The sequence below is a fragment of the Sander lucioperca genome, chromosome 1 (assembly GCF_008315115.2).
Source record: "Sander lucioperca isolate FBNREF2018 chromosome 1, SLUC_FBN_1.2, whole genome shotgun sequence".
NCBI lineage: Eukaryota > Metazoa > Chordata > Actinopteri > Perciformes > Percidae > Sander > Sander lucioperca.
In genome coordinates, this window is record NC_050173.1 from 32,987,243 (window position 1) to 33,124,651 (window position 137,409).

The following is a 137,409-nucleotide window of genomic DNA, read 5'->3' on the forward strand; positions in this document are numbered from 1 at the left end:
ACTTGATTTGATCTGTGTCAGGGCACCAATGCAGAGTCTCAAATGAGGTAACCAATATGAATAAAATAATATAAAAGTATTTTATAATTTGGTTCATAGTTGCAGCTATGGGATGAAAATAATTTGCTCACAATGTCAAAATGATAAAATCTTTGAACAAATCTCCTACTGAGAACACATGCATTACTTAAGAGAAACCACTGTGTGAGAATTGATATTAATGCTTTAAAAATAAAGCAGTTGGTTGGCTAAATCAGGAGTTAAGAGGAATAAAAAGGAAGGCTCAGGGGAGCTTAAATGTCGGGATCAGCAGGGGACTTCCTCAGAGACTCCAGTCTCTTGCCAGAGGTGAAGTTGTGTGAAAAGTCCTGCTGAGCGGAGGTGGTAATATCAGAGCGGAGGGCTGTTTTTACACTAATGCAAGGGAGAGGAATCTGATAACAAAGTTAACCCGTTCCATTTTAGCCTCCAACCATGCTTTTGCAGTAATAAAAACAATCACACAGCCACTTTAGCATGGCCGTAATTATTTTGTTGTGTGTAGTATGACACAGGGCTGAACAATTATTTGAAATCGCGATATGGACTGTTGCAATATCCAAATTGCAGGAGGCACAATATATGTTAATGAAAATGAGAATAATAATGTGAACATGATCATTCCCTCCAGAATCATATCACAATTGCAATATCGGTTAAAACAATCAATTAGATATTTTTTTCCAAATCGTTCAGCCCCAGTATGACAGCCACAACTGGGAAAAGAATTGCTTACAACTTGTCAAAATATGAAAATCGTTGTAGATTGACGGCATCAGGACAGCAGCACCAGAATATCATCAGAAAAGCACAGGTGTAATTATTAACCTTAATGACCTTAACTCTCATTAATATAATTTGTTACACCTGTAACTTTCTTGCTATGATGATAAGTCAACATGTCTGCTGTGAAAAAGGGCTGACACATAAAGCTGCGCAAATAATGTTCTTCACTGACCACTGGAGATGGGACGGGGATAAAGAAAAGTCTAGAGCATTTGTAAAAGTAAGTCATCAATTTTAAAATGCGGGAAGAAACTGAAAGGGTGAGGGAGAGAGAAGACAGAAATGTGTGTCTCTGTGCCTGAGAATGAGGCGGTGGGTAGAGGTGATAAAAGGATGACATTGAGGTGAAAAATAAAATGAAAAAGGTAGATGACAGAGAGAAACTGTGAACAAAATACAGAAGGTTTTTGAGAGAAAATGTTGAGTCACAATGAACCAGGCGGGGAGAGAGAGATAATGATTGTGTGTGGTAAGAAGGAGAGTAAAAGTGAAGCAAGAGAATGGCCTCTTTGAAAGCAATTATCCTTGGAGCAGGTGTCGTCAGATTTGCTGGCCCTTACCAGCACATTTCAGGAACAGGGGATCAAATCTGTGATCTGGCAATGTACTTCAATTTCAGGCCCCAATAAATAAAATAATACCACTACCACAAAATATGAATAAGGCTAGGATCAGGAGTAATGAGAGCAGGTGGTGGAGTGCCCTCTGGTCATCCGAAAGGAGAGCAGAAAGCTTTTTAGCCAGCAGTCAAGATCTAGTGAGGAAAGAACCCACAGAGAATGAACACTTAAGTCATATGAGAATTTTAAAAATATCCACGTTTTAAAAAGAGACAAAGCCATATGCTGCAAAGACATGCATTATTTAATTTCTAGATTTGTTTTTAAAAGTTTGGTTGTTTGATATTTCACTAGACTGTTACATATTCAACAGTAGCCTAAATGTTTCCTTTGAAAAGAGAAAGTCATTAATTTAACTTAAAATTATCCAAGCGTCTTTGACGTTGTGTGACATACCACTGCAGACATACATTCCTCTCACAGGTGAGCTGGTGAGCTAACACATTAGCAAGCCAGGAACATGCTATCGCTAGCTACTTACTCCATCTTGCATTTTGTTCTCAGGAGAGCTATTCGCTAACATTAGCTCTCACCCTCACTGGTGCAACACATGGATGGAATATGGGTGCAACAAAGCTAACAGGTGAGTGAGTGAGCTGTCAATTAAGCACAGTCTGTAGACTCCCACAGTCCTGAAAAGAGGTCTAACTTTAATCTGCCGAAATAATTGAAATGACCTGTGCAGGTGTTCCTTAAGTGTACAGGGTCTTTAAGACTGTTGCTTGAAGAGATTTTTTAGTATTTTGGGTTGTTAGCCTTCAGGCTAGTAGGTTTCCTGCTGTACATGTGCAGAATGTCTGCTAGAGCTAGGGCCAGAAGTGTTTAGCTAGCCCAGTTTATCTTTCATGTTACTTGTTTTGCTAGCAGCAAATCTTCACTGTAGCACAGTGAAGATGAATTGATGACGTGTGAAATGGACGTGACAGAATCTTCAAGAAACTTCACAGACTGTCAGATGATGGTAAGTCCAAAAAACACAGTCTTGCTAACATTAGGTATAGAAAATAATGTAACAGGAATGTAGGAGTTACATGAATGAAAAACAGAAAGAAGGTGTTATTTAGCTTACTGTAACTTCACAGCTGAAATCACTGGTTAATGGTGATTGTCTTTGAGACTTAAAATAAAAATTAAAAAAAGGCATGTAGGCTATTAGCCGGTCAATTTAACTGTATCTTATCTATTAGTAATTAACTACCAGTAAATAAAAAAAATGGCATTATGGTGGTGCAGTGATTGGTCGATATGCTTGGTAATTTAGTTTTAATAACTATGTATGTACAGTGGTGTTGCTCATAGCCTAACAAATCTATAGTGTTTAAAAAGTCTTTATCCAAAAATACAGGTTGCAAAAGTTTTTTGAAGTAATGAGGGAAAATTTAATAATATCTTTTTTTTTTTCCTCTCTTTGTAAAATTATTTTCTGACGACAAACATGCGCCATGCTAGTGGCTGTCATGTGTCTGGATATGACAACTAGATTTCAGTTTTTGAATTGAAATGTGACAAATGTTGCTAATAGTGTTCAAATCTTTTGAATAATTCACCTGTGGTTCAGGTATTGTAATGACAGAATGAAGCAGATTCAGATCAAGCATATGTCTTAGTTTTGTATGAAAGTAATGATGATTATATGATGATATATGATTTTATTGAAGAATTTTCTTTTGTGTGTTTGTCACGCAAAATGCATAATTTAAGCTGTTTCACAGAAAACATTGGGCTTCTTTTGAGATAGACAGGATCAATGGTTGAAAAGCATATCAGCATAATAAGATCAATAACTAATCAGGTCTGGAACAGCACATCCCTGCCTTTGGATGAGAACAGTTTGTCTTGGTGTCTTGAAAATGCCTACAGAAATCCGTGAAGGGAACACCATTAAGTGTATTTTGCTTAGGTTTCATGCACCCTAGGATACACAATTAGCTCAAATTGATCAATGTATATCTTTAATTTAAGTTAAAAGATTAACCAAAACCTGAACCATTTAACCTGTTAAATTCTTAAACGCTTGAAAGAATTTCATTGACCACCATTATTAGACAGATAGATAGATAGATAGATAGATACTATATCATCCCTAGGGAAATTTTAGGCATCCAGTAGCTTAGACAACCATAACACATATAGCTCACATACATAAAAATCAATCACAGAAATTTAAAGAGTTAACAATTTGTGAAGTGATTACAAAGGTCTGGTATGGACTGACCATGTGATGCAATGACCATCCTCACTGAATCTTTCATTATTAGAAATACTCAGGATAAGCGAGGGAATATTATCAGCATCTGTAGATGAGACACTGCATCCTCTGTAGATCGCAGATACCAGCCATGCTGTACTGCACATCAATGGCGCTGATGTTCATAACCTCTAGTAGATCAGGACTGCTGCGATAGTGGGAGGAGATGGAGACAGATTGCATCGGTCCCTCTCCCAGCTCCTATCTCCTTATCACAACAGCCACACTTATCTACTCCCAGTGGAATGATGTCATTAGAAGCCTAAGTGAGCAGCAGGAAGAGAAACAAATGACTGGAAATGCAAAAAAAGACAAAACTGGAGCTGGATAAATACAGTGTGTTCCAAATTATTGTGCAAATGATATTTTACACTGATTTTCCTAAATAGTCGATGGAAATGACAGTCAGTATAATTTTCAAGTCACCAACCTTTAGGGTATAAGTCGAATTTCATTGAACAAACCACCCAATTGAAAAAAAAACTCAAAATGCATAACATTTTATAGGTTGTAAAGAACTGAAAATGGTCATTTGCTGAATTTGCAGCATTAGGAGGTCATATTTACTGAAATCAAAAGCTGTTTCAATCAAACACATCTTAACAGGGCAAGTTACATGTTAACATAGGACCCCTTCTTTGATATCACCTACACAATTCTTGCATCCATTGAACGTGTGAGTTTATGGAGAGTTTCTGCTTGAATTTCTTTGCAGGATGTCAGAATAGCCTCCCAGAGCTGCTGTTTTGATGCGAACTGCCTCCGACCCTCATAGATCTTTTGCTTGAGGATGCTCCAAAGGTTCTCAATAGGGTTGAGGTCAGGGGAGGATGGGGGCCACACCATGAGTTTCTCTCCTTTTATGCCCATAGCGGCCCAAAACATGACTCCGCCTCCTCCTTGCTGATGTTGCAGCCTTATTGGGACATGGCGGCCATCCACTACTCCATCCATCTGGACCATCCAGGGTTGCACAGCACTCATCAGTAAACAAGACTGTTTGAAAATTAGTCATCATGTATTTCTGGGCCCACTGCAACCGTTTCTGCTTGTGAGCAATGGTTAGGGGTGGCCGAATAGTAGGTTTATGCACAACTGCAAGCCTCTGGAGGATCCTACACCTTGAGGTTCTCGGGACTCCAGAGGCACCAGCAGCTTCAAATACCTGTTTACTGCTTTGTAATCGCAAGGATCCTGGAGGGAGCCTGGGAGTATGCCCAACCGGTCTACATGTGCTTTGTGGATCTGGAGAAGGCCTATGACCGGGTCCCCCGGGAGATACTGTGGGAGGTGCTGCGGGAGTATGGGGTGAGGGGGTCCCTTCTCAGGGCCATCCAATCTCTGTACAACCAAAGCGAGAGCTGTGTCCGGGTTCTCGGCAGTAAGTCGGACTCGTTTCAGGTGAGAGTTGGCCTCTGCCAGGGCTGCGCTTTGTCACCAATCCTGTTTGTAGTATTTTGGACAGGATATCGAAGCGTAGTCGGGGTGGAGAGGGGTTGCAGTTCGGTGGGCTGGGGATCTCATCGCTGCTTTTTGCAGATGATGTGGTCCTGATGGCATCATCGGCCTGTGACCTTCAGCACTCACTGGATCGGTTCGCAGCCGAGTGTGAAGCGGCTGGGATGAGGATCAGCACCTCTAAATCGGAGGCCATGGTTCTCAGCAGGAAACCGATGGAGTGCCTTCTCCAGGTAGGGAATGAGTCCTTACCCCAAGTGAAGGAGTTCAAGTACCTTGGAGTCTTGTTCGCGAGTGAGGGAACAATGGAGCGGGAGATTGGTCGGAGAATCGGCGCAGCGGGTGCGGTATTATATTCAATTTATCGCACCGTTGTGACGAAAAGAGAGCTGAGCCAGAAGGCAAAGCTCTCGATCTGCCGGTCAGTTTTCGTTCTTACCCTCACCTATGGTCATGAAGGTTGGGTCATGACCGAAAGAACGAGATCCAGGGTACAAGCGGCCGAAATGGGTTTCCTCAGGAGGGTGGCTGGTGTCTCCCTTAGAGATAGGGTGAGAAGCTCAGTCATCCGTGAGGAGCTCGGAGTAGAGCCGCTGCTCCTTCGCGTCGAAAGGAGCCAGTTGAGGTGGTTCGGGTATCTGGTAAGGATGCCCCCTGGGCGCCTCCCTAGGGAGGTGTTCCAGGCACGTCCAGCTGGGAGGAGGCCTCGGGGAAGACCCAGGACTAGGTGGAGGGATTATATCTCCAACCTGGCCTGGGAACGCCTCGGGATCCCCCAGTCGGAACTGGTTAATGTGGCTCGGGAAAGGGAAGTTTGGGGTCCCCTGCTGGAGCTGCTACCCCCGCGACCCGACACCGGATAAGCGGACGAAGATGGATGGATGGATGGATGCTTTGTAATGGCATTTTAGCAGCTGCTCTCTTAATCCGATGAATTTGTTTGTCAGAAACCTTCCTCATTATGCCTTTATCTGCACAAACCTGTGTATGCTCTGAATCAGCCACAAATCTCTTCATGTAACTTGCCCTGTTAAGACGTGTTTGATTGAAATAGCTTTTGATTTCAGTAAATATGACCTCCTAATGCTGCAAATTCAGCAAATGACCATTTTCAGTTCTTTACAACCTATAAAATGTTTTGAAACTCTGTTATGCATAATAATGTGGAACAGTGCATTTTGAGTTTTTTATTTTTGAAAAAAATACTGTTTTCATTGGGTGGTTTGTTCATTGAAATTCGACTTATACCCTAATGGTTAGTGACTTGAAAATCATACTGACTGTCATTTGCATTGACTATTTAGGAAAACCAGTGTAAAATATAATTTGCATAATAATTTGGAACACAGTGTACAAGTTTAGAGCCAAAGTGATGACTCAGGGATTAAGTGCTGTTAGTGGGGGAGAATACAGTAAACTGTAGACTGTCAGTTTGTCAGTGCCATCAATCGCAGATTTGTCAAATAAATCAATCGTGGAGACCAAAGGGAGACATAAATCCTATCAGCATTCCTACTGTAAAAGTACCAACCGTACTGTAGGGGGGGAAAACATGTCTCCCCTAACAAAGGAGAGGCCTACCTGTCAGAGACACAGCCTGGACAAAGGAAACTCCAGACTTTTGCAGGTCTCACCTTCTCACCTACTTTTAGGTTTGAGTGCAGATCCTGTCTTCCCATTGGACGAGACTCACGGGCCGACGCAGGTTACCCCACCTTTGTCTTTCCATTGAGGCTGCAGAATCTGCTTCAGAAGACGGACACCAGTCAAACTTTTGGACATTTAGCCTAGGTTAACAGTTCTTCACCTTGCTGGACGAGTAGCAGACTGTCTTTGTGGTTATTGCAACACGTTTTTCGGTCCTGAGAAATCGTGCAGTGAGCCATTTCACCTAACCTGCAGAAGGGAGAGATTCAGCTGTTTCCTTTGCTGCCGCTCAAAGGACGAGGTTGCTGTTAAACTCTGACAGACTAAACACACCTAAATGGCTACGGGAAATCAATCTTGAGTAAGGTTCTGGTAAGCTCTGTTACTGTGTAAGCCCTACTGTATCAATGTGAAAATCAGGCCGCTGCGTCCTTGTTTATTGCTGTGTTAAAGTGCCTTAATCACAGTGTTTGCTGCTTGTTTATCAATGCCTAATACGCTGCATTAATCGTGTTGTCCCATGCTGCCTGGACCTCTTTGTCTGTCTGTTACTGTGCGTGCCATAGTGAATAATTTAATAAGCTCTCCTTTTGTCGTTTAAACGACCAGAGCTTTAGCGACACACACCAGAGTCCTTTGTTAATGAAAGAATTGCTTATTGTCTTGCCGCAGGCAGTTATAATTTAATCTCTTTTGCTTTGTGTGGTTCCCTCTCGCCCTTTTACTAAACAAACACACACACACACACACACAAACACACACATACATATCTACCAACCCAGTCTCACGGCAGTTCGTGAAATGGTCACGTTATTTAATCTATTGATTTGTGTTCACAGGGACGTTTTTCTCGTTTTTTTCGTGGTGGCCAGCACAAAAATGTAAAGTAATGTATTTCAATGGGAAGCATATTTTGTGATCACAGCACGAATATGGTAGGGAGTAGTATGAAAAGCCGAAAATCCGCATAGGGAGGTTGGTCGGGGTGGTGGATGGGTCAAACAATACAGGACTTTCACCCGGGAGACCGGGGATCGCGTCCCGCATGTGGCGATTTGTTTCCCCGTTGTCTTCCTAATCACAACCGTCCCGTTATTGTCACGCGTCCCCAGCGGCCGCCTCCCAGCGTGTGAGGCGTCCTTTCCCCATTGTTTTTTTCCTAAACCCAACCTCCGCCATCCTGTTATTGTCGCGTGTCCCCCGCGTCCATCTCCCTGCATGTGAGGCATCCTTTCCCCATTGTTTTTGTCCTAAACCCAACCTCTGAATAGATGGTTCCCATGTTGTGCTGGCCACCACAAAAAAAAACGAGATAAACGTGTTGTTGTACACGAATCAATAGATTAAAAATTACGTGACAATTGCACAAACTGCTGTGAGACCGTGTTGTATCTACATGCCCTTACCAGTATTTACACACACTTTTAAATGCACAGATAGCGTATTAGCGTTACTTACTTTAGCTCCACGCCATCTTGCACTATGTCCGCCATTTTGTTCTTCATATCTGCGACCTATGCTTAGTTCCCTCAAAAATTCTCAACTCTCGCGGTCTTGCCCGCCATCGTGAACTCTAGTGTGATGCAGCCGCATACATGGTCACGCCGCCTTCGTGCTCAATCTCTCTATTACCTCCACCACACACACACACACACACACACACACAGCAGGTAGCAGGTACTGTGCTCCTATTTAGAAACATAATACAGTCATTACCATGCATTATAGAAAAGTTACACAGTATGCACACACACACACACACACACACACACACACACACACACACACACACACACAGTGCTACACGCTTGCCTTGCTTGTTTGCCTGTATGCTTGTAGTTGGAGATAATGGATGTTTGTTGATAGAAGTATTATTGAATATTAATCGTGTATAGGCAGTAAATATCTGAATTTTTAGGTGAACGCCCCCTGTTGAGACTGTATCCACAGTTCAGTTATTGGTCCCTGAGTCCAGGGTGGTACCTTGTTTATTATTTATTCATATTAATAATTGTATCAATATCCATAGCTTTATTAATCTTGATAAAATATCTTCGATAATTGCTAGAAACTGAACATGTTTCTCCCAAATTCCATCATTCATAATCACATACAGATATGTTTTTTCACCTAAATGCATATTCTGTGTAAAAACTGCTTTCTCTGCTCAAAATTAGCTTGCATGTTTCTGCTTGGATTTAAAAGTTTTGTTCAGCCAAATTCTCTCATCTTACCCTTACCGTGATGTAATAGACAAGACTCTGACTCTATCCTACAGTTGTTGGTCCCTCACTTTTATGTTGCATTATTTAAATATACTGGAGGGAGAGTTATAGTAGAATTTCAGGGTGTAGTTTACCTTTTAAACAAATGGAATACCATAGCATCAAATTGGTTTGAAAGCTGCAGTGAAAGTTGCAGCACTGTATCATTTTGCTCTTGAATTTTAGTCCAGGAGAGGATTATTCTGTCATCTGACAAATAAACAAAACATTCCATAATTAAAATGTATCTGAAGCAGTGCACATGTAACTTCTGTATTTCAAATTTTTCTCTGGTACTAAAAAAGTTTGTATGTGAAATGGTGTGTATGTGAGAATGTGAAGAGATGGACACAACATCCCAGTTGTTGATGCAAATTAAATGAATCAGAAGTGAAGAAATAATAAACTAAAACAGTGGAACTGCACAGAAGCTGCCAAGTCAAATTTGAAAGTGTGTATGTGTGCAGCTAGGCCCTGTGTGTGTTTCCCTGAATTACTTTATTTTTGCTGATGCCGAAGGCATGAGTCGAAGTACACAACAGAGTAGTGCGTTCATGTTTCTTGCTGTCAGGTTGTTAAAAGAGTGGGAGGGTTGTGACAATGGAGGTCTCATCAATCTAACAAAAACAACACCCCCTCTACAGTATCTCATTTATCCCCACAAAGGCACGCAAAGGACACAATTCAGTGTCCTAAGGGGGTGTTTGTGTTTCTATCCCTGTGAAGGTCGGGAAGATGAAGAAACTCCCTGAGAAGTGAGGACATGTTGCTGGTGTTCAGATTAGAATGAGTTGTAGGACCAAAGAACAAGAACGTTGAAATAATATATGTACAGCTACACACATGCTTCCTCTGTTAAGTCATTAATGTTGTTGAGCATCATGACCATAGGGGTGGTTTCCAATTGATGCTTTGATTAGGGCTGCATGGGTTTGGGACCTCAATCCTTTTTAATACCAACCGAGATGCTTCTGTAGCACTTTTAAGTGCGAAATTTGGCTTTGAATGTCCGATCAGATTCATAATTTTGTCTACTTATTCTTTGATCAAATAACTCATAACTGGGATAACAATTAACATATTGTTTGTTTAATTAGTATGGAATAAGATTTGATTAAAAAACTCATAACTCGGATAACAATTAGCACATTGTTATTTGTTTGATTAATTAGTATGGAAGAGGATTAGGGCCACATGTGAACAATTTATTAGAGTTCTGAGTTTAAAGTCAGAATTCTGTCTTTAATCACATTTTCAGAACTCATAATTCTGAGAATGAAAACGACTAACGATAATGACTGACAAAATGACGATGGTTAGTTGCAGGAGAGCAGGCAGAAGGAGCTCGGGAGACGTTCTCCAGAGCGGCGGGGAATGAGGAGGAGGGACAGTTAGACCCAGCGGCAGCAGGTCAGCAGAGCTTAAGAACCAGCCCGCTGTTCGGCGTGTCCGTAAATCAGTACACAAACCAAAATGTTAAAAGAGTTGTGGTTTTGCCCGGTTGCTGGTCACCAGGAAACAGTTCAGCATGTTAACTCCCTATAAAATTAGAATTTATCGTAATTACATTTTGGTTTTTGTACAGATTAAACAAATAAGAATACATGTTAATGGATGAGCTTTAGAAGTGCTTTTAAGAAGAGTTCTTTTTAGGAGATTTTCTTTGCACAGCGCTAGGCTTCCAGTGTTTTTGCTAAGCTTCAGAAACCCTGTTTACACTTGGTTTTAAAATGCATCTGGGGCAATGGGATCACAAGTGGGCAGCGCTAAAGACAAGTCTAAACGACCACTAACAACCATTGTGGTCCAATCACTTAAACACATTTGACCACTTTTGTATTGCTAATGTGTCCGGATGCATCCCCCATCATTTAACCCTATGAAAGGAGATGGGTTGGATTCTGCTGACAGCGCTCTCCAGCTGTACCGACACAACCGCTAACGTGACTAGTGGGAGTGTGGACATAATAATTGAAAAAATAAGGTCTGTCTAGTATTAATTGCTCTCGGCCTTGAAGTCACTATCCAGGAGATCATGTTAATGCACAGAATGATTTGCCTCATAAATCTTTAGTGTATTTGTACAGTACACTGTACTATTTAATAACAACCTGACACTAATACACTGTAGTACCTTTTATGTTTGTTTTATTAAGCTGATATTGGTATGAGTGAGGAAGAGAGAGAGAGAGTGTGTGTGTGTGTGTGTGTGTGTGTGTGTGTGTGTGTATATGTATGTGTGTTACCTGACAGTGATAATAGCTGTCATAACTTACCATTAGGTCTTCATAGGATCAGATAGCTGTTTATTTTCATCCCCAGGGGGTTTATGAGCACTTGCAAATTTGTGTGTGTGTGTGTGTGTGTGTGTGTGTGTGTGCATACTGTGTAACTTTTCTATAATGCATGGTAATGACTGTATTATGTTTCTAAATAGGAGCACAGTACCTGCTAACCTTTTACTGTAAATCCTGTGGCTTGTGTAATGTCTCAATTTCTTAATGTCCTTTTTAATTAGTTCCTTTCATTTGGCTGTTTTCCCTCCATTTTCCTGCAAGTGAATGATGAGGTTATCAAACCAATCTCGCTCTCTCTCTGTTACACAGGCAGGCTGTTTTGATGTTACTTATTCATGACTAGCCATCTGGAGCATGTAAGTCTACTATAAACACATCAGTGTGCCAGAAGGATTTAGTATTGGATATTAGATATTGTGTAATCAATGTCCCTTCTCTACATCCAAGTACTGGAATCTAGTTCACTGTGCACATCATACCACTGGTCTCTTCCTGTTTGTATATGCATACATGTATATGGTATCAATGTATGTATACAGTATAATACCTTGCCCATAGTTACTATATGCATAAAGGGTTCATGTGCTCCTCTTAGAAAAACATATTTATATTATCTTGGTACTGTATATGAATCCCTTCCTTCTTGCACTTTCTCAGCTGTTCATGATTTGCCTGTTTATCCCTTTGTTTTCGCCCCCCATAAATGCAAACACGTTGGAAACAGCACAATATAATGTGGCAATCAAGACAACCCACTGTTATGCACAAGCTCCAAAGTACTCCAGTGACACATTGCCAGCAACTGCCAACACACCTGTGGGAAATATAAATACAGAGAGAGAACAAAAGTGAGATTCAAAAGGGATGTTTGGGGACGAAAGCTAAACCACAATGAAGAAAGTAAAAGCAAGAGACATAGTTACAGAAGCATACAGTATTATTATTTATTCTCTATGCATGAGTTTACATTTCTGATTTTTGCATATATTTACAATGTGCACGCTGTGAGTCAAAATGAGACAGGCTTTATGTGTCTGCAGTAAACTAATGAGCAGTCAGCCTAGCAGCAGCTATTGCACCCTAACCAGAGCTGAGCTGGCATTTTGTTTGTGTCACATAATCAGTTGATAGCTTACCAATACTTTGCTTTCATATTTCTTTCTCAGGGAAAATAAGTCATTATGGTAGCTTACTCTGGGGAAGTACAGCTTGTAGTTCATGATAAACACTGCTTTGTTGTGCAAAGCAGTTGCATCAGTATCCACGCTGTAAATTATGAAATATTTAGTTATATACACATATGGACATAGGAGTGTGCAGGTGAATATGCACAACGTGATACTAACATGCAAAGACACTGACACATGCAAATGCATGCATACAATTGTCTGTATAAAGATTAATTATTTTACATTTATATATCATTTTTAGAGTGAGCACTTTCAAATATACAAAAATAATCCAACTCATTAAACATAAAGTGTGTGCCTGTACACACACACATTCACACAGGCAACACATTCATCTTCATTAGAAGCTGTGTTTAAGAAGAGACCTGGGTCTGTTATTGGTAATGCTTCCCTTTGATGTATTTCACTCTGTGTCAATTCAAATCAGAAGATATATCACTTTCATCTTTTCTGCTAAACTATATCTGTTCCTTGTGTCTCATGTCTAAGTTATACTAAAATCACATTAAACCCAGCTGCCATAGACTAGACAGACCAAAGCTCTGAGTTCACTGTGAGAAATATGTGAGGCTTATTCATCTTAGGAAAACATAGTGTTTTAATGTGTAGCAGATGGCTAAAGATGAACTCTGAATGTGTCTGTACGTTGTCACCATTACAGCAGCAAATGTTACCAGCGGGGTTGTAATCAGGTGGATTATGACCACCAGTACCATTTTGGGCTGATTACTGTGGACAAAATACAGCCTTTCTGCAGCTTGAGCAGATAGAGCCGGATGCTCACAGGTTCTCCCTCAAATATGCATACTAAATAAATACTCACACTCATATTTTTAAAATTTTGTATAGGTTTATTTGCTTTATTGCCGAGAGTTGTATGAGATCAATACCACACTTGTGTATATATATATATGCTAAATATGTAGCCAGGAGCCAGTTAGCTTAGCTTGGAAAGGGGGCAAAACAGCTATCCCTGCTCTGTCCAAACGTAAAATAAATCTGCCAACCAGCACACAAATTAACACGTTGCCATTTGTTGAATTTGTGCAAAACACGTGCAAAAAACCAATTCATGGTTATATACTGGACTATTTCTTGGCCGAGTGCTGTGACTTCCTGGAGTTATAACTTGAAGATATAACATGGTAATGTCTGCACTTTATGAGATATGAGAGTGTCAAGTTATTTCCCAATATGTGGACTGTTCCTGTTCGCCAGTAGGGGGTGAATTAGTGGCGGACACCAGATATCTGACTTCTGATAATTTCTTAGTTGGTGTGGTTCTACTGTGACTCCTTTTGGATGTGGAAGGAAATGTTTTGTCTTTGTATTTCTTTAAATGAGTAAGGGTTGGAAAAAAAAAGTGTTTGTGAGTGTAGATTTAACCATGGTTTGGTTATCCTGGAGGCAGGGTGTCTTCAATGAAATATGTGCTAGGCTCACAGGGTAGCTATGGAGATTTGGGCAACATATTTTATTTAATGCAGAAGTGTTTTAATGGTCTGGCAAGCACACTTATCTGTTTCAAATGAAGGTGAATTCCACACAGATAGAAACACATGCATGCATGAATACAGAAACGGACAGTAACTATGGCCACCAGTTTTACTGCACATGATGATTCTTCCCCTTGTTAATCCCTCTCTCTTTCTCTCCCTCATCAGGCTGCCATCTATAAACACTGCTGCTTTGTTGGTACAACCCTTCCCAATTTCCCATTCATATTTGATCACTCTTCATGCTTAAATGATAAAGGTAATTGTGGCTGCCAGCTGTCTTTGGCTTCGGTTCAGCAGCACAACTGGAGCTGCCTGCAGCAAACACTCTTCTACTAATCAGAAATGGGATATAGCATGTTCTACCCATTGGAGCTGTAGCAGTTTTGCTGTGTTTGCTTTTGGGGTTTGCTTCAGCGTATTATCTTTGTTGTAAATGACATGCTCAGGGTTCAAGTTCAACTGATGTCAAGGTCTGTTCAGGGGTCTAGTTTAGTACTGTACTGTACTATGTCCCTGTATACTGCTCACCGATTATAAAAAAGCAGCATGCAGATAACTAAAATTGTTTGTTGACATCCATGAACCAATATGGTAAATATGTATGTGGATTAGAGAGGACAGAGCAATTCAATAATTGATGCACTGATACATCCTACCAAAATCTGCACACATTAGTCTATTCCTGCATTCAATCATGCATCATTTTTTTAAATGTTATATTGTACGTTGATGTATGCGTAATAAGAGTGATGATTTAGGCTAATGTTTGATTTGAAAATATCATCTTTTTAAATATAAGCCTACACTGAAATAAAGCAGAAATAGAATATATTCAATTTACTTTATAGAGATTATACAATGTCATGCTCTTGCAAGTATAATTAAGCTTAATCAGACAGTGTCAGCTAAGATATTAAGATATAAGAATAAATAATGATACACGCTTTCTTAATACCGTTTGTCTTTGCTGGACTAATTGGTAAAAAAGAATGATAGGGAGATGAAGCAAAATCCCTACACAGGGATTTCCTTTGAATTGTGTCTTTATGAAACTCAAACAAATAATCAGTCAGTTCTCAAATGTATGTATGACCTAAGTCTTACTCCAATAGCCTCAGTGCTTTTTCAATATCCATATGTGCCTTGAGCTCCCTGGTCGGATCAGATACTTCCTGATGCATGCTTACCTGTGTGCTCGTCCTCTACAGGTATTAACATTGAGATGATGTGTTGTTGCTTTTCCTTCTGTGGTATCTGACTATTTACCATTGTGATCTAAGTTTTTGGTATAAGGAGGATGTATGAACCTTACTCTACATGTACTGAGAACATCTGGAAACTGTTAACATGAGTAGAGGTCCCCCAAGACAGAAGAGACCTTTTTTGGAATTGTGCCAGATAACAGGCACTGATTGGCTAATTCTGTGTCGAACTATGCACTCTCACATTACGCCCTATGCATGGAATATATACCCTGTGTTAACAAAGGAAAGTGAGAGCGACAGAATTTGAAGATTGGGCTGGTCGTCTCTCCAGATATCCATGGGTCTGTTAAATTGATGCTGAATCTTTGCTTGTAATAAACCTTTTTATAATCAAGATCAGTGTCTACGAAGTTCCTTCTCCATACAACAACAACACAGTGCTGCAACTGAAATACACCACAAATTCTTGGCGTCACGAACTTTGGCCTTGACGGCCCCAGGCGCATCGCTTGCGGGGCTTCGGTGTGCGACTTCTGCTTCAAAGGCCGGCTGACTAGGGTGAGTGTTCCTCACATTTTTTGGGGTGGCAGTCGTTCATGGGAGCCGCGTGTGTGTGTGTGTGTGATGGGCCGCATTGTAATGTTTGAAATCTGTGTGTGCAGCTGCTGTGCTGTGTGTGTTGTTGTGTGGGCTGGAACTTTGTTGTAAATTTTTTGCGTTGGGGTATATTAAAAAAAAAAAAAAAAAAAAGGGGGGAGTGAGATAAGCCTTAGTGTGGGCGTAATGAGGGAAGACAGAGAAATAAAAGGAATAAGAGGAGAAAATTAAGCAAAGGCTTAAGGGAGTTAAAGACATAGAGAAAAGAAAAAAGTAAGGAATTAAGGAATATTCACATAGATAATGTGAAAAGATTTTAAGGAATAGGCGAATTGGATTAAAGAAAAAAAAAAAACAGTTGATAACCCTGGCCAGGGCAATTTGGCTTAAACAACGTAAAGAAAGAAAAAGGAAACAAGAGAAAATAAAAACAAGAAGTAATAAGGGGAAGATAAAAGGCAATAAGAGAAAATAAAAGAATACAGAAAAGAACAGTAACAATAAAGAGAAACCAACAAAAACAAAGAATAAAGGATAACGCCGTTAATCTGACATAAAAAGCCCTTTGAAAAAAGGCGATCACAGGATGGGCCGTAGACTTAAACTTTTATTAGATGAAAAGTTTGAGCCAGTTCGGAGAACTGAGGTGTAGACTAACAGTTCAATGGTAGATTTGCCAATCGGTTCATTGTTGACGAATAATGTTCGAGGTAGGCTTGCTATTGGACGTCTATGCCTAAGGTAGCATAATAACAAACAAAAAAAAAAGACAAAAAAAAAAAACAAAACGGCGGAAAGCAAGCTCTTTTTAGGAATTACATGCATGAATGATGTCGACTTTTGTGTGTATGAGAGAGGGTGTGTGTGAACAGCGGTGTGTGTGTGTGTGTGAACAGTGGTGTTTCTGCTGTATGTGATAGGCTGTGTATGCGTGATAAGGATATCCTATATTAGATATATATGTTTAGTTTAATAAGGAAAGATATTCTGTTCATTATGACTAAAATATGAGTCTCTTTTTCAAGAGAACGTTTTCAAAAGTGTTAAAATGTATGAGCCTTTTTTGGGTGGACTTTGTTAAATAGGTAAAAGACATAAATTGATATGAGCCCCTATAGGAGGACTTTTGTGTAAACGATCTAGCCTATGAGTCTTCTTCGAAGGAGAACGTTTTCAAAAATTGCTAAAAACTTATGAGCCCCCTTCGAAGGACGTGAAAATAGACTAGACTATAGTAAAACTAGGAAGCTTCATAAGTAGGATCTGTGTTCTATGTGTTGTGTTGGTTTGTTCATTTTGTCCCGGGATGTTGTTATTTTATAAATGTGGTCTGGTGAAAGAAAAACGGAGAGACAGCTGGTCTGTTTGCTGAGAGCGTTAAGTTTTCTTTGACTTTTTGTGATTGTTTAACTTGTTTTATGGTAGTGTATTGTTGTTTGCAATATCTGCCGTTTAGAAACGGGTAAGATTATGGGATTCTATGTCGAAGTGGACTTGAATTAGTCTTTAGTTATTCTCCTTGGTCAAGTTGTGTGCTTCAATGCTGTGGAGCTTTGCTCCCGACAGAATCACACTGGTGTATGAACTGCGCATGTCTAGGAATTTTAGGAATTCAAGTCTTCACAGAAAGTTTAGGCCACTCCTTGCCTGCACTTGAGTACAGAGATGGAGTGGCGAAAGGAGAAAGGGGGGTTGAATGCAGCCTAGTAAAATTAAAGTGGCAATTGCTTAATTATGAAATTATCTGATTGAGATCTATTAAATTTATAGATAAGAGTTATGCTGATCGATAAAAAAAAGGGAAATATTATTGCAATGATTAAAACGGTTTTTGAGTTAAGTAGATTGATTATTCATAAATCTGTTAATTATTCTTTACCATCTTATTAACTGGTGCTGTATTAACGCATCCTTCACGAGTGATGTAGCTTATTTCATTTTTACTCTTATTTTTATTACTGTTATGCACCTTTGAGTGGTGCTAGGAGATGGTTAGGTCTGTGTTGCTTAGCTGTGTTTTGATGTTTGCATGGTTTCATATACTAAATGTGGATGCTATTTGGTGTGTAGCTATGCTAATGTTTTACTGTTTCCTGTAATTTTACATGGCTAACGGGGAAAGAGTTTGTGTTGTAATGATCTGCATGGTGTCTTGCTGATTTCTAACTGCATAGTCTAACCTGTGTTAATGTTTTGCAATCTTTTGCTGTTTTGGTTTAAAAATCTGGAAAAAGGACTATAGTTGAAAGTAGCTGGTTAACACTGATATATTTACAGAAATGTAGAATAATGTGTATTGTCCTTTATAAATAGGAATATGAATGAGACTAATTATGATTTTTAATCTAGAGTCTTTAAATTAGTATTTCATAACAATTGTGATTACTTAAATAAATTAACACTTACATTTTATGGTGAATGATCTGGTGAGATAAAAAGATTAAGAATTGTTGTTTGTTTCTTTCCTTTTTCCTCCTGTGGGGTGAGAAACGAGAAGAAGGGGAGAGAGACAGAGAGGAGGTGCTGGCCGGTGCGTCACGCGACAACGTGGGCAGTCCTGGATCTGATTTGATCAAAGGCCAGTAACTGTTTTATCCACAAACTCTTAACAAATACCTGCATCCTGATATATATGTGTATGCTCATTTACAGTTATCATTGCTGATGCATATTTGGGTTGCTTTTTCTTATGGGATATTGTAGCTACATTACTCTACAGAAGATATTTCATCTGTCTGTATAGGTTTATGCATAAGATATTCCATATTGTGACCATTTGACAAGAGACTTGGCAACAGACTGATCACTTAATGCATTTGAGAATTATACATGGGAATTTTCCATGTGTATGGGTTGCTTTGTTTGGAGCTACGTTGGACATTCAGTGTTGAGATTATTTGGTAAATTAAGGCCATTGAGGGTTTATTGGGTTATTGATTTACTACATAGTAGTGTGGGATCTTTTTAGTTACATAGGATTGAACTTTCTCTTCTTTATCGGACATCTGTTCTTCTTTTTGATTACCTGAGTAATTGAATACTATTGTGTTGGTGCTGTAGTATTGCTGAGTAATAAGTGTTTTTTGGATTGCTTTAAAGTTGGCTGGTTCCTTTACCTTTCTATATTGGATGTGGGACACCCGCCGTTTATCAAGATAAATAGACAAGTAAAAATCAAAATAAAATAAAAATAAATAAAAGGAAGGAGGGTAAAGATAAGCTCTGTAGTCTAAAGTATTCTTAGTTTAACAATTGGTAGTTTTTATATACAACTAATAATTTACAATAAAGGAATACAGAAGAGTTGCTACGATGTGGAAAAAAGACAGGAAAAAGGGCATTAACAATCAGAAAATAATCACTCCGGTTGATGTAGTACAAAAGAACAATCCTTTAGTTAATGATATCGCTAAGTTGTCAGGAAAATGGCACAAACGCTGGCCGGATATTGAACAGCCATGGCCAGTAGAGGGGACTCTTAACCCGGATGTTATTAAAATAATCCAAGTGCTTGTGTCTACGTACAAGGCAGATCAAAAGAAGGGGAAAAAAGGCGAAAAACGTAGAATAAGGAGACAAAAAGAGTTGGGTACGCTTAAGTTGTTTGAGAATGAGGGACAGAAACTGATGAAGGCTACAAAAGATAAAAGAGACCAAAGTGTAGAGGAAATGGCAAAAAAGGAGAAAATAACAGAAAAATTAATGGCAGAAGTTAATACACCTTTCTCGCATACGGAATCAGTGAAAAGACCTCCACCTTATGAGGAGGAAGCGGAGTTTAAGGACATCTATCCCCAGCTTCCAGTGATCAGTCAGAAGGGTGACTACTGCATCAGAGATGAAGAGGACCTAATAATAGAGATAGGACAAGCAGAAACGACTATAAAAATGACTCCAAACTCCAAAAGTAAGAAGAAATTGAAACATCTGGAAACCAAGGGCAGAGTGAGGTTTAGCCAGACAAAGGATGATGACGATGGTGATCAGAGTGAAGAAGAGGAGATCATGGGAGGATATGCCCCTGCAATCAGAAGGGTGCTGGCTAGAGCGGAAAGGAGAGGAGAAGAAAAATGGAAGAAACAACAAGCTATAAGAGATCAGACCTCTGACAAAAGTGAAAATGGAGATGAGAGTGATGGAGAAGAGGAGATCAGAGGAGCTACGGGATCATGTTCTACTACAGCTGAGTTAGAAGAAGTTGAAAGAGATATGGATCGATGTGAGCTATACTTGGAGAGATCTACTAAACTAGAAGACATAAAAGAACTGGAAAAGCAATTTGAGAAGCTGAAGACAAGGAGGGAAGAATTGCTGAAGAAAGGATCCCGAAAAGTGGAGAAGAAATATATATTGCGCTCAAGAAAGGGAAAGGTAAGCGGGAAGATGCTGCCGGTGTTCATTCGAGGACAGAATTTGGAGTACAAGCCCTTGCAGAACACTGATATGTCAGACATTCTTGATAAGTTGCCTACTCTTCAAGAGGGAGCACATCCTTGGATTGCAAAGTTGGAAGAAATGTCGACAGGAACACAGTTTGCCATAGGAGATATCAAGAGACTTTTGGCTAATCTTGTTGGGATTCCAGCTATGGGAGAAATCTTCCGGAGAGCAGGACTCAATCGATATGTGGGGACTTTGTTTGCCGCAAGTAGAGGTCGTCTGTGGAGAGCGCTGAGAGATGAGTATCCAACAAATGTGAATCCAGACAATATCTTGATTGAGCCATTGGGACAAGAAGAAAATCCAAGAGCGTATGTCTCAAGAGCCCACCAAGTGTGGAGAAATATTACAGGAAATGATCCAGAGGTGAGTCAACTGGAAAAGTCAGTTTTGCGAACCAAAATACAGAAGGGATTGCCTGTTCCGGTAAGAAGCAAATTGGCGGAAGTAGTGGGACTTGGAAGTATGACAACAAGTGTGTATACAGATCAAATAGCCCATCAGGTGGAGTTATATAGGAAAAAGGAACATGAGCAGAAAGAACAGGACCGAGAGACTCTTAGAAAACTCAATCAAATACAACTGGTGGACAATAAGAGGAAGGAGAAGAAGCAGGCCGTGGTTTTGCAAAACCAGTGCCCACACAATCAACAATCACCGCCACAACTTCAGTCAAGCCAATTCCAACCCCAGATGCCTCAACCACCATTCGTGGTTCCAGTGGTTTCATATGCACAGCCAGTTTCTGGACAGACACAGAACTGGAGAGGAAGAGGAAGAGCAAGAGGACGAGGGGGTGTAGGAAGAGGAAGAGGAGGAAGATATAACCCATACTCTCAACAATCCTCAGAAGTGTGTTACAGTTGTGGACAGAATGGACACTTTGCCCGTGATTGTAATAAATCAAGAGGAAATTTCAGAGGAGATTACAGGGGCCAGACGAGGCCATATGGAGGACCGGTTAACCCTTACAGGGGTCCGGAACCAGGATTCTAGAGGTGCCCAGAAGATCCGAAAGGGGGGTGTCAGCTGGTAGCATTAGGGCCGGAAAGAGATCCAACAATTAAGGTGAAAGTAAATAACCGTCCTTTGGAAGTGATGGTGGATAGTGGAGCTGCGTTCACCTGTATTCGGCCTGAAGATGCTATACATCTCCCCATGTCCAATCAACTGATTCGGACAATCGGGTTTGAGGGAGTGAAACAGCTGATTCCTCTAACGGAACCAATTGAGCTCTGCTATAAAAATCAGAAAACTACAATACCCATATTGGTATCAGAACATACACCAATTGCATTGTTGGGAAGAGATGCTTTGTGTAGATTGAACTGCACAATAAAATGCACACCAGACGGCTGTTTGGTGGAAGTACCTAAAGAAATTGTTCACCAATTATTGATGACAATGGAGACCGAAGCTTCTTCAGTCTTCTGGATTGGAAATCTCAGTGCAGATTTTTTGGAACCAGCTAAATTGTGGGAAAAATTTATTGTTGCAAACATGCCAGATGCGAGGCTTCCGGAATATCCATTTCATTGTACGCTCAAGTATTTCAAGAATGCTGCCCAATCAAATTCAGAGGAATGGTTGAATCATCAACCAAAGAAAGTCCAACTTAGTTCAAGTTGCATAATTTTAGGACCACAAGGAGCAGCTATGAAGATAAACACAGATGATTATCTGGATAAAGAATTTGAGATTGAGAAGAGTGTGCCACATGTCACCTTGTTGATTTCTGAAGAATATGAGCAGAAGCATATAGGAGAAATGATGACAGAAGCAGAGAAAGCTGTTTTTATACCTACAGGAGAGAATCTGGCAATTTGGAGGAGTGAAGATCAGCAATTTCTCAAAATCATGATTTCAGCTCAAGGACAAGGACAGCCACAAGCTGTACGGATGACACATGAATCTATCTGCAGTGCCAAGAAGGATTCAGACACCCTGAAAGAGGAGATGATGCAACAGGTGCCAGAGTGTCTGTGGTCTCAACATAGTACTGATATTGGACGTGTAAAGTCAGCCCAACCAGTTAAGGTTGAACTTCGACCAGGAGCTAGACCTCCGTGGAAAAGTCAGTATCCGTTGAAAGATGAAGCTATCCAAGGGATTGAACCACAAATTGAAGGACTATTAAAAGCAGGTGTTTTGAAGATAACACAAAATCCTCAGAGTAATACGCCTTTGTTGCCAGTAAAGAAGCCAGATGAGACTTATCGTATGGTGCATGATTTGAGAGCAGTAAATGAAGTAGTAACTGACTTCCCAGCAGAAGTGCCAGATCCGCATACTTTGCTAGCTCAGATTCCTTCTGATGCGACACACTTTACGGTGATAGATTTGTGCGGTGCATTTTTTAGTGTTCCACTTAGTGTAGAAAGTCAAGGTTTATTTGGATTCACTTATAAAGGACAGTTTTATGAGTACAGGCGATTGCCACAAGGGTTTAAACATAGTCCTCATATTTTCAATAAAGTATTGAAGGATGATTTGACAGGGCTAGATCAAATATTGCAAAGTACCGTAATACAATATGTCGATGACATTATTGTCTGTGCACCAAATGAGGATGTATGCCATCAAGATTCGATCAAATTGCTACAGATATTGGCAGAAAATGGCCATAAGATTTCACAGAAAAAGTTGCAATATTGCCAAGAAAAGGTGGTTTATTTGGGTCAGAACATAATGCATGGACATAGAAGCATCGCTGATAGTCAATTGGAGGCAATTCGCAAAGCTCCAAAGCCTAGGACTGTCAGAGAGATGTTGACATTTCTTGGTATTGCTGGTTACTCTTCGGCTTGGGTTGAGAATTATGCTAGCTTGACGGGACCCTTGAGGGCTATGGTTAAGGATATTGGAAGTAACCAACTTCATGGTAACCTTGCATGGACACAGGAAGGCCTTTTGGCATTTGAAACAATCAAACAAAGGTTACAAGAGGCACCAGCACTTACACTTCCAGACTATTCTAAAAATTTCTTGCTGTATGTGTCTACTTCTATGGGAGGTAAATATGCATGTGCAGTTCTTTGTCAGCCGACAGGTACCGGGATGAACCCTCAACCTATTTCTTACTATTCTACTGCTTATTCAGATGTAGAATTAGGGTTACCACCGTGTTATAGAGCAATGGTAGGAGTCTCTTTAATGTATGATAAAGCATCATCAGTCACGATGGGTTATCCAATAACAATTCTTACCCATCATAGCCTCAGAAATCTTCTGAACTATGGAAAATATACATTGACTATGCCTAGGCTTAGAGACTATCATAGGCTTTTAGAGCAGGAAGATGTCACCCTGGCAAGGTGTGCCACGGTGAAAGCCAGCTGAGAATTTGCCAACCCCAGAGGATGGTGAACAACATGATTGTGTCCAGGAAGCAGAGAAATATTCGAGGCTTAGATCAGATTTACAAGCCCTTCCATTACGTGAGGCAGACCTGGAGTATTGGACTGATGGGTCATGTTATCGTGTGGGAGATAAATTGAGTGCTGGCTATGCAGTAGTAAAAGCACAAGGATCTGGATTTGTTGTTGAAAAGGCTGAAGTAATACCACAGCCTGCGTCGGCGCAACTTGCAGAACTTGTAGGGTTAACAGAAGCGTGTTTGTTAGCAGAAGGAAAGCGAGTGACGATATACACTGATTCTGCATATGCCCATAACGTATGTCATTTGTTTGGATCAGTGTGGAAAGGACGAGGATTTAAGAAAACGGATGGTTCTCCGATACAACATCATACGCAAATAATGAAACTGTTGCATGCCATGATGAAACCTAAAGAAATAGCAATAGCTAAGTGTGCAGCTCATAAAACAGATGTGTCAAAAGTTACAAAAGGGAATAAAGCTGCTGATGAAGCTGCAAAAGCAATTACAGGAGCTGACAAATTGGGTAAGGTTTTTCTGGTCACTCATGGAGTAGACCTAGAAGACAACATTACGCTTAAAGATGTGATTTTGATGCAGGAAGCTGCACCAACAATTGATAAACAGTTATGGCTAGACCGAGGTGCAGTCAAAGATTCTACTGGTCTTTGGAGAAATCATGAAGGGTTGATAGTAGCACCGCTAGACCTGCTGGGTCTGATGATCCAGGAGGCACATGGTTTAGCGCATGTTGCAAGGGGGGAAGTTAGGAGAAAGATCACAAAGGAATATGGTTTTTGGGCACCATATTTGCTAGAACAGATTGATCACATCATAGGCAGATGTACAATTTGTTTGAAAAATAATGTTCGCCGAGGTGTGACTGTTCTTCCAGGTTACATTCCAACCCCAAGAGGTCCTATGCGTGAGCTGGTTATTGACTATGTCGATATGATCAAACCAGTTGAAGGTAAAAGATACATGCTAGTTGTTGTGGATAGATTTTCACGATGGCCGGAGGCCTGCCCAACCAAGCGGAAAGATGCTCAGTCAGTTGCCAAGTTTTTGTGTAGAGAGGTGATAAGCAGGTGGGGACTTCCTGATCGAATATCCTCAGACAATGGGAAAGAGTTCGTGGATAAGACAGTGAAATTGATTTTTCAAAAATTGGGAATTAAACAACGTCTTGGAGCAGTTTATCATCCACAAAGCCAAGGGATTTGCGAAAAAATGAATGGTGTTTTGAAAAATCGTATTGTCAAGATTTGCCAACATACAGGGCTGAACTGGATAGCCGCATTACCTTTAGCCTTGATGGTGTGTCGCTCAAGTGAGTTGCGTGATTTACGTATGACACCCCATGAATTGGTCACAGGAAGACGGATGCCTACGCCTTGTTTGCGAACAAGCGGAAAAGGTCCAAGTTTGGCTTTTTTGGAAGATGAAATGAGAGCATATGTTACATATATGGCTAATTTCCATAAAAGAATATCCACATATGTTTCTGACAGGCAAAGAAAAGAAGAGGTGCAGGAGAAGCTCGATGAGCAAAAAAGGAGTACAGTGCAACCTGGGGACAAGGTGTTCGTGAAGGTATTTAGAAGGAAATGGTATAACGAACGCCGTGAAGGACCATTTGAGGTTGTTCGCAGTACGGGAACAGCCGTTCAGGTTAAAGGGTCTCCAACATGGTATCATTTATCGAATTGTGTTAAAGCTCCCAGGGAAGAAACACCACGGCTAGGGAATCAAGATGTTGAGGGCTCAAAAGAGCCAGAAGAAAGTAGGGAAGAACAGCCAGCAGAAAGAGAGATTGTCCATAATGTGGACAATGCTGATGATCATGTGTATACTTTTGAGGATGCCAGACATGACACAGCAATTGATGGACAGGAAAGGAGATTTGGGGATATTGAGTTTCAATATATCCCAGAAACAGCAGGGACTATCCCAGTGGAAGGTGAAACCACAGAGGTTGCCGAGGGCTGTAACTCAGTTACAGGAGAAGCCGGTGATTCAGTTAGACGAAATAGCCCAAGACCAGTCAGGAAAAAAGTCAAACCAAGACGCTACGAAGATTAGAGTCGAAGTATCTCTAGGAAAGCCAGCTCAGCTTCCATGCCAGTGTATGAGAGGGAATAGCGGTGAAGGAGAATTTAGAGTTCGGTGGGAAAACAGTCATGGTGGAGTTTTAGACCTGTTAGGAACAATGACATCAAGAAAGTATGCGTTATTAAATGATAAGAGAAGATTGAAAATTGAAGGGGATTGTAGTCTTTATGTGTATAATTCCCAACGGGAGGATCAAGGTGATTATAAGTGTATTTTTTATGATCCACAGTTTGAAAGCGATGGAATAGAGTCGGGACTCAGAGTTAATGTGGTGACGCTGGTAGTAAAAGATGGGAACAAAAGCATGGGGGTCCAAGTTGTTGAAGAAACAAAAGAATCAACAACACTGATATCAACACTTCAGCCTAATATTAGAACAATGAGTGGTAATTCAACTCTTTTAGCATTGGTAGTTGCTAAAGGTATAAATGAATCAAAGTTGACTACAGTGGCGCCTCGGATGACTTCGCAAATGCCAACTGTATTGAAGATTGTGATGAAAGTCAAGTTGGGAACAACAACTGTTCTTCCTTGTAAATGTGGGAGATGGAACAATGGTGGTAATAATCTTCCCGAGTGGAGAAATAATCGTGGTGAGGTTGTATTATTACGAGGACCAGAAATGGAATGTGATGTGATTCATATTATACTACTTTTGATATATTATACTACTTTTGATATATTACATTGCTTTTGATATTTGGATTCATATTATTTTTGATATTATTAATTACTTATTCTTTTTATTTTTTATTTTGATGTTTTATTTCTATGCGTTGTTTTGCAAAAAGATACTGGTTGGTGTTTTCCTTTCTTCCAGAGAATATGGGAGAATGTGCAGAGGGGATACAGATACAAACATGGACAATATGAAGGAACTAGGAGAACTCTGAACCAGGACGGTGTGGATCTGTTCAGATTTCACCATACCAACACTGCATTGATATTCAACATTGAAGCTGCAATGTAGTGGACTACATTCCTGTGTTTGTCTGATATATACATGTTTGCATAAGTAAAGCATATTTTGTATCATATTTTTGTATTAATTGCTTGAATAATGAAGTTTTTGTCATGAAGTGAATATATGGAGACCTCAGATGTTTTTTCTTTTTTTCCTTTGACGCTTAGGGAAATGGGGTCCAGGCAGGGAAAGGTCCTTTTTTCAGATCCGAAGGGTCGACCTGCCTGAATTTGGACATTGTTTTGGTTTTATTTCATTTTCTGAGGTTTTCACATGTATTTGCTTAAACCACAATTCTACATAAATTGATAAAGATTTATTTTCTAATTGATCTGGAGTACTAAGGTGGTCGCCTAGGCAGAGGGACCGTGAGAGAGTTTTCCTATCTAGATTGATTGATGGTTATTTGAAAGATAGCTGCCAGATGGGTTTTTCGCTCTCACACTCCAACAATTTCATTTTGTTACACTCTATAAGTTTGATTACACCCCAAAGGGTATATTATAAGGAACCTGATATAATGAGAAGTGTTATTCTGTTGTAATCCTATTCTTCTTTATTTTCCGAGACTTTATTAAGTCTCGTAGGGGGGAAATCTGTGGTATCTGACTATTTACCATTGTGATCTAAGTTTTTGGTATAAGGAGGATGTATGAACCTTACTCTACATGTACTGAGAACATCTGGAAACTGTTAACATGAGTAGAGGTCCCCCAAGACAGAAGAGACCTTTTTTGGAATTGTGCCAGATAACAGGCACTGATTGGCTAATTCTGTGTCGAACTATGCACTCTCACATTACGCCCTATGCATGGAATATATACCCTGTGTTAACAAAGGAAAGTGAGAGCGACAGAATTTGAAGATTGGGCTGGTCGTCTCTCCAGATATCCATGGGTCTGTTAAATTGATGCTGAATCTTTGCTTGTAATAAACCTTTTTATAATCAAGATCAGTGTCTACGAAGTTCCTTCTCCATACAACAACAACACAGTGCTGCAACTGAAATATACCACACTTCCAAACTTGTTCCCTGAAATTAGCTGATGGATTTAATCTACTGAATGCAGATAAACCAAGCTCCATTCAGCCATTTACCTAAAAATCCATTTTATTTCTGAGGAGAAATGTATATAGAAATGGAGGTGCAGAATTGTTATGTAAAAGTTTTGTGAGTTGAAATACAGGTGGAGGTTTTTTCACCAGGGACAATGTACTGGCAATTCTGTTAGGGACCTCTCCCCAATAGTGTGTTTTTCCCCAAAAACAAAGGCAGCAAAAAAGTGGCACACCAAAGGAAAATAATTGCCTCATGTGTTCTGTCTCTTGGCTAAAAAGAGCAACAGATAAGGCACTTTTCATCCCTTTGTTTTTTAGGGGCGCAGAGTATTTGCCAATAAATACGCAGTTTGTTGCAGCAGGGGACCAAGAGTGGCACTGAAATTCCAAAAGTGTCAGAAATAGAAACATGGGATAGTTTTTAATGAGAAGGTGCAAAGGTTGTCTGTTATTGCACTTACAGTATAGAGTGCCATTTATCTCCGTGAAAAGCTGTGATTGGGTTCTTGGATTCGTCGCTTTTCATATGTTTCCTGTCTCACTTGTTTAGATGGTTTCCCAACTACTTCCACTCAAAGTGATGGTTCTATATATAGTATACACTGCAGCCACTTGTATCTTGTCCATTCTCACCTAATGTGCTCTTGTGTGCGAAAACGAACTATAAACTGACACGTCTCTACTTATTTAAATTTGTCTGGAGCTTGAAAGAGGAGAGACAGTGTGTGTGTGTGTGTGTGTGTGTGTGTGTGATGAGTGAATTTGAGTGGAAAAGCGGGAAGGACAGGGTGTGAGTGTCTGCGAATCATAAGTCTGTGATGAGTGCTAATGAAAAATAATTAAGATTGGACAGGAGACCAGACACTGCATGCGCCTGTCTTATCCTCTCCCTCCTTTGTCATTGCTCCCTCGTTCTCCTCTCACTTCCTTCCTCCCATTATCATGAAGTCCTTCCATTTCTGTATTCCTCTCTCTCTGTCTGAAGGCCAGAACCAGATAAAGGGGGAAGTAGAGGCAAGCAAGAAATTACGCTTTCCTCATACCACTGAATTTGCTATTATATTTATCAGGCCTGGAAACCAAGCTTGACAAATGTAATTAGCTGTGAGGAAAACCATTTTAATTACTCAGTACAGTATAACTACCTTAAACATGTTTCTCTGTTTGCAAAGAAGAGCACCTGTCCACTTCCTCCTTTTAAAGTAGTTTAAAATCTTCTCTGCGTTCAAAAAAGAAGTGCTAATGACTCATTGTGAATGGAGGGGTGGGGTAGTAAGACTGAATAAGTGACTGTGCTATCTCCACATATTAGCACTACAATGCCATAAACAAGTATTAAGCATACACTTTATATGTTTTTGGCAGTGCTTGAATATAATTCTCTAAATAGTCTTACATAAGACTGACAGCTTTCATATTTGTCATTTTGGTTTCAGCTTTTACTCTCATTTCCCTACTTCCTACCATGACTAAACTCAAATGGTAGCAAGAAGGATCAGACTTATGATCTACCAGAGTGTGTGTGTGTGTGTGTGTGTGTGTGTGTGTGTGTGTGTGTGTGTGTGTGTGTGTGTGTGTGTGTGTGTGTGGGGGGGGGGGGATTTCTTAAAACAGTAATCAATGCATCTTGTAGGATTACAGAACTAATGTTGCAATACCAAAGTCGTCATGTAATGTATGTCCCAACAGACTGGATCTTTTTGAAAACAGCAAAGGAAGAGACGAAATGGCCACAGGGATGCATCTGGATATTTGGTGAATGTCGACATCACATGCCTACATGATGGAGCGGTGAGTGATTAATGGCCTGTCTAAACGATTTTAGTAGCTTGACAAAACTTATGGTTTTTTTAAACATGTCTCATAGTCTTTATCAGCAGATGGAGTTTGCTCAGTTTGGAACTTCTGTCATGTTGTGGTCATATATACCTGTTATCATATGCAGATGAAGGGGAAGGCTAGGGAGCGGTAGTTTTTTGTCAAATTAATTTTTCCCCATGTCAACGGTGAAAGTTTAAACTCAACACATTTGTTTTTAGCTTCTTACAGTAACACGTATTTTTTTCAAAGGGAGCATGTTTGTCTTTTTTTAAATTATACAGAATCCTGAGAAAACCTTATGCTGGCTATTGTAGTGTAAGTGCAGTAACACATAATGTACTCGTAACAACAATAGTGTAAATCAGCCCACTGAGGAAACACTTTTAAAGGCTACAATCCCTGCACAAAGATAGATGACACATGTTAATGTCCTCCTGCTGTATTTACAGGATAAGCTAAGTCAGGTCGGGTAGTTCCCAGTGTTCAAGCAAATAGACATAAGAGACAATTCATTATCTTTTATGTACTCTGTGATTCTGGATCACCTGGTGCACTCGTTTACATCCTGGATCCAATTCAAGACAGATCCAATGAGTGAAGTGTAATTTTCACACATGCTTCTTGTCACCTTGGTTTGAGAGATCATAAAGATAAAGAGCATCTGTTGATCCTCCTGCAAGATTTAGTGCTGCATGTATGTCCCAGGGCATTTTTATGTAACTCTAAACTATGGGGAGTTAATTTCTGTGTTGTTCAGAGTGAGAAACAAGATGCAGAGAATTAGCTATTGTATTGACTCTCTGTCTCGGCCCATTGTTGGATAAGGCTGTAACACTGAGCAATATAATGTGTGAACTTGACTAAGACAAGACAAAAGAGGAAGTGGTAAAATAGTTTAATTTCCAGCTCGGCAGGGGCAGCCCAAGTTAATTAAACTTTGTGACTTGTTTAACACAGTTTAAATAATGTATTAAGGCTATGAGAGAGAGAGAGAGAGAGAGAGAGAAGGGGTGGAGGAAACAACTCCTTTCATTTAATTATCCTGGGAGTCATTTGTTTTCTTTTTAATTGCCTACAATCAATGGCAAAGCCTGTAACTGTAACAAGGAACAAGTGAGTGATCCTCTGAACTCACAGACAAATGTAATGTCTCTTTAGGGGGGTGTATGATCGATTTTTGTTCTTTGGAGGTTAACAGATATTGGGGAACCTGCTCATTTAGTTTGATGCTTTGTACAGTAATTGATATGCAAACATACCTTTGCCCTCAAAAGGAGCTGTTGCATTCTGACATGATACCAGTGCTTCAATATGTAAATTAAATTATCTATGGGTGCATAATTGAATGCAATAACGTATTGGCTTTATAAACGTGACCTCAAATTGTTCAAAATGTCCTTTTTAATAACCGAGTATATCTTTTACAAAGAAAGACATCTTTGACATATTGATTAGTAGGTTTTACAGTAGGCCTATGTATATATAATTTGCATTTGTATGTAATGTTTTTGGAGACTAGGAACAGTCTTTCCTCGATGCATGCTGCAGTGCAGTACAGAGGATTAAAGAATCTCTATTGCCTGAATGTGTGTGTTTTTGGTTACACTCTGTTTATCTGAGAACAAAGCTTTTCTTTCCTAAAATGTCAAAAGTTTGACGTCTGACAGCGCCAACCTCTTAAAGCATTATTACTTGGCTACTGCCTTCTCTGTCCATCAATACAACCTTTTGGAAATAATCACATTGTGTGTGTGTGTGTGTGTGTGTGTGTGTGTGTGTGTGTGTGTGTGTGTGTGTGTGTGTGTGTGTGTGTGTGTGTGTGTGTGTGCGTGTCTATGTGTGTGTAGTGTATTGATATAGTTGTATATTTTATAACCCACAGCCATGTAGCTCTCCTTTGACCTGCTGTCACCCTCTGCCAGTGTTGCTTGTGCTGTCTGATGAAGAAAGGTGAAAAATGTCATTTGAAGGTCAGTTTGAGGTCAAAATGTGACATTTGTCTCGAGAGGAATTATGTAATGTATTTATGTCAGCTCGTAGAATGGGGTTTTGTTTTGGTGCAATTCCTTTTACTTGTGTATGAGTAAGTGATTGCAAGCTTGATGTTAGCCCTCCCAGTGGCGTTACTAATGTTTAGATGCTGTGTTGTTTAGTGTGCATGTGTAGGCCTGCATGATAGCTCCAGGTTGAATGGCAGCCATGTTTCCTGAAAATGTACTGACTCCCTGGTGATGTTGAGTAACACGGAGAAAGTAATTAGTTTTAGCCACACCAACCAACCTCTCAGACAAATTTTCAGCTATACACACCAAATACACCCACCCACTTTCCTTCCTTCCTTCCTTCCATCCTTCCTTCCTTCCTTCCTTCCTTCCTTCCTCAGTTTAATTTGCAAATGATGTCACTGAAAGATAAGCAACAGTAGGATGCATAAAGTAGAAGACGGACAGAGAGACACTGTGAGACATACAAGTGAAGGCTCTGTGCCATGATAGATAAGCCCGGCAATTCTCTGGCAGCTCCTCATATCTCCTGTTACGCTTGATTGTGGGGACAGTATAACCTTTCAGGAAGCCCCTTCCCATCCCCCCTCCTTCTCCATCATTATTTTCAGCTTCTAATTTAAACTTCAATGGTGAATCTTTCAACATGCTGGAGAGGTATCTGGATTTTAATCCTCAAACCTCAGTCCTGCTTTCTGATAATATTCCCACTCAGCTCTTCTTCTTGTAGTGGGTCACTAACAATGTGTGATGTGTGATGTCATTGTCAGGAAATTTGGGGATATGTGATTGTGCCAGCGAGGGGGTGGAGGTGGTGGCAGAGAGAGAGAGAGAGAGAGAGAGGGAGAGAGAGAGAGAGAGAGAGAATAAATGAGGAGGTGAGTTTTTGTGATTCATTACAGAAGCATTTTCTACCATGAGTAAGTTGGCGCAGTTTGCTCCTCCCCTGTTGCTATAGAGGAAAATAAGATTGAGTGGAGGGAAGATGAACTGAGAAAAGTAAATTGGACGTGATTTCATTTGGGAAAACCCCTCCCTCCTTCCATTACCTTTGAGTAAAATGTTTAGTTACTATGTTTAAAGAGATTAACGGTTATCAATGTAATCAATATGTTTTTCGTTCTTATACCCTTGTGTTTTCAAAAGGGGAGTTTTACAGCTTAGTTTTGCACTACCTGTTTGTGCACCTTTACATTATTTTCCTCATTTATGTTTTCCTTTACTTTCCGTATCCCTGCTTTCACCGACCGACTCTCAGCCAAAAGACTCCTGTAGATCACAGTATGTCTGCTGCAAGACGCAAGTCTCACATTCTTAGGTTATTTTCTCCCTCTTTCTTTTCCTTCCTCTCCCCACAGCTGTCTTTTTCACCCTCCAAACTCTCTTCTTTCTGTCTTTGGGCACATTGAGGAGAATGAGGAAGATGATGAGAAAAGACCTTGTATATGCCTTGTAAATGTAATAGACAGAGGACAGTTAGGGGAAAGCACAATGTAAGCTGGAGAAGGTGGTAAAGTGATTGAGAAAAGGAGCAGAGGCAGAAGAGTTGAAAGGCATGGAAGCTAAATGCAAAGTGTGTGTGTGTGTGTGTGTGTGTGTGTGTGTGTGTGTGTGTGTGTGTGTGTGTGTGTGTGTGTGTGTGTGTATTTATCTTTACTTTGTGTGTACATGTGAGTGGAAAGAAAAGTCCTGCCCAGTCTATGGATTAACACCTGAGACCATGCACATGCTGTCATGTCGTGTTTGCCTTTCTTTCTTACTCTCTGAAAGTCTAAAGAGTAGCTGAGAATAACCATAATCTTTTCACTCTTTTCAGCATTGTGTCACAAAAACCCCACATGTATCTTCATGTTCACCACTCTTTTTTCTGAACTGACATGTTTCTCTCCTGATACCTGGCACTAAAATGTCTTTATGTAATGTGTATCAGTCTATACCTGACCCGCTCAATAAGGTCGGTATCTGCAAGTCACATGCTCCTTTACTGGTTGAGAAAAGTCTTGTAATCCCAAAACCAGGGTTTTCATCTGACAGCGGCAATTTGTTAGTTGGTGTCAGCTTTTGTCTTTTGCTCCATTGGTACACCTACAGTACAGAAACACACACACGCACACACACACACGCACACACACACACACACACACACAGAAAAACACTTTGTCCTGTTTAATGAGCAGGAAGTTGACAGGATAAACGATGCTCGCCATTTTTGTGGGAGATGTTTACTTCGGTATAACACATTGCACACAGTGTGCCCATACTGTGCTCTCCCTCCCTCAGACAGAGGAGTCTTCATCATTAAATCTCACACTGGGAGACACATTGTGTCTCATAAAATAAGACGTGTGCACAGTACAAGCTGGAGTACACCTCTTCAGGTATAGACTGAATTCCTCCCGTTTCTCCTCGTCTTCTCCTGTTACTCACATAGTAGATGGCATTCAAATCCATTGCAGTAGTTCATCCTAGCCACCTTCAGCCATAAAACCTAAACTGTATCTTGACTTTTTGTACTTTACATACTTACTTTTTTACATCTGGCTGCTATTACTAAATCCTTCTATCCAGAATGTTTCAACAGCTGCCTGCTGTGTAAAAACGCCTAACTGTGCACAGTATTTATTTGTTTAAGGTAGCTACTTGATATACATGATAAGAAACATAAAAAGTCTCAAAGTTGTCAAAATAATAATAATAAGGGATAATGTTGCTGTTAAGTGAAACTCCTACATCTCCAAATTGATTTGGTACTGTCCTTTGTGTATATATATGGAGCATTGCATTAAGGCAGCAATGAAGTTCTGCTTGCCTCAGCTGATTGTCATCAGCTGCCTAATTCATGCTTCGCCATCAGTGACTCATACATACATCAGCATTTATTCAGACTTCTTGAGAGCTCCCTCAAAGAGCAGCAGCCTTTTCTGCCAAATCTAACTGTATAAAAAAATATTTAAGGCATACTTTTATATTTTTTTACGTATTACTTTAAATCTTATGTTAACTTGTAGGCTACTTGTATTTTGTATTAGTTGTTTCTTTTGTTCGGTGTGGTTTAGGTGTGTACTGCTTATCTGTCTGTCTGTCTGTCTGTCTGTCTGTCTATCTATGTGTCTGTCTGTCTGTATAATATCCATCCATCCATCAAATAGTCGTTTCCAAAAACATAAATGTCTCTGACTGAGCTACAGTAAATTGCTAAAGATTTCAGTAAAATCATACATTTCTAGCATCAAACAATAATTGGACATACAGTTATATTTGTACACATGTACAGATGTTTAGTTATATTAGGCAGAAAAGTCAAAAATCTAAGAAGCATACCAAAGGATACTGCTGGGAGCATTAAATCCCCCATTGTATTCACCTAGTAAACGTATAAATCTATTAAATGCAGGATTCAGATAACTTTATGACATCATAGCGTAAGCCAGACAAGTGCAGAAATGTTTGAACAAAATACCAGGAGAAGAGTTGGATGATTGAGGGAGCTGAAGCTATCACACTGCTGTTTGCAGAAAGATTAGAGGAGTTAAGCTGCAGCTGTGAATAACATTTGAGGTCAGCTTCTGTACATACTGTAGGTTTGAATGCTATTGGTTTTTCCTTGTCAGTTTATAGCAGATGCTGATGTGGCACAGAATCTACTGATGGCAGTAAGCTGAAGAAGCATGAATGCTGCTACCAGCCAATGAATATCAGCATTGTGTTGGTTCTATTGTAAGCGGTGTTAGGGGTGATAAGTGCTCAGGTGGCAGTTGTGGGGGAGGTGGATGAGTTCCCTTTTTCTTCCCAGATTCCCCTGCAGTGTGAGGATTCACAATGGTTGATCTGTTCGTTCATGATATGTCCTGTTTAAGAGTTGATTCTTGATCATGTCAGCAAGGCATGGAAAGTTAAAGCTAGACATGGTGCACACAGAAACGTGTTTGTAATACAGTACAATATGCCCCATGGTCTCAGTGTTTGCATGTATCAGTTCATTATCAAGCATAGCCCTTCACTCTCTTTCATTTAAATGCCTCAGGCTACATGGCATGATCATTAGCTGACAATGACAGACAGTAGTTCATCTCATTTAAGTGCCTGAGTAAAACTAGACATCTCATTTGAATTTCAGCAGTCACTGCCAGTTAATTCAATTCAATTCAATTCAATTTTATTTATAGTATCAAATCATAACAAGAGATATCTCGAGACACTTTACAGATAGAGTAGGTCTAGACCAAACTCTGTACTTTACGAAGCCCCAACTATTACAGTGGTTGCCTCAAGAGCAAGCATTAGCAGTAGCTATTGCGACAGTGGCAAGGAAAAACTCCCTTTTTTTGTTAGGAAGAAACCTCGGACAGACCCAGACTCTTGGTAGGCGGTGTCTGACGGCACCAGTTGGGGGAGTGGTGAATGGTGGCAATAATAGTCATAATAAAGATAGTGAAGCAGTGATCACAATGGTAGTCATAGTAGTTCATGTCATAGTAGGGCACAGCAGGGCGTTACGGGGTGTAGTGTGGCACAGCAGCCTGGGTGGACGCGGTTGGACGCGGCAGGACGCAGTCGGACACTGCGGGGAAACGCAGAGCGTAGCAGGGTGTAGTAAGTCCATAGCGTCAGCTGCACCCAGGACCCCGGTGTAGGTGCCACCCAATTCCAAGGCGATGTTCTGGGTGAAGAAGAAACAAAGGGACTCCGGGGAGAAAACTCCCCAGAGCTAGGTTAGTAACAGGCATTTCTGGGACTAAGATGCACACAAAAGGAGACAAGTGAAAAGAGAGAAGAGGGAGCGGCTCATTGTGTCCTTGGAAGGAGCTTCCCACAGCAGTCTAGAGTTATAATAGTATAACTAAGAGAGGCAGGCTAAAGAGAGGGGCCCTGGACCGGGCTCGTACTCTCCCCTGCCGGAACGGGCTTGTACTTCCTGCCTCCCTCTACTCTACTCTACTATGCTGCAACTCCTCACTCCCTAACTATAAGCTTTATCAAAGATGATGGTTTTCAGTTTATTCTTAAATGTGGCGACGGTGTCAGCCCCCCGAACCCAAGTTGGGAGCTGGTTCCACAGGAGAGGGGCCTGGTAGCTGAAGGCTCTGGCTCCGATTCTACTTTTAGAGACTCTAGGAACCACAAGTAGCTCTGAGTTCTGGGAGCGCAGTGCTCTAGTGGGACAATAAGGTACTAAAAGCTCTTCTATGTATGATGGTGCTTGACCATTTAGTGCTTTGTAGGTCAGGAGAAGGATTTTAAATTCAATCCTGGATTTTACAGGAAGCCAATGCAGAGAAGCTAATACAGGAGAAATGTGATCTCTTTTGTTAGTTCTTGTCAGAACACGTGCTGCAGCATTCTGGATCAGCTGGAGGGTCTTGAGGGACTTATTTGAGCAGCCTGATAGTAAAGAATTACAGTAGTCCAGCCGGGAAGTTACGAATGCATGGACTAGTTTTTCAGCATCGTTTTGAGACAGGATGTTCCTGATTTTGGCAATGTTACGAAGATGGAAAAAGGCTGTTCTTGAGGTTTGTTTTAAGTGGGCGTTAAAGGATAGATCCTGGTCAAAAATGACTCCTAGATTTCTGACAGTAGTGCTGGAGGCCAGGGCAATACCATCTAGGGTAGCTATATATTTAGATAATGAAGTTCGGTGGTGCTTGGGTCCCAGCACAATAACTTCCGTTTTGTTTGAGTTCAACATCAGAAAATTGTGGGTCATCCAGGATTTTATATCTTTAATGCACGCTTGAAGTTTAGCTAACTGACCGCTTTCGTCTGGCTTGATTGACAGATATAATTGGGTGTCGTCTGCGTAACAGTGAAAGTTAATTGAGTGTTTCCTAATAATATTGCCTAGAGGAAGCATATATAAAGAGAATAGAATTGGTCCAAGCACTGAGCCTTGAGGAACGCCATGGCTAACTTTAGCGTATTTGGATGGTTTATCGTTAATATTAACAAATTGGGATCGCTCAGAAAAATAGGACTTAAACCAGCTTAGTGCGATTCCTTTAATGCCAACTAAATGTTCCAGTCTCTGTAAGAGGATGGTATGGTCAATAGTGTCGAATGCAGCACTAAGATCTAATAAGACAAGTATGGAGACAAGTCCTTTGTCAGCAGCAGTTAGAAGGTCGTTAGTGATTTTCACCAGTGCCGTCTCTGTGCTATGATGCATTCTAAATCCTGACTGAAAGTCTTCAAATAGACTATTTCTATGCAGAAAGTCACACAATTGATTAGCGACTACCTTCTCAAGGATTTTGGAGAGAAACGGGAGGTTAGATATAGGTCTATAGTTGGCTAAGACCTCAGGGTCGAGGGTGGGGTTTTTTCAGAATAGGTTTTATCACAGCTACTTTAAAAGACTGCGGTACGTGACCCGTTAATAAGGACATATTGATCGTATCTAGTAATGTGGTGTTGACCACGGGTAGTGCTTCTTTAAGTAGCTTCGTTGGAATGGGGTCTAAGAGACAGGTAGTTGGCTTAGCTGAAGAGACCCTTAACATTAATTGTTGGAGGTCTAAAGGATAAAAGCCGTCTAAATAAGTATCAGGTCTTATCGTTCTCTCTAGCCCTCCTGCGCCCAATGGTGAGTCGTTGGAAGCTGTGGGCAGAAGGTGATGAATTTTTTCTCTAATTGTTATAATTTTATCATTAAAAAAGGTCATGAAGTCATCACTGCTCAGAGCTATAGGAATAGATGGCTCAATAGAGCTGTGACTATCTGTCAGCCTGGCTACAGTGCTGAAAAGAAACCTTGGGTTGTTCTTATTTTCTTCTATTAGTGTTGAGTAATAGTCTGATCTGGCATTTCTGAGGGCCCTCCTATAATTTTTTAGACTATCTTGCCAATCCACACGAGATTCTTCCAGTTTGGTGGAACGCCATTTACTTTCAAGTTTTCGTGAGATTTGTTTTAATTTGCGAGTTTGGGAGTTATACCAAGGTGCTAGTTTCCTTTCCTTCATCATCTTCTTTTTGAGAGGAGCAGCCGAGTCTAAAGTAGTCCGTAGGCAGGCCGTAGCAGCGTCTACAAAGTTATCAAGTTGGGAGGGACTAGAGTTAACATAACAGTCCTCTGTTATATTAAGGCATGACATTGAGTTAAGTGCTGTTGGAATAGCTTCCTTAAATTTAGCTATAGCACTGTCAGATAAGCATCTAGTGTAGAAACTTTTATTTAATTTCGTATAGTCTGGTAGTAGGAATTCGAAAGTTATTAAAAAATGGTCTGATAATAAAGGATTCTGCGGAAATACTATTAAATCGTCAATTTTGATGCCATATTCTAGCACAAGGTCGAGGGTGTGGTTAAAACAGTGCGTGGCCTTATGCACCCTCTGACTGAAACCAATAGAATCTAGCAGTGAATTGAAAGCAGTACTAAGGCTATTGCTCTCAATGTCCACATGGATATTAAAATCACCTACAATAAGTACTTTGTCTGATTGAAGGACTACGCATGATAAAAACTCTGAGAATTCAGATAAAAACTCAGAATATGGACCTGGTGCTCGGTAAACAACAACGAATATAATTGGCTGTACTGTTTTCCATGTTGGGTGTTGAAGATTAAGAACAAGGCTTTCAAACGAGTTATAATTTAGTTTAGGTTTAGGATTAATTAACAGGCTCGAGTCAAATATGGCTGCAACTCCCCCTCCTCGGCCTGAGCCTCGTGGAATTTGGGTATTATTATGACTGGGAGGAGTGGCTTCGTTTAAACTAACATATTCGTCATGGCCCAGCCAGGTTTCGGTGAGGCAGAATAAGTCAATGTGGTTATCTGATATCAAATCGTTTACCAATAATGCTTTCGATGACAGAGATCTAATATTTAATAGTCCACATTTGATTTTCCTATTCTGTTCTATCGTTGCAGTGGTTGTTTTAATTCCAATTAGGTTGTTTAGTCTAGCACCTCTTTTGTTAGCGTTTGGTTTAAACGGTCTCAGTCGGGGGACAGACACGGTGGTTATGGGATTATGAATGGGTGATTGCTCTGAAGGGAGCACAGAGGGGCGTGTAGCGCTGTATCTCTGATTATTGACTTTGGGAGAGTGTGTCTGGTCAGTGTGCTTGTGGGAGTGTTTACGGGATGTAAACAGTCAATCAGAGGTCTGGGTATGCAGGGCGTGGTGCAAATTTCCACGTAGCATCTGGCTTCCGCGTGTATTGGGATGAATCCCATCCCTGCTGAACAGGGAGCCACGTTCCCAAAACAGATTGAAGTTGTCAATAAAACCTATCCTGTGAATACTGCATGTGAGCTGGAGCCAGGTGTTAAGGGAGAGTAGTCTGCTAAAGAGGCCTGATCCGCGACCTAGAGATGGAAGTGGGCCCGAAATAAAAACCGACTTCCCAGTGCTTTTTAAAGCCTCAATGAGAGTGGTAAAGTCTCGCCTTGTGCGCTCACACTCCTGAATCCGAGTGGACATGTCGTTATGTCCACAATGGACCACGATGCGTTTGATAGAGGTCGGAAATGAGGGTATCAGGTCCGTAACTTTAGCCAGGATGTCTGCAACTTTGGCTCCGGGAAAACAGTGTGTGACAGCATTATGAAACCGTAGGTCTCTAGTGATGGAGTCCCCAATAATTACTGTGGTTAGGGGGAAGAGCGGACGAGGAGTGGGGGGGTGTGGGTAGCCGGTGACGGGAGCAAAACAGTCAGTGTCGGTTTCAGATGGGCAGGGAAAAGAAGAGGAAGAATGCTTACCGTTCGGTTGTGGAGATTGTTTTTGAGGAACGTTGTCATTTGGCCGATCCAGGCAGTGTAGGCCACCGGACCGTCTGACTACCGCATCCCTCAGAAGCTTTCGCCGCGCGGTAGCAATCGTCTTCCGTGACGACGGCTGGTCAGTCTGCTTTGAAGCGGGGCGAGCCCGGTGAGCCGCACTGGCCACCACCGGCTCCGACTCCGACAAAGCATTGAAGCGGTTGGAGAGGCTGAGGGCAGGAGGCGATGGAGCCCTACCCGAGGCTCTCTTTCGGCCGCAAACCACCTCAGTCCAGGGTGGCTTGATAACCGGTGTCGAGCAGGACGATGGGCGTGGGCAGGCAGCTGGGTCCCATGGCGCGGTATCCTGGAAGGCCGCCGAGAGAGATGAGATCCGGAGCGACTGATTATGAGCCACGTCCAAGCAGGCGGTTAACAAAGCATCTTTGGTTTTTAAGTCCTCGGAAAGCCGACGAACATCTTCCCTGAGGTCAGCAATTTCTTTGTTTGTATTATTGAACAACGAGGAAATCCTGAGGGGGAGTGGGGACTCGCCAGGTGTAGAGGTTGCCATGAAGCTAGCGTTAGTTTAGCCGGTAGGCCTAGTCTTGATAAATTAGCGTGAGGCTAATACTTACTTACACGTAAAAATGTATCTTTGGTTTTAAAAACACTTTATTAGTATAATAAAAACTAGGCGATAGAGCCGACTGTTAGGTAGGAGGTTGAAGGCAGCTGCTAAAATGCATTTTAACGCTGTAAATTGAAAAAAAGAGAGTTTCAGGCATTCCCATTTGCTGGAGGAACTAACCTGCACACGCATTACATATGGATCTGAAAGTTATCATCCCTTAAACCAGATATTTAAGTCTGTAAACTGTGTGAAAGGTGTAAACTGCAGGCTAGTAAATACTCTGTTTTTGGTCCACTTCCTGTGTTTGTGTCAGATCGTGTTCTCACCTAGTCTGGCTATCACCAGACCAAGCTCAATCTTTTAAGATTGAACAGGGTGAAATCAAATCCCCGGCAGAGCAGGCTGGGTTTACCCAGTCTAGTTCTCACCTGAAGTGAACCAAACTCTAGTTCACTTGGAAGAGAACCGAGACCCCCGTTATCAAGTGGACCAGAGTTCAGATGAGCTTTCACACCGCCCCAAACCAACCGGACTATCGGTTGGTTAGATTTCTTTGCCGTTCTGTTGCGTGTCAGCTGCGTGGATTTTTCTGTCTTTGCACACCAGAAACGTGTCTGACGCGGCGCTGCTGCTGCTGCTAGCCCTCTTTAGCCCTTAGTTTCTCACTACCACTAGGCATCTGTATGTGGAACCGTTATCGAAGCTCATGCCATTAATAATGCGGTCTTCTCCTGAGAATATTGGCCCGGCAGACTCTTGTCACAGTCTTGATGTGTTTACATTTGTTTGGCTGTATGCAGTAATTGCTTAAAATGTGGTGGAATTTGAATCTATATGCATTTTAGTTGTAAACCTCCTTGTGTTGACTTCGGGTCACATTGACCCGTTTTAAATTTTTGTTTTATATCAGAAAATATGGGACGTAGAAATAAGCGCTGAAAATGTGTGGAAGAAAAATTTAAAAATTTAAAACATTAAAACGAAAAAGCAAAAACAAACTATGAAAAAAATCATCAAAAATGTAGAGAAAAAAAAGTCTTTTTTTCAAGGTTGAAGGGAAGACAACACAAGGGTTAATTTGATTGTGTATCCGTGTATGACTTTTCAGTGGATGCCTTGAGCAAATTATTGACATGCATGACTGAGAATTATGGTGATACGTTGGACTTGCTTTAATTAAGGAGCTTTAAATTCAAAGTCAGCACAGATAAAGCATACTAAGGTAAATGCTAAAGTTTTACATATAGGAAACAGTACAGCATTGTGGATGGAAAAAAAGCTTGTTGCAAAAAAAGGCACAAAGTTGTGGCAGAAAATTTTTTTCTACTGACTAATGAAATCAAGAGACATAAGATCGACCTTTTTCATTAACTTATCTAATTTTGTTGAATGATAGCTTTTCAGTAGATCCAATCTTGCTGAAGATATTATTCCACTCAAAGCGAGGGAGCTGGAAACTATTACAAGTGACGCTCTGTGCAGTTTCCTGACAATATGTGCAGTCTGCTGAAGCCCAGAATAAGTAAGTAAATGTCAACAAGCACAGGGCAGTTAGAGACTGGAGATTGATTGTTTCCTCTTGTTTTTGTGACGCACACGAAATGTATGGTCACATTTTATGTAATTTTGTCTGTGTTATTGTGGGATATTATTTATATGAGAGAAACACGTTTGATAGGAGTCATAATGGTTAATCAATTGTTTCTGGTAAGAGTACAAGCAAAGAATTTCTAATATGGGAAGAAGTTCCACTCTCTCGTTACTTCCGGCTTCTGAACTGGTTGCAGTTCCACCAGAGTTCCATATAGGGGGCGCTCACAGGCCAGTGCAGAATGAATGGGACTCTATGGAGCTATACCCCTCAAAATCCACTTTTCTCAGGATATAATTTTTTGTCTAGTAATTTGAATGTTGCATTTGAAAGGGGAGGCTAAGAAAATACACACTGCTGGGTGTTAGATTTTTTAAAGTGGCTTTTTTGTTCTAAAAAGCCTTTTAAAATGTCAATGACGTCATACACATATACGGCCAGAGATTCTGCTTTACGGCAAGCTCTGAGTCGCTTCCTTTTTTCTCTCGAGGCATCGACAACACAGCTGACAGATTAGACTCTCCCTGTCAATACACGTGCTAGAAAGAGGTTTGCTAATGTTTTAAAGACCACACCGAAATATTCACTCTGACATTCTGGTTCTGCTTCGGATGCCGTCAAGCGGGATCTCCGATCGTAATCAGTCCTTCACTGACCAATCAGCATTCATTAGCAGAATGCTAGCGTGTTATGGGCAACAACGACTCAACCTGTAACAAATCGAAAGGGCATAAGTACTCGTTCATTCAACTTTTGACCTATAATCCATGTTGAACTTGCAAAAACTACAATCAAATCTGAGATTTCTCAACGACAATCAGGCAAAAGAGACAAATTTAGCCGTCTAGCTCCATAGAGTCCCATTCATTTTGCACTGGACCGTGATCACCCCCAGTGGAACTCTGGTGGAACTGCAACCAAAGTAGGTACAATGGGGCTTAATAGGGAGTGGAACGGCTTTCCGTAGACGGGCTTTGGTACAAGGCTCTTTCTAATACAGCATTACGGTGCTTCCAGCAGGGGGCAGTGTGGCGCTGTGCTTCGCTCTCACGGACACTCTTGGTGAGCGGACTCTCGTTGCTTCGTCATTCTGCTGAGCGAAGCTGCAGTGAACGCAAGCACTCGTCTCCTGTCTGATATTTTGTCCTGTTTTACAGGTTTGTGACGCTTTAAACTTGTATACTTATACATATCTTGTTAAACAGTTACATTTGTAATGTTAGATCGGTTTGGTGGAGGGAAGATAGCACATTTATATGTTTTGTGTACAAGTAGAGAAAAAGTATTGTTGTTGCGGCTGTCTCAAGATGGCGCCGGCAGTGAACTTTCCGTAGATCCAAAGAGTGAAGTAAGATTTAAATATTTCTGAGTTCTTGGCTCCAGCGCATTTTAGGTTTGGTTTTAAATGAATATTGGTGACGATATTGCAGCTCGTTTTAAATTAATATGTTGTTGTAATTTGATGTATATTGTTGATAAGCTAAAACGTTACCAGTCTTCAGCTCAAGCAATTGTACAGTACTGACAGCCGTTAGTGGCCATGTAAAAGGTGTGTTTTCTTTATTTTACATCTTAAGAAAATAAGTTTTGTGTTTATTGAATGGTACCTTCTTTTAAGGGGTTGTTAACTAACTGAAATGCTGGCTCAGTTATAGTACTGAATGAGGATAAATGTAGTAACACATATTGAAATGGTAAATTGAATCGGTGTTTCAATTGAAGGCTAAGGAGAAGGCTAACTAGCTATGGTATTTTGCTTTGTTTGTTTTGGATTTTGTGTTGATGCTAAATGTATAGAAGCAAAACAGAGAAACAAAAAGAGAGATATTATTGCATATTGGCAAATAAAGATTCTGCTGAGCGAAGCTGCAGTGAACGCAAGCACTCGTCTCCTGTCTGATATTTTGTCTTGTTTTACAGGAATTCTTACTGCATCTGTTTACGGGGTTCTCAATCTGAGACCTGTAACAGTTCATGGGGGCTCGTCCGGGATCTGCAAGACCCATGGTTGGAGAACGTTGTGGATCCAGTGATATCTGAACCTGTGGACCAGTGTGTGGCACGTCATCAGAGCGAGGGGCTGCTAGAATCCAGGACGTCTGACTTCGGCCAGAGCAAGGGACTTCAAGGGCCGAGGGCATCTGATGAGTGTACACAATGGCAGACGAAAAGAAGAAGCTGGTTTGGACGGTAAAGAAGGGACTGTTCCACCTTTCTGCCGAGGAGTTGTTCCAGATTACAACAGCTATCCCACAGACACCGGACCAAGACCCAGCTAAGTTAAACAAATATGACGAAGAAGCCTGTATGGATTACGTTTGTTCATACATGGAAAGTACAGTTTTGCTGGAGTTAGAGGATGAGGGCATGTCGCAGATACTTTTCCTAAAATATATGATTGGTGAAATTATTAGCAACCGTAAGCAGGGTGAATCTTCTACAGAGGGTGGGGGAGATTTTACTGTCTGAAGCTGATGTTTCGCAATCTTTACCATCTGATGTTGGTCATATTAACACTGCAGATACACACACTGAAACTGCAACAACAGCTTTAGCTCCTCAAAGAAATGCACTTGAATCACAGCTAAGTAAACTGCTCTGTAGTTATGATGAGTTGTGTCAAAAGCTTAAACTGGGTAGTGTCCCCCTAGCCCCACACACGGCCGACACTCAACCTACTGACAATGACAGTAACCAGTCAGTCAGTGCACATGTCATGCAGACACCTTGTGCAAACGCTGACCGACATTGCACTAGGACCACTGAAAGCGTGATTGCTCTCAAAGACCTTCCCCTCTTGCAGAGGAAAGAATTCAAGATCCACGGTGGACAAATTAGGGATAACACATCTGAGATAAGCTACAGTAGTATCAGTAAACAGATTGATCAAGGATTAAAGGAGAAACACACCAAAAACGAAATCACCAGAGCTGTGTTTCGTATCATAAAGCCTGGCAACTTCAAGGAAATGCTCGCCAGCAAGGATGAAATGACAATAACAGAGTTAAAGAGCTTTCTACAATCACATTTAGGAGAGAAAAGCAGCACTGAACTGTTTCAAGAACTGATGAATGCCAAACAGCATGAGCACGAAACGCCACACCAGTTTCTTTACAGAATGATGGGGCTTAAACAAAAAGCGATATTCACATCAAGACAGACGGATTCTGACATTAAGTATGAAGCACGAACAGCACAGAATGTATTCCTTCGCACAGTCTATCAGGGCTTGGGTGAGAAACATGATGATATCAGGCGGGAGTTAAGACACCTTCTCTCAGACCCTACCATCACTGATGAGGCTCTACTGAGACAAGTTACAAAAACGGCAACTGAGGAGAGTGAGAGGAAACGACGCTTGGGACGCAGCAATCGCCCAAAATTAGCTCACGCTCAGAATAGTGAAGTTAACATCAGTGAGGTTAACAAAGGACAGTGTACCACTGACACCAGTGGCAAAGATGAGCTACTCCACCAGCTGAGCGCTCAAGTACAGGCCCTGGCACAGGCAGTAAGCTCCTTACAGTCAAATGTTACAGCAGCAGCGAAGCCATCAACATCTGAGCCTCAACCGCAGTGTACCTGCCAGTGTCCCAATAAACAGAACAGACAGAGAAAAGAGAGACCACATGGTTGCCCTAACTGCATTGCCAGTAATCGGACTAACTGCAATCACTGCTTTGCATGCGGGGAAGAGGGGCACCGTGCTGTGGGATGCTTAAAAAAACCTAAGCCGTCGGGAAACGCCCCCCGATCATGGCAGAGGGACAACCAGTGACCGACTGTAGTATTCAGTCCCACCCAGATACAAGCAAGCCAGTACCAGCACAGGTTAACCACAATCTCGTTGACTCTCCTCATTCATTACCAGAGGTCATGTCAACATCACAGCGAGTAGCTAAGCTAATTGGAAAGAAATGTTTATTGAAATGTAATCTGAGTGGGTATACTGTGACTGCTTTGCTAGATTCTGGCGCCCAGGTTAGCATTATCGACCGCACATGGAAACAAAAATACCTGCCTCAACAGGAAGTGCGCCCACTGTGTGAGCTTATGGGAGATAGACGACTGGATCTCACGGCAGCTAATGGAGAGCCGATACCATACGATGGATGGGTGGAAGTCACCTTTAATTTACCTGGCAATGATGATCCAAATCTCACCATCAGAGTACCCTTCCTGGTCAGTTGTGTGAGCCTCGTGAGACCAATATTGGGCTTCAACGTGATCGAAGAGCTCATCCTAGGGCAGGAGAGTGAAATTGAAGGCATTGCCATTATTGTTAATAATAAGAATATAGAAGATAATAAGAAGTGGATAGTTAAATCAAAGTCCCCATACTCTGCTCCAGTGGTTTGTGTTCGCTTGAGGTTGTGCATTGACTATAGGCTCCTGAACCAAAAGACAGTCCCAGACAGACACCCCCTGCCACGCATTCAAGATCTAATTGACACACTCGGGGGATACAGCTGGTTCTCAATTCTGGATCAAGGAAAAGCGTATCATCAAGGCTTCATCGCAGAGGGATCCCGGCACATGACAGCATTCAACACTCCATGGGGCTTGTATGAGTGGGTGCGCATTCCCTTTGGACTTTCGAATGCCCCAGCCGCATTTCAGAGGAGCATGGAGGAAATGCTCAACTCCCTGCGGGATGAATACTGCATTCCATATTTAGACGACGTCCTCTGCTATTCTAAGACATTTGAAGATCATGTCGAGGTACTCAGACGCGTCCTGAGGGCCCTTCAACAGCACGGAGTAAAGCTCAGGCCAACTAAGTGTGAGCTCTTCAAGAAAGAGGTCCGTTACGTGGGAAGGTTGGTCTCTGCTGATGGAGTGCGGATCGACCCCAAGGATCTGGAGGCCATTCAGGCTTTGAGAGGGAAAACTCCTAGCACGGTTGGAGAAGTCCGTAAACTAGTGGGATTCCTCAGGTATTATCGGACATATGTACAAGACTTCTCTAAAATTTCCAAGCCAATGTATGAGCTCTTGCAAGCCAAAAACACTGCCACTGTGATGCCTCAGCCCAAGCAAAAGAAGGGAAAAGGGGTACAGCTGTCATCCAGGACACCAATACAGTGGATGGAGGAGCACCAAAGAGCCCTAGACCATCTTGTAGATATCTTGCCCAACCCACCAGTGCTTGGTTATCCTGACTTCAACCTCCCTTTTGTGCTACACACAGATGCATCAGAACAAGGGCTTGGTGCTGTGCTATACCAACGTCAGGGAGGGAAGCTCAGAGTAATAGCCTATGGATCCAGAACACTGACACCTGCAGAGCGAAATTACAACCTTCACTCAGGCAAACTCGAATTCCTGGCGTTGAAGTGGGCCATAAGTGAGAAATTTCGAGATTACCTCTTCTACGCGCCCCACTTCGTTGTGTACACGGATAACAATCCTTTAACGTACGTGATGAGCACTGCCAAGCTCAATGCTGTCGGCCACCGATGGGTTGGTGAGCTTGCTGACTTTCGTTTTGAGGTGAGATATCGACCAGGGAAAATAAATGTGGACGCTGACACTCTCTCCAGGTTGCCATTAGACATTGACAGCTATGTAGAGTCATGCACAGAACAGCTGCCCAGAGACACCATTCTGGCAACCTGGGAAGGCAGCAGAGCAGCTAAGCAAGGAGATGTTGCTTATGTCGCCGCCCTGAACCTGTCAAAAGAGAATTTGTACTTACAGTCACCAGAGTTGCTCCCAACGATAAGCTCTGATGAGCTCATCAAATCTCAGCGAGAGGATCCTGCAATCAGTCAAGTCATCAGACTGAAAGAGACTAGCAACACTCTGACTAGTGACATGAGAAGGGGAGTTAATGGTCCTACAAGGAAACTTCTACATGAGTGGGGGAAACTTCACCTCAAAGATGGTCTTCTGTACAGGAAAACCAGCCAGGGGAGTCAACTAGTCTTGCCTGCCCAGTACCGACCTTTGGTCCTGAAGTATCTCCATAATGATATGGGTCATATGGGGACCGAAAGAGTCCTGGGCCTAACTAGAGACAGATTCTATTGGCCATACATGAAACGTGATGTTGAGGCTTATGTGACGAGAAAGTGTCCCTGCATCAAGCAGAAAAAACCTGTCTTACACATCAGAGCGCCAATGGGGAGCATCACCACCAGCTCACCACTTGAGCTTGTGTCTATAGACTACCTACACTTGGAATCTAGCAAAGGGGGCTTTGAGTACATTTTGGTAGTTGTAGACCACTTTACCAGGTTCGCACAAGCTTATGCTACCAAAAACAAGTCCGGAAAGACAGCGGCAGAAAAACTCTTTGATGATTTCATTCCACGATTCGGTTACCCATGGAAACTACACCATGACCAAGGGAGAGAATTTGAGAATGAACTTTTCAAAACCCTGCAACAGCTCAGTGGAGTGGGTCACTCGAGGACCACTCCTTATCATGCTCAGGGAAATCCAGCAGAGAGGTTTAACCGTACCTTGCTTCAAATGCTCAGAACCCTGGAGGAAAAGGAAAAGGAAAGATGGAGAGAACACCTACCACAAGTTGTCAACGCCTATAACTGTACCAGGCATGAGGCTACTGGGTTTTCACCCTTTTACCTAATGTACGGCCGACACCCATGTCTGCCTGTGGATATGATATTTGGTTTGGCTGCTGATGAAGAAGCCATTTCTCCTAGAGGCTATGCAGAGAAATGGGCCTCTAGAATGAAGGAAGCTTACAGACTCGCCTTTGAGAATAGCCAACAGTCAAGTTCTCGAGGAAAGAGATACTATGACCGCCACCTGAAGGGCGTTGTCCTTGAACCAGGGGACCGGGTGTTGGTGCGTAACTTGAGTGAAAGAGGAGGCCCCGGTAAGCTAAGATCGTACTGGGAAGGCATGATTCATGTTGTGAAGGAGAGGATTGCTGAGGGGCCTGTCTACAAAGTGACACCGGAAACAGGTGGAAACAAGGTACGAACACTACATCGCAACCTGCTTCACTTGGTCAATGACCTACCTGTCGATTTACCCCAGCAGTCACAGAAAACACCAATTGGAGGAAAAAAAGACTCAACAAGACACACACCCACTCAATCAATAGAACCACAACGTCGACAGAGAACCAGAAACAGTCAGTCAAACACAAAGGAACAGAAAGAATGGAACCCAAGCAGTGACACTTCTGATGATGATGATGATGATGTACCACAATACTGGCTGAGAATACCGGTAAGAAAAGGAACGGAGAATACACAAGTGCAGCCTCTGTGTGAGCCTCAAAGGAACTCTAATCACGCAACAACAACAACTGAGAGATCTGGACAAACCCGACCACTCACACCCGAAAAAGACACCAGAAGGAGTGTACGTGTCAGTAAGGGGAGGGGGAGCAGGCCTGGTGTTGAGAGCAGAGGAACTAGACACAGCAACCATGGAGAGGAATGGGCTGAAGAGGAGCACTTACCTCTTAACCCTGCAGAATGTGAGCAGGAAGACGGGATGCAGCAAGAGGATAGACCAGAATCCCCCTGGACAATGCGTGAGCAGCCCTATGATGATCAAGCTAATCATCCACAAACTAGGAGGTCCACTCGTGAAAGAAAGCCTACCCAGATGCTCACATATGAATCATTAGGGCAACCCTCTTCCCAACCCAGAACAGTGTGCAGTACCGTGGGGGCCTATAGACCACCTTCAATGCCGATCTGGGAAATGCAGGCATACTCTATAAACTACCACGTGCCTTTCAAGATAGTACCATACCCCACACCATACCAAATCTTACCTTACACTTCAACTGTGCAATGCACTGCACCACAATTTGCATACTGATCGGCACACATAGACATACACATACATACACTCACACATACTTACCTGGAACTTACCTTTGTGTATTGAAAGTGTTGATTGAATGCAAATGTTTTGAGGTTTAGAGTTTGGAAATGTCTGGAGCCATTTTTATTTTTTGTCAGGGAGCGTGTGACGCACACGAAATGTATGGTCACATTTTATGTAATTTTGTCTGTCTGATATTTTGTCCTGTTTTACAGGAATTCTTACTGCATCTGTTTACGGGTTCTCAATCTGAGTGAATCATGTACCAGAGGCCCGTTTTTTAAACTTTAGGGCAAGTTGAGTATAATATTTGATTCATTTCACTGAATGCAGCCCAAAGTGGGGCATCTTGTTGGTTGAGTTAAGAAGCACAATATGTAACTGCAACTATACTTTTGTCATATATCATCAGTCCTCCCTGTGTTGCCCGTCTATCTACTTAAATACTATAAGTTTTAAAGCCCAGTTTAAATAGATATTTTCGCCTGATCTCATGATCTTTCCAAAGCCTCTTAACATAGGTGCCAGTTGTATGGCTTGTGTGGGTTCAAAACCACGCTAAAGGCGGATGTATTGAGGAGTCATTTTATATTGTGGGGAAACACAGAACCTTAGTGTGGTCTGCTAGTGATAATCCACCCAAATCTAACCGTTGAGGATCAATTACTGTGGGATTGAAAGGTGGCTGTAAAAAGTTGGTAGTTTGTTCTTTTACTAAGAACAGCAACTGGGGTTTGATTCTTGTTAATTATACTGAAGTAGTGACAAGTTTTTACATGGTGCAAAGAGGAAGGGACACAAACAGAAGGGACATGTGTGCTCAACAAGGGGATGGGATGGGTGTTTGTGTCGAGTCCATTGGGAAGAAGGTGGAGTTGTTCTAAAACATATCTGTAAATGTTCGCTGTCAATGTTTTCCATTTGTTCTCTGTATAGGAGCCATTTGTTTACCTTTAAACAGAAGTTGGATTCTCACGATGTCATGACAAAATCCATCTTGTCAGGCATTGTATTATTTACAATTACTCTTGAACTTATCATCTGGTGTAAAAGGTTATATGACAGGTGACCAAACAACACGTCCCGTCTCATTGATTAAAATTAGAGATTTCTCTGGGTTTGAACGTTGTTGGAAACATTTTGGGATAATGTAAGTACACGTAACATTTATATAACATGGGTATAGTGGTTTTTAGACATTTTAATGCAGAAATATTACATATTATATATTTAAGAGGCACTCAGCTTTGAAATCAAACCTAAATTATTGCTAAATTATAATAACATAACAGTATGGAAAGAAGGAGCTTGTGTTGTTGACACAGGATTTCTTTACCAAACCATTGAAAGCCCTTATATGATTTTATACGAGTTTTGTCCTATTTGAATTTTAGGTAGAATACAATATATAAATATTTATAGTTTTTAATTTCTCCAAATGAGTTTTACTTTTGTTGAGTTTTCTAGTAAAATATTAAAGTTGTGCACACAGCCTTTCAGCCTGTGTCTGTGCGATCAATAATGATTTGTAAATTGGATTTTCATTCAAGTAGTACACAGGTGGTTTGTGTTCTGTACTTAGTACGGGGCCTCTCACTCAATGTCTCTGTGACTTTAAGGTGATTCTCGCCCATATACATCCAGAGCTGTTTAGCTGAGGGAGCAGCCTTAGTGCCAGTGTTGATCCTCTCAGCATAAGCCACTGGTGAGGATAATTGATGGCAGGTATTACTCCAATGATCAGCTGTGCAAGGAGGAATGAAACCACATTTCCCACTTCACATGGACTACTACGCTCACCCCCAGAGCGCACAAATCAGCTGCACTCTCTAATTGTCAGCAAGTGATTCGCCAATGTGCTTTTAGTTAGGCAAAACTGGTTGTTTTAGACTCACCATTTCTCAACTGAATGTCAACATAGTGAACGTCTTACGGAGCACATCTGAGCACATTGTTATATAAGTTTAATGTCAGTAATTATTTAGTTTTTTGGCCCTCTTGCTATTTATCAATCCGGATGTTTTTGGTGTTGAGATATCGGCCATAGAGATGTCTGCCTTCTCTCCAATATAAAAGAATTAGATGGCACTCTAGCGATACAGTTGACGGGTGTAGTTCAGTAAAAAAAAATTGTTCCTACATGGAACTGCTCAAGGTCTGTGGATTATCTTGAGTAACTGGGTCATGATTTCTGGAAAGAGACATTGCTGTTGGGTTTTTCAAATGTAGTTTTTGGCGCTTTTTCCATAATGACTTAGATTCATGTGTCAAGGTGGGGATGTATTAAATGCAGGAGAGAGGTTTTCTTTTTTTTAAATACATAAATGTATAATATTAGTAATGCTCATTAGGTTATAAATACATTTATATATGTCAGCTAGATGCGTTTGGACTGCATGTTGATACTGCAGGGAGTTTGTATGCTGCACACTCACTGAGGCCCCCGTGAATCTGAGTGTGTTTATATGTAAATTAATGGCATTGACTGTACACTGTATGGGGAATTTGAGCAATTTATGCCATTCAAAAATGTTTTTGCTCCACTAGAATAATAATATATTATATAATAATGTAAAACCAGAAACAGACGAAGAGAGACTTTTTCCAAGAGCATTTATTTGCATGATATTGCATGGTGTGGGTATGTGTATGTAATAGCATTGGTATGGGTCTGGGGTTCAGAAACCTGCACACAACTAAACACAAAGTGTCTGATATCTTTATTAAAGGCTAGTTTGCAGAATACCTCATTAAATGCTCTGTCACAAGTCATTCATCAAACCCTGGCAAGCAGACATAATAAAAGTTTTGAAACACTTCAGTGCCTCCCCCATTGCTCTGTACCAATAAAATATGCATAGAGTATTTATTGACTCCAATATTTGCCTGCTATTTCAGTCTGAGCTGTGAAGGATCTTACTGGTTAGGAGAGAGAGAAAGAGAAAAGAGTGAAGATACAGAGTAATCTAAAAGACAAATCTCTAGGGAAGCATCACTGCTGTCCTCAGGGGACTGCTGCCCCCATTGATGGCATGACATGTCATTGATCAAGTGACCAATAAAATTACCATGAGGTCAATGGAGGTTGTGAGTGATTGGCTTTCGTGGCCTTCCTCCACTTACACACATTAACACGGATAGGCCTGTTGAGGTCAGTGGACTTTTTTCACAGCAGACGTTTTGACTTGTCATAGTAGGAAAAGCACAGCTGAAATTGATAACCTTAACGATGGCTCAATTCCATCAAGTGTCCCAGTGAGCTATTTCAGTGAGTCAGCATGCACAATACCAGGGCCTCTCCTAGGTGGAATGCAGCCATCATTAATGGTTTTGAATACACCTGTGCTTTTCCTACTATGACATGTCAACATGTCTGCCATGATAAAGGTCTATTGGACAGGAAGCACTGGGTTTGCATATTCTGGTTTTCAGAGAATCCAAAAGCGGTTCCACAATAATAAAACCGGTTTAAGTGAAATATACTGTTTTTTCTAATCCATACAGGTTATGAAAACACAGTAAATCCTATGAAGTATTTTATGTTTTGTCCCAGAAGACGTGTGCCTCCAGACCTGATGGAATAGTGCTAGGAACTGTGACTAGACAAAATGAGCTTAGAGTGACAAGTTTGACAGCAAAGGAATAAATAGAGGACAGGGTGTGAAAAAGAGGGGGACAGATGCAGGGATGAAAATAATAATAGCAAAATACACTGGGGCCCATTGGATGATTGATTTTTTGTCTTTCTACCATCTGTCATTTCTATGTTGAATTATGTTCACAACATTTGCATAAGCAAATATGTTTTGCAAAAGATGTAATGCCAACTGAATTAAACTTTTTATCAACATGACATGGAAACGTTTGCATTCAATAAATCATACTTATGTTTAGGGAACTTGACTGCTCTCCAGTGTCAGAGTCATGTGCTTTGAAAACGTGGAATAATTTCTGATGTGTGTAACTGTCAAATTGTTTTCATAGCATGACTTGTTTAGTAGATTATTATGTATATATTTTTCAAAGCAGTTGGTAGATAAATGACAGAGATTAGGCCGTCAAATGTTGGAGAATTAGAATATAGGGACTTTCTTTGGTCAGAATATCAATGGTGCAGGCCTGCTGTAAGGACAGACGGTAATGACGACTAGGCGAACCTGCTGGGACAGCAGGGTTGCAGCTTTCCTTCTTCTGCCAACACAATAAACAGCTTAGGGCTTCCTGGACTGTCAGCTCTTTCTGGTGGACTTTCTGTCTGAATGCCATCGGTTTGCTGAGGCAAACACCTGTGGAATGTGGAGCCAGGACTGTGAACCTTCAATCTATAACTCTTGATCCTCCAGTGTAAGAGGAGATGAGGAATGAGATGATGCCACAGATGAGGGATGACACTGAGTCCCCTCTGGAAAAAGTCGAAAGCAGCGCTTGCGAAGAGGAAGAGGCTGTGCTGTCACACCAAACCTTAGCCAAGGTCTATTTGAATTGGCAGCGGATGTGTGAGTTATCGGTTTGTCCCTTCGTCTGGTCCTAAGGGAGAAGCTAAAGGGAATCAGAGATGGTATCTGCAGAGCTGTGCCTCTGCATGTTTCAATATGTACAGTGAGAGTCAGAGGGGATTCAAGTGGTGTTGTGGTTGTACTTGACGTTTGTTCTGTTGCAATATGTAATTCAATCAAACACTCCATGTCTGTCTTCCTGATGACAGACATGTGATGCTTGGTATGCTACAAACTTGTACATTATTAAGAGGTTGCTGTATGTGCTTTGAAACCGTAATTTCACAATGAATCACAGGACAGAAAAAGTGCTGCTGCACTTCTCTCTGTTGATTGAGACAAGAATGTAGTTTTTCTGAACACCTTCAATCAGTGATTTTACCAGCAGGGCTTCTGTCTGTGACAGACAATTGAAAACTCCTGCTGTGACACGTATGATTGGAGTGAGGCTAGACAATTTCAACCCACAGAGAGACCCCACATTATCCAATACTGATTTACCCTTTTCAACGGCCACATGAGTAATTTCACTCTTTTCAATATGGATTCCTAATTCCATTTCTAATTTGCACAACTAGAGTACTACTTAATTGTTATAGTTTCTCATTACGACACTCTTGAATATTGTGCTTCTTACAGTGGCACTTTATATGCTGTATAAGCTTGGCTGGTTGTCATAGCAAAAATAGTCTGATAAAGCTTGTGTGTGTGTGTATGTGTGTGTGTGTGTGTGTGTGTGTGTGTGTGTTAGGAGCATAAATACAAGGAGAGATCAAAGAGCTGGGTTAGGACTGGTTATTGTCTGTGTGGGGGTGCAGGAAGTCTCTATCATGACTAATGGTCTCTGCTTCTAATTACAGAACTACACACAAACACACGCCACAAGGATACACAAACATTCAAACACTATTATTTTCATCTTCATATCTGAAGACAGATACCTTAAAAGGTTGTGTGTTCAGGTAAGTATAAACTTACCAAAGAGCAAGCAAGGACTTAATGTATCCTAAACCTACCACTGAGGTTAGATGTTGGCTATTTTAAGTATTAATTGCTTGTTCTCTGCAGCAATAACAAGATTATGTCAGTACCAGTAATTGGCATACAGCAGGTGGGCATGTTAACCCCTCCCCAACCAACCTCCAACTCTCTGGATTCTCTCTCCGTCCTCTCCTTACCTCTCTCACCCCTCCCCTTTTTTGAAACTTATGTACATGTACTATTACCACACTGAAAGAATACTCTGCTATTAAGTACAAGTCCTGCATTTAGAACCTTACCTAATTAAATGTATGCAAGTATTTTCAGCAAAATGTACCTAAAGTATGAAAAGTATTCATCCTGCAGTATTACTGCTGCATTAATGTGTATGTTTCATTTTACTGCTGTAGATTTTAAATGCTTATTTAATTTCCTTCATATACTGTTGGGTAGTTTAATCTACAGCCATGCATCATATTCTGTAAGATCATCATTGTTTGTAGCAATGCTAAGAACCACATATCTCTAAAAAGGTCAACAGTTCATGAGCTCAGAAAGACAGACTTTTTCAGCTTTGTGATGATGCATTTCCAGCTGATCCAAGAGGCTTTTTTAATAGTTTATTTAACTTTAAGAAGTTGGACATTTTCACATTCAGGAACACTTCATACTTCCGTTTATCAGAAACATTGAAGTTCAAAATCAATATGCTACATTTGGTTTTCACTGGACAGGAAGGGTATGACAAATTGTAATCTGAAAAGTAACTAAAGCTGTCAGACAAATAGCATATAGTGGAGTAAAAAGTACAATATTTCCCTCTGAGATGTAGATGAGAATAAGTATAAAGTTATATAAAATTGAAATACTCAAGTACAGTAAACGTACCTACTTAAGTACAGTACTTGAGTAAATGTAATTAGTTATACTCCACCACTGGTGGACAGTAAAAACAATTGAGTTACCTGGCATGTAGGCTACTGTATGTTAGCTTGCTTGAACAACGCAGTGAAACCTGTGTTGTATAGGCATTTTTAAATACTTAACTATATCAACTATTTCTCGATAGTAGCCCAAATGTAAGGATAACGTCTAATCGTTTTTGTAGGCCAATGCAATGTGTAAGTTAAGCTATTTTGTGGTGTTGCCACTTCATGTTAGTCTATGGTAGTCATGGTGGCTATCACCAGACCAAGCTCAATCTTTTAAGATGATAGCTGCAGGGCGAAATCAAATCGCCGGCAGATCGGGCTGGGTTTACCCAGTCTAACTTCATGGCACTTCCATTTTGGAATAGGTTGGCTCCCTGCGCGCGCACTCTAGATGCTCTCTAATTAGTGCGCGTGCTCTTGTGTAAAGGTGGAGGCTCGGCTCGTCGCAGCTGCGCGGCTCAGAAGAAACTTGTGCGGTTGAAACTTTGACAAACATCGTTAAATGTCTGCCACATAGCCAGACATATTTAAAGTATATGCTGCTCAAGAACTCTCCCAATGTCTGACGAAGGAGAGGAAAGCGACAACGGCGAGAGAGCCCATCTCTCTGAGTCTCCCTCGCCGTCTCTGTCTGTCCGTCTTCCCCGAGGATCTCCTTCCTCACCGCAGCCCCTGCAGCTCTTCTCCTCCGCCTCTCCGCTGCTGGGGGACACAGACCTGCCTTACCTCGCCACTCCGGAGTGTCTTCACCCGTCTCCAGATTATCAGGAACCCCGGGACTCCCCGCACTTTACAACGCCAAAGTTTTGCCAGAGCACCGGGGACACCGGCTCTCCGTTTCATTCGCGGCAGGACGTGCGCATAGATGCGGTGTACGACCGCTGCGATGACATGTTTCCCAAGTGGAGAGGACGAGGCGCGGCTAACGCTGAGCGCTTTCAGCACCACGGACAGAGACTCCACCGGGCTCCGGAGCTCCCGGACCACGGGAACCACTCTGTCGAGCACATCGACACCGAGTTCAAGTCCGAAACCAGGCAAACGTGAGTCATCCTGTTATATTTACCCACAACTTTTGTTCATCCACCCAGAGACACAAGTGTATAATACGTAAAGTAATCAATTTCGTGGCCTTGTGTAGATCCCATGCAGCATATTTATAAACTCTGCAATTTTCAATTATGCAAAGAGGCTGCCGACCAATAGTTCAGAAATGGCTCAGCCGTTCTGGGTTGAGAGTATTTAATCGGCAGCAACTAATCCACCTGGGATGTCAACAAGTAGAGGTCAGTGTTGGAGAGAGTAGAGTAAAGCAGCCAGAATTTTCACTGAGCAAACTCATTCACCTGTCAATGCAGCTATGGACCAATGATTGACTCTCAGCTGTGCCTTACAGTTCCATAATGGATTGCATCAATGGGACTGGACTGTGATATACAATAGATCACTATTACAAGAAGCTCATCATATATTTTGCTGTCATGCATTGCTTACATTGCAAACTAATGGCCCTTCTTAAATGGAACATTTGCAGTACATGCACTACATTTGTGTTGACTGAGTCATAAACTTTGTTGTTATTTTAACTAAGCTTGTGCCTAAATATGGTGTTTATAGGGTGTGTGAGTTTGGATGAATGAATGTGTCTTTATGGATTTGCCACTACAGCCCTGTGATGAGAGAGAGCATCTTGATTGGGTCCACTGCACAAATGCATAAGCAGCAGTCAACAGGGATTGTGTGTGTGTGTGTGTGTGTGTGTGTGTGTGTGTGTGTGTGTGTGTGTGTGTGTGTGTGTGTGTGTGTGTGTGTGTGTGTGTGTGTGTGTGAGAGAGAGCAAGTAAGAGAGACAACGGAGTAAAACCATGTGTCACTGAGCAGACTACAGAAATTGGCTTGCACAGTACATCCCCACACTCAGAAAACCCTGATTGGAAAACCTCTTTACGTGTCCTATATAATTTCCTCAGTCGTCCTATATGTTTAACTACTTTACTGTGAGATAAGTGCTCAGTTGGTAAATACAGTCCATTGCTTTCATGCAGGAAACATCACCTAACCCTAACCCAGGCACAAATGGGACATAGTGTAAATTATGACACTTAATGGATATTCATGTAGCAATGCCAGCTTAGTTATGACTATCAGATATTGAGAATGGCAGGCCTCAGAGTCGTCTCTTTGATCTTCCCTGGTCTGCCCCTTTGATACACCAGTGTTCAACTTAAAAGGCCTTGCATGGAAAAGAAGCATGTATGCTCTCACAGATGCCTGACTAGGATAAGTGTTGGATGCCTTTGTGTGTGTCTGCCTGTGTGTGAAAGAGAGTGCTATAGAGGGTGAACATACATGCCTGTTTCTCATTACCAGTGAAATGTGGTGGGCAACTCAACTTTGATTTTAAAAATTGGCAATTTACTGCATGAAAGAGTGTCCATGTGTGTGTATTTGATAAAGAAACTGAAAGTGAGGGAGAGAGAGCTGTGTAACTTTTCTCAGATATTCTGCTCATGTCTGTGCACTGATAAAGTGCTAACTCATTAGTCCGTTCTGTAAATATTCCTGCCGAGTTAGAACGTCGTTTTTCACTCATTATCCTCAATATTTGATTTCAAGCCTGATTCATCTTCTGTTCTTCCTTTCTTTCTCTCCAGTTCACCGGTAAATGACGTAACCTACTTGATTGCTTGAACTGAAAATAATGAACTTGATGGCCCAACCTTAAAGTTTAGCTCTAGAAAAAAAAAGGAAAACTGAGTTCAGAAAAGCACACAGTCACAAATATTTTATGAGATTTTCATTGTATGCTGAAGATGTACCTCCACATTTTTCAGTGCTTTTCACGCCATCCTCCTATCACCAAAATGTATTGATTTTTCCAACAAGTTAAATGGCACCTTAAAGACCACTAGACCACTTTCTGACTGTCAGCTAAAATGTGGGCATAATAGGTGTGACTGTGGTTGTTGCATGCATTTAAATAGGTGCTTCTTGGCAAAAAACTACAGCTATACTGGATAAGGGGATTTCTGTAATGGTGTGTTGAAATATAGTTGGAATCAGCAGTAGCAGTGGTGCGAGACCGTTTCTCCCTTTTCTGACAGTTTTGTTGTTAATAGGAGAGGGAGCCGCTTGCTTGGACAGGGACTCTGAGTGATCTGCAGCAGCCTCTGCCTTGGATGCAGTATCAAAATCAGAGCTGTGCAGACTCAGTAACACATTGAATTGTTGCAGTGTTAAAAATGTTGCCATATAATCGTATTGCAAGTTGCCTCAAACCAGTCAATTAACACTCAATCAAATGAAATGGGAAAAGGATTTTTCTTTTATCTTAGGTGTTTGTGAACCAAATCAGGCACTAAAGGCGGCTCAATATTGGACTTAAATTCAACAGGTAGGCAGAAAGACGACTAGTGGGATGAGATGGCGTACAATGTCGGTGTATTTGGTATTTAGTACATATTAATAACAGGCTGCATTTGAGCATTGACTATTCGAATATTATTTGAATATAAAAAAAGAAAAGAAATTTGAATGGTATGGAGGAAGATTGACAGCTCTAATGTGTGAGGGAGGGAGTGATATGCTCCGTCTCACCCCTCCTTCCCCTCACATCCCACCCTCCGTTCCCCAGCCCAAGTAGCCCCTCCTGGGATATTATTACTACCTACAACTGTCCCCCTCCTCATGTTCCTTCATTCTGCCCTTCATCAAACATGCCCTGTCAGATAGCTAAAGTCACACACACACACACACACACACACACACACACACACACACACACACACACACACACACACACACTTTCTATCCATCTCCATTATGTCTGCCTCCTTCTGTCTTTGTGATTATAATTCTGTACATAAATGATGCAGGTACATTCTATTTCAGATCAGAATCACAAACAGTCAGAGATGGATGGAGAGGAAGATGGAGAGGGATGGAAAATGGCCATTCATTACCTGACTATAAGGTTATCTAAATGGGCTGGCAGCCAGACTGTCCCCTTGTGTATTAGGGATCTTCCCAATACTTGTAATACTAATATATGTATGAGTGTGTTTGTGTGGAGGTGGGGGTTAGAGGAGGTATTAGGTACACCTGACCTTACAGAATCATGCATTGTAATACATTTACACAATGGCCTTAAAAAATACATTTCAATTATTATTGTTTGTCCATGGATGCAATTTATATCCACATTTGTATCCTTGTGCGTGTTAATGTGTGAGATAGTCTGCATTTGTGCGTATGTGTGTGTGAGATAGAAAGAGAGAGGATTGGTTGCCATCTTGATTGGCAGCCTAAGGCATGCACAGCAGATTGTGTAAACCAAAAATCAAGAGTTGGAGACCTTTTATACTCTTAAATCGCACATCGACAAACTCTCTCTCTCTCTCTCTCTCTCTCTCTCTCTCTCTCTCTCTCTCTCTCTCTCTCTCTTTCTCTCTCACACACACACACACACACACACACACACACACACACACACTCTCCCACAGTGATTTGCATTGGTGAGCTCTATTCGTCTTCTCAGTTCCACATCCTTTGACACCCTCAGGGAATGTTTTCACCATGAATAGGTTTTCATTTGCACCTTTTCCTCCACTTGTAATTTCCCATTCCCACTTTTCATTTCAAAGCTTACCTATATCCAGTATCTCCTCCACTTCCACACTGTCACTCACTTTCACTGTCTTTCCCCACTTTCATTTTTACAGCTTTATTACCACTTCATTACTACCACTGAGGTGCCCTTGAGCAAGGCCCTTAATCCCAACCGCTCCAGTGGAGCTGCTCAGTGGCCAGCAGATCAGACTGTGGTTGTACTGGGCAGCTTCCAGGTATGAATGTGTAACTGTGTGAATGTGATCAGGGTGTTCCTGCAAAAGAGAGTCTTCCTCTCAGTGAACCTTCCCTGAATAAATAAAGGTTAAAAAAAATCGAGTGAGGCAAGTCAAGCAGAAAAAAACGCCAATAGTGTGAGTTTGTCATGCCAGCGCCAATTAACGTGAAAGCTTCATCTTTCTCTTACCAATCAGAGCTGTTGACCTTAGATGGCCCCACAGTGAGCTTTGACCCTGGTAGCCGTTCATTGATTTGACCGGAGACAGATATATTACAGATGTGTTGGTGGGGCTTTCTCTGGGGTCAGGGGAAAAGACAGTGTTAAAGGAGAATTCCAGCCAATTTTTACGTTAATCTTGATCGCCATAGCTACGCGAGTACTTTCGATAGAAAAAACCCCGACCCGAATCAGTGCAGGTAACACGGAGAAGCTGCAGCTACATGTACAAGCGTCCCCTGAGCTAAAACGGCAGTGGTCGGGGCAAGTTTTAGAATGCCTTTGTGCCTCTTAACAGACACAAAATGCAATTAATATGTCTGTGCCACATGAACAGGGCCCTTACATGTCAACAAGATGCGTTTTCAACTCAGACATTGTTTAAATTCACCTACCCTGGTCCTTGTATCGATCCTGCCGGTAGTTAGCTTGCCCTGCTAGCTGATAGCTGATAGCCGTTAGCCGTTAGCTGCCGTCCAGTGAGTGTATTCAGACAGGCTTCTGTGATAATCATCCCAATAACAATCCACGGAGCGGCGGTGGTGTGGCTATGTCCTCCAGAGGACAGGTCATGTCATGTCTTGAAGTTTATTCCCCCCTAAAATAAACAGTAGTGCGGTAGTAGCTTTTAGCTGCTAGCTGCCCTCCGGTGAGTGTGTACAGCCAGATAGCCGTTAGCTGCTAGCTGCCGTCCGGTGAGTGTATTCAGCCAGGCTTTTGTGATAATCATCCCAATAATAATCCACAGAACGGCGATGGTGTTGCTATGTCCTCCAGTTACTGAAGGCTAGCTTTAGCTTGTGCTTGGAACAGCAAGTTCATCTGCCTGTTTCCCCTCTGTCTGTCTTGTTCTTTCCAACAAAAGTTCTTTGTCTGTATACTCGGGTTTGAATAAATAAGGACGACCATCAAACTCAAAAGGCTCTCCCGTGTGTTGTTTATCTGCTATATTCTCCATAGTTACGTTACTCCAAGCTTCTTCCCTTATAAACAACTCCGCTCTTCACACACTACGCTCCAATCTGCACACTACTGTTTGCCTTTTCCTGCTACAACTGAATTCCCAGGAGACAGCGCGATGCTACAGCTAATCTTCAGTAATACTATTACTGTGCAAGCCACAGACATCGTTTATCCCGTTTCCATGTAGTTACATAGTCACTGATGTGGTCATAACCACTACAGTGCAGTGAAATAATCTAAACCTTTCGCTGCGAAGGCATGATCTGTCCTATCCAGGACATCCACCAGACCACCGGGTGCTCCGTGGGTTGTTAATGGGATGATTATCACAGAAGCCTGGCTGAATATACTCACCGGACGGCAGCTAGCAGCTAACAGCTACTACCGCACTACTGTTTTTTTAGGGGAGAATAAACTTCAAGACGTGACATGACCTGTCCTCTGGAGGACATAGCAACACCACCGCCACTCCGTGGATTGTTATTGGGATGATTATCACAGAAGCCTGTCTGAATACACTCACCGGACGGCAGCTAGCGGCTAACGGCTATCAGCTAGCAGGGCAAGCTAGCTATCGGCAGGATCGAGACAAGGACCAGGTTATGTGAATTTAAACAATGTCTGAGTTGAAAACGCATCTTGTTGACACGTAAGGGCCCTGTTCATGTTGCACAGACATATTAATTGCATTTTGTGTCTGTTTAGAGACACAATTGCGCCCTAAAACTTTCCCGACCACTGCCGTTTTAGCTCAGGGGACGCTTGTACATGTAGCTGCAGCTTCTCCGTGTTACCTGCACTGATTCGGGTCGGGGTTTTTTCTATCGAAAGTACTCGCGTAGCTATAGCGATCAAGATTAACGTAAAAATTGGCCGGAATTCTCCTTTAAGAACGGCTGATCGGGTTTGACCAGTCCTTGGACATCGACATGGGGAGACAGTAATAACTTTGTTTGCCTTGTTACATCATAGTCAGTTTGATGTAACTAATGATTCTGTCTATTCCTCTTGCCTCCCTCATTTGCTCTCTTGCTCATCACTGCATCACTTGTTCCTCTGATTCGTTGTTTGTCTCCTTGGATCCATCCTTGGATTCTCCTCACTGTTTGCTCTCTTCTTTACTGTCTTCAGGGTAGAGGCCATGCATCGCCGGCACACCACACTGAGAGAGAAGGGGCGTCGCCAGGCAGTGCGGGGCCCGGCCTACATGTTCAATGAACGTGGCTCAGCCCTCACTGCAGAGGAGGAGCGTTTTCTGGATGCTGCAGAATACGGAAACATTCCTGTAGTCCGCAAAATGCTGGAAGAGTCCAAAACGCTTAACTATAATTGTGTGGACTACATGGGCCAGAATGCTTTGCAGCTGGCAGTTGGCAATGAGCACCTAGAAGTGACCGAGCTGCTTCTAAAGAAGGATGGTTTGGCTAGGATCGGGGATGGCCTGCTTTTGGCTATCTCCAAGGGTTATGTTCGAATCGTTGAAGCCATTCTCGCCCACCCTGCTTTTGGCGGAGGACTCCGACTTGCTTTGAGTCCTCTTGAGCAGGAGATGCGAGATGATGACTTTTACGCTTATGACGAGGATGGAACGCGTTTTTCACATGACGTCACACCCATCATCCTGGCTGCTCACTGCCTGGAGTACGAGATTGTCCACATCCTTTTGACGAAGGGGGCCCGCATAGAAAGGCCACATGACTACTTCTGTAAGTGTTCAGAATGTATCGAGAAACAGAAGCAAGACTCGTTCAGTCACTCACGCTCCAGGATGAATGCATATAAGGGCCTGGCCAGTGCAGCTTACCTGTCACTCAGCAGTGAAGACCCTGTGCTGACCGCCCTCGAGCTCAGCAATGAACTGGCAAGACTGGCCAACATCGAGACAGAGTTTAAGGTAAGATGTGTTTTTTTATTTTCTCAAGATCTTTGATTGATATTTTAATGCCCAAACATTAACACACATACTATTTCATATGGATGGACAAAGGGTTGACAGAAGATTTGGCAGAGTGGTGTAGGGAACAGGGCCGGAGTGGGACTCATTTTCAGCCCTGGAGTTTTATACCTTAGACCGGCCCATTTTACTTTACGACTGACTTTATTAAAATAATGTAATTTAAACCTTAGTAAGCCTATATAAGTCTGCAATAGCGCACTGTTCTCTACAGCTTTGTTTTCAATTCAGTGTATTTTTGTAAAATATAATTTCCAATTCAGTGCAAATACAGTGTTGCTTCACAATGTAGATTTATTAGAAAAGTTAACAACAGTATTCTTTACTACAACACAATGTAATGTTCAACAATATCAGAATCTGTTTTCTGTGCAAGTGTTCACAGATATCCAAACCTTGAAATGAAATAAAGAATAAATAAAAAAATAAAAATAAAAAAAAAATAAAGAATTAAATACACTTTATTGCTTTCTAATGACACCATAATCTAATCATGTTTGCTTGTTCGCACACTGTGGTGCAACAGCTTAGATGTGCCTTCCACACTGACAGCAGCTATCCCTTGCACACTACTGGCTCTGCTTCGGACACTAAATCAAATGTTAAAAGTTGTCAAAATTCTCAGCACAAATCTCCACTTATTACAAAGCTTTCTGATAAAGTGAAGTCAGTTTTGTTCATGTAGTGCCAAATCGTCTGGCATCATTATTATCTCAGGTCATTTTTCAGTAAGAGCAGGTCTACACAATACTCTTCATTAATGTTAATTCAAGTTCAATCATAGTATTCACTCAATGGGCAGTCCTACCTGCCCACTCTGGAGTTCTGGGCTCATGGCTGCTGCTTGGTACTGGCTCTTCATTGTCACCGTTAGCAGCAAACTGGACTAGTGGCTGCTGCCGAGGAGCTACAAGAAAAGTTTTGATTCATAAACATGAACGGTGGTTTACGGGCAACGTTGTATTATGTTTTGCACAACGGCTGGCATCCTGCACTGCTCCTAACTAGCTTAGCTTACGTTACTCGTCTCATCATCTTCATTTGCTTAGTTTAGCACAGCTGGCTGCGTCACTTTCTAGAGCTTTACTTTTTTAATTGTCTCCTTTTCAGCAAAGTTTTTTTTGTTTTTAGCGAGGTGCTGCCGTCGTAGGAGTCAAAACATAAATATGTCATCATTAACCAGACTGCACTCTGCGATTGGACTGCATGAATGTAGAGAACAGTGGGCTGCAAGAAAAAAATAATAAAATAAAAAGAGTGGGCTGCTAGTGCAGGCAGCCTAGGGACAGCATTTATGATTTTCAACTATGATTTCAACCCATTGCCACAACTGAACACCGACGCTCGCAACCAAAGAAACAGACCGGCCCACCAGGAATTCTCCTGGTGCTCTCGAATAGCCACTCTTGGCCTGGTAGACGCACAGAATCAATTTAATTTAATTATTATAGAATCATAAAACAGCTATACTGTAAATGTATCACCTTAAAGGGATATTTCACCGTTGGAAAGACGAATATATCTTTAAATTGGGTCACTTATGTAGTAGAAATGTGAATTTCTTTTAGAGGGAGGGAAGCACGGTCATTCGAAAATACTACCGGGTTTCTACTGATACAAAGCTTAATGCTACATCGGTAAAGTATCCCTTTAAAGGAGAATTCCGGTCGATTCCAACCCGTAGCTCTGTTGTTTGTAAATTAGGAGTACTGTCAGTAGCGATAAAAACGAAACCAATCGATGCTGCCTACACCGAGTTATCCTCCTGCTAGCGTTAGCACCCAACAGGCTTAAACAGGGCTTAAACAGGGCAAGTTTTAAACGTGTTTTTAGCCTCTAAACATGCTCGAAATGCCATTACAAGTGCTTAGTACGGTGGCTCTGAAGGGCAAATCACGACAGCAAATAGGAAAACACGACAGCAAATATGAAAACACGACGGCAGATATGAAAACACGACGGCAAATAGGAAAACACGACGGCAAATATAAAAACACGACAGCAAATAGGAAAACACGACGGCAAATAGAAAAATACGACAGCAAATAGGAAAACACGACGGCAAATATGAAAACACGACGGCAAATAGGAAAACACGACGGCAAATATAAAAACACGACGGCAAATAGGAAAACACGACGGCAAATATGAAAACACGACGGCAAATAGGAAAACACGACGGCAAATATGAAAACACGACGGCAGATATGAAAACACGACGGCAAATAGGAAAACACGACGGCAAATAGGAAAACACGACGGCAAATAGGAAAACACGACGGCAAATAGGAAAACACGACGGCAAATATCAAAACACAACGGCAAATATGAAAACACGACGCAAATAGGAAAACACGACGGCAAATATAAAAACACGACAGCAAATAGGAAAACACGACGGCAAATATAAAAACACGACAGCAAATAGGAAAACACGACGGCAAAATATGAAAACACGACGGCAAATAGGAAAACACAACAGCAAATAGGAAAACACGACGGCAAATATGAAAACACGACGGCAAATAGGAAAACACGACGGCAAATAGAAAAACACGACAGCAAATAGAAAAACACGACAGCAAATAGGAAAACACGACAGCAAATAGGAAAACACGACGGCAAAATATGAAAACACGACGGCAAATAGGAAAACACGACGGCAAATAGAAAAACACGACGGCAAATAGGAAAACACTTCAATAAATCACAAAACACAACGGCATTAACTTCTACCGGAAAAGGTAGGGCCTATCTAGCAGTGGACGGACCCTCCTGATTGGACAGACGCACTGTCTGTCTTTCGCGCTCCCAAATCACCCACAATCCTATGCGCGCGGCTTTGCCGGCTCGTTAAAAAAACAACAACAATGGCGGACCTAAGTGGGAGTTGGAGCGGCATCGCTAATGGTACAATTAACATTTAAATGTAAGTATATTTAGTGTTTGCCGTACATTTGTTATCACCGTTAATGTGTTACATCAATGTCAAGCGTTACGCATTAATGCTGGTACAAATTGCTATTATAATTAGGTAGATACACCCCGAGCTAACGTTAAGCTAACTGAACCTATCATTTAACATTAGGCTGTTAGCTAGCTAGCTGTGTTGCTGTCTTTTATGCCATTTGTGTTCGTAAAGTTTAATGTCCGGTGGCATTTTCATCTCTTTTTGTAAGCCGTTACTGTATATGCGTAATGTTAGCAGAGATTTAGAAATTGGTGTGTTTATCAGTTGTAGCTGCAGGATTGGAGGTAAAGCTGCACCTTGTTATCTTCACTAGCAACGTTAAATGAAAGCTAAAATGTATGAGTAGTTTCCCATGTAACAAGTATAACATTCCGTTATAGCATTTATAATGGTAAAGATCTTTTTCTTGTGTTTGCTGTCTTTTAACAGGGACTAAGGAACAAATGGAGGCTGCACTACAACGCTGAAGTTGGCATCCGATTCGCAGCTTCCGATTCGGCAGTTAAGGGGAAATTTAAGGGGAACTTAAAACTGTCCGATTCAGCAGGGAAACATAATTTACATCGCTAAGTGACTGATCCTCCGTTTTTTGAACCTCTTACTGTATTGAATGAGTGTTAGTCATTAAGGTAAATTATTAATTATGTCTAAAACACACTTTTAGATTTGTGAAAGCTTTATTGTCTTTATGAGAACACAATAAAGGGAGATTTCACCGTTTTTCTAAACTTGTCAAATCAGGATTACTAAATTATCCCAGAGAGTCTAAGGAGTCTTAAAAACACAGTTTGAGATTTGTGAAAATGCAATAAAGGGAGATTTTACTGTATTTTTCACATATAGACTACATTGGACCAGGTCCAGATCCAAAACCACAATACTTAAGACTTGTCAAATCAGGACTAAATTATCCCAGAGAGGCTAAATAAACTGTTTTATTTTATTGCCACAGCATGGCCTTTGCTAATTGACGTTCAACGTACAAGTCCACGTCTCTCCATGTCATTTCTTATATCCATGAGCAGGTCTTCCTTCTCACTTCAAAAGAAAAGTAGAAAAAGTTATTTTTACCTTTTGGAAATCAATCCAAATATCGTCATAGATTTGCCAGTGGTTTAATTTACTCTTCAAATCCTTCTCCTTCAACATAAGTGTTGTTTTCTCACCTTTCCTCAGAAAAAGAGGCAGGACTGAGTATTTATTAAGATTTTTTTTAATTCATACTTCATAGGCCATTGTCTCAGGTGAGGAGCAACCCCACTTCTGGGGAACGCTGGGTCCTGATCTTCTTTGATGATGAAACCCAGCTGGACAGGATTGTGAAATACCTGTCAAACTTCCTCGACAGCTGTGACACACTCTCTGATAAAGTGTGCACCATGGTGTCTTCTGACAGGATCAAATACATCCTAAATGTGTTGCTGTCAGAGATAGGTCCACAGCAGTTCCACATTATATTCATGAAGACATTTTTTTCTATGACTTAAAGTGGCTATATGTAACTTTCAGTTTGTGTTAATTCTAGCGGCCACTTTGGACAAAAGTGGTAGTATTTTCACCACACCTGCTGTCGTAAAGGTCTTTTCTTTACGGTGCTGTATTGCCCACTGTAGATTACCAAGTTTGCGTTACCGTGTTTACACAAGTACAGGGGAAGACCTGCTCATGGATATAATAAATGACATGGAGAGAGTGAGTTAATTCTTGTCCAGTTTTGACAAGTTTAGGTATTGTGGTTTTGGATGTGGACTTGGTCCAATGTGGTCTACATATGCAAAAAACAGTAAAATCTCCCTTTATGGCATTTTCACAAATAGAATAAAGCTTTCACAAATCCAAAACTGTGTTTTTAAGACTCCTTAGCCTCTCTGGGATAATGTAGTCCAGATTTGACAAGTCTAGGTGGATCTAGACCTAGTCTAATGTGGTTTATATGTGAAAAAAAACTTATTGTGTTCTCATAAAGACAATAAAGCTTTCACAAATCTAAAAGTGTGTTTTAGACATAATTATAAATTTACCTTAATGACTAACACTCATTCAATACAGTAAGAGGTTAAAAAAACAGTTTTAAGTTCCCCTTAACTGCCAAATCAGAAGCTGCGAATCGGATGCCAACTTCAGCGTCATGGCTGCACTAGCGTCACCAGAAGGGAGAGATGAGGAGGAGAGGGAAAGCAAAAGACAAGCAGGGAGACAGAGGCCAAAAGAGATGTTGAATAGATTATTTGCTATATTAGAGATTGCCATTCAAAAAATAAATGCATTAAATTAACTAGTTTGTCTGTGTCTTTTAAGTTTTTGGATGTGTATATAATATAAACTGTTTTTCAATGTTTATTTTTCCATCAAATTATGACCTGGACACAGGAAACTTCTAACTGAGTAATTATATTCAGATGCCACCTGTTTTAATAACTAGTTAGGTATACAAGCTCTAAAAAGACATTAATGAAACGTGTATCTTTATTATAACATTTATTCAAACATTACTATATACTGTACACAAGTATATTCAACATGAAGCGGCGATCAGACTCAGCTCCCGATGATGGTGTTGCTTCCGGACTGCAGACAGAAGGAGAAAGATTAGGTTAGTCCAGTAGTTATCCAACCTGTCCTGGTAAGATTAGGTTAGTCCAGTAGTTATCCAACCTGTCCTGGTAAGATTAGAATTGTATCACAAGTATATTTAAGCATACTGTAACATGAAGGTACTTCATGTAACTGTGTAGTGGTGTAGTTTCTTCATCATGGTCTTAACTGACAATTGTTGACCATTTAACACACCTTTACTCTATTAGTGGGTGTTTATCAATGGAGGTATTTTGACTTTTCATATGTTGGTTGTAGCCTTGTAGCTTGTGTGTTTACAGTACTATTTACCCTTTCTCACTTGCAGTTTAATGCATATCATACTGCCTGTGGTAGCTCATTAGCTGGTAGCGTTTACCTTGTAGTTGCTGATCATATTTTGCACTGCATTTGTCTGAAAGCTAGAAGCTACTGGACAATGAGCTAATGTTGCATACATGCAGTAAACTACAAGCTAATGTAAACGGTTAGCTACTGCAATTCTCCTTACCGGTAAGTGTTATGACTACTGTACAAACATGAACTCCCACGAGTTTTTAATTTATTGACATGGGATAAATAAGACAAAACAACTATTGCTTACATTAAAGCCTATCGGTGTCGGTAACGTTACCTACCTTTGCACGTTGCGAGCAAAGTTCCTGACAGAATATTCTCCTCCTGCAAGCAGACTGACGCCGATTCACCAACAGCACAGTTCATAGTTCCACATCCATTTCGTCCAGTGTTTTGAAATGAGAAACGGCTAGTCCATCTGTTAAAAGCATAGACAGTGAGGCACTTTTATTTTTTCACCTCTCCTTCCTGTCAAAAGACAGAGTGCGTCTGTCCAATCAGGAGGGTCCGTCCTCTGCTAGATAGGCCCTACCTTTTCCGGTAGAAGTTAATGCCATTGTGTTTTGTGATTTGTTGAAGTGTTTTCCTATTTGCTGTCGTGTTTTCCTATTTGCTGTCGTGTTTTCCTATTTGCCGTCGTGTTTTCCTATTTGCCGTCGTGTTTTTCTATTTGCTGTCGTGTTTTCATATTTGCCGTCGTGTTTTTCTATTTGCCGTCGTGTTTTCCTATTTGCTGTCGTGTTTTCCTATTTGCTGTCGTGTTTTCATATTTGCCGTCGTGTTTTCATATTTGCCGTCGTGTTTTCCTATTTGCCGTCGTGTTTTCCTATTTGCCGTCGTGTTTTCCTATTTGCCGTCGTGTTTTCATATTTGCTGTCGTGTTTTCCTATTTGCCGTCGTGTTTTCATATTTGCTGTCGTGTTTTCATTTTTTCTGTTGTGTTTTCCTATTTGCCGTTGTGTTTTATGATTTGTTGTTGCGTTTCTCTAATTGCTGTGGTGATTTGCACTTCAGGGCCACCGTAGCTTAGCCATGTGCAGTTATTCCTTCCAAGGGAACACAGCGAATTTGACTGCAGTAGATGTGACAGAAAGCCATAAAAGTTGTGTTAATCCATACCTCTGTTTAATTCCTGGTTTATAGTGAAGCCCACACTAGTCGAATGCCGATCTCATACAATCCAATATTCCAAAATGCATTTTTTCCTAGCAACCTAGCAACGGCAGCAGGGGGAGGAGCTCACAGAGCTGACAGACGGAGCTTGGAGTTAGATCAGGACTAACAAGAGAAAATGGTTCCAGTTTGTGCCTTTCCAAATTGCAGCAACCAAATGAAGAGATATTTGAGCTTGAGCTTTCACCGTCTACCCCTCCGCAACCGGGAGATTTTACAGTTGTGTGTAGCATGATTATGTATAAAACCACACACTGCACTGTACATACTTTACATTGATTGTGTCTAGATTGTGATATTGTAATTTCCTTTTTGTTGTTGAAGTAAAGACACAAAAGCACAAATGTAATGTGTACTGTTATATTATAAAACCACTGATAACAGACAGGTGCAGCAATATATTATAGAACTGTACAATGTACTTATTCTTACAATTTATTTATTCTTACAATTTACTTTACTTGTACAACACTTTTTCCTAATAGAACTGTGCAATTGCTTTGTTTATTCCTAGTAATGGCAATACCAAGTATTACTAGAAATCATATTATTAGACTCAGAAAATGTCCTCTGCCTCTTTGAATCCCGTGTAACTTCCAGTGGGGGAGGGGTACTGGTGTCTGATCACTGCTACAACACAGGTAGGCAAAGTTCTTCTGGTGCCACGGCCAAGGCGCTCTCCTCTCAGAACCCACTCCAGAATCACCCGGTAGGCCACGAGTCTGCATTGGCTGGGGCGGGGGGGGGGAGGAAGGGTGAGCTTTGGTTATTTCACTAAAGAAGTGATGCATTTACTTATAATAAATAATAATACATTTCATTTATAGAGGGCTTTTCATCGTACTCAAAGACACTTTACAGTAAAAACCAGCACATATAGCACATTAAAAACAGATAAGCAATAAAACCAACACATACAACAAGCATATTTAGAAGCAATTAAAAACAATAAAAACAGTAACTATCAGGTGAGAAATGTAAGATTATTGTATGTGGAAAGCTAATCTGAAGAGGTGTGTTTTGATTAGTGTTTTGAATGTGTATTTACAACAAATGTACATGTACCTAAGCTAGGACAGAGTCACGACAGCCTGTTGTACTCACTCATTAGACAGCTGGCCATCAGGTCCGTCCGGTTTAGGCCGCTTCTTCCAATTTACTTTCAGGACAAAAAAAAAAACGCTTCCAGAACATCCTTATAGATCAGATGGGGAAACCTCTCTGTATGGCCGAAACAATTTCCGTTATCTGGGGACCCATCCAGACCAGGCTGGATGAGATCCCATTCCTCACAGCACAGGCTTTCTTCCTCGGTGGTCATTGCGATACAGTATCCACACGAGCATCATGTACCCGCATCACGTGCAACCAGCCACAACTGTAAAATCTCCCGGTTGCGGAGGGGTAGACGGTGAAAGCTCAAGCTCAAATATCTCTTCATTTGGTTGCCGCAATTTGGAAAGGCACAAACTGGAACCATTTTCTCATATTAGTCCTGATCTAACTCCAAGCTCCGTCTGTCAGCTCTGTGAGCTCCTCCCCCTGCTGCCGTTGCTAGGTTACCTAGCTGTTGAACTCTTGAACTGCAGCTCTGCTCGCTCCACTGTGGTGTCAGGTTACAGCTTGTTGATACATACGCATTACTATGGAAAGAACCTCGGCAAATCGTTTTTTTTGTGGAAAAAATGCATTTTGGAATATTGGATTGTATGAGATCGGCATTCGACTAGTGTGGGCTTCACCATAAACCAGGAAATAAACAGAGGTATGGATTAACACAATTTTTATGGCTTTCTGTCACATCTACTGCAGTCAAATTCGCTGTGTTCTCTTGGAAGGAATAACTGCACATGGCTAAGCACTTGTAATGGCATTTCGAGCATGTTTAGAGGCTAAAAACACGTTTAAAACTTGCCCTGTTTAAGCCCTGTTTAAGCCTGTTGGGTGCTAACGCTAGCAGGAGGATAACTCGGTGTAGGCAGCACCGATTGGTTTCGTTTTTCTCGCTACTGACAGTACTCCTAATTTACAAACAACAGAGCTACGGGTTGGAATCGACCGGAATTCTCCTTTAAGTATGGTAACGGACCTTGCATTCTCATGTTCAATGGCATTTTTGGGATTTCTTAATTTTTCATGAGATTAAGGCAGAATAGGGACATGGTGCTGAATGGAAATTTGTAAATCTATCAATCCATTCCTGCAAATGTTTCAGCTTAGACATTCTGATATTGACTACATTTCTCAGTGCACTACCAGCTTTTTATTACTCTTCTGATCTACCTATTACCAACGCAATCTCTCCTGAGGTTGTGGTGAAATAAGAATTGTAGGTGGAGCAGTTTATTGTTTGCTGGAAAATATGAGATATTTTCTGTGTGCTTTTACTGATAAGAGAAGATTGCATACTAAATACTGCAATTTCCAAAACAAACCTCACTTCCAGAATGAGGCTGGTGGTGGGAAAATACTAGCACACACACACACACACACACACACACACACACACCACATTGTCTCTGTAACTTAAGCCCGAAATTGTACCCCTAAAAAGTCCTAATATTTTGTAACTAGGAATCAAACCTACCTGGATGTGCTATCATCTGTCCTGAGGCAGGTTGATTGGCTCAGGCCGGGGGTTCAACATGCCCATTCACTTACACTGTGTGGTAGGTTTGGGCAAGCTTTAAGTAGTGGTTTGAGATGGAAAGGGAAATGATTCCCTCCTTGGCCAGCTGGTACACCTGTCCCAAATCAGTTGGCTTGGCATATCAAGACCAGCACACTCACCGACAAATGAGAGTGACTCACAGAGGAAAAAAGGAGCGAACCACATTTTAGACGTAGTTGGTCAAAAAGTATACTGTCACCAATTGACCAGTAAGGCTGTCAAAGCAGTAGGAATCGTTATTACCTGTTAAAAGCCATTTTGCTGGCTCTATGGCATTGGTCATTTTTGACAATGTGAGAAAAGCACACCATGTCTCTGCTTATTTGTCTTCCTTTGTCTGCCCATGTGTTGCTGCATTTTTTTCCTCCACTCTCTGTTTATTTCTGTCCTTATTCATCCATTCCTCAATCTTTCTGCCCACCTTTGTATTTGTCAGCCAGCCTTTCTGATTGTCATTCTGTTCCCCGTCTCCAGACAAGTTAATGAGAAGGGCTCACCTAAGGGACCAGAGTTGTGTTGGAGCTCATCTGTCTCACTTACATCTCATTATCACCCCTCTGTCTTCTCTCTTTGTCTCCCCGCCCCTCTTCACATCATCCTCTTATTACGTTCAGATATCACATATTTAAGTGTCAATAGCCTGAGATAGTCCTGTTTCATATGGGGAAACCAAACATGGTGAATAAAAGCTAGGGCATAGATTACATTATTAATTATGACACCAGTGTTTGCTTCTTGTTGTTTTCTGGGTTTGATGTTCTAACAACATAGATTGAATGAAACATTACTCAGCACTCAACTTTAAGACGTTGGAGATTTTCACAAGCACATACAGTAAATACAGGATACACAGTCAGCTACATAAAGCAACCTATGGTCTTCTGTTTTTATAGATTGTAATTTTCTTACTGCAACTCCTAATACTGTGGGTCATGCCTCCAGATAGAGGAATCATGTCAGAGCAGGAAGTACTTGGTCCAGGCATTCTCTTGTGCTTTGTGTGCTCATGTTGTGACACATGAGCAGCCTCTAAGAATAGCAGTTGCTTCAGTCCATCTTTCTGTTGGTTCAACACTTTGGATAGTTTGCTATTAAATTTGGTACATAATTCACTGTCCTTGAGAAGATAAACAATATAAATGTTATGATCGGTGAATGTTTTATCTATTATGTATCCCTCTCCTCTTCTCATCCCTCCATCTTACATCTCCCTCCCTCCCTCAATCCCTCCCCCCTTCATGTTTGAGGCTTGGCTTGTGTCCCCCTATGTTCACTCATCTGTAACCATTCTCACTCTGCTTCACACTGCTCTGTCTCCATTTTCAATCTCACAACATCATTCCCTTTCCTTTATCTCAGCCCCCCAAGGCGCAAACCACATACCCTGAATTGTGATTGGATTTTCACATACTGCATGCCTGTGTGGGCCATAAATGATTGCTGCAATTGCTTGATTCCCAGAATTTACTTTTTAATTTGCAGATAGTGATAAGCCTTTTGACCAACCCTATATAACATGCCATTCAGTTTATTTATTGTTTCTATGATAAAGCCAAGCCTGAAGAGCCAGATTTTAAAATGTATGACATATACAGCTGTTTGGTATTTTAAGAGGCCGAACGCACTGGGACTTCACAAAACTGATTACACCCCCCCCTCCCCCCTCACTAAAAGGGTCAAACACTGGAAGAATGCAAATGATGTTCAGGGTCAGTAGGTGCACCAAAATACAGTACATACTGTCTGCTTACAGAGTGTGCCCTAAAAGAAGGTGAAGGCAGAACAGGCAATTTCCCACCATGTTAAATTGATTGCTGGATTCCTGATTTTGCTGGGGATACCTGTGTAAAAGTCTGGATGAAAGTGGGCATTATCAACACGCTGTAACAGTATGATTGAACACAGAGCAAACACGGTGGTGAATGCATAATGAGAATCACTCCCAAGGGACTCTTAGCCTACCAGAAGCTCCAATCTGCTGACTGCTTACCTGCTCGACCAAATGGTGAGAAACAAGCCAGGTGGGCGAGGGGAGGTAGTGTAAGAAAAACAGGTGAGAAGAAGTGAACTGTGGGGGCCACAAGACAGAGGGGCAAAGGGTTGAAACTAGAAGGATTTGTGAAGGAACAAGATGAGAGCGGGTTGAAAGACATGACAGGAATTATGAATTGTCGTGAAGTGGGAAAGTTATATTCATTCCAGGATTCCAGAAGTACATGTAAAAGCCCCATTACATTTTGGCATTTGATAATGGTAATTGCCACTTTGAGCATTTTCCAACACTTGGATGAGAAGTACACAAAGTCACAAAAGATAATATTTTTGGGGTCATCCCTACGTTCCCAGGGTCCTATGTTCTTGATATAAACTAAGATTTTAAGAGATTGGTAAGGGCTATCTTCACAGTTCAAATTCAACGAATGGAGATGGGCAGAGCAGCAGCAGGATTATAGGCTTACAATATAGGTGTGTCACTGAGCTATTGGATAAATGAGATCAGCTGATGGGACCAGCTGATGACAACAGCTGATAACATAATTGACAGTTCCAGACAGGGCCGCAAGGAATAATGAGTGAGAATGTGTGAGAGGATTGAATGCAGATGCATGAGAAATAAAACTACAGGCATAAGAAAGCAAAAGTATTGTCTTCCTGACCGAACTTGTGCTATTGCTTTGTGACAACAGGACACACAAAGAGGGTTTTGTTGAGGCATAATGTGAGAACATCTGAGGTGCAGAGAAGATGTGCAAAACAAAAGAGAAAAAGACAGGGAGAACTAGAGGACGATGAGATAAGGCAGAGTTAACAGCAAAGGAGGCACAATTTGATGAATCTTTCATGTTGCGTACATTTATACATTTGAATGATGCTGCGTTGTCTGAAACCAGTCGTTGACATGATTTACTCAAAGTTTAAATTCTGTTTAAAGTCTAAAGTTTCTCTCCCCTCCTGTCCTTTATTCCATCTTCCCTCTCTCCCTGTCAGAATGACTACCGTAAGCTGTCCATGCAGTGTAAGGACTTTGTGGTGGGTGTGTTGGACCTTTGTCGGAACACAGAGGAAGTGGAGGCCATACTGAATGGTGACGTGGACCAGTGCCCTCCAAGCGCCTACAACCGACCCTGCCTCAGCCGTGTCATACTGGCCATCAAGTACGAAGTCAAGAAGGTAAGATGACCAACAAATAATCAAAGAATCAACTATCTACTGTATGTAAAGGACTAGTGGTAGTTTCAGTTGAATTTATACAGTAGTAGAAGTGATTTTGTGACATTTATTATAGTGCAGCAAATCATAAGAGACAAGTGACATTGTGTCTATGGTAGTCTTTTTCATGCGTGTGGCCTCAAAGGGCCCCATGTAAACAAAAAGCTGGCCTCTATTTCACTGAGCTAATCCAGAGGTGTTCTTACTTAATGCCCTTTCCCCATTTCTCCTTACCATACCACACTCTCTCACACACGTGCCTATTTGACCTTGATGTGCTGCATGTTTTCTCTAATCAGGTAAATCCCTAGCGTTTGTGCGTATGTATGTGTGCGTGCATGCTGGGCGTGTTTGTGTAAGTGTTTGTGTGTGTACAGCCTGTTCGAGCTGTGTTTTTATCCTGTACAAGAGAGCGTGACCAATACTCAGGGAGCTAATTACACAGAAGGCAGGAAGAGAGGTAGGGATAGATTACCATGGCAACCAGGTGAAGCATGGATGTGTGTAGGGAATGTGGCTGGACGCAGGCAGGGTTTATGTCATGGGTCATTGGATTAATAGACTGGTCACCGGACACCAGTGGGGAATTATGTTGACTACGATTCAGTGTCCCTGGGGGAGTTATGGCTGTGTGTGGTTTCCTTCTGAATGTAGAAATGATTGAGTGCACATACACACATTGTACATATGTGAGTTTCGATCGGCGGATGGGATCAGAGGCTGTCAATCGTCAGCTCAGATTAATGCTCCCTGAATGTGATGGCCGAGGATAATTAGTGAAGGGATGGGATGGATTGATGGAGGGAGAAAACCAAGAGGCTAACAAAAATGGAGGGAGAGCAGGTTGTTCAAATCTAACACGAAGAACAATACACAAATACAGAGTTTGATTGTTACACTAGTTGACCTCCTATCGAGCATCGATTGCTCTATTGTCCACATCCTTCCTCCAGCTGGAACAAAAACATCCATCCTCTCCTTCTTCAACAGACCAGTGGTGGCTTTCATTTATCACTTCCCTTCTTGGAGAAAAGTCGGCAACAGATAAATGCCAGACCAAGCCTTATCTAATAAAGTGGACATGCTTCAGCAATAAATGTAACCACTTAGTGTTTCTTATTTGCTGCCTGCTTTCTTTCTGCATACTGTGTGTTTAATTGATTTCACAACCTGCTTGTTGACATTTGTTCTTCATTCTAAATGAAGCCAAGTGGCAGTCGTGAATACAAACGTGTTGTGAATATTACATATTTTTTATCGTAATGAATACACAATAGATGTGCTCTAAATAGAAAAGCAGCCTGCACACTCAGCTACTTAGGAATATCTGACCACTAGAAGCCCTCCTCATGAATACAGTATTTTAATTGTACATCAATTTATTGATGCAATTGAAAAGCACAAGAAAATACCAGATGTAAGTATAAAGCTTGTAATTTGTGTTCTGTATGCTTTTGGCATTAAAATCCAAACAGGATGTTGGGGTGGGACAAAATTAATGGAAATATTGGTCAAAAGATACAAGTTGGACAAAAAATAAACAATACCACCAATAACACTATGTACTAAGTAAGTAAGTACTACAGTAAGAAAAACTGAATTACCAGATGTAAAAAAAAGAAATGTACCACACCCCCTTGTTCTAACACCAAACAAATACTAGGCAGCACGGTGGCTCAGTGGTTAGCACTTCTGCCTCACAGCAAGAAGGTTCTGGTTTCGAATCCAGGTCGTTCCGGGCCTTTCTGGGTGGAGTTTGTGTGGGTTTCCTCTGAGTGCTCCAGTTTCTTCCCCCCATAAAGACATGCATGCTAGGTAATTAGGACAATAGTTGAAAATTAGCCGACTGGCTAACACTGGCACATTTACAGAAATGTTGATTAATGTGCATTGTCCTAATCCTTAACTATTTTCTTGTCCCTGGAGTGTGTCCTGGATAATACAGTGGTGGAAGAAGTATTAAGGATATAGATAAAAGTATAACACCACAATGTACAAATGCTCCATTAAAGTAAAAGTCCTTCATTCACAAATATACTTCTAAGTAAAATTCAGAATGTATTAGCAGCTACAGTAAATGTACTCAAGTACTAGTACTAGTGCGGCACAACCCCTTTCAGAGTGTCATATAGATTATTGGATCATTATTAGGTATGCATGGACCCATAAGCAGCATTTATTGTTTGTGTGATAGTTTGTCAGATCAGATTTTCATAATCAATATGTTGTTTATTTACAGGGATTGTTTTGCTAAATATTGAACCCCAAGATGAGTACTGAATGCCTCTGCAGTCAGCCTGTCAAATAAGCCGCCTTTTTCCTTTTTGTGACTAGCGGGCCATTTCAGTGTAGCTGCCAGTATTGTTCTGGCACAATGTTTGCTCAATGTGCTGCTGCTGTAAATATTTTACCGACCCCTCAAACTGTCTGTAAAACAATCAGAAACAATTCCAAATGTTTTCTGAAGATGAGAAAAGCAAATTAGTATTGCTTCACCTTATTTTTCTTCTCTTTAACTTATGGTTTGTTAATGGACCTTTTTCACAGCAGACATTTTGACTTGTCATAGTAGGAAAAGCACAGCTGAAATTGATAACCTTAACAATGGCTCAATTCCATCAAGTGTCCCAGTGAGCTATTTCAGTGAGTCAGCATGCACAATACCAGGGCCTCTCCTAAGTATAATGCAGCCATCATTAATGGTTTTAAATACACCTGTGTTTTCCTACTATGACATGTCAACATGTCTGCTGTGAAAAAGGTCTATTGCTCTCCCCGTCCTCTCTCTTTCTTTCTCTTCTCTCTCCTTCCATGACCTGTGTCCCCATCTCCTCTGCCTTTATTTCCCATTGATTTCAATTTCTTGTCCCTGTCTCCCTGTCTGCAGTTCGTTGCCCATCCTAACTGTCAGCAGCAGCTGCTGACTATCTGGTACGAGAACCTGCCTGATATGAGGCAGCAGTCCATTGGAGTGACGTGCTGGACAGTGCTGGGGATCACCGTAGGTTTGCCCTTCTTGGCCATTGCCTACTGGATAATGCCATGTAGCAAGGTATGAACACACATGCACAAAAACATGCAAAAGACACCAACTCATCTCTAACCCTGGAGCTCTTTGACCTACTACCATCCCTTACCTGAACCAGAGTTCATCACACACACAACCAATTAACCCTGTAAAGCAGAGATCTTCAACAGGGGGTCCTGGGCCCCTAGGGGCTCCTCAGAGTCACTATAGGGGAGCCTTCAAATTATTGTCAATTTTTTTTCAAAAATGAAAATGTCTTAACATAATTCCAACATATTATTAGCAAATATAAATCCCCACTGATGATAGGCTTACTGGCCTATATGTAAGGTAGTCACTAAGATAGCAACATACAAAGATAGTCTTAAAGATAATCCTAAAGATTTACTGTGCCACATGTACACTACCGGTCAAAGGTTTGGGGTCACTTAGAAATTTCCATTCCACTCCATTATAGACAAAATACCAGCTGAGATCATTTGCATTGTTTTTTTTTAACCAGGGCAGCAGTTTTCAGATTACATTATGTGCTTACATAATTGCAAAAGGGTTCTCCAATGTTTTCTCAGTTAGCCTTTTAAAATGATATCGGCTTAGTAAACAGAATGTGCCTTTGGAACTTTGGATGAATGGTTGCTGATAATGGGCAATGTAGATATTGCATCAAAGATCAGCCACCCACTCAGATCAGCTGGCATTCTGTCAATAACGGACTGGAATGGAAATTTGTAAGTGACCCTGAAACTTTTGACCAATAGTGTATGTGTAATATTAAATGATGATTTAAAAAATCATGCCAACAATTAATATTTTAATAACTTAGTATTCTATGCAAAAAAGGTATAAAGTCTTTAGGCTGCCCACAGGTTATTGTAGGCCCAGTTTAGTATGCAATTTATATACACAGCAACAACACAACAATATATGTAGTATGGGGTCTCTGGTCCGTCTTTCTTTCAGTTAAGGGGTCCTTGGCTTAAAAAACTTTGAAGACCCCATCTGTAAAGCATGGGTGTGTTTCAAACATTCCTACATTTAGCAGCGCAGCACTTATAACCCAGACACGCAAAAAGTATATTTTTGCCATTTATGAAACTTTTACAAGCACCTGTTTTTCGTAACACTCTGTATACAGAATATGGCTGTGGCAACATTACTGAAAGTCTATAGTCCGCCTGTTCAAAGACACACTGACAACTAAAGTGTTGGATAGATGAAAAAGCTTTGATCATTAGAGCATAAAAATGTTACGTTTGCCCTGAGGGTGAGACAAGGCCAAGTTGTTAACTTAATCAGGGTTTATCCTCTGTACAAAAGCCATTTCAGGACATCTCAGGTTCTATTAAACAGACATGGCTCAACTTCCATCAATCTCAGCTGTAGGCTGAGCTGTGCTTTGATTTGAATGTTAAATGCTAACAGTCTATCACAGTCCTGTTACAGTGCCTGTAAACATAATGTGACAACAAGTTCATGCTTAAGTGATACTCCATTCAAAATCAACTGTATCTTTGAGTCAAAGACACTCTCTCTCGATTTACTGTAAAAGTTGGCTTGCAGTTTGTAGCTTACTCTCTCATGGGACAGTTTTAGTAAGCTTGGATTCACCTCAGTTACAATAGTCATAATTGTAATGGTTTATGATGAAAAGACTCCAAACTACTGCTACTTGTGAATGTGTGTGCTTACATGTTTGAAACACTAAACATTACATTGGGATTATTTCTCTGGGGACCAAAAGTATGTGGCTAAATGAATGGCAATCCATTCACTAGGTGTCAAGATATTTAACTCTGGACCAAAATTACATAAAACATTACTGATCTCCGATGTAAAGAGCACTGTATAATCATAACTTGATTATAGCGCCCTTTCACATATTGTTAATACTCCATCAAGCAAATTATAATCTGTAAAGTGACACAGACAGGAGCGGAACCAGTGGTTACGTAAATCTGCTCATTAACCTGGATAATCCTTGACCTAATCATCAAGTGGTGTGTGTGTGTGTGTGTGTGTGTGTGTGTGTGTGTGTGTGTGTGTGTGTGTGTGTGTGTGTGTGTGTGTGTGTGTGTGTGCATGCCTGTGTGTGTGTGTGTGTGTGTGTGTGTGTGTGTGTGTGTGTGTGTGTGTGTGTGCCTGTGTGTGTGTGTGTGTGTGTGTGTGTGTGTGTGTGTGTGTGTGTGTGTGTGTGTGTGTGTGTGTGTGTGTGTGTGTGTGTGTGTGTGTGTGTGTAAGAGAGAGAGTGCGCTAAGGTAGATTCAGAAACAGTGTTGGATTTTGAACGGGTTACTTATAGAGTCAGGGGTAGGGAAGATATTTTCTTAAGAAATAAGAGTGTGGTGCTCCTTTTTAGATGTAATAGAAGAAATGCCTGTCTGATTTTTATAACTGGCAATTGGTATAATGGATTGGTAGGCGTGGTAACTGGTTCTATCAAGGCATGTTTATTGTTTAATTTTCATCACAATCTGTTTTGTTTTTGTTGTTTGTTTATTTTATTTGTATTGGTTTATATTCCTTGTATTGTTAGGTTCGTTTTGTGTTGTCTACAGCTGTGTCTCATTTTGAAATTGTATGTAATGGCTGACAGGTGCAGCCTGAGTTAATTTGATCAAAGAGGGGAAGTATTTGAGTAGTAGCCAGATATCTATTATTGATCTCTATGTTGTAGTCTAAAGGATGCCTCTGGTGTGTTTTGTATAAAAAGAAAATTGGGGACAATGAACATATTTGTGAATGGAATGTCGTAAAGTTCTGGAACATCTGTTGCCCTGTCAACATATCAATAAAAAGAAAAAGAAAAAAAAAAAAGAAACAGTGTTGGAGACCTTAGAGTGGTTCCTTTTCAGCTGTCAACTGTGAGAGAGGATGGAGAGCAGTAACGCTGAGAGTGCCCCCACCAGCTAGATATGGATTCAATCATGAGACACTAGCTTTTTTCTGATCACTGTGTCACAAAAACACCTGTGTATGTTAATTGTGTGTGCATGCAAGTATGATTACATACATTTGATTAGGAATCAACTAACTAACCAATGAGCCTGTGTGTGACAGCCTGCCATTTTGTGACGCAGCAGAGAGAACATAAAAAAGGTAGCAGCGTGGATAAATAACAAATGAATATAGGATGCAGAGCACTTTGTAACTGTGTATTATCATTATTATTATCATTATAATTATAAACACATACATGATTTTAAAAACCCAGTTAAATACAGAAACTAAACATTTGAGATGTTGAAAAGGCAGAATTACAGAGGGTGGGATAATAAAAAACAAACAAAACAATTAAATGAAACTAATATTTGAGAGACAAAATGAATGTTTGTGCATGCTTATTAACAATGTGACGGCAGCTCAATAGAGAGAAAAAGATGTATTAAAAGGATTTATAGTGAAATAGATAAAAAGTTAATCAAGAGAGTCACAGGTTGCAGAGAGAAAGGTTTTATGTGTTTTGGTTGATGGGTGTTCTGGTGCTAGTCATGTCATTTTGCTCTGCTTATCTCATCAATTGCTCATCTCTTACAGTTCATAATGTTCTCCATTTTTACAGCACCACAACACACTGTTATCAGAACCCCAAACCATATTACACTTTCTATCAGTGGGGAAAGATGAAACAGATATTAATATTTTTGTTTGCTCGAAAATAATAAGTAGGTAAGTAATAAGTAGTAAAGCATTGAAGGCAGACAGAGAAAACATGGATATAACTGCTTTAGAAATCTCCTTGAAGAGAAACATACGAGCTATTCAATTCAATTCAATTTTATTTATAGTATCAAATCATAACAAGAGTTATATCAAGACACTTTACAGATAGAGTAGGTCTAGACCACACTCTATAATTTACAAAGACCCAAAAATTTCCCACAAGCAAGCATTTGGTGCAACAGTGGCGAGGAAAAACTTCCTTTTACGTGCTTTGGAGGTGATGGAAACAGATGCATATTGATATTGAATGTTTCTTATTGATTGCAAAGGGTGAAAATGTGAAAAACATGCAGAGAGGGATGGGACACATATTTAAAAATGCACACAGGAATGTTTCAGTCCTCCCTGAGTGACAGAAAAGAGATGAAACAGAATAAGCGTAAAAACAAGCGACTGGTAAAAAAACGGCTGTCAAGCTCCCCTCCCCCGAGAACGATCTTCATGCTTAATTAACCCTTGTGTGGCGTTCAGGTCTGTGGGACCCATTTTCAATGTTTACTAAAAGAAAAAGTATGCTATTTATTATTTATTCTAACTCAAACTCATTGGCCTTGGCTCATTTTTCTGTGAAGAACATAAAAACTAACTTATTTTCAATGACTGCACATAGTACACCACTATTACACATGAGGTGTTCGGGTCTACTGGACCCGAGTGTATTTAAATGTAGGTGCTATGAAACTATGTTGTCTTTCTGCACCTGCTATTTCCACACAAAGTTACAAAATTGTTACATTTCAAGCACTTTCACCTGTTCTGATTAAGTTCTAAGAAATAAGCACCAATAATGATCAAAAAACCTTGTTTCTATTTTTTTACCTTTTTTATAATTGAATTTCCTTATTTTCTCACAAAAAAAAACGAAAATGATCATATGTAATGTATGTATGCAAATTTGAACCATAAATGATGTATATATCATTGGTAATTGAGCTAAAGTAAACATCTATTAAGTATTTATACATATATTGTTCGGTCTGTATTAAGTTAAAAGCCTAATAATGTGGTGGGTCCACCAGACCCAGGAACATTGGCTGCGTAACAAGAATATGAACACCACACAAGGGTTAAAGGAAAAACTCTGTCTCAATATTTAATTTCATTTATACAGCTCACAGCATTCAGCTTCACTGGAACTTGTAGCATGTTATTATTGATGAACTATTGCTGAAATAAGTAGTGCAAGTTTGAGATACTTGTACTTTACTGTATTTCCAGTTTATGCTACTTCATACTTTTACTTCACTACCTTTCAAAAAGAAATATTGTACTTTTTACTCTACTACATGTATATGATCAAGCTATGAAATGAGACCACTGCAGAGAAATTGACAATCTGTACTTTACTAATTATTATAGTTTTCATATCAGCCCTACTGTTGTACTTTTATTATTTCAGTGTTGGGCATATGTGAGGGTAAGGTCATCAGAATCCATATTTCTAAAAATACAGAAATTATGGAGGATGTAGTCCAGATTTATTTATGTATGGTAATTACCCAAGCTGTCAATCAATTTGACAATGATATGCTGACATATATATATATATATATATATGTATATATATATATATATACAGTATATATTATACAGTAAATGCCACATGTTGCTCCCACACTTCCATATTAGCAAAACCTTTTCTTTGATTACTGTCCTCCAGTCTGTCATCCATTTAATTTACTAAATAGGGAGGGGAAATAAGGAAAGAACAGAAATAAACAAACAAACAAACAAAGAAAAGAGGACACAAAAAAGGAAGGTAACCAGAAAGAAAAGTAGGAAACAGGAAAACAAAAAGAAGGAAACATGGAAAGGAAACAAAGAAGTGAAGGAAACAAGGAAACAAAAGCAGGAAAGACATAAAGAAAAGATCCCATTGTTTTGGTTTTTGATTATTTTATTGCCCATTTCCTGCCCTGGATCTCTGCCCTTTCTTAGTCTTTCTTTGTTCTTTCCTCTCTACTCTCTTGGTCGATTTAAACCCAGTTCACTACAAGAAAATAAAGTCCTATCAATACACACAGGGTCACAAGCCGTTGATCATTGATGCATTGACTGGAAATCATTGATCAGTTTTGATGGTTCTGTATTTATTCCCAGATGGCAAAGGGACAAACAGACAGTGTCCTGGGTGTGTTGAGTCCATGCTGTAGCTACTAGCGCTCCTCTGTAAGCGGCCATCATAAACAGCATCCAGGTCCAGGAGCACAGCTCCCACAATCCTCTGTGCTGTTTACACCTGCTGTGCAGCTGGCATACAACACTGTGATACACTGACAGAGGATGCTTTCTATCAGGCTTCGATAAAAGTTAATCTAGCAGCTGAGAATGAAGTTCAGCTTGTTTGAGTTTCCTAACTAAAAACAAAATCCTCTGTTGGGCTTTCTTTACTAGTAGAGGGACCATGTGAGTTCTTATCATTCCTATCATTTCTGTAGCCTACTCCATAACAACAGACTACCTGAATGCCTTTTTCTCGTCTCGCGTTTCACTATCCACACCGCTGTCTTCAGACAAAAGAATCACATCCTGAGATTGCGAGTAACAATCTGAGCCTGTCAGTAGCAAAAAAAAAATCACTTTTATTGGACAAAATCAAGGCTCTACAATTGCCCTATTAGGTTACATTGCAGCTCGATTTGCGCCGGCCCGTCATTGCGATCTCGCTCAATACTGGACCAAATTAAAAGATTTTTGGTCACATCAGTCTATTAGACACAAATGCATGGGGAAATGGGGCCCAGGTTCAAAAAACGGTAGTTACCCTTTAAGCTGAGGGGTGAAATGGATCAGCCTTATCAGCACAGAGGCAGAGCCATCCCAATGGCAGGAAGAGGTTTAGAGGAGGTTTTGCCGGGTTAAGATTCACCAGACAACCTCTTCCCACGTGGTTTAGTATTGTGTATGTGGCATGGGGACAGCTATTGAATCTAATGTGACACTATGCATGCAGAGCATTGAGATAGCCTGTGGGTAGTTAATATTGAACACAGCAGGTGTAGAGATTGGCAAATGTTGGCATCTCAAATGTCTGTATGAGGTGTGTGTGTGTGTGTGTGTGTGTGTGTGTGTGTGTGTGTGTGTGTGTCTTGTGCAATAATAAAAAGGTCCCTCAGTGTGGTGGCATGTTTAACGCTCCTTGTGCAGCATCAACTTACATTACATTCTCCCGGTATGGTGAATTTTGATAAACTGCTGATTGTTTGGCATCGGCAGTAGTTATGCTGACATTGTGTTCCACATTCATGAATTATAACAGTTGCTGTTTGCATGCTAAGATGGTTGTGTAGTGATGCTTTTCAGATTTTGATCCCTAAGGGGACACAATCTCAGGAACTCTGGAAAAAGCATGAACACTAATGTATCTCAGTAAATAAAAACAGATGTTTAGTTTGGCTGCAATTTTACACTTGTGTATAGTCACTTTTTTAACTGCTCAAAGAAAATACAGCTCAAACATGTATCATTCCCTGACACAAAAACAAATTGTGAACGTTGTTTTATTGACAAACACAAATGAACCCAATTACCAACACAAATATGACTAGTAAAAATGTTAAGGCGTTGTGTCATTCTGTTCTAGTGTAATTTGCAGTGACATCAAAGGGCTTTGGCATTACCTTAAAGATACCCTGTGTGTTTAACCATTAGTAGCTCTATGAGGAGAGGTTTTTTTATAAGTCTCTCGCCACACATTCCTGCCAATGGTTTTACATTATTTCACTGATTTACATGGTGTTAATGCACCAAGAAACACAGCATGAGTACACAATGGCAGGGAGGAAGAAGACTGCTAGCCAGGAAAACATGGATGTAAATGATGCAGGATTCAAAATGAATCAGCTTTGCAAATGATTTATGTGAAAGGAAATACATTCAACACATTTGTTAAAGCTCAATGATTCACACAATGTGTTCATACACTGTCTGTCCAAAAGACAGACAGACAGGCAGGCAGGCAGGCAGTACTGTATACTGCCTGCCTGTATTGTGTTTACAGCTTGTTGCGCTGCCCCAATATGTGCACAAATCTGTAAATGCATGTTTAAACAAACATTACTAATCTCTCTTTAACCTCCATTAACTAGTTGGCCCTTAGTTAGTATTTAGAAACCACAGATACACAATCTGCAACAGGTGTGTCTGTTGGAACAAAGATCTTAAAAAGGAAGTGAGCTCTCACTCTCACATTATTTAGGCACACACAACTATATATGGAAGGTGCAATACAGAATACGGCGAGGGCCGTAACAAACAAACAAAATATCTAATTATATCCTCAATATTCTCACTTCCAGCTTGGTCAGATCCTGCGAAGTCCCTTCATGAAGTTTGTGGCCCACGCTGTCTCCTTCACCATCTTCTTGGGTCTGCTGGTTATCAACGCCTCCGACCGCTTTGAGGGTGTCAAGAACCTGCCCAATGAGACCATCACAGATCACCCACGACAGGTGTTCAGGGTCAAGACCACCCAGTTTTCCTGGACTGAGATGTTGATCATGAAGTGGGTGTTGGGTGAGTTTTCTCATCACACACTTGGTGCACACACACGCATATACACACACACACACACACACACACACACACACACACACACACACACACCGGGTCAGTGTTTAAAATTCTGCAGTTGCAGTCAATTAAAATGCAAATAGATGTGAGATAGTCACTGTCGAGGCAGATTCTCCAGCATGATAAGAAATAACCTTGATGCAGCATATGAAAGAGTCAAGGCAAAAACTTTCCTGCCAGAATTTCTTTATACATTTTGTTTTTAATCAATAAAATAAAAAATAAAAAATCCTTATCAACATGCAAGCTAGACAAGTTAATGCTGATGTTTTTACCAAGGTTTTAAAAGTTTTTGATGCAAATCAAAAGTTGTGAAGTTACAACACAACTCCTCCCCCATAAATCAGTGAACTGTGCACCATTATCCCAACTTTGACATAAGGCAGAATCAAAGATTAATGCAGCACCACACCAACCAAGTGGATGAAAGCCAAGGTTATGGCAACACAACAATTCTTTCTCTTTTATTTTCCAAAGATCAAATGGAAGTTCCCTGGCTGGATGCAGCACAGGCCAGACCTGTTGAGTCCTAATGATAAGCTGCAGAGACATTTGGAGGTTGACCTGAGAGGTGGTGCTGAGAAAATATTAGAGCGAGTGTTAGAGAGAAAGAAAAATGGAGGAACGATGGGAGTTGTTGGTAGACAGATGAAAGTAAAGAGGGGTGGAGTGTATGGCAGATAAAAGACAGGCATGAAGAAACAGATAGAACGGGGGTGACAGAAAGACAAAGACAAACTCAACAGACAAAAAGCCCATGGCAATATCTGTCAGACCTCAGCTGCTTCCCATCTGCTGTTGTTCTTCCTTTCATCTACGCACACACACACACATATAATAACATTATGTGAGTGGTATGTTGGTGCACATATGGTTCTGTTTTTATTTGTTTACGTGTAATGGTGCTTGTGGTGTGTGTGTGTGGGTCTGTGCGGCTCTGTGTGTGTGCCGTGAGTGGTAGAGCAGGGTAATTATAATTCCAGCAGCATGCTTTGAAGGCCCAGTAATTGTTACAGAGACACTACTGATCAGGGGCCTTTTTCAGTAAGCAATTTTCTCCTTGTTTTGGCTCCAAATAGTGAATGACTATGAAGGTAAATATGGTGCAAAAAGGGAGAGCTTGTAGAATACAATGTGAGAACTTGCAGAACAAAAAATCTGAACTTGTATGTTAAAATTTGCACTTGTAAAAATTTAATTTGCACTTGTAAAAAATATTCACACACATGTGATCTGAATTTGAAGTCATACAAAGAAAAAAAACATGAGAGCTTGTAAAAAAAATCTGAACTTGTAAGTTGAAATTTGCACTTGTAGAAAATGTTCATGCAAGTTTCCATGCTACATAAATAAGCCGGACAGAGTTGTCCCTCATCTGGCGATAGAAACCCTGCTTTTCCCATAGACTGTATATAAGAAGGCTTTTCCCGTTCTGTTAGCTCAGAGCTCCACAGCCTAAGTCCACAGGTACAAATTAGTTTTGCACCAAATGTATCGTCAAGCGTGTTGTGAAAGTCGAGGCGCGCAGATTGGCCACTTTGTGATGCGAGAGAGCACATATGTGAAGTTGCAGTGACAGATTCGAGAGGTTGTAATCACTGAGTTGTGGTTGTGATGGTAAATGAACCAGAGTAAAAAAAAAAGTATACGAGTAAATGTTGCATTATAAGTTTGCAGCTGTCATTGTGTTCATGTAAATATCAATCTACACATTTGTGAATATTTTTTCTGTAACTTCACATTCAGAATACAGGTGTGTGAACATTTTCTACAAGTGCAAATTTCAACTTACAAGTTCAGATTTTTTTTACAAGCTCTCATGTTTTTTTTCTTTGTATGACTTCAAATTCAGATCACATGTGTGTGAATATTTTTTACAAGTGCAAATTATATTTTTACAAGTGCAAATTAAATTTTTACAAGTGCAAATTTTAACATACAAGTTCAGATTTTTTGTTCTGCAAGTTCTCACATTGTATTCTACAAGCTCTCCCTTTTTGCACCATATTTACCTTCATAAATGACAGAGTGGTTGTGTGTGTGTGTGTGTGTGTGTGTGTGTGTGTGTGTGTGTGTGTGTGTGTGTGTGTGTGTGTGTGCGTCAGTGGTGGAGGAAGGACTGAATCTCAGTACTTAAGTAAAAGTACAAATAACCAGAGACATATTTACTTTAGTACAAGTAGAAGTACCACAATGGCAACCCTATTTAAGTAAAAGTAAAAAGTACCTGATTTTATGTTGATTGATGTACTTTCAGTATTAAAAGTAAAAGTACTTGCATAACAATGTATTCTCTTAATGTCTATATTCTAATAATTTAAAAAAAAACAGTAGGCCTATGGGCTGTGGCATTTTAATTAAGTGGCCAATAAATGCTATTGAAGGGCGGGTCTTGGCGGTGCATGAGCCGCTGCTGAAGGCTTCTCTGCAGACTGCAAACGTGTGACGGTCAGGAAGACGTTTTGGCAGGGGGAAAAACTGATCAGAAAATGTAACGAAAATGTAACGGAACATTGTAGAAATGTAGTGGAGTAGACAGTATAGATAATTGCTGCAAAATGTAACGAAGTAAAAGTCAAAAGTATGCACTATTGATTCTACTTAAGTAAAGTACAGATACGTGAAAAATGTACTTAAGTACAGTAACGAAGTATTTGTACTTTGTTACATTCCACCACTGGTGTATGCATGTGTGTGTGTGTGTGTGTGTGTGTGTGTGTGTGTGTGTGTGTGTGTGTGTGTGTGTGTGTGTGTGTGTGTGTGTGTGTGTGTGTGTGTGTGTATATATATTTCCCATCTTTCCACAATGTATTCATGTGTTTATTTGTGTGTCCTCCATCCTCAGGTATGATTTGGTTGGAATGTAAGGAGATCTGGAGCGACGGGCCCAGAGAGTACATGATGCACCTGTGGAATGTTCTGGACTTTGGCATGTTGTCCATCTTTGTGGCGTCCTACACGGCACGCTTCATGGCGTTCCTCAAGGCGTCCAAAGCCCAGCAGTATGTGGACATGCACGTACCAGACGAAGACCTCAGCAACGCTTCGCTACCTGACGAAGTCGCCTACTTCACTTACGGTAAGTATTTTCTCCAAAAAAATATGATGAACGGTTTTGAAGAGGTAGGGAGATTTCTCTGTGGTGTTTACAGAGATTACTTGGGGTCAGAGTTCCAGTATATGGCGCTCTTTTCTTAGCTATTGTGATTGTCACTATTCATGATAACTAGATAATTCTGTGTTGTTTGTTTTGTGTATGTTTAATCTGAAAAATTAAATTGTTTCTGCTCCACAAAATGTGAAACCACTTAACTTTGTATCTACTATACAATTTGACACCACATGATGAACTGTAAATGCTTTCATGCTTGAATCATTGTTGTGCTACATTAGTCCCTGATAAGGTTTATCAGATGATGTCATGAATACAACTAAAAACCTGAGCTGTGACACTACAAGATGAGAGCATATTTGTCATTTAGATAAACATGTCATTGTTGCATACTTACCTCAAGATAGAAGAATACATTCTCCTGTTTGATCCTTGGCTTTATGGCAGCACACCACATTCAATTAGTGAATTTAATGTACTCATAATAACAAGTAAGAGCAGATATATATACACAGGCAGGCGTAAACTCCACAGATTAGAAATACGGTTATTTTGTAAATTAAAAAAATTAAAAATCACAATATATATTAAGCTCAGAATGATAAAAGAAAACCACCTCAGACAATTATTAATACATACCTTCCCTTCCCTACTCTCTGCCTTTCTTGGAAATGGTCTATGTGTCCACACATTTTAGAATATTAAATCGGGAAAACTTCAAGATCACAGAAAATATAAACTTTTAGTCCACTTTCAGAACCCAAACTCCTCTTCAACATATTAAAACCTACTGCTGGCTGCTGGACTGTACACTTCTTAGTGGCCTACTAAGGGAACCTTCATCAGTGCTGCCATCAGGGGGTCTGACTGTGTCATGACACATCAGTAAATAGATGAAAATGTATTTACTGAAAAGTGCACACACTGTGTATAATATATTTACTCATTTTCCTAGACAGTCTCAGTTTAACAGCAAATTAGTGTAATATAGTATTTTTTTTTCTCTGTTTGTGGTCTTTAATTAATTCATCTCTTCTGTATCTCATTTTTCCATCTAGCTCAATTATCCTCTCCGTCTACATGTCTGACTGTGCCTCTTTTGCTGCCCCTCCCTGCTGCCTCTCTCTCTCTCTCTCTTTCTCTCTGTCCTTACTTCTCCTTGGACACACTATCCCTTTATCCCTTCTCTTTGCTTTCCACCGTCTCATACTCACTGCCTTTCCTCTAAAGCTTAGATCGGGCCCAAAAAATCAAGCCCGACCCTACCCGAGCCCGTGCACGTTGTGACACATTAACTGTAATTATGAGCCCGAGCCCGATTTAGACCCAACATTTTTTTTAATACGTGGGCCGTTATAAGTGACGTTCTCAACTACAATTCTGAGTTATTTGAACTGCAGAAATCTATTTAGAAGGGGTATGCTTGGAGAAGTAACAAAAGGGGACATTGAAGGATGACTATCATCTTTTCTGCCATGGCAAGCCTGCTTCTTGTGTCCGTTCATCGTCCACGTTTTTTTGCTGTCATAGGCGAGTAGCGTAGCGCACTTAATGCACTCGACAAAGCCAACACATATGTTGTCACTGCCCACGACTTGTTTAAAATGGTTCCATACCTCCGACTTTCCTCCAAACTTGCTCAAAGGTAGGCTAATTCTCCTGTTTTTATTTTTTTCTTTACATCTTCAAGCTCCATGTTGCACTTAAGCTACACCATACAGCACAGCAGGCCCGGTGTGATGCGTGTGAGTGGAGGATACGCTGCACATGATTATGGCATAGCTTTCTCCCCACCCAATTAGGCTAATAAAGTAATGATTAAAAAAACACAAATGCTTGATCAAGGATCGAGGATAGTGGCGGGAAAGTGGCGGGAAAATGTCGGCCTGACCCGGCCCGTGGGTCTGGTTCAGTTTGGGCTCGGACAGAGAATCTAAACGCTACTTTCCTCCTCCCTCATCCCCTTACATCCTTACTGGATCTGTCTTCTTACTGTACCTCCTCCTCCATCAAAACACATGTTTGAGAGCCAAGATTATACATTTTAGGGATCTCTCGCAAACATTTAGATCCCACTCTTACCAAAAGCCTGTTCTGTACATACCCAGGAAAAAAGTGAGAAAACAGTTTTGTGCAGCTGACGGCTAAGTTCCTCAAGCCAGAGGAATACAGGATTTTTACAATAGCATTTTATGGCACAGTAAGAAATAGTGTGATAGTAAACCATCTTCAGATCAGGTCTTATATCAGAAAAAATATAAAAATTCTAAAACCACAAATGCACCTGTCGATGATTATGGTTGTTTATAAATGTAGTTCAACATTAATGTTGGAGCGTACCTGATGCATCCGGTTTTATTCAGTGTGAACATTTTAGCTGGGTAAAATCTGATCTGGGGATCTATTTTATTGTCCAAATTGGAAAATAACCAGTTCCCTCGAAATTAGACAGTTGCACATCAACCTCTGGTTTCTGCTGCAGCTCATTCAGATGATACATTAACAGCTTACTCAGCCGCTTCTCTTTTTCTTTCTTCTCCTCCAGCCAGGAACAAATGGCGCCCCTCAGACCCCCAGATCATCTCAGAAGGCCTGTACTCCATCGCTGTGGTGCTGAGCTTCTCACGCATCGCCTACATCCTGCCAGCCAACGAGAGCTTCGGCCCACTGCAGATCTCACTGGGGCGCACAGTCAAAGATATCTTCAAGTTCATGGTCATCTTTATCATGGTGTTTGTGGCCTTCATGATTGGCATGTTCAACCTGTACTCGTACTACCTGGGAGCCAAGTACAACCCTGCCTTTACTACGTGAGTTATGCATGCTACATGATCGCCCTACTGTGGTTGTTTTATATCAGAAAAATAGGAACAGGTGACCTGATTTTCTAACTCAACGTATGTACTTGTGTACTTCATACATTGGAGACATTTGTATGGCTTGTGGCTACATCATTATATTGTGAACTTAATTTAGTCTTATCAAAAAATAATAATTCATGTCCAAAGTATCTGGAAATTGGCCTTTTATCCCGGCACCATGTTGTGTTTACTGTAGCGTAGAAGAGAGATCTGCTGTAACTCTCACATAAACAGAACCATTTCTGACTAAAGTTCAAATGGAAGTAAAATTAGACGGCAAGTGTTAGTGAGAGGTGTCAATGACGGATTATGTAGATCAATATTGGTATAATTTAAATGCCAAGCCTTTTATTAAAAAAAAAAAAAAAAAGAAATATTAATATAGCATGCAGTTAATGAGGCAAAACATCACGGCCTATTGATTTTTTTTTTTTAAACCATTAAATGTTATATCCATATGGATGAGAGAGTGAGGAGCTTTTGGACAGTGTCTCAAACGTTTTTGATGCCAGTCCAACTATTTGGTAAGTTTCACTAAGACACGGGAACTTTCTTATTGTTGAATAAAGTGCCAGTCTACAGTCAGTGAATTTTATCAACCAACTCTGATCTAAAGCAAGATTTAACACCAAGAAGGTGGTTGACAGTGACATGTTGGAGCCCATTGTACCAAGTGACAAAAGTCAGCCATCTGTGTGTAACCACAGCTCGGCTAGTATGTAGACTTCATTCAGCACTTGACCAGACTCTTAACAGTGAACCCTTTAAGGATAAGTTCATATTTATCCTATATATGTATATGAGTATATGATATGTACATTATGCTCCTCTCCTTACTGGGCATGAAGCAATCTCTTCTGAGCACAACTACACTGTAAAAGAGGGGGAACTAAATCCAGAGTCCTTGTTCTGGCTTCAGCAGTCTAAGTTAGACAAATCAAGTGAACTATTGTTGTATTTGATAATTGAAAATCATCCAACCGAAAATGGGGTGATAGCAACCCTCAGTACGCTGAATGCACTAAAGTGCTGCATGTAACTCAATTATCAGGGTCATCCATTTTAAAAATGATCAATTGCACATTTTAACTGAGGAGTCATTTTGCACTTAAAGGCTGCAGTGCATAAAACCAATAGTACAGTGCCTTGAATATGTTCTTTCACTTTCACAGCCACATTAGCAACAAGAAATTCAACACTTATTGTATGACTTTTTACTGTAGCATTTTAACTGACAAGTTGTTGTATCAATCTGCTTGTAAAGCAATCAAATCGCCCAACAAGTCCCACAACACATCAATCTGAGTATCGCTGCTTCTGCCTCCTTCCTTCATTTTAGCTTATCTATGCTGTGTCTGCATGCTCATTCTTTCACATCAGCTGCAAACAGAGTGACAGTGGATCTTTCACTGTCTGATATGTGTAGGAAAGTGATCCGTCTTGGGCTGATGATAGAATCTCTCAGCAAGTCTGTTTATCACTCTCTGAGGTTTCTCTCTCTGTCGCATATCATTATTCATTTTCTCAGAGGAAAATGACAGATGACATTACACCATTTCTGCTCAATCCAATAGAGCAAATCACTGCTTTACACGTTTTCTAGCCAGAGTGGAAAAGTCTATGTAATTGCAGTTTTTCTTCTAGTACGCTAAGGTTCACACTTCCTAGTTGCAAGAAAGCCTGGACTAAAGAAGTCACACGTAGCTCTGTCTTTTTCCAAGTTTGGCAACGGGTCATCATCCCACCAGGTTAGAGCAATAGACATGTTCAAAACCAATCAGTACATTTAGTGGAGCATGGTGTTTATGCTCTTTTGCATTATTCAACTTACAGGTTTTTCATATCAGTGATGAACACATAGTGTGACTTGAATTCTTGCTGTCAGTTAACTTTGTATCAACAGGCTTTCCAACCATGATACAACTGCTTCCAGGTGTCAACATCTGTCTCCTGATAAGTTTAATCCTTGTGCTGTTGGCTTGTTTGATGTTGCTGGTTTGGAGTACTCCCAGTAAACCACACAGTAGTTTTTTGCGTCGCAGTTGTCTTGCATGAGCAAGTACTAAGACCTACCTTTTCAGATATTTTAGTCCAGCTCTTTGTCCTGGATCTAAGGTTTCTCTCAACAATAAAACCAAACTAAAGGATTAAATAAGAAAGAGTCAGAATGACCTGGGAGCGTTGCCACCACTGTGTTGTTTCTAGTTGTTTTGGCAAGCTGTACGGTGATTGTGATTCAGTTTTCCTGGCGGACTTCACTGTGCCAGGCTGCGTGCCTATCCATCTGTCTGCCTGTTTTTCTTATCTGGTTATACACCTGGCTCAAATACCTGGTGCAATAACACAAAATACCAGTCTATGTTATATTTGTGCAACCTCAACTGTTTATTTAAATGCACCAGATGTTTGACTGCCATTATACTCATCATCATCAATCACATTCCTATCACCTGTGAGCTACATGAAGCCTGGGATCAATTTCCAAGTGTAGGACCTGCTGAACATTCCCCTTAGATGGAATCACTAATCATAAAAGGTTTGTGATTGAACTTATAGTGTGAGGAATCTACTTTCCCATGCTGACTTACCCTGCACCTCTGTGCTGTGCATATATATATATATATATATATATATATATATATATATATATATATATATATATATATATATATAGTAGCTCCTCTGCTGAGTCGCAGCACAGGGGTCTTAGAGGCTGTGAGTTCTGCTTGGCTGCCCACATGGAGCCAAAGATCCTGGCAGCGTGATGAGCAGACAGACAGAGCAGTGCAATGAGACAGAGTTAACTGACAGAAAAGCAGATAGACAGGTAGGAACAGAGACTAATGGAGTTAACATGGACAGTCAGAAGGATTGTGGTCAGAACCAGAGTCAGACATAATAAAGACAGAAAAGACCCCGGGCCCTGCAGATAGAAGTGCCTTATCATCACCAATACAAAGGCATTTCCATCATGAATGTATGATCTAGCTTTGTCACCTTATCACTTCCCCTCTCTGCTCTTGAGATCAACATTAAGGCTGATATAAAAGAAATTAGCATTAACACAGCCGTGGTAAAGATAGAAACTATTTGTGGTCTTTCTTAACAACCTCTGACCACATTTCTTTTTTTGGCCAGAAAATGTCCCTGCATCTAAATGAGCCAAACTAGTGATCCTCTGACAATTTCTCAATTGTCTTCTCTGGCAATGAGAGCTGCATCGAGATGGATTTAGCGTGACAGACCCTTTTAATTCTGTTGTTGTTATCAGTATTGCCACTAGGGGTCAGTCTGGCTCTAAATGTTAACCTGTCTGTATAGTGGTTGACAGAGCCAAAGCCTGGACTGAACTGTGCAGAGAGACAGTATTTCATTTATTTTTCTACTGTGTCTAATTTGTTGTTGTTGCAAATCTAATCAACGTTTTTTTCTATTATTTTGACTCTAAGTGTCTTTGGTGTCAGTACATGTCCCACTCAATTTAATTATGAGGTGTGACTGCAATATGTTTGGTAGGACTGTTGATAAAAGTCTTGTCTATGTTGTGCACAAATTGTGAAGAACAACCTATCCATCTCTTTTCTCTGTCACACAGTAGAGAACATGTGCTTGTATGAATTTGTGTGTGTGTGTGTGTGTGTGTGTGTGTGTGTGTGTGTGTGTGTGTGTGTGTGTGTGTGTGTGTGAGTGTGTGACTTTAGCTATCTGACAGGGCATGTTTGATGAAGGAAGGAAGATAAGGAGGGAGACAGGTGGGGCCACTTGGGCTGGGGATCGGAGTGTGGGCTGTGAGGGGAAGGAGGGTGGGTTTTGGTGGAGGAGTGATGCGGAGGTTATCACTCTCTCCCTCACACATAGACTCATTTACAAAAGCTTAAACTTACACACATATACACATGCATGCACAGCTGGATAGGGCTTAATGACGACTTAGCAGTAATAGCCACACCTACCCAATCCCCAGAGGCACGAAGACTCACACACACACACACACACACACACACACACAAACACTTGCACGTGCACTTTGTTGAGTGCCCACCCATTAATGTGCAAATACATTAAGCAGAAAAACACACACAAGGGCACATTCATAGTGTTTTTTTTGGCGGCCTGTTTTAATTTTAGTTTTAGTCTAGCCTTTGTGTCAAGCTGTCATTTTAGTTTTAATTAGTTTTAGTCACGTTCATACTCTTTTTAGTTTAGTCAAGTTTCAGTCGACTAAAAGTCTGAGCATTTTAGTCTTATTTTAGTCCGAATTATCCATGATTATTGTAGTCTAGTTTTAGTCGATGAAAACTGATGACATTTTAGTCTAGTTTTAGTCGACGAAAATTGATGACATTTAGTCTAGTTTTATGTCGATGAAAATTGTATTTTAGTCTCTTTTTAGTAATGCAATTTTATTTAATCCAGTCAATATAGTATAAGTACCTAGTAGTATAGACAAAACCAAAATGTTAGCCAACAAGGGATGCTTAGTACACATGGAGTCAGTCAGGTAGGAACTAAGAACCCAAACACACACACACACACACACGTATGTCTCAGTCATTTTCAGCCCCAGTGGCTAATGTCTAAAGCTAACGTTAAAATGAGACACAATAACCACAGCCTCATGAGTTGGCATTAGCTCTCTAAAATAGAAAGTAACGTCACGTTAATGTCTTGACTTACCTCAATTTCATTATGGAATGGCTTGAGATGTCTCTTAAGGTTCGTGGTGTTTTTTCCTGTGATTTTGTGGCTGCATTTCTCCCCATCTTTTTCCACAACACATTCCGTTTTCTTTTCCACTTCTATGTAATGAAAGTTTTTCCAAATGTCATTTATTCTTTTTCTCCCAAAGATGAACCCCGGCTGGTCGGCCACGGTCCCAGCTTTCTCTGTGTCAGACTTCATTTTGTTTGTTGTCGTTTACGCTCGTCTCACGCTCTAACTCACCGCTGCATCTTCTAAATTAAATAATGCCGCGACAAGGCTTGACGAAGTAACGTTGCCTGCTAGCCTGACAAGCCAGACCCACAATAAGATGTTGGGTCTGGGAACTCACCATTGACGGAGCTCAATCCAAAGGGCGGGATAAACGGTTGTCTTTCAAATTCCCTCTGCACGCAATAGGATAGCGCTACAACCAGGCAGAGCAACGAAGAAGGTAGCGAAGCTAGTTGATAGATTAAACTTTTGCCGTATCCGGTCGGCAAAACTCCGAACACATCTTCCTTTTTTAAGAATGATTTCAGTGCCGTTCTTTTCTCAAAGAAAAGCTTAACTCCAAGTCTTCCAGAAGACCGCTGTTCCCAGCAGCAGCAGCCATAAGCCCGCCTACCGACTCTATACACAATGTGATTGGCCTGACCAGAGTTTGGTTTTTCAAGCTCGCAAGCCAACGGAGAGTGCCTAGACCCCCCTGGCTGCAAAATAAATTTGCTGCCACTAGGGTGCGTCTAGATTTCTAGGCTAGTCGCCTGCGTCTGCGCAGTGCAACCCGAGTGCGACCTGATGCAGCCCCTGAAATGAGACACAGGGAACAGAAATACTGCAAAATAATAATAATAACGCGACTAAACAAGACGAAATAACGATATAACATTTCGTCTTGTCTCGTTTTGGTCAACGAAAGTGAAGAGAGATTTTAACATAGTTTTTATTTTGTAAACCACATTTAGTCTCGTTTTTATTCGTCAACAATATTGCATTATACATTTAATTATAGTAATCGTCACATGACCAGCATTTACGTTGCGTCTCGTCTCGTTTTCGTCATGTGATAAAGGTTCGTTGACGACGATATTTAGTCATAATTTTTGTTGACGAAAACAACACTACACATTCACACATCTTCTCTCTCACTGTTTGTTTTTGCATATGTTATAACAGGTGCTTAGGTGGACATACACACATTTATGTACAGATCAATTCACACATACAATTATAAGGATTTTAATTTGGACAGCAGTGGTGGAGCAGTGGACCCGTCTCTATGTTCTAGTCAACCATGCATATCAACAAACAGACAGACAGTCCAAGTGGGAGAGGACAGGACAGTGGTAGATGGAAGCCATGCATATTTTTTGGCAGAATAAAAGAAAAAGACACCGCGGGGTGTCAAGGACTTCTAAATCTAAATAATGATCATACTGATGCTTAAGTGAAACAGTGGAGATAATACTGAATAGATACAGCACAATCATATGGACAGCTAACAGCACTGCCACAAAGTAGGAAGATAAAGTCCATCAGGATGAGGAGGAGGAGAATGGGGGAGATGGAGGGAATGAGGGATGAAAAGATAACCACAGGGAGAGATGTATATGCAGCGGAAGGTGTTTTTGGCTCGGCTGTTTGTTCAGGCAAAATGTGGGAGACCAGCCAGGATGAATAGACAAAGGAGGAAAAAGAAGGGAAAAGGAATGAGAGAGGATGAGAGAAGGTCAGGCAGACTGAGCAACAGACAGAAGCAATGCCTCACAGGCTCAGCACAGATTTAACCAGTAACCATTTGAAAAGGTGAGAACAAATCAGAAAATAACTCCTATGCAGTATAAATATTTTGTCAGCTGTTTTTTTCCAGCAGTTATTATTACTTTTCACTTAACTGCTGTTTATATACCATTATGTTCTATATTATGTTATGCTGGTTAAAGTTATTACGTTTCTTTGGCAACATGGACCTTCTTTTCATATCAGTGAAACATGCATATATTTGAATTGAATTGAAAGACACAAGCAAGACAGGAGGCATATGAGATTAAAGCCAAAGACAAAGACATGTAATCCAATGTAACTGACATAGAGACATGAGACAGAGAGAGAGAGAGAGAGAGAGAGAGAGAGAGAGAGAGAGGGCGGGGATGCAAACAGACAAAAAAGAAGAGAGGAGTGGATAAATGATGGTGCATTCAAAAGCAGAGATGAAGATGCAGTCTACAATAGGAAGTTTGAAGTGGAAGTGAAGACTGAGAGAAACAAGAAAAAACTAAAGATGTGAGTTGTTGAGTCTAGAGTTAGAACGTGGTGACGTGACTAGGATCTGGGTGAGGGAGACTGAAAGAAGGATAAGAGGTGGCCGGGAGAGCCGAGAGTGAAAGAGATGGTTGAGACAGAGCAAAAGAAGGAGAGAATTTATTACCTCTGAAGGCAGGGCAGAGGTGTTGTGTTCAGCCTTTACCAGTCAAGCACATCTGAATGTCAAAATGAGGAGTGGAGACACAATTCCAATTAAGGCGAGACCGACAGAGAGAAGAGAGAAAAAGAATGCATTCATGTGGTGTGACCAACATGGGCTCTTAAATGTCTATGCTCGACCCAGTAGCTTTAGAGTTTGTGCCTATATTCAGTATTTTTCAATACATTCTTCCATTATCATGACAAATGATGTCAAGCATTCAATTCCCCTCTTGGTGAGATGTAAGATGCAGTCTTTATGTTGAAATTCATTCCTTTAGTTGAGCTAAGAGGCTGCAGAGCGGGGAGATCACCCCACGTATGTTCATGGAAACGCTTCCATTCTGTTCATTAGGCCATCACATGAAGAATTAATTAACTATAGATACGGTGATAATTCATAGTAGTCCCTCATTTCCGACAAAGGTAGAAGCAAACAGGCTTCTAATTTCTTTTCTGCTGCCGTCAACTTTGTAAGGTAAAATGGCAACTTTCATCAGCAGATTTTATCAGATGTAGCTAGCGAGCTAATAAAGTTAACGTTAGCTCAATGAGTTGGTTGAAAACCCTGTCCCTGGCTAAATTCCTCAATGTTTCCAGCTAACTCCCCATAAAAAAGGGTCTTAATTATGCACACCATGGCTACATACATGATGATGTGCTATATCACTGAGGCTAAATCTGCATGTCCAAGACAAAAAGTCAGTCTGCTCACCAGCCGAGGATCCATGTAATACGTGAAAACAAAGTCAAAGTAATTGTGATTGAAGTCCCAGTACTATAAGCATGATAAGGAAACATGTAAGATCAGACTGTTTGTTTTTAAATGAACCTTGGTTGCTAAGCTTACATACTCGGAGCAAGACAAAGTTGTATTTTCAAACAGTGTGTTTCCATTTTAACGTTTCAGTGGAAGAAGCTTTGTGGACTATGAATTGAATTTGGTAAATGTAACGCTTGGGCTATAATATTGCGGTTAATGGGTTTGGCTGGGGTTGCTGAATTGTGAACTTCCCCAAATCCATGTGTTCTTCTTCTTCTTGGTTTTGGAAATGCTAATAAAGACAACACGTTTTGGGGGCACCTCTACTGTAGCCCCATGCACACTGCTTCAACATGTAGAGAAATCCTTGCCTAGTTAAGGTAACTAAACTATGACTGGACTATTTCTAATCTAGGGAGGAGTTTGACGAACATATGAAGACAACACAGACTAACAGAGAGATAGACAGTGAGGGAGCAGGCAAATTTAAAAACAAAAGTTTACGTCGTTCTTGATTCAGTATCAGAACACTCTTAATTGCCCGTCTTGTGGTGTTGTATTCCCCACTTAATAAGATTTCTCTCACAACTTGCCTGAAGATGCAAAAACAAAACAGCCTTATTTTGTATCCTGCTGCCTGTCACACAAATATACACACACTCATAAACAGACACACTCATGAGACACACACATCCGATTTTGTTCTCTATCACACACACACACACACACACACACACACACACACACACAGGCAGGCAGGCATCTCTCAGGAGCAGCATTCATTCATTACAGTAAAACCCGAAGTGGGCAAGGCCCAATGCCTGTTGTCGTCATGGTGACACTTCATTTGCGGCAACAGATTAAGAATGAGTTAAACTCAATTCAATATTAAAGATGTTTCTTCTATAGTTGTCTGTCTGTCTGACTACTTGTATGTCTGCAGGAGAGGAGAGGAGAGGAGAGGAGAGGAGAGGAGAGGAGATTGAGAAGGAGAAATGTAATATCTTGCTAATGACTGAAGGGCAGAAGGAGAGAGACCGAGCAAACAAGGTCTACATTTACACTCACCCAATGTGAGAATCTTGCCACAGATTAAGCAAAGAGGAGAAATATATGAGAGTGGAAAAATAATGGGGAAAAAAGAAAAGTATTAATCATACGATTAGAATGAGTGACAGAAATAGCTTAAAGCTGTTGGGATGAAATATGGAAAGGGCGTGAGAAGAGGGAGGGAGGGTGATGTGTAGAAAGATATAAAAGCAAGTGCAATGAGAATATAATGAGAAAATGGGTGAGCGAGATAACAAACGAGAGGCAGAGATGATAGTTAGAGAGAGAGGAGCTAAGACAGCGATGGAGACAAACTTAAAGTGTAAAGCAAGAGAGACGGAGAGCATGTCTCTGGGGAGGTCGATTTGGCCCTGTTGGTGATTGGGTTTGGACTGCTCCGAGATGACTCACCAGTCCCCCACGTGTGTGTGTGTGTGTGTGTGTGTGTGTGTGTATGTGTGTGCGCGCGCGCATGTGAAGCCGTTGTGCTACATGCATCCCATTGGGAGCTGTCACTCTTAATAACAGATAATAACACTGTCCGTCTCTGTCTCCAGATGCCCACTGTCCCTGCTGATTCAATGCCTGTTGTACAATGATGTTAAAACACGCACACACACACACACACACACACACACACACACAAGTTTGAAATGAAATAATCTCATTCTTACGTTGTTAGAAAGTCTCCCATTATCCAGAGCATCGAGCGTCTCATATATCTCAGTTACAGGTTATTGCATAATACACACATGACCAGTACCTGAGCTGATATTAGCAAAAGACAAATTCAAATTTATCAATTATTGTTGATCTCCAAGGATACATTTTAGATATTTCATAATTGCACTTCCTCCCAGAGAGGCATCTCACGCAGATTTCAGTGAATCAAATAAGCAACAAACAAGGTGGGCAAAACAGATGATGGTGCACAGCTGCACCGGCTGCTCATGCATTAACATTATCCAGGAGGGAAGAAGACCCTCTACTCACGTATATACTTAAAGGGTTAATTTGCAAAAACAGATATTGGTGGTTTTGTTGGTTTATTCATTTTAAGAAGGGCCTTAATCGGTTTGATTTTGTTTTTTCGAATGAACTCTTCACTTCTCTCCATATTCTATCTGTATTATGGATGTGACATTAGCACATGGGGGACTTGGTACTGGAAGGACTCTCAGTAACGCTGCCAACACATAAATGTCCTACACATTTTTAGAACTTTGCATTAAACTACCAATCTGCCCACGCGAAAAGATGAATAGTGTGTATAAATAGCCAGCTACGTGTTGAGTGTGTAATTTAGTGTGTGTGTGTGTGTGTGTGTGTGTGTGTGTGTGTGTGTGCGTGTGTGTGTGTGTGTGCGTGTGTGTGTGTGTGTGTGTGTGTGTGTGTGTGTGTGTGTGTGTGTCTGTGTGTGTGTGTGTGTGTATTTGTCCCTGCAAGTGTCTGGTTTAATGGCACATTAATGTTGCCTGGAACAAAGCCCTTCATCATTATCTACACTCACTTCTTTTTCTTTTTTTTGGTAACATCAAAATGTAACTCGAGTGAGCATTTCACACGGGTAAGAAGGAGATCTGGAAAACAGAATAATTTGATTTAAAAAGATAATTGGGATATAATGTAATAGAGACCAGATAATTGCCCTCTTTTTTTATTTTGTTTAATATTTCAAAGCCCCAGGAAAGCATTTGGATCTTACAAGAGAGGCTCCAGATATATGACCAGACATTATTTAAAGAGAGAAGGCTCAAAATAACAGGTTTTCAAGGCAAGGCCACCGAAATCACTTTCCTCTGCTCTCCTGATTGTACGATAGACTGATGGACGCGTATGATGTGAATAGTGAGTGAGAAGACGGTATTGTTGATATAAGCCTTCGGTTGCTGCTTGTCTTGCAGCAGTGGTCTCTCTGGTGTCTAGGCCATCTATTACAGCAACACAAAGAAGAACTACTATTAATGCTTGTGAACGTGTTTACACATGCCTCCAGTGTGGGATGTCACTGTAATGTGTTTGCGCTTATGATAGTAATACTGTAATGTGCATCCATGTTGACAGAGACACTTATTTCTGAAAGTAGTTCAAATGTCATTCTGGTTCTAAAGAAAAATCCTTTCTATGGTTACATGTTGTCGCTGCATGTTTCTCTGGTCAGAAACAGATTCATGTTACTACTATTAATCTCAGTTTAGAACACGTATGTTGGAGCCGTTAAATAAACCAATGCCTTGGTGCACTTATTGCTATTTTCCCTGTACTTGTTTCAGTTGTCTTTTTTTGACAATAATTGATTGAACACATTATGTATGTGACCATTTCTTGTTTTGGAAAATTATCTCATGTCCTGATCCTCATAAAAGTGTTCTAAGTTTGGCAGACAATTTCATGTTCATGTAGGATCCCATAGTGCACTGATTGAAAACATATGTTTTCGAGGCCTTTAAGTCTATGATGGTCTTCTGTGGTTTTGTAATATGGAGAAATAAATGAGATGTCTTTTCCATGTGAGAGCATGCTTAAAGTTCATAGGAAAAAAAACATGAATTCAGAGGTTAAAAACTATAAATAGTATGTAGTGACTAGGGGTGTCACGATTCTCCAAATCCTTGATTAGATTACATTTTCGATTATAAGGTCACGATTCGATTCAATTCTCAATTTTTACATTATTTATTTATTTTTAGACTAGACTTTTAATATATCTGACCTTTGTTTGCAATGTGCCACACTACATTGTCAAATTTAAAACATTAATAACATAATGTAACAATAACATATCTTCAGTCAATTGGAAACTTGACAATTTATCAACAAAGTAAAAAAAAAAAAAAAAACAATGCTCAGGGCAGACGCTTCGCAGCACACACAGCGGCTGAGCAAGAGAGCAGAGGAAGACTCGGGCAGTCCGCTAACTTGTTGCTTTCTCCAATATAACCAATATAAGCGGCTCTGTTTAGGCTACAAAATGTGCATGCAGGCTGAAATTCAACTGTGCGGTTTTGTCGGGTTAAAGCCATAAGCAGAAGGAATATCCGCCTGCTACTAGGCTAATGTGCAATGGTAAACACACAGAATATGGTACATGCACATAGCAGAGCTTCCTAACTCTGTGTTTTTTGTCGACAACGCAAACGTTGTCTACATAATTCACTGGAAATCGAAAATACTTCCACACTTTCACACACTTCAGTGAAAGAGGAGGGGGCTCAAGTTCTGTCGATGGGTCTCCCGCATCTGCAGTTGCCATGCTATCTTTTGACTTGCTCTAGCTAAGTTACAGGAGGTTGACTGAGGCTGACACTTCAACACGTGTTTTTTTCCGCTTGACAAGCCGACCGGACGTGACATGGGGGCGTGGCAGTATCGACGATTCCATTTTTTTATTCGATATTCAAGATTGTGGCTTAATTTCGATAAATTTCGATTTAAAATCGAAATCGTGACACCCTTAGTACTGACCATTAAACATGCCATTCAACTAAAGTTCAGAGATGCACAGTAAAGGGGTTTCCAATACCTAAGTAATTACAGTTCCATCTGTCTAGCTCTACCTGGTGGAAGCACTCAATGTGTTTCTAATGTTTTCCTAGAAAGCAATGTATTTTTCAAGGAAATGTGTTGGATAAAGGCACAGCATACTTTTAGATGATTTGCAGCTTTAAAGCAGCCATATTATGCTCATTTTCAGGTTCAGAATTGTATTTTAAGGTTGTACCAGAATAGGTTTACATGGTTTAATTTTCAAAAAACACCATATTTTTGTTGTACTGCAGTGCTCTCTCTCACTGCTGCAGATCCTCTTTTCAGCTAGTCTCTGTTTTAGCTACAGAGTGAGACCTCTTTTCTTCTTCTTCTTCTGTACTATCTTTGATTGCACTGCACATGCCCAGTAGCTCAGATGTAGATCATGTCAGCTAGCTAGCTCCATAGACAGTAAAAGAAAGGCTGTTTCTACAACTTCGGTCAGTTACAAGGTAGGATTAGCTGGGAGACTTCTAAATGAGGGCGCACATGGAAGTAGTTCTTTTGTAGATTATGGTGAACTTGTGTGTGTTGTAGCAGTGCTTTGCTATTGAGAACGAGGTAGCATGCTAGCGTTAGCATTAGCGTTAGCATGCTAACGCTACGAGCTAATGGTTGCGGTTAGCCTGCTCGTTTCGGCTTCTGACGTCACAAGCCGTGCAGATTTTGAACAGCTCACCCAGAGACTGAAGGCAGGACACATTCAGAAACTGTATCTCACTCTAAACAGCATGGATGGATTTTTTTTCAAAGTTTGTATGTGTGTGGAAGCACCAGAGACACAACATAACACCCCAAATCCCAGAAAAAGTGATTTTTTCATAATATGGGCACTTTAAGTCTGATTTATTGTTCTGCAGAGGCGCCACGCAGAGCTTTCGCCGTAGCGTACGTAAGTGGCCTGAAGTTTATACTTCAATTTATTTATTTGTGCCGTGGTGTGTGCGTTGATCTGTTTAAAAATGAGAGGTGCCCATATCATCCGTAACGCACCCACGGCGCCGATTTAGCACAGAAGCATAAATTGGCCTTTAGAGAGAGAGAACACACAGAGATCTGGTTTAATAGGTTAAAGTAAGTGTGTGTGTGTGTGTGTGTGTGTGTGTGTGTGTGAGACAGGAGGGGAGAAGCTGTGCCTGTGTGTGTTTGTCTCTGTCTCTATATGTATGCAAGGTTGTGTTTTTCTCTCTATGTGCCTTTACATAGCAGTCTGCTTGCCAATGAAACTGTGTCTCTTTGAAATAAGTTAAGTTGGGAGAAGCCCACGGCCTCAAACCAGGAGCCTATAGATCTTCCCTACCTGCAGCCTTCTTTCACTTCCAGCAATCCAACAAGGCAGCGGATTCTTCCTCCCTACTGAGCCCCTCCTATGTCATCTCAAGCCCATGCTTGCCACTCATGCAATATTTAACGACATATATGTACCTGGATGTCAATGTTGACAAGTCTTGCAGCTTTATGCTGTTTTATCTTGGGTCAGTGTCACAGAATGATCCTTCAGGCTGAGCTCAGGAAAAAGCACACCATTTTTTTTTTGCAGTTTGAATTTTCATATCTAATTGTCAGGAGGAAAAGAACAACTTTACGTAATTCAAACACAACTGCAGTCTGGTGTCTACAATGAACAGTCTTAGAAATTTAATTCACAATGACACTCAAATTAAACTGAAGAAAGTGAATTTGACCACCATGAAAAAATGTCTTTTGAATGAGTTTAATGAACCCTGGGCTGAAATGTTTCTTCATTTAAATGTTTAGATACAGCCTTGACACCCCCTACAAAAAGGCTACATACATACACATTTGATTTTAAGTTTCCCCATTAACTGCAGTGATGTTTCAGTCTTTTGTGTACAGGTTAACACAGGACAAAGCTACAGGCTTAATGAACTGACTTCTAAAAACCAAATGATCTCTCAAATGCTGAAATTGAGCCATTTCCTGCTTTTTTTGATTTTGCAGGAGTCAGTTGTGTTTTTATGTACATATATGTGTGTGTATTTGTGTGTGTGATAGAGATAAATGGGACAATCTAGACATGACTCATCAGTTATTTCATCAGTGCCACCTCATAAACCCCACAACATTAGAGTGCATTGTGCGTGCGTGCGTGCGTGCGTGCGTGCGTGCGTGCTTTTATGTGTGTGTTTTCACTGTCATGTACTATTATCTTACTGCTGCATCTTCTCTCTTGTTCCTTGCAGGGTGGAGGAAAGTTTTAAGACTCTTTTCTGGTCAATCTTTGGCCTGTCTGAAGTGATCTCAGTGGTGCTGAAGTATGACCATAAGTTCATAGAGAACATCGGCTACGTGCTGTACGGAGTCTACAATGTCACAATGGTGGTTGTCCTTCTCAACATGCTCATTGCTATGATCAACAGCTCGTACCAGGAGATAGAGGTACATAAATAAGACAGTCAAAATAGAAAGGGTGTGATATTGTCAACAAGTCAATAAGGATTTTTTGTTTGATTACCTCTGAGCCTGCAGGAGAATAACAGAGTGAGTTGAAAATACCACAAGCCTTAAAAAATCAATACAATGGCAACAAGCGAAAACAGAGAATACAAAATAAAAAGCATCAGTCTCACTGGGAAGTTGTCACAACAAAACTAAATAGTCCAAGAACTAGAAGAAAGTAAATAAGTATGTAACTAGTTTTTTCATCTAAGGCTTTTACAATCTGATGGATTTTTGTAAGTCTTCACCAGCCCTACTTATTTCACATACATACATGTCTGTCTCTGCAGGAGGATGCCGACGTAGAGTGGAAGTTTGCCCGAGCCAAGTTGTGGCTCTCCTACTTTGACGAGGGCCGCACCCTGCCCGCCCCCTTCAACCTGGTTCCCAGCCCAAAGTCCTTCTACTACCTGGTCCTCCGCATCAAGTCCTGCCTGATACACCTCTGTAAGGCCAACAGCCGTCGCCATAACAACGAGCTAGAGCTGGGCATGCTCAACTCACAGGCAAAGGTTAGTGTCAGAAACTCTTTTATTCCTAATCTCATGACGAATTGCAGACACAAACAAAGTACTATTTTGTTATTTTACATAGTACCCTGTAGCCCTGTACCCTGTGACAGGCAGAGGTGAAAAGAGTACTAGAATATTGTACTCAAGTAAAACAGCTGTAACGGTAGAGAAATACATTTTCCTCAAGTAAAAGTACTTGTGTACAAATTTACTTAACTAAAAAGTAGGTCAGTTAAAACGTTACTGCGTTACATTTTTAAAAGAGGAGAGGGGGTTACACAGCGGGAGGATACACGTACACACTAGTGGAACAATATTAGCTACATGACCCCTTATGTTAACTATGCTGAGGTACAATGCTAACGAGGTTAATGCTAACCATAACCTGCAACCTGAATTGTTGTGCATTTGTACTCTTCAGTAAATACTAGGCCTGGCCCGGGGAAATCCTTGGTCATATACTATACTATCATATACTTACAGCTTTGCTCCCATCATAATTTCTACGGCCACTAGAGGGAGCTGCCGCCTAACGTAAATATGGGTCGTAATTGCTGATCGTGCAAACGACTTATGGAGTCGTTTTCCGGGGGAGGAGAGTCTCGTATATAGGCCTGGGTCAACTGTACATCATGTAGCATGACTGTCATTTACCTGATCTTCAGCATATATAATATGTGCTCAGGTGGACTTGTGGATAAGACCCAGAAAATATATGATATTCCCACTGCACGCCTGGGATGCAACCTCAGCTTCGTTGATTTTCACACGTTCTCCCTCTCAAGGATTGTCCATCTAAATAAAATCACTGTAATGAAAAGAAAGTATTGTGTGAAATGGCTCATGCCAGCGCCTCAGCGAAGCTATTAGTCTACCTGCGTCTGCTCAAATGCCCGGGCAGGTTTCCAATGGAGACAAGATGGGTTACACCCTCCTGGCTCTTTGAGCTCCTGAAGTTCTCTGCAGCTTTGACAGCTTTTGACAGGTGCAGCAAGCGATCAATACATAAGCTCACACTTGACCACAGTGCGGCCTCGAGAATGTCAAGTGAGATTTGAAGAAGATAGTGTGGTCTCTCTGATTGGGATTTTTTTTTCCTCTCAGACTTTTGGTCCATGTTCCTCATGTGGGATTTCCACCATTTGAGAAAAGTGATAAAGGAGGTGTGTGTGTGTGTGTGTGTGTGTGTGTGTGTGTGTGCGTGTGTGTGTGTGTGTGTGTGTGTGTGTGTGTGCGTGCGCGTAGTTGGAGCAATTAATATCTTGCCAAATGCAGCAGGAGCCAACAAAGCAGGTTATTGAAAGGGACTAGATCACAACAAAGAAATTTGAGCTTTGTCAGTTTGGCTTTAGTGAAGCTCTGCATAAAAGATGTGTTCCCCGCATTCACATGAAGCTGAAACAGTACTTGCCTTCTGGTTGTCTAGTTCAATAAAGCAGTAAGTAGATAAAAACATTAATTTGCTTCTCTATTATAGTATATCATATAATTTGTATCTGTAGAAGGTATTCTCTGTTGTACAAAGTCTTAAAAAATGACTGGGCATTTTGTTCTTTCAGAGAGCACAAGGTCAGTTTCCCTGCTAAATGACAAAAAAAAAAAGTATATTCATCCTCAGTTATATATATCAGTTTATACATTACACCTATTAGTAGCCTAATTAAAGTAGTAGCCTAATAAAGATGTTGTATCACGAACTTCAGTGATGTTTTTTCTGTGTTAATGTACTGTATAGCCATTTAGAATGAATCTGTTAATTTAGTGCAAACACATTCAGTATTTTATTCTTTTTTTTAAGTACAGTAGGCCTATGTTGAATATTCATATTTTTTTTTTAGAGATGCACCGATTACAACTTTCTAGGCTGATTCCGATTTCAGATGTTTCATTGAGTTTGAACTGCCGATTCCGATTTCATATTTTCTAACCACTTTACAGCACACACAAATATTTATTTTATATATTTTCTTTAATAGAACATTTTACATTTTACACACAGTTTAGCAACAAAACTAAATCCTGAGGGACGATAACTCCGTTTTTTATGTTGGTTTTGAGCGGTATGCATCCCAACTAACCTGAAAGCGTTTTAAACAGTAACGTTAATACAGCGTAATACACACAGCGTCTCCTGCAGCGGGGCATCAGAGACAGAGGGACCGTAACCGCAGTGTTCGCTAACGTTAGCTTCTTGTCTCATCTGGGGTCTGATAAACAGTAAATTTATCAAAGTCAGTGTGCCCAACGCTATTTTCCGATAAACTGTAGCTAGCTGTCATATTTCACGGGACCCGTGTGAGTGCGGTTTTCATGTTCCAGTTGTTCAGCCTCAGAGGAGAGAGAGCGGCTGACTGTTCACCTGAGATCAGTAGAGCAGACGGCTCAGTAGAGCAGACGGCTCTGCAGAGCCGTGTATAATTCGACTTTATGACATTTCATAAACAGCTGATGGAGCGGCGGTGCGTGTGCACGTGTGATGCTGATGTTGCATGTGGCGCCCGAGTGCATTTGACCGGCATAAAATCGGCATATGTCAGACTGACCTGCCGGTCGCCGGTCATGGCCGATCACGTGAAAATTGGCCAATTCCGGTCACCGGCCGTTCAACCAGTGCATCTCTATTTTTTCTAATTCTTGCTACTCAAGAGAAATCGTCTTTAAAGTTGTAGTCCGTAAGATTGAGTTAGGTTGTTTCTAGCGGCAGCTTTGGCGGTAAGATGTAATTGCAGGCGCACCTCTGGGACCTCATCTCCCAGAGTTCCTTTCGAAAACAAACAGTGTCGACTGTATGACATTAATAGATTGGAAGGTCTCACCTGCACGATGCGAAATTATGCCTTCAAAGCAGTTTAGTCAAAGATGAGCTGAGAGCTAATACATCCATGAAGATGAGAGCCGTGTGGGGGGACACACAGCCGTGGAGATGCCAGGGAGGCAGCGGCTAGCTAACGTGTCTAATCGTGCTAACACGGTCAACAGTGCTAACGCAGCTAGCGGGTTACTGTTGACCGTTTTAGCCACATAGCTTTAGCAATCAAACGAGTGGAGCCTCTAGCCAGTGCACTCCCAGCCTGGGTAACATTAGTGCACTTAGCTGAGCGGCGGCGGGCATCTAACCAATGTGACACAAACGCCCTACTAGTGTAGTATCTAAAGGCTTATAACTTTGACTTAAGTTTCTGTTATAAAGGGTTCAGGTGGACATTGTTGCATTTTGCTGAGTCATCATGACAGAGGACTAACATACCAGAGGGGCTCCCCTAAAGGGGGGTGACTCTGTTGGGGCTATTCCATGTGGAGGTTACCGATTGGTTGCTCCTTGCTCCTACTATATACTCCCACATCATAACTTCTTATGTTACACAAAGCATAGGATATATACTATGTCTCAACAGCAGAACTAGTCACTAAGGCCGAATGTGATATAAACCTTAGCTGATGAAGTGGAGGCAGAGGAAGAGCGGGCAGCACTGCTTTCCCCTTATTCGCCTCACCCAGGGAGGAAAGGGCCGAACATCCCCCCAAGTGCGGCGCCTCACATTGCTAACAGTATTAGCTGACACAACATGGCTAACAGTGCTAACATCTAAACCAACCTGGGCATCAGAATGTGCAGGGAAGAAAAACTCTGAGGCCATACAACATTTACGCCCTTTATTGATAAAATAAGAGGGTGTTGGTGGTTCTGCCTTCTCCCAGAGGTAGCGGCACAAGCCGGCCCGAAGCCCAAGGTGGGTGAGCAGGTTATTCTTAAGAAACAAATGTGCATGTTGTTTATTATTCATTATTAAACTTTTATATCATCTGGCTATTATGTTGAGATATCTCCATGCTTCTGCAGCTTCAGTGCATATAGAGTAGCAGCTAGTTGCGCGTGTCCACACTAAAGTTAAAACTCACTTTGACACTGCAGCACTGAAATGACACACAAGCTACAAAGCACGGTCATGGACGAGAAAGGTATTTAGAAATGAGCTGATAGAGATTCACTTTGGTCAAATGATGCGTTCGGTTGTCTTTGAAGACTAAGCCCTGCCTTTCATTGTTGTTTCATGTTGCCCCCTCCCTTTTTACTGTAAATGCTTCCATTATAGAAGACCACTCAACCGTGAAATGTGACATTAACACTGGACCGTTGTCTGTATCTCACTGTTGTAACAGGATGAACGCTTCAGGACTTATCCGCGCCCGGGAGAAGAGTTCATCCCCAAAAAATCTATAAAACACCCGACCAGATACCAGGTAAGACAGAGAGCGAAGGCGAAATGAGACAAAGCGGAACCGGAGAATCTCCCCGAAAAGAACAAGCAGAAAGGGAGAAAAAAAAACAATAAAATGAGAGAGGGAAACGTTCAGTCTGAAGAGCATAGAACACAACAAAAGTGGGGGTGGCTGGAGAGTTATAAAGTATGACAGGAGGAGAGATGGAGAAAGAAAATGAGGGGTGGAACAGGTAACGAAAGACTGATATAAAAGACAGAGGTAAGGAAGCGTGAGGGAGGTAGGGAGATGAGCTAGAGACAACAGAGAGGAAATAATTTGAAAGGGCATCGACTGAAAGGAAGACAGGATTGGAACAAGTGATTGGGAGTGGAAGGACAGGAGGAATGGCAAAAAGTAAGTGAGAGCAACTGAGCAAGCCTGAAAATGCCTCTAATGAGCTGTTTGAGAGAGATCGAAAGCAGGCACTCGGTTAATGAGCTCAAAGTATCACGCTGAGGAGGGAAGAGATGCTCTCCTGCCCTTATCTTTTTCCCCAAGGAAAATCTAGCTTCCTTCACTGGTCAACTGCGCTTTTTGTCTCAACACTCCCAGTTTGTATGTTTGTTTGTTTGTTTTGTTTGTTTCAACATCCAGTACACAAATACACAAGATCACACACATGCCAAGCATGTACTGTATGTGTGTATGTGTGCTGTGTGTGTGGTAACAGGTATAGACTCATGTCGAGAGTGCCTACATGCAGAGAATGGGCCTCATTCACCAACCGTTCTTACGAAGAAATGTGTTCTTAAACCCCACTTATGCACTTTTTACGACATTCACTTTTCTTATGTTGGATTTGTTCTTAGCTAAGAACAAAATCTACGAACACTCAAGAGCACTCTTACACACATTTGAGTGGTGACAGTTTGCTCCAAATAATTGGTTACTGCATTTTATTTAATTCTACAGTCGTTTACAATGATAGTATTGTACTGTAATGTATTTCTGATCATTTGTTGAAAAAAAATCAAAAATCAAAGTATGCAAAGAAACACTAACACTGCAATTTACATCACCAATTAAACTGATTAAATCCTGCGTTATTTGGTGATTGATCGCGCTATTTATAGGGCCAAAATGCAGTGGTGGAATGTACCGAAGTACAAATGCTTCCTTACTGTACTTAAGTACATGTTTCACGTATCTGTACTTTACTTAAGTAGAATCAATAGTGCATACTTTTGACTTTTACGTCGTTACATTTTGCAGCAATTATCTATACTTTCTACTCCACTACATTTCTACAACGTTGCGTTACATTTTCGGATCAGTTTTTCACCCTGCCAAAACATCTTCCTGACCGTCACACGTTACTCTCACCAGTGAAGTTTGGTTGCCATAGATATATATGGGGCACCGCCGATCCTTCATCGGCTTCTAAGCCGGCTCCGGTGCTCCAGAGCCCGGGCGCAGCGCCGCTGACCCTCGGTAATACAGCCTCCGGTAAAAGTGAAAATGAAAATGTTTGTTTTTTATTATTCCCGTTTTTAAATCATAGTTGCCTCTCCACAGCGTCATTTACTTCTCCGCCAGGCTGCGTAAGACGTGTTCATATCTTATTTATTTGGCTGGACGTCTTCACATCTCCTCCCCATGATCACTGCTTCACACACTTTTATACTATTTGGTTACGCTCCCATGGTTAAAGGAAATAAAACCGTCTTAAGATACATCCATGAATAAAACCAACAGCATTCCGATTCTAACAAAATATTTCCGTTTTATGCTGGTTAGGATAGGAACTTTTTTTTTTAAAGCCAGACCTTGTTTGTGGTAGTGGACATATTACCATTTAAAATGGTAATATGCAAATAAGATTAAGAGAATAACTCCTTATGCAAGTACTTTTACTTTTAATACTTAAAGTACATTTAAAATCGGGTACTTTTTACTTTTACTAAAGTAAATATGTCTCTGGTTATTTGTACTTTTACTTAAGTACTGAGATTCAGTACTTCCTCCACCACTGCAATGTACAAGTCATCTGCGACTCCGACAACGTCTGCCACTTCCCAGGAGGTGCACAGGAAGTGCCATGTCCTTATATGGGAATTTGCGGGGCGTTTTCTTATGCTAATTAGGAACAACTGGCACGCGCTTTCAATTACGAAGACGTGGGATTCATCAATCCTAAGAACACAGGTGCGTGCGAACAATTCTGTTGCTTAAGAACACGTCACGCAAACTTTTCTTAGGGACTTTGTTAAGAACATATTTAAGAGAAAACTTAGGAAGATATTGGTGATTGAGGCCCATTGAGCCTTGGCAGCAGCTGCAGGACATCCCTGTTGGCTACGTTTCTGAGACACAGTGCTGTTCTCTGCCCCTGTGCGTTGTCATCACCTTCTCTCTATTTAATCTTCTCCTTTCCCTTCCTCCGCATAGAAAATCATGAAACGCCTGATTAAGCGGTATGTGCTCAAAGCTCAAGTGGACAGAGAGAGCGATGAAGTCAATGAAGGTAAAGATTCCCTCTTCATTATGTCACACTCTCATTGTGTCATTATTTGCTCAGGGCTTGTGTGTGTACATGAGTGGACTGTGAGTGAGTGACAGGAGGTAGGAGTTACTGTGTGTGAGAGATAAAATCCATGAAATGTATATCATTGTATTGTATGTACTGTATGGCTGCATATACTCACACCTGTCAACTTTAGCACAGTTTTGTGGCCGCCTGCATACGTGGCCTGATTGTTGTGTCCGTGTGTAACTGTGTTGTAGGCGAGCTGAAGGAGATCAAGCAAGACATTTCCAGCCTCCGTTATGAGCTCTTGGAGGAGAAGTCTGACGCTGCCGGAGAACTGGCTCTGCTCATCCAACAACTTGGCGACAAGTTTGGCAAGAACACCATGAGACACTGACAGGACTCGCAAGAAGGAGAGAGAGGGAAGAAGGGAGGGAGGAAGATGTGAAAGAGTGAGGAGGTGGAGGCAGCGAGCCGGGTCAGGGAAGGTATTTTTAAGACCCTGATAGGGAAAGAGGAAGAAAACAAGGAAAGTGGGATGTTTATGGGATAGACAGGGAAGAAAGTGGAGGAAAAGCGTGAGAGAACCAAACTGGGCACAGAGTGAAAATGTGCTAACTTCAAGCAAGAGGCAAGTGTTTTGTATATGCAAAGACCAATTAGGGAGAATTGTGAAAAGAAGATAGCTGTGACTGCAAGGGTCAGAGGTGAAGTAAATTCACTTGGTGGTGCTTTGTGTTGACAGTTGAATTCTTACTAAGGGCAACGTCTTCAGGGAGTGAGAGAGGAGAGGAAGACGCAGGCTTGCAGGCTGGGTGGGAGATAGAGGGAGGAGAACACAAGCACCAGGCAATATGAAGAGGCACCACAGGGCAGAAGACTGAGGCAGCACAGCGAGGAGGGCCCCCACATCTGCTGCCAAGAGACATCAGTGCATCACCAACTCGGAGGAGAGGAAGGGAAACCCAGAGAAAGGGTGGAGGATGGGGAGGGGAGAGAGATATCTGGAAAAAACCTGCCACTGTTATTTACACCAGAAAGTCTGGCTTTGCTTCTGTGTCTTCACTCTGTCAGGACAAGCACAGTGACGCCTGTCGAGATTATGTACACACCAGGCTATCTAATTAAAGCATTTCCATCCACAATGCACAACTTGTGATCAGGAAAAAGCGGTGAAACAGTGTAGGATTTATGCACTTATTTGAAAGTCACTAAAGCTCCCTCCAAAAATGCAGTCAGTGACCTTTGTATGTCTACATAACACACAGTTTGTTGTATAGACATTTAGTATTGCAGCTTCATGTGAACTGTCGCCAAGAGATCTTGTGTTAGTAGAAATCAACTTTGCAGAGTTCCAAAAAAAAAAAAAAGTGCTGATAACATTACTCCAGACAGCATGTATTTTACCTCACTCAGAATTATTTCAAATGCAATGTACTAAGTAAGCACATGCTGCCAGAAAGCATGCAATAGCAAATACAGACAGGAAAAACAAATAGGGAAATTTCACATACCTCTCCCACTTTGTTTACAGTTGAGGACACATGCATATTTGAACAACTTCAAGACAATAGAAATGTTAGATATGACCTAGAAAACTGTTGTGGATGTTCTCCTTTTCATTGTGCCTTTGCAGCACAAAGTTTCTCTATTTTCTAAAATAGTAACCAAAGAGCGACATGACCCCGAGGAGTTGTGTTTACAGCTATAAAGTGCAGGTCAGTGCTTATGAGAAGCACATGAAGGCAGAAAAACTGTCTGATCGCTTTAGGGTAACCAGATGTTTGTGAGGTGAGAAAATGTGGGAGATATAGAGATAGTATTTGGCTATAAAACACCGGATTGTGCTGCGGAAGCTGTGTGGAGTAATGTTAAGCTCTTGTTTTTCTTTTGGAGACTTATTTAACAGATGTAACTGGCTGCGTTAGACTTCCCCAGTCATTCGACTGACATGGGTAATAGTTGCAATGTTGCTTCAACTTTAGATATAGAGAAAATGTGATCCCAATGTTAATGTTTGATAAACTGCAGATTCTGCCCAATTGAGATCTTTTTATTTCTTTTTTATTATGAAGTGGAAAACTGTATCTACAACAAACAATACACAGATGTAGTATCTGTCCATCATGTAACAGCAGCTTATTTGGGGATTTTGATAACAAAAAAACTAGCCTTTAGCCCACTATTTATACTCTGTCCCATCCCCAAACCAGAAGGCATTCAGGATCCAGCAACTTGAAGGAGATTATTATATTTCTAGTTAGAATGCTTCAGTGATTTTTAAAATGCAGTTTCTTACTCAATGGCTTGCCATTTTGTTCCCCACCGCTTTTGGGAAACAGCAACATCCAATGTTCACAAACACCACATATATATGTTGTCATGTAAAAACGTCATACAGTTTTGGTATTTTACATTTAATTAACAGACTGAATGGATTCTGCTGTGGATTCAGATAATTAGAATATATCATACAATCACTTCCATCCCTTTTTAAACCAATTGGATGACATCAAAAGAAAACCATGATTTTATTCTTCTAGTGTTGTGTGGATGCTATCAAATGTCATTAGTCCATACTGCACATATTAACACATTTAGGGCTGTCATTATACATCATTTGTTTTGTTGGGAAAAACAAATCAGACCGTGTTCATCTTAACATTATTAACCATTGAAACTTCAACTTGCAGGACTGTGAGATGAGTTACTGCCGTAACAAATGAGTCTATATATATAAGGTAGTTTCAAAAGCTTCTAATGGTAAAAGCCTAAGTTACTAGTAGGTGCAGTAACCCCCAGCACAGTGTTTTAGCACTGTTAAGTTCAGCGATAGTTTGTATCAGAAGGTTTTAAAAAATAATTGAAAGTGTTTTTAAGTGATATGATATTCAACCTATACTGACCACATTTTGTTTCAGATACACAAATGTTGTTTAGAGGCAAGTTTTTATTTATGTAAGTAGTGAGACTTGTGTCTTTATTTGTACAGTATGTGTCAGAGAGTTAAAGAGCAGAACCCGGCTAGTTATGAAAAACTCCCAGAGAAGGTTTTATGATTCCCACTGCCTCAAAATCAAAATTACCTGAAATACTGTATTTTTCACTTGTACGCAAGACATATTGATTAAGGCAAATCTTGTACTGTATATTGTCATATTTTTGATCCTTGAATTAAAGAGTGTACACTCTAAACTAATTTGTTTAATCATTGAATCACTCTGTTTTTGATGATAGGCAGAGCTTGAGGATGTTTAATGAGTCTAAATATTTAGTGTTTGTCCCCGTCAGTAGCCCTCAGTCGATGACAGACCCTGCCTGGAGCAAAACCAAACACGATGCTGCAGTGTAGCTCTGCGCTCTGGTGACGGTATGCACACACACACACACACACACACACACACAAATGTACACATTCAGAACAAATGCTCTTGAATCAACCATTTGGGCTGCTGGGAGGACCCAAACTGCACCCAATGATCTTACACACTGCGCAATAATACACATCCATAGTACACAGTACTGCACTCAGACCTCACTATTTCAAAGCCATTCACACCAACACACACAGCCTGAACTTTAATATAAACACAAACCAAAATGCACTAAAACTAACAACTAACATAACCAACATTTACTACATGCCTAAAGAAAAGTCCCATGTAAAAGTTATTTTCCAACAAAGACACTCTCACAGAAACACTTTAACAACAGGAAGCATTACAGGATTTGTGTTTGAAGTGTCATTAATGTTTTTTTGTTTTTTTTTAACATAAACCAGAACCTAGTATATGTCAAGCATATTTGTATTACCAAATTTCACATATCTCAGTGGGGTTTACAGGTCCACAACAGCAACTGTTCTCAACACTGTGCCAAAACAACTTAGCAAAACAATACTGAATGTTTAAAAGAGTTTAAAACAGTAAAGCCCGAGAAGATTAAAAAAAAAAAAATGGTATACAACAAAAACAAAATACAAGACAATGCAGGACAAAAAAGTAGTCATGAGTTTGACCAATCAGGGATGTTAAAGGACAATTCCGGCGCAAAATGAACCTAGGAGTTATTAACAGATGTGTACCCACTCTGTCGCTCTCTGGGACATGTTTTCATGCTAATCGAATGTGTTTGTAGCTTGAAAGAAGCTAGCGTGGACCGCTGATTAGCTTACAACACTAGTATTTCAGGTACAGGAAAAGTAAAAACAAATCACTATTTTGTACCACTAAAAAGGCTCAAAATATCACCAAACTTCAACGGTAGCATAATGAGGGTCCCTAAATGTGAACCGAAGCATTGAGAACTTTGTAAGTCTACAGACAGTTTATTGAAAAGATAGATTATAAAGACACTCTACTACGCATTCATGTTTACATACGGCCGCCGTCTTGAAAACCAGCCATGACTTACAGCTGATGATGCAAACTAAAATCAAAAACAATTTGCTCAATATATCATTATCATTATTATATTAGTTACTGGCTCAAATAAATAAGTATGGGCAAAAGCAATGGATCAGTAACCAAAATTTAAACTAGCTTCTGTTGAAGGGAAAGGTTAGTGAGTTTCTACAAACACGTAAAAGGGTTAGTTAATATAAACTTAATTCTGCACTTGGCACCTAAAAAAACCAACACATTTCTGGATCAGTGAGTGCTCAGCAGTTAGGATATGAGCAGCTAGGCTAGCAGGTTCTCTAAACATAACCCAAACTGAAGTACAAACCCCCCTCATCTGATGAGAAGGTCTACTTAAGGAGTAACTCCTTAAACACAGTACATTCACTCTGTAAAAGCATTACACAAGGTTACTGCAGACTCAACGCTGGCCTTGACTAAAGGGGGTCCTAAAAGCCAAAGAACCTTCGCCAACACACTTGGCGTGTCAGAGACATCCCGACAGCTGCCTTCTAAAGCAGCACTGTAAACGCTGTGTTCCAACATATGTCCAGATGTTTAGACCTCACTTACTCACCGTGTATCCACCACTCTCTCTGCATTGTTTCAGCCTGTCACGGAAAGGCTTCCTTTTAATGTCTAGTCGGCCATTGCACATATAGTCCAACGAACCCTGTAAAGTCCTTCTTAAAACTTACCTTACATGGTCATCTTTTAGACCACTACGCAGATTTTGATTGTTTTTGTTTTCAGTGCAATTTCTTTTTGTAACAACTTTTATTAAACCACCACTGGTTTATACAGAAAGTGAGAGCGGAAATATTTTGATTAAAAACTTTTGTTAAACCTACGATAGGCAAATTCATACATTCATGGCCCCTCTTGACTGCTGCAGGTAGGTATTGGTTTTGTAGACTTTAATCATGTAATGTAAACCTTTAAACTGTGCAAAACCTTGGACCTTTCTTCTCTGTTCTCTGTTACTGTTGATAATGTAGTAGGTGGTGAAGGAAATATGTTTTTAGATTAGGTTCAGCCTTCATCAGCGAATCCTGCTTTCTCTGGATGCAATGCTAACTCTTCAAATGCTGCTGTTCAAAATAAAGTTTAGAATATTGCACTTAAGTTCCAGTTCTAGGAAAAGATTTCTGACCGTGCACTGCACCAGATTTTCATGAGTCTATAAACTCATCGTTTGCATTCTAACGCAATGATTCAGGTTGTGTTCAAAGGTCTATTTTTAGATAAAATGTTGCCAGGCACGGCTTTAAGGGAAAACTCTATAATAACCACAATTACAGGCTTGGGTACACTCGGAAGAGCATTCTTTCTTTCCTCATCACATAGTTGAGTCTAGTTTATAATCTTTCTCACATCCTCAACTTCTGTTTCCTCCACTCTTCCTCTCTCTTTCCCATCACTCACCATATAAGCAGGCCAGTAAAGCAGAAATGCCAAAACACTGTCACAAAAGAAAGAAGACTGAATTCAACTCGTGAAATGCTGTACAGCACACATAACACACTGGACTATTTCCATAGCAACAAAGTCGATCCAAGAGAGATGTGCTTTTGGAAGGTCACAGGAAATTCTGTTATGGGATTTCCTTCAGTGCTCTTCCGCAGACTTTTCATATGAGTTTTGGCCTTGAGGGCGCTACTCAATAACACTCTCTCAGTGTGTGTGTGTGTGTGTGTGTGTGTGTGTGTGTGTGTGTGTGTGTGTATGTGTGTGTGTATGTGTGTATGTGTGTGTGTGTGTGTGTGTGTATGTGAGGGTGAGTGTGAGTGTGTGAGTGAGTGAGCGTGTGTTTAGGCAGTTTTAATCACAAGATAATATTTTATGGAAGTGTATCTGTTCATGTTTGTTTGTGGATGACCTGTGAGCAGACATTGGCTTGTCTGTCTGAGAAGTGAGAGAAACGGACCACACAACAGAGAAATGGAAAAGAGACATCAGGTAATTAAAGAGTGAAAGACAGCCAGTAATGTACAGTGTGTGTGTGTGTGTGTGTGTGTGTGTGTGTGTGTGTGTGTGTGTGTGTGTGTGTGTGTGTGTGTGTGTGTGCGTGCGTGCGTGCGTGCGTGCGTGCGTGCGTGCGTGCGTGCGTGTGTGTGTGTGTGTTAGAGCTACTGACATCCCTTCTCTGGTGTAATTTTCCCTTAGAGGCCCAAAGCAAGGAAGTGATTCCAGCATTCTCTCCTCCTCTTCATCCTCCCTCTCTCTCCATCCCTCTCGCCTCCCCCATCTGTCTTTCTCTGTTTCTGTCTCTCCTGGCAAAGCAGTGGCAAAGTGTGATCACACAGTGATGTGATGACCTGCCTCTAAAAGACTGGGATTCCAGGGATTTGGAGGAAAGATTAGACTCCTTCTCCAACGCGCCTCCCACCTACTGCCTGGAATCCCCCTCAGGAGACAAATTAAGCAGCAGGCACACATATAAACACATACATACATACGTAGCAGCTTACCCTTCCTCCTATATTACAGCTCACTCACACACGTAGGTCGGCTCAAACACCCTCTCTGCCAGAACTCTGCACGTAATGCACTCACTGCATATATGCATACACAGCCCAGTCTCACGGCAGTTTGTGAAATGTCCACGTAATTTAATCTATTGATTCGTGTCCACGGACACGTTTATCTTTATCTATTTAAACTAATGTATTTCAATGGGAAGCATCTTTCGTGATTACAGCACGATTCATTAAGAGCGACTACGGTAGCGAGTAGTATGAAAGGTTGAAAATCCGCATAGAGAGGTTGGTTGGGGTGGAGGATGGGTCAAACAACACAGGACTTTCACTACGGAGACCGGGGATCGTGTCCCACGTGTCACGTTTCCTAAACCCAACCGTCGCTTTCTTCTTTTACTAAATCCAACCGTCCCCGTTGTTGTCCCGCGTGTCATGGAAACGCAAGCCCACCCACGACCTTTTCCTTAACTTAAGGGGCCGCGTTCATTTCACGGAATTCAGGTTGTAAAAAACGTGCTGACCATCACGAAAAAACAAGATAAACGTGTCTGTGTACACAAATCAATAGATTAAATTACGTGAACATTCCACGAACTGCTGTGAGACTGGGTGGCATACACATATGTATGCATGCTCACACACCAGACTGTGTGTCATAAACGCTCACATTTAAAAAGTGAATGCTAACTTGTTTGTACACAAACATATAAAAGCTCACACACATTAATGGGTGCAAACACACACACACACACACACACACACACACATACACATACACACACACAAACACACACACAGCTCCTATTCAAGGCATCTGGACAAACCTCTTAAACAAACTAAAGGACAATTGTAGAGCATAAAGCTGTCACAATCTTCCAATCATAGCCATTCATCACTAAAAGACAACCTTTATTACAATCATAAGAATATCATCTAATCTGCTCCAAACCATCTTTTACTTGTCTGACATGACTGTAAAGAAATCACAAATCCATAGTGCTGAGACTTTCTTGAGTCCCCATCATTGGTGAAACGCCAATATCTAATTTCTGGAGCAGTCAGACGGCTGATGGAGTAGAGTAGAAAGAGCAATCTGGAGGGGTTTCAGAAGAAAGACTTGTTAAGTGTTTACCAGTTTGTCAAAGCCCCAGCACACTGGTTCAAGATGGATGGAGAGATTGATATGACAACTCCCTGACAAGCCCGCCGGTGGCTCAACCGGCCCTCGAGGCCACGCTGAAGAATGAGAGTGCACACAGCCATGGGTGAACTCGTAATTGCAAATGGAGCGCATGAAACCGCACGCACACACAAGATAAATGTGTCGGATCTATCTCATGAGATGGTTTTCCCCATAGAAATCCCCACGTAAAAAGGTAGTAGGCTATACTTTAGTGTATTAAAGAATCAATCACTCCATCAAACCTGTACAAAATGCAGTTAATCTGACAGCAGATATATACTTTATCTAGGCATGACTCGGTATATTATCATCATCATATTCTGCATCATTACACGGTAGTGTCGTAGCATTCTTCATCTTCATCAGGGGCGGATTGGCCATCTGGCATTTCTGGCAAATGCCAGAGGGGCCGGACCATTTTTTTAAATGTGGGCTGGTCAAATGTATTGTTGTGTAATATTAAGCATTTGGCCAGTCGGCAACGGCCGGCCTGGTCCCAAGATGGGCCGACCGACCCAATCAGAGGTTACTTAAATTGGGACGTTCAGTCAAAATCAAGCACGTCACCTTCAAACGGGATTTCTGTTTGAAGGTAAGACGAGGAGGAGAACGAGGAGAACGAGGAGGAGGAGGAAGGGGAGGAAGAGGAATCAACAGAGGAAGAGGAAGAGATGGAGGCCATGCTGGAGGTAGAGGTAGAGGTAGAGGTAGAGGTAGAGGAAGAGGAAGACAAGAAGGTGCTCAAAGAGGACCGAATCTGACAAATGAGATCCGCGCAACACTGGTTGACCACGTTGTCAACCACGGCCTGACGCTGAGGGAGGCTGGACTGCAAGTACAGCCAAATCTAAGCCGATACACAGTGGCAAGTGTGATAAGAACATTTCGACTGGAAAATAGGTATTGTAAAAATATCATATCAAAAACATCTGCACGGTTTCAGTAACTGCTTACAGTACTGTATTCTATGCACTATCAGCACGTCTGTTACCTTTTCCTGTGAAATGACTGTACTATTGTATACTGGGGGTTTTTTTCTACATAGGATTGAGGGTCAGGAACGACAAGGGGGAAGACCTCCTATGTTCACAGAACAGCAAGAGAGGGAGATAGTAAACATGGTTTTGGCCAACAATGCTATAACACTCAATCAGCTCCAAACTAACATTGTCAATAACCACGCCAGTTTCAACGATATCCATCAGGTCTCAACATCAACACTGGCACGCATCCTAAAAAAAAAACATATTCAAATGAAGCAAATTTATCGAGTGCCTTTCGAGCGCAATTCCGAAAGGGTGAAGCGACTGCGGCATGATTATGCAGCGGTATGTATTCACTTTAGCAGTGTGATCTTGCATACTGTCTCATAATCTTTTACTGTACTGTAATATGTATACTACATCTACACTGAACTACACAATTTTGCCTCACACTGTTCTTCAGAGAGTTTTACGAATGGATGGAGAGGAGAGCCAGCATGAGTTCATTTACGTAGATGAGGCTGGGTTCAACCTGACGAGAACACGAAGGAGGGGAAGAAACATCATTGGCTACAGGGCTATAGTCAATGTCCCAGGGCAACGTGGTATATAACACTTAATATAACACTCTGTGCAGCCATTAAACAGAATGGGGTCCTCCACCGCCATGCCCATATGGGCCCTTAGAACACAGCACTCATACTTACATTCTTGGACCAATTGCACAACATAACAGCAGCAAATCAAATCGATCATATGCAATACACTGTTGTCTGGGACAATGTGTCTTTCCACCGCTCTGCTCTGGTTCAGAACTGGTTTCAGCAACATCCACATTTCACCGTCCTATATCTTCCACCATACTCTCCATTCCTCAACCCTATAGAAGAGTTTTTCTCGGCATGGCGGTGGAAGGTATATGATCTCCGTCTCCAGGCTTAGGTACCCCTCATCCAAGCCATGGAGGAGGCCTGTGACCAGATGGAGGTAGCAGCAATGCAAGGATGGATTCGTCATTCAAGACGTTTCTTTCCAAGGTGTCTTGCTAATGACAATATTGCCTGCGATGTTGATGAAATTCTCTGGCCAGATCCAGCTAGGCGAAGAGACAATGTCTAGTTCTTTTACAGTAAACTTACAGTACAATATGTAAAGTGACATTTTGTTACAGTATTATGAATCTCCATGTCAACATTTTGGGCGTGTTGAGAAATAAATGAGTTTCTTCAGTTTAGTGTTTGGTGAATTTACATTATATTTGTACTTTGTTGATGGTAGCCTACTCTAATCATAGGGAAGTAGAAGTGCTAAAAGTGTTTTAGGTTTATCACAGCAGAGTGTAACTCGTGCAAACAGAGTATAGTAATGTGAAACGTGTGTGTTTCATATGGTAACATAGTGTGGTTTTTAAACAGAAGTGTATAGTTTTTACAAGAGTGTTTAATTATGCAAAGGATCTGTAGTGTTTTGCTAATTGGGTGTGTGGTTGTGCTAATTGTATGTAGTGTTTTGAAAACACGGGCCCTGTTTTGAAAATCGTGCTTAAGCAATCCAAAAAAACTGTAAATTGAGACAGTTTCATTACCGGTTAAAACGTCTCGTTATCTCGCGTTAAATAGTAGTCTAATTCGGTACAGTTGGTTTTAACGCCTGATGCGAAGTGTAGGCCTATATGAGTACACATGAAAACCCTGAACAAGAAGCATCGTTCTGCTCCGTCTTTCTGCTGTGCCCCATTCACGTAGTAGTTTTACACTATGTAGGTTAAACTCTGCAATTAATCCGCGGTTCACATGTATGTATGAACTTTACATGTATGTATGTATGAACTGTAGTGGTCCGTTACACTGTATCACTGATTAAGTAGCCTAAGTCAATCCTACATTTTTCAACTTGGGAGCAAAACATGCTCCTTGGGGAAAAAAAGTTACCATAAAGCCCTGTTCATGCTAATTAAACAACTGGACCTTGGGGTAAAGTGTTGTCGTATCCAGCCCATGTCCCGGATGTGGAAGCCCACTTTTCTGGACTACTGAATATAATAATATTCCATTATATTTTGTAATTTGAATTGTTACCTGCCACCAGAATTTTGTGATTTCCTTGCAATAAATATTGACATTTTTACCATAAATTGGTGCCTAAAAATGCATCAGAATGCAGGAATTGAAGTCTTTTACCCTCAAAATTTCCTGGGTGAGGACTCCCAGACCCCATCCCCCCCACTGCTTTATGTGTTCCCCCAAAGACCACTTCTGGGCTAGAAAAAGTATAATCACAGACAGCCATAAAAAACATACATAGAGTTAGAGAGTTAAAACGGATGAAAAGATGGAGAACCAGACAGACAATATGTACAGTGTCAACAGAGAGAAACACGGAAAATCGATCATACAGACAGTGACAACAAAGAACAACATAGGCTACTGTAGAGAATGACAGTAACAGCATACAAACGGCATAAACAGGCAGTATGTGTAAATTTGTTATAAACGTGTGCTCTTTAAAAAGTAGTAAGCATTGTTTGCCAGTTACATTAAATGTTTAAAAATCTGTTACATAAGGTACTGCTTATATTATTTCACATTCTGTACACAAATGTAATTAGTGAATGCACGTGTCCGTGGGTGGGGCTGCATGGGCGTGGTAATGTGGGCTGGTGTGGCTACAGTGCCAGGGCTGAATTTTTGTCCCAGTCCGCCCCTGATCTTCATCATCCTTGACACCATCTTCCATTCAGCAGCATTTGGCTCATTGCGGCAGTAGCATCATCATTGTCATCCTCAGTGTTCCTATGATATCCACGTTTGAATCTTTTTCTCAGTATTACTGTCCACAGTGACTCATATGCTGTACAGGAACGGCTACAACATTTACTGGATTGCAAACACTCCTTCTTTCAGTCTGTAAGAGCCGTGTGTGAGTATGGAAGTAGAATGAGTGAGACATAGAGAGGAAGTTATGTTTATAACAACCCCAGCGCTGCTGCTCGTCATATACAGCAACATTTCCCCTCAGTGTATTTATGTACCTACAACATAGCTTCCCTTTTATGGGATAGCCATAGCTTTGCACCACCATTCATCTTCTGGCTCACTTTCCCTTTGTCCTGCTCTGTGTTCTGTTTGTTTTACCTTCACCCTCTCTCACTCACCCACCCTCCCATTTTATGTTTGTTTCTCCATCTTTTTTTACTATTTCTGTTCGTCTCAGCAGCTATATTTTCTGCTCCGTCACATTCTGTTTGTCTCTGTTCTGTTGCTCTTCTAATTGGTTTTCTTTTCACATTTTATTTACGTCCGTTGGGCTCTTCCTGTTTCTCACATTAGTTTTGTCTGAATCACAGGTGGCTGTGACCTTAGTGACCCTGGAGGCTGGTGTTACTGAGTAATTAGCTGTTTCTGTCTGTTTTTCTCCCCCTCCTCTCAGCATCCAGACTCAGCCGACAGATTGCCAAACTTCACCAAACTGGAACAGGGAACACTGGTTCTGTTATTTCCCACTTGATCTACTTAGTTTCCACTCCTGCCCTCCTCCTCCATCCATTTCTTCATGTTTTGAGTGTCTAGGGCTTCTGGGGCAAGTCTCTGCTCTATCACATGGCCACTGGACCAGAGACCCTCCCTACACTCAAACAAGTACCCATTTACCTGGGGCACCCCCTCCCTTACCTTCCAAGACCCCCTTCACTGATCCTGAACATAGCCTCCCCGAAAGTATTCACATTTGAAATGCAGATGAAAAAGAAAGAAGGAAAAGGAAAAAGCTAGCTGAGTTTAGCATTGTGATGATGACCCCTCCAACTCTGTGGGTGGCACTTGGGTATTTTCCCTGTTCCTGTTTAGGAGGCAGTGAGTGGCAGAGGTGTGTCAGGAGGATGAGCCAAAACTGAACCCACTCCTCCTCTCTCTCTCTCTCTCTCTCTCTCTCTCTCTCTCTCTCTCTCTGTCTGTGCTTGCAGCTAGCAGGGTTTTTGGTTTGGTTGTCTTTGCTCAATGGTGTTTTAAGCCTCTAACGTCGCCTTCCAGGCAGCTAACCCTAACCTTAACCCTAAACATAACCATTGCTGCACTGCCTGGAAGGTGACATTGGGGGCTTAAAACACCAAACACCGTTGTCTTTTGGGTTCTGTTAGATTTGCTTTCCACACACTCACCTACCCCCATGCACACACTACACCACTGATATACTGAAATACACATTTCACATTCTCAATTGTATATGGTATTGTCCTTAATTATGTGTGGTCTCCCTTATTTTATTTGGACTTTGAGCTAGTTCATGACACCATCCTGCAGATTACACTCTGAAGTACCCCCGGCAGCCAGCACTGGCTGAGTCTGCTTTGTTTGTTATAGAGCTGAGAGGCCACTTGGCCTGCACGGAGATCTGAGCCTATACACTGTGTACATAGTAAAATAAAAATGTGTATTTTATTCTATACTGCATCAAAATTACAATTTGCAACAAATGTGAAATTACCTGTTATATTATGTTAATTGCACTGCAATGTTACTATAGACTTTGGATAAATAGTCAATTTGACTGTGTTTTTTTTCAAATATAATTTGGCCACACAAAATATGATTTGAATCACAGTAATGTGCATATTTACTGTATACTATAAGTTAAAATGTAAGTTCTATGTGTGTGTTTCAGTGGTTACATGACAGCTCCTGCTCATTTTAAGTTTCCATTTGTCATTTTTAGAGCGAGAGAAAGTAAATGCCTCTCCTTTACGTCCTCCCTGAGATGAGGAGCAGCATTTGGTGTTCTGGCGAGATAATCAAGTGACTAATTGTAGAGCGTCTGATTTCTGCCGATGGGGGCATCTGATGTGCTGGAAGGGAGAAATCCTATTTTGCCAACGGATTTTCCAAGGAGGTTAAAGAGGAGATGGTTAGAAGAAAAAGAACATAATTACAGAAAATGAGAGAGGGGAGACGTTTGCGTGTCACATTGATTTGTTTGTTGATAATTCATGTTGGAAATCGGTCAGACAGAAATGGAATTGTATTGACATTAGAGTCCTAGCTGCTTGTGTAGCCATTAGTGATCATATTGTCTGTGTTGTGTGCTATGTTCTGTGTGTGTGTGTGTGTGTGTGTGTGTGTGTGTGTGTGTGTAGTGTGTTGTTTAAATATGACTGCATGTGTTCTCTCTCTTTCTCTGTCTGCCTCTGCTTATGTAAGTGTGTGAAAGTGTGTGTGTGTGTATATAGCTGCCTGTGGTTTAAACATGTCAAATGTCTCTTGTGAGTGTGTTTGTGTGCGCACATGCAGGAGCTTGCACATCAGTGGTCTCATAATCTGTCTCTCTCTGGCTTTTGTGTGTTTTTGTCTAGAGAGTCTGTCTGGGACTATCACTGTTATTAGATGCTACTGTATGTGTCTTTTTGTGTGCGTCTGTCTTAGCAAGCAAGAGGGGGTAGTTTTATTCTTTAGAATATTCATCATCCATCATCCTGAGATGGATAGACTCTATAGACAGTATATTTGGGTGGCTGTTGGACTCCAGCCAGTGCGATGAATGACTCCACTGCACTGCGGAGCTTATGCTGTGGAAAACAACAAAACAATATTACTCTTTCATGAAGCAAAAATAAACAAAACTCAGTAGACTCAAGCTATTTTTTCTTAAAGGGATTACAGATAATGGCACTACTGTGAGTGCAAATTACCACAGCTTTTGTTTGTGCTCTTTACTTTGCCTTCACTTGACATGGCATAATTCGAGGTGACTGAAACTTAATAGTGTAAAACAGTGGCAGATGGCTTTTAGGAAAGATTTTCAAAATGTTGATCCTTTCCCTCCTGGAAATAATGGAAAATAAGAATAATAAAATAACAACCCGTGAGCAGACCCAATTCTCCAATTAGAGGAAAGTGTATTATTGTGTGTTTTATCAGTGTGTGTGTGTGTGTGTGTGTGTGTGTATATGTGTGTGTGTGTGTGAGAGACACAAACACATATATGCGATATGTGTGTCGAGGGGCTCCAGTTGGCTGACACCTTTAATGAAGTGTATAGTGAGTGAAAATTACACTTCACCATTCCTTTCAGAGTTCCATTGTCATGGGTTACAGCTAATGAGCAAAGCCTGATAACTCTCACAATTAGTCACAGACCAAGGCATTATTTGACATATATGTGTGTCATCACAGCCTTTCTCTCTCTTCCTTTCTTAATTTTCCTTTCAACTAAACCACGTCATCTGATTGTGCTGGGTGAGTTAGGTCTGTTGCAGTTTTTTGGAGTTTTACAAAATATAACACTGATCACCACTCGAAGGCATGCAGATGGGTTCGATTTCCTTTGTATGTGTGTGTGTGTGTGTGTGTGTGTGTGTGTGAGTGACTGATGATGAGGATAGCAGGAAACCCGTAGCAAAGTAGGGAACGAGTGCCACATCCAAAAAGCAATAATAAACGGTAATCTCCTTAGCCGTCCCAATTATGGCTGTCCCTCCATGTAGACTATGTAAACAAGGCTTCAGGCTGTATTTAGATTTCTCATGTGATATGCACATTGAATCCTGGTCCACTGTAATCCTCTTTATTGTTGAATACAGTTGATGTGGGACAGTAGGACACGGCTACGTTTTTGCTGTTTGTTTATGTCTATGTTCAAATTTCCAATTTGGGGATGGGTTGAAGTATTTTTGATGTAATGTGTATTTGTGTGTGTGTGTGTGTGTGTGTGTGTGTGTGTGTGTGTGTGTGTATCCCTCTGTCCTTGCTCTCTATGCCTGCCAGCGATTCTATAGTGACAGAACAGGTGCAGATGAATATGAGACAGTTCGGCAGAGCTTTTAGGGTCTGGCCCGCTAATCGTGTCCAATGCATCATGTAAGAACATACTGGATTGCAATCTCCACCTTTAGCACCTTATTTTTAGTGTCTAGCACCAATGTCAAATCTGTTTCACAGAGAGCACACACATTTATGTTCTATACAAACGAGGGCATGTGACATGCAGAGCAGTTTTGTTGCTATAAGTAATTACTTGAAGGAAATGACTGCGGATAAGACAGGCACTATAAGACTCAGACAAAAGACTACCTGGTAGACTTTTTCTAAAATGTAATCACCCCCTATGAGTTCTTACACACTCACCAATCTCACACCCTTTCCTGTTCTCTCATCACCCCAGTGAGACATTCCCCACACTGACCCAGAAATGGACTGACTCAACTGTCTCTCATCACTATGAAAATGATAGATAGATAGATAGATAGATAGATAGATAGATAGATAGAGATAGATAGATTGATGAGACTTTGTTTTGTGACTCTATTAACACACATCCCTGTTTGGTGACGTGCTTCCAGCGCCCTCCATCCCCTCTCCTGATCTGCAATTATCTATCTCTCTCTCTCTCTCTCTCTCTCTCTCTCTCTCTCTCTCTCTCTCTCTCCCTCTCTCTCCCTCTCTCTTTCATTCGCTTTGTCATACACTAAACCCAGGGTGAAGATGGGAAGCTGTTCACGATCCGGTGTGCTGCTGTGTTTTGTCCTTCATTAATCCCTCCTTTCGTCTCATTTAATTCATACTGGATCGATATCCAGTAAGGGCAGACAGTCGGTAGCATCTATCCGACACGTATCGACCCTTTACTGGATAAAAGAAAAAGCGAAGGTTTGCAAAAACGGGGATCCGGCGTGCCCTTCTTCTGCGCCATGCACGCTCAAGCAAAGGAGATCCTGCTGTACTGCGCACCGAGACGCGCGAGAGGACATGTATGCGCACCACTGATCCCCGTTGAACTTCACCTCCTCTGACAGACCCTAGAGTCATTTGGATTTTGGATATCGCTACTGTAGCCTATCGCAGTCTGTGCTTAACCTCACGCCTGGCAAGGTGATTTGGATTTAAACGCCACCAAGTAGAACAGGTAGTGCTCTTTCACTGGGACCCTGATCTGCGCGGACACGTGGATTTGATTAGTTCTGTTTCATGTGAGGGGAGACGCTGCCTTAATATCCCACTCAGCGACATATGGTGGTCTGTGGGCGCAGATTTCAAGCTATCGAGCCGCTGCTTCTCCAAAGCGTGTCCACGGCGGACCTGGAGCGGACAGAGCCGGGGACGCTGAGGAATGCGGAGCCGGGTTTTGGTCTTTTCCAGCTCACCTGCGGAAGTCTTCGCAGCCCAAACCAAAGTAAGTAAGTCCCTTACAACGTCCTATGGTATTTCGAGGAATCTCTTATTTGTGGGCTACTTCTAACCGTGACTAAAGCCTACTTTATGGTGTTTTCATTATCACTTATGGCATCACTATGACCTGATTTGTACAGTATAGATGTCACTGGATATTTATCAGTTAAGTTAGCTTGTCAGACATAGGCTATTTTGCGGGCAATGTGACGACGCTGTTTCCAAATGTGTCACACAGGAATCGCTACATTCTACTTTATCGGTGCATCAGAGATAGGACACCCAGACTGAACAAACACGGGGTCAGGCTACATAACCTTCTCCGTGTCTTTTCATCCTCCAGCCGACCGACGCAGCCGGTGAGCACGCGAAGTACCATGCTAAGGCAGATCCTCCTCAACTCCACCGACACCCCAGACTTAGACCTGGTGCTCATGGCCCAGTTCTCCACGCACGCGCCCTCCTCCCTGAACGCCTCACACGGCGGTTCGGTGAGCGTGGCCGCTCTTCTGAGACCCATCGCGGGGCGAGGGGCAGGAGGGCTCCGGGAGGGCGAGCTCCACAAACCAGACCTGATCACCTACATAGTCATGTGCCTACTGCTCTTCCTGTTGGTGTTGCTTATTGTGTTCTTCATCAACTGCCAGCTCCGGAACTCTTTCTTCGCCTCCATGCCATATGACAGGTCGCTGAGAGAGGCCCGGACCTCCTACAAGTAGTAGGCTAGACCCCCGGGACTAATCTCTATGACCCTGGGTCTTTTGTGAGACTCCTGTGTGTAGGTTGACGGGTCACCCCTTAACTGCTGCTGTACGTACTCAACTCACGAAGTTGTTGCCTTTATCAAATGGTAACACTTTACTTGAAGGTATCTACATAAGAGTGACATGACACTGTCATGAACACATGGCACTGTCATGACACATGAACTCTAACCCTAACCATAACTTGTCATGACAAAAACCGAATGACACTTACTGACAGAAGCATTATGTCATAAATGTTTATGACTTGTTTATGTTTATGACACGTTCATGACAGTGTCATGTCACTCTTATGTAGATACCTTCAAGTAAAGTGTAACTGACCAAATGTTGCCCACATGTTCCACAGCACCATCCCCAAAAAGAGTTCTTCAGATGATGGGGGTGGGGGTGGGGGGAGGCATTTGAGAAGATGAATAGGGTATATGGGCCCACTGCAGGTGGCAAAATAACAGTAGGCTATAACTCCTGATTAAATTAGTGACTCATATTTTTTGGGTCTACAATGTGAAACAATCCATCATCTCCTGCAACCCCCTCGTGGTCAGCGCACTGCACTTTGGAAACTTATTAAATTATGTATTCCTTTACAGTATATACTCCCAAGCTTGTATTTATTCATCTAGCTGCTTACAAATTTGACCTGGCGCCTGCTGTTTGGGTCCAAATTCACAGTATTCCACACTGGCCCTGACACTTTAATGTGTTTTTGTTCATGGAACGTGACTTATGGAAACATAAATAGTCTACAGTTGATTGTATATAACATATTTTGTATGACTGTAACTTAACTGTCTTGCTTGTGAAATGAAGTAATCAGCACATAATGTTCACCCTTTTGTCCACTGTAAAATGCTAATTAAATGACAGACTGTAGGCCTATGTTGTCACATAAAGATATTCAAATGTACTCCGAAATGGCAGTCATTTCGTTTATCCATCTGTTTATTAATGGCGGTGCTGAAAATGATGCTGCTGCAGCTCTGAGGTGAAGGGCCAACTGTTAATCATTTAATACAAGGCGTTTTCAAGAGTGCCATAGTGCTGCTATAGCCTTACCGTACACTTTCACTTTTAATTAACCTCTCCCCCACAATTTATAGCGCCAATATCCCAGAGAATGAAGACTTGAGGCTGAAGTTTATGTCGAGATTGTGCGATAAACCAAACTGTTTCACTGCCACCGTCGATGCGCAAATCCTCTCCAATCTTGTTGTTGGAAACATCTCTCACATACCAAGACAGACAGATGAGCCTATCTCTGTATAATCCTGTGGCTGTGTGTGTGGTCGTATAAGTGCACAGGTTTGTGTACGTCTGAGAGGTAAGAGAAACGCTGCACTTCAAGTATTGGACATTATATCTTATACAAACACAGTGAATATTGTTGTTGTCTGTTGTGCGTATTCAAAATCATCTCTGAATCAAAGAAGCGCTGAAATAATGCATTACAAGCGGGGAACAGAAGGCCACATCTGGAGTGTTAATATAATTATTATATATAGGCCTAATAATTGTATAATAACCGACCAACTCAATGCTGTTTTTAGAAGACAATCCGCTAAGAATCGGGTCAGAATATTCAGAACAATATTCTATATGTGCCGAATTGAATAAATGCAAATAAATAATTTTAGAGAACAAAAACATCACAATTGCTTCTTTGGAGTACATTAACTGCTAAACATGCTGTTTTAACTCTGGTGACACTACAGCGCCTGCCTGCCACCACTTGGTGGCGCCCCAAGTTCGATTATATATTTCCACAGTGTGATTACAGTAGCTACAAAATAGGTCCAAGTGCCCAAGCCACAAACCTCACATTTACAAGTTATAAAAAAGCACCTGCACAAAACAGACCGAAATGAAGAAGCACCACTGGTCTTGTTAGTTCCATAAGGGAAGGTTACTAATGACACATTATATATACATATATTCATAATCATTGTAAAAAACTTGCACAAGTTAGATCTTGCTTAGGTATGTCAGCCTAATCATTCTTTTCCAGATATGTGAGATACGATTCAGTCATTGACTTCAAGAGTCAATAACAGACATTTGAGAGAGATGATTTTTTTTTTTTGTAATGTGGTGAGGTTACAACAAAAACACTGGAACTTAAAGGCTGTGGGAGAGATCACATGGTCTTTAACTACAGGCAATACATTCTCTCCTATAGAGGTTTTACGCTAGGCTACATGCAGTGAATAAAATA

General features: G+C 41.1%; 2 protein-coding genes across 2 annotated transcripts; both read left to right on the forward strand.

Annotated features, from left to right (window-relative positions):
* Positions 1–57,204: 57,204 nt before the first annotated feature.
* LOC116052435 (short transient receptor potential channel 7) lies at positions 57,205–120,427 on the forward strand. The gene is made up of 12 exons (XM_031303151.2): positions 57,205–57,830; positions 63,947–64,709; positions 77,504–77,686; positions 80,613–80,777; positions 88,772–88,988; positions 91,891–92,124; positions 94,703–94,967; positions 109,731–109,926; positions 110,277–110,498; positions 114,660–114,740; positions 117,150–117,225; positions 117,486–120,427. Exons 1-12 carry the CDS (start codon positions 57,346–57,348, stop codon positions 117,623–117,625), a joined length of 3,027 nt encoding a protein of 1,008 aa, XP_031159011.1. The 5' UTR covers positions 57,205–57,345; the 3' UTR covers positions 117,626–120,427.
* Positions 120,428–125,962: 5,535 nt separating this feature from the next.
* LOC116052665 lies at positions 125,963–135,343 on the forward strand. Its single transcript, XM_031303478.2, has 4 exons — positions 125,963–126,028; positions 126,738–126,879; positions 134,221–134,434; positions 134,669–135,343. Exons 1-4 carry the CDS (start codon positions 125,963–125,965, stop codon positions 135,147–135,149), a joined length of 903 nt encoding a protein of 300 aa, XP_031159338.1. The 3' UTR covers positions 135,150–135,343.
* Positions 135,344–137,409: the final 2,066 nt, after the last annotated feature.

Bases quoted from the DNA above. Each gene is read 5' to 3' on its own strand.
- LOC116052435 (XM_031303151.2), top strand. From the start codon at position 57,346: ATGTCTGACGAAGGAGAGGAAAGCGACAACGGCGAGAGAGCCCATCTC. The intron at 64,710-77,503 runs GTAAGATGTGTT...TCTCCCTGTCAG, and splicing joins ACATCGAGACAGAGTTTAAG to AATGACTACCGTAAGCTGTC. The intron at 80,778-88,771 runs GTATGAACACAC...TCTCACTTCCAG, and splicing joins GGATAATGCCATGTAGCAAG to CTTGGTCAGATCCTGCGAAG.
- LOC116052665 (XM_031303478.2), top strand. From the start codon at position 125,963: ATGGAGGCCATGCTGGAGGTAGAGGTAGAGGTAGAGGTAGAGGTAGAG. The intron at 126,029-126,737 runs GTGCTCAAAGAG...ACTGTTCTTCAG, and splicing joins AGGAAGAGGAAGACAAGAAG to AGAGTTTTACGAATGGATGG. The intron at 134,435-134,668 runs GTAAGTAAGTCC...TGTGTCACACAG, and splicing joins TCTTCGCAGCCCAAACCAAA to GAATCGCTACATTCTACTTT.